General features: G+C 39.8%; 5 protein-coding genes across 7 annotated transcripts; 3 read left to right on the top strand and 2 right to left on the bottom strand.

The window, feature by feature from the left end:
• The first annotated feature begins 14,628 nt into the window (after window positions 1-14,628).
• Window positions 14,629-22,986, top strand: NRSN1 (neurensin 1). The gene is made up of 3 exons (XM_066557966.1): window positions 14,629-14,797; window positions 20,172-20,369; window positions 21,391-22,986. Exons 2-3 carry the CDS (start codon window positions 20,181-20,183, stop codon window positions 21,787-21,789), a joined length of 588 nt encoding a protein of 195 aa, XP_066414063.1. The 5' UTR covers window positions 14,629-14,797; window positions 20,172-20,180; the 3' UTR covers window positions 21,790-22,986.
• An 11,211-nt stretch (window positions 22,987-34,197) lies between these two features.
• On the bottom strand, window positions 34,198-88,820 carry DCDC2 (doublecortin domain containing 2). The gene is made up of 12 exons (XM_066545061.1): window positions 88,501-88,820; window positions 84,192-84,243; window positions 83,370-83,372; window positions 76,065-76,079; window positions 71,455-71,531; window positions 71,204-71,335; window positions 66,139-66,282; window positions 65,288-65,342; window positions 63,603-63,798; window positions 47,931-48,031; window positions 36,469-36,807; window positions 34,198-35,182 (listed from the first exon to the last, which is right to left on the bottom strand). The coding sequence occupies exons 1-12, from the start codon at window positions 88,791-88,793 to the stop codon at window positions 35,075-35,077; spliced, it is 1,515 nt and encodes a 504-aa protein (XP_066401158.1). The 5' UTR covers window positions 88,794-88,820; the 3' UTR covers window positions 34,198-35,074.
• Window positions 88,821-89,108: 288 nt separating this feature from the next.
• MRS2 (magnesium transporter MRS2) lies at window positions 89,109-108,534 on the top strand. The gene is made up of 12 exons (XM_066571780.1): window positions 89,109-89,432; window positions 95,810-96,248; window positions 96,460-96,533; window positions 98,015-98,051; window positions 98,646-98,758; window positions 99,176-99,349; window positions 100,005-100,135; window positions 100,829-100,945; window positions 103,607-103,759; window positions 104,853-104,970; window positions 105,735-105,848; window positions 106,766-108,534. The coding sequence occupies exons 1-12, from the start codon at window positions 89,109-89,111 to the stop codon at window positions 106,874-106,876; spliced, it is 1,905 nt and encodes a 634-aa protein (XP_066427877.1). The 3' UTR covers window positions 106,877-108,534.
• Window positions 108,535-109,029: 495 nt separating this feature from the next.
• GPLD1 (glycosylphosphatidylinositol specific phospholipase D1) lies at window positions 109,030-132,313 on the bottom strand. Of its 3 annotated transcripts, none has more exons than XM_066557938.1 (25): window positions 132,193-132,313; window positions 129,269-129,324; window positions 128,704-128,782; window positions 126,059-126,156; window positions 125,146-125,256; window positions 124,840-124,888; window positions 124,304-124,358; window positions 123,540-123,647; window positions 122,827-122,854; window positions 122,607-122,746; window positions 121,592-121,657; window positions 121,260-121,383; window positions 120,613-120,752; window positions 119,429-119,615; window positions 118,372-118,482; window positions 117,308-117,382; window positions 116,695-116,851; window positions 113,534-113,675; window positions 112,895-112,994; window positions 112,695-112,788; window positions 111,967-112,143; window positions 111,505-111,665; window positions 111,223-111,249; window positions 111,081-111,131; window positions 109,030-109,968 (listed from the first exon to the last, which is right to left on the bottom strand). In XM_066557938.1, exons 1-25 carry the CDS (start codon window positions 132,287-132,289, stop codon window positions 109,891-109,893), a joined length of 2,511 nt encoding a protein of 836 aa, XP_066414035.1. In that variant the 5' UTR covers window positions 132,290-132,313; the 3' UTR covers window positions 109,030-109,890. The 3 variants fall into 3 exon arrangements, with proteins under 3 accessions (XP_066414035.1, XP_066414043.1, XP_066414051.1); XM_066557946.1 differs by having other exon boundaries at window positions 121,260-121,380; XM_066557954.1 differs by lacking the exons at window positions 128,704-128,782; window positions 129,269-129,324; window positions 132,193-132,313 and adding an exon at window positions 126,376-127,180.
• A 1,340-nt stretch (window positions 132,314-133,653) lies between these two features.
• ALDH5A1 (aldehyde dehydrogenase 5 family member A1) lies at window positions 133,654-143,200 on the top strand. The gene is made up of 10 exons (XM_066557927.1): window positions 133,654-133,953; window positions 134,082-134,165; window positions 135,096-135,266; window positions 135,402-135,518; window positions 135,948-136,091; window positions 136,950-137,093; window positions 137,786-137,944; window positions 139,251-139,420; window positions 140,159-140,217; window positions 140,370-143,200. The coding sequence occupies exons 1-10, from the start codon at window positions 133,654-133,656 to the stop codon at window positions 140,573-140,575; spliced, it is 1,554 nt and encodes a 517-aa protein (XP_066414024.1). The 3' UTR covers window positions 140,576-143,200.
• The last annotated feature ends 979 nt before the right edge of the window (window positions 143,201-144,179 follow it).

The following is a 144,179-nucleotide window of genomic DNA, read 5'->3' as shown; positions in this document are numbered from 1 at the left end:
TAGAAGGGCTGAGCAAGTTGTAAGTACTGAAATGCAGCGGGTCTGTGGAATTAAAAGGGTTTTGGTGATGTGCATAATAGCCCTTATTGGGAATAAGGAAAAAAAGAAAAGAACCAAAAGCCACAATTCATTGAATATCAATTCGAGAAAATCTTTGCTGTGAGCAGAAAAAAATATCTTACCACAGGACACATTTCTAGAAGCTGACTAACCAAAAGAACAGGATAATAATCTTATAGCAAACCAGTATTTTCAAAACTAGTCCAGTCTGAGCAGGAACTGGAAAGTCCTTGACTGTTCTGCTAAAATCCACTGTGAGAAGGAATAAGAAAATATTTTCAGAAGGCACCCATGAGGTATAACAATCAACAAATCTTAGATTTTATACTTTTCATAGTTACATCAATTTATTCTAGCACATGGGACTGAGAACCTCGAATCAGATATTTAGGCACCTGTGCCTCAGGAAGGACAGTGTCTGAGAAGATAGAGGTGGATCTCAAGGGGCTAGAATAGCCTGTTGAGATATTTAGTATTTTATGAATTCCATTTTCAGAAAACAAAGGAGCAATTTATGCTCAAATTCAGGGCTCTTCAGTCATTGTTCTAAAACCTTGGAAGGCCTCATACTCAGATTTCTCAGGGGTATCTTAAGCATTTAAATCCCATTATCATGTATGAGCTTTCACAGATCAGCAGCTCAGCATGTAATTCAGGGGATTTTCAAGCATGCCTTCCTCCCAATAGCTCCTCTGTGAGTTAGTCATGAAAAATAAATGTAGGACAGGACTAATTATAGAATAAAACCTGACAAAGGGGGTCTATGTAAAAGCTTTTCTTCAGAATAATAATTTTTCTTCAGAATTTTTCTTCAGAATAATAATTTTAAGAACAACTATATTTAACCGTATAGCTGAATTCAGTTAAAAAAATAGTCCCTATTACTCAAGACAAACTCTTGCTGTGCAGTTATGTCCGGTTCTCTGCAGTCTTAGCAGGCAGCTGATTTTCCCCATTTTTTAAGTCTTGAAATCTTATGTCCCAACTTCAGTCACTGCTTTAAACAGAGAACAATTCCTCCACACTTCCCTTGAAGGACATAGGACATATTTAGGCTTTAGTTTTCCTACTTCTGAATTTCCAGCATACTCACTCTGGATATTTCTAGGATAATCATAAGAATTCAGCAGTGCCCCAATATTGCCAAGAGGAATATTATCTTGTACATAACTGTACTGTGCAGATGCTTTGGAATGGCATCTTCCCAGTGAAAGAGCATCATACTGATTAGTTATGGCTCTGTCTGTGGTAGCTCTTTTGCAGGTCCTCTATTTTCATTTCCTGTTCAGTTTTATTCAACTGTTTAAAAATCAGGCCTCAAATGTATGCTCTACCTGTTCTCTGAAATGACATCCATCCTCTTATAATATTTATGAGGTAGCTGCTAATGGTACCAGACCTGCTTTGACTCACTCTTTGCCCACTCAAATATGAAAATATTCCAGTTTGAAGTAACTTGATTTGGCCTTTTGAAAAGCACCCATCCTTGAAAAAACACTGCCTAGAACAGAGTTATTCCCTGGTAGATGCTCCATTACAATCCCAAGTTGTGATGCAGTTACACTCAAGCCAGACACAACCCTGGTTATCCATCTCAGTTTCCCAGATTTTGACAAGCCACCATGTTCTTATCAAGGCTCACTGTCATCAGCTTCATGTCTTGGAAACAAGATCCTAAGTGATCATGGCTATACACTCTTCCTGATGTACAAACTCCACAATACTTAGCTCCCAGATTTTCCCACACATCTCCTGAACCACTGGAAATGGGAACTTCCACATTAGCCCAGGTGAGGTCTGTAGTCATGACTGAACAACACAAAACATAAGATGGGCACTAAGCCACAGGGTGAATATTCTTCTCTCACATCTAGGGGAGAAAAAAGTTAACACAACCCAGTATAGGTATTTTCAAAAGAAAACTACATTTCTTGCATATTATTTAAGATTAGTAAATGGGTATGCCTGTACATGTATTAACCCACATCAGAAATTCAAGTGCACAGAATCTAAGAGCAGACAGCAAAGACTGAGGAAAGCAATGAGAAATGCCCTGTTGTGACCTCACCACCTGAGGAAGGTGTTAATGCCTAACAAAAGACATCTCTGTGGTAAACTGCTGAGCTCTTAAAATGCAATTATAACTTCACAGTGGCCTGGACCAGATAATTTACAACTTCAATACTTTTAGGGCTCAGGCAGAATCTTGGTGTAATTAGGCAATTTATTTCTCAATTAGCAATGAATTTAACAAGCACAAGAGACAGAAGAAAATTCAAAAGTGTGGGTTTCTAAAAAGTGAGAAAATTGAGAAGTACATAACACAGTAATTTGTGTTCAGGTCTATTGAGTCAGACCAGGATTCATTTGCAAGCATGTTAAGGAGGCAAAGGTTACCCCCTCTGTTTAACTGGTAAAGAAATAAAATATGCAAAGAGACAAACCATCCTCCCACTTCATTTGGCCAACATTTCATCAAACAGTGTTGGAGCCCTCCAAGACTCCTTCCAATACACTCTGACCACAAGGGCTATCTTCTCCAGCCACAGCTGATGATAAGTTCCTCTAGGCTCAGGGCTCAGAGAAAATCAAGTTCCTTCTGATTCAGACAGAAGATGTGGACGTGAATATGGAAAACAGCAGAAGGGGGATGTCACTGAACAAAGTGCTCTGGAGCATGAACCTGGAACTTCATTGCCATCCCCCCACAGCTATGTCTATAACAGTGATCCAGCAAGGATATGAACACCTTCTCATGACACTGCTTGTCACACTGACCCCATTTTGAATCATGTCATCCAGACAATGTAAGGGCATAGCCATGCTTCTCACATGCAGCATGAATAGTGGGGAAAAATGGGGATAGACATGCATGTGGCCCTATAGACAAAGGCCAGGCCAAGTTGCCCTCAAGACCACACAGTTAAGGACCTGGACCATTTTATTTACTGATAAACACATATCTGTGAATGAACAGGGTTGGAATGGATATTATACTACCTTATAGAAGTGCTAGGAACTGCAGAGACAATTGCTTCTGTTACTAAGAGATGACAAGTTCTATAAAAATTATAATAGTCTCCTTGGTCTAATAAAAGCCTAACGTCCTTTTATTTTTGACATGGATGAGTCAGCAGATAGGAAAAGCAATTCCCAAATATAGTCCCTTGCACCAGAGGACACAGCAAGAAGAAAATTTGATCAAGGCTTCCTCCTTCACAGAGATGACATTGCTTGTGATGAGCCACATCAGTCAAACAGCATTCTCCATCCCCAGCCCTTCCTTATGAGGTCCCTGGAGTGTTCCAACAGTGAGGGAAGCAGTATTTTGTTTGGTATGAGATGAGATGACTTCCACAAACTTTCTGATGTGGTTAAGACTGCTTGGGGTACAGCTGGAACAAGAACAAAGTGACCAAACAGGTAACTGTCTGTATTGTCACACTCTACCCGTTTTTAGGGAAGTCTCTTACTAAAAGCATATTCTCTCAATCATTTCAAGCTTTCCCTAGCAAAGGCTTCCTGGGTAGGCATTCCAAACAGGATACTTAATGCTACACACACCACTCAACATCGATGTCGTGTTCTGAAAATTTTGTTTAACTACAGGTCTTTTCTAACTTTTGGCTGTATTTTAGTTCTGTGAGATGTAACAATCCCATAGTAGTCCAAGACAATCCCTGGCTGGCCATGTTTTTCTGAAGCAATACTCAAAGTCCAATCACCTTGAATCATAAGCCTCTCTGCAAGATGAAGGGTATTGCTATGCAATTCAAATTTCAGAGAACTTCTGGCTTTACGACCACAGGTCCCAGAAGATGAGATTCATCACAGTTCTACTAACTTCAAGTATACCCATCAATTTACTCAAAAGAGGGATATGATACCAGTGAGTACTTCTGGACTCCTACCTGATGAAACAGCCATGAAAAAAAATATGTTTTTAAGAGTTAGCTACAAAGATTCTCGTATTAGGACATCATTGTATAGTTAACTTGTTTGGTATCCTTACACATTTCTCCTTAAAAGCACCAAGCTGAAAATACCGTCACTAACATTTGAGAGCAATTTTTGTGTAATGAGTTATAGAATGTAGGCAGTTTCCTTTTTTGCAAGGCATCTACAAACCCAGGAAAAGGAATGCTCTTATGAAAATAAAAATGTGAACACCAGACCCTGAAACGTGTCATGCAGAACTGTTTTTGAACATAGAAGTGAAACAAGTACATTCCAAATACTTTGAAGACTGCTGTGTCGCACTAGAATGCAGCAATAGGTTTGAAAGAAAGTGTGGATTACCAAAACTGACTGTAACATTAAATGACAGTGTTAAGTAGACTAGAATCATATTTTAGGAACAGAATTTATTAAGCCTGTGTAACGCTGAACATAAATCATGCCACTTATAATAATTGTCACCTCAGATGACCTTGATAAACCTACCAGTCATTTTCCACTCCTTCAGTCATTGCCTGGACTGAGAATATAAAAATCTTGAGTTATGTCCATGGATTTCAAAACATTTTAAAACTTCAGCTTTGGACATTTTTTCTCATATCTGCAGAATAATATACACACATTTCTATAAAGCTGTAGTTACTAACATGTAATGATAAATCACTACAGCATGCAATCAGGTACTTTAACAAAGGATAGATCAATTCAGGTCTCCAAATCCATGGGTATCCAACCACTTAGTCTTATTTCTATCACTGTCTCTATTAATTTCTAGCTCCATCTCACTCAAAATGTACCATATTTGAGTATATTTATATACTCAAAAATATATATATATATAAAATAAAAATATAAAATATATATATTAAATATATATATAAATATATATATAAATATACATAAGTATATTTGTATGCCAAATGATTTTACTACAAAAGGATGGAATGTATTTTTGAAGGACATGTGCTAAGGTACCCAAAATGTTAAAAAATAAGATCTCATAGCTGCATCGTTTCCCAATTTGTAATCCCAAGTCAGTGAGTACCCTACCTATGGCTATTTAGTGAGTGAAATGTCTACTATGATGTATGAACACATAGTTAGGAAAAAATCTTCTTTCTTGAGAAGTACATTAATTCCCTCAGTTAATTCCACAGTTCTCAGATGCAAGAACAGTGGTATGAGAACCCCTTCCCTCAAAGATGTGCCTCTAATAAACAAAGCAATCAAAACAGGCATCAATGTCAAGCATCTCAGATTCTTTTTGCCCCCCACCGCTTTAGAGCACAGCACCCAGTATCTCTTTCAAAACACCTTTAAGCCTTGTTAAGTAAGCATACAATCTAACAGGTAACATGTTCTGGGGACAGAAGACACCAGAAGTATACAAATATCTGGTCCAATTAAACAAAAACTGATAGCAAACTCCAACTTGCCGTAGCATAAATGGAACTCATAAAGGCGTTTCCTCATTTACCTCATAGTTATCAAAGTCAGGATCACAGAGAAACATGGAAAAATTATAACAGAAGAATTCCCCCACTTACTAAAGCAGATACAAGTAAAAGAGAGCAAGTTCTTTGCTGACCTTCATATATCAATTTTTTCCTCATCAAGGAAAACAGCATGAATATAATTAACATACAAGGGGAATAAGAGTCAAAACAAACAGGATCTCAAGAGAGGAAATCATAGCAGCAGCAGATGGAGGCAGCAGTAAACATTAAAGATGCTGGCAAGGCCCTGTTCTCCCCTCTGGCATTTTTGAAAACTTTTTTTTTTTTTTTTGAGTTGAGCATATGAACATAATGGTCAACTTGCAATGAAATAAAATTCTCTTGAGGGGGGACCATTGTCAAGTGAACAGAGTGCAGCAGTACTTTATAGCCAGTTCACACAACCAGCAGATGAGCTTCCTTCCTTCCAGCATCCTCAGGGACTAAGCTTGCTCTTGTAAGTAACTTTACTTTTGTTTAGCAACATGCAATTTAAGCCAAGGCTTGAGAAGTTAATACACACCAAAGAACAGAAAAAGCTGCTACCAACAATCTCACACTCACTAGTTTGCAATCTACAGCCAAAAAAGAAGTTGAGTTTCTCTTCCCTTTATAGGCCAGGCAACACATGTGAGTGATCATCATTATGAAGCACTCCTGAAGCTGGGTTTAAATAGGGTAATAGATTAAATACCTACTAACTAGAAGTCAAAGGGCACAAGAGTATTAATCGTGCTTTCGGGAGCTCCTTGAGCCATGGTAGTAGTATGTTTTAATTGGGTTTTCTGTTGAGACAATTCCTCTTTTGTGATTTATCAAGAAACAAACTAGTCTTATTTTGAAATGCTACTTTATTATGTAAAGATTATTTAAACAAACAAGTGAACAAAAAAAACCAACAAAACCCCAAAAATGAATCAAAAATACCTCCCCAACCACCAAAACCCTGCTGTGGTTAAGGGAAGGGTCTGAAGAAACTAACATCTCTGCCAAGGGAAGTATGGAATGCCTCCTCACTTCACTTAATCTCTGTGTAGCAATTCTAAATGCATTACAGTAAGCTCCCTCAGTACAACAGGTACTGGAGGCATTTGAAAATGTCCCTGGTCTTAGGCTTAAAGGAGTCTGAGACTGAGGAGCGCTGCAATGCTATTCTTCCTCATAACTGAACTGGAATTACATTTAGATGCCATTACTACAACACTCAGGCAGGAAGTCCAATTTCTTGGCAAAACACTTTTATCATCTTCACCTACACAATTAAGGTTCAAAGAAAGGTTTTATTCCACACAGCCACCTAAGTTAAGGAAGCACTTTAGGTTGAGTCAGTGGTGAAGTGTGAATTCTATTGACATTGTGGGGAATTTTGCCATTGACTCCAATGGAACTATACTGTTGCCCAAGAGGTAATAAGAGTTGTTACTGTCTCTTACGATAACACTTAAAAGCGTAAAAGTGTCTTCTGCATGATTCAGAAAATACAATAATAATACCATTTCAGACAGTTTCTGAATGAAGCCTGTTATTTCTTGTGGACTTGGGCGTCTTCCAAAAAGACTGCCAATCTTGATTATGAAATTGGGCAGAGAAGAATCTAGCAAACTCCTAGGCAAATTTCTAAAACAATTAGTTACAGTTAGAACCATGTTCCTCGTTTCTATCCTGCATTAGCACTGCATTAATTTTGAGCACCTTTTTCACAATACATTATTTTCTCTAAAATTACAGTTATTAACTACCAGAAATTGCCTCTACTACAACAGCCACAGTGTTGATTACAGCAATGAAAATGCTATAAATCAGGTGAAAAGTCTCCCTTATAAAAACCATAGTCTATTCAATGTAATTAAACAGGTTATGATCAAGATGCACCCTAACAACAGCAAAACCATTTAATCACTGGAATGAGTAACCAGGAAAGTCATTAACCCCGCTATAGCTGGAGAAAAAAGGGGTTTGGGGTTCCATTACAAAACAAAAACATTTATTTTGAAACAAAATTAGGTGTTTTGTTTCATTTGAGACTAATAAATTTCTTTGTATTACCTTTTCTCTCTCTCTCGGTCCATTTATTAAACAAAACCAAACCAAACTCTTTTTAATGGAAGAATCAAAGGATTAAGGTTCAAACTAGAAATACTTTGATATTTCAATTGTTATTTGAAATATTTGATTTTGAAAAGCGCTTTAACAAAATGCTTTTTTCAAAATCTTTTTGCTCTCCTTCCATGTTTTCCTTTCTCCACTGAACCAAACAAAAAGACATTTTCTTTCTCCAATCTTCCTGAAACCTTTTTTCAGCAAATTTACAATCTGCCAAAATAAAATTACATCCTCATTTATAGAATAGGTAAAAATAATTCCTGAGTTGGAGAACAGAATTATTGCCCTTGGTATGAGAGATGTTGAATAGCCCAGTATAATGGTATCTTTCAGCCTTGAAATAATTAACCAAGGCAAAAAGAATTAGAGAACTTTCTTTGTATGCTGGGTATATTGATCTTGAATGGAAGATCCTACTTTTTCCACTTCTAGCTGTAGAGCATACAAATTGCACTCAAAACCCCTAATAAGAAGGCATAGTTGGTGACCCAGTGAAACTTCCAGCCTTTGTCAGTACCCGCTGAACCATGTCAGTGACATCATGATCATCTTACCATCAAGTGAAAAAATCACTGGGGATAATTCTCTTTAAAGTATGGATTGGTAAAAAAAAACCCCAACTAACAAAAATAAACAAACAATACCCCAAACAAACAAACCCAATAAAAACCACATTCATTTCCTCTGATTAAATAAAAGGCATTCAAATGTATTATTTAGATAACTACATCTCATTGATTTAAAAGGGCTTAGCTCTTTTAAATGAGATACCACTGCCTGAATAATTAGATCCCAATGCAGTTTTGAAGATTTGTCCCTTAATCTTCAATATTTTCAGCACAAAACACCCAGAACGATCAGATGTCCTGAGCTATTAAACAAGGGAATAGAATGAAAAAGTGGCCTAATTCCCAGTTAAAAATTCACTCTTCAGAGAACCTAGTATCATGTAACACCAAGCAAGCAAACAGAAGAAGAGACAGTGAAATGTATTTTGTTAGGTGTTGTGTGCTATTTCCTCATGAAGTCTGCACACAACTGTTATGAGGTCAAAGATCCTGGACAGAAAATGAGCTCTGCTGAATTACCTCCACCAACTGCAGAGCACCACACTCACAGTGAAACATGGTCATAGAAATCAAAAGGGTTTTAAAAGTCTGTAGGCACAAGCAGAAGATTTGCATTCACCAATCTGTCCTTGGTACATATTCACAAATGCAGCAATAAAAACGTTGTCCCACTCAGAAGTCTGAGGATGATGTCAAAAGGACAATATTGACACTGGAACCTTGCTGGCTTATACATCAAAGAGATTACACTTCTCACTCTCAGGTGTGCATGAGAGTGGAACTTGTCTGCCTATGACTGTTTGTTTACTTTTGAACATCATCAGTGAATTAAGGTGGACAGTGTCACCACAGAACTTTGACTGTTTTTTAGTTCAGTAATAATAGTGTTCTCTTGAATGGTCTCTTGATGGTACCTGCCTGCAACCCCACCAATTCCATGCTCTCTAAAAGTGCATTGGGATTGAAGGTGAAATGAAATTTCTGTTGGACTGGCTACAAAGAAGACAACATTTTCTTGTGTATCTAGATATTCAAACACCTTGGATAGATCTGAGATGCTTATTTTCTCATAACATCTATAAATCATAGGAACAATCAGTGTATGCTCCCCTCCATAAGTACATAGCTGGTTACAAAAGCTGAGATGGCACTTATCCTTCTCACTGCTCTCTGGGAAGTAATTGTTTGGAGAGACTTTTATTGCTTAAATCTAGCAGTGTTTTCTGAAGAAGAAATATGGACTAAGAGACAGTCAGTGACAGCCTGGCAATTGATGCTTGGTATAATGGCTAATTACATTACAAAAACATTGTGGCTGCACTGTTTCAGTGAACAAAAACAAAGAACTCCTTGAACCAGAAGATGCCTTTGCACAGCAGTCTTCACAGCATCCTCCTGACAGCAGCCACTCTCAGACACGGCCAGTATACATGGGCAACAGTACCAGCTCAGTGTTGTCCTTCCCATCTTTGCTCTTAGAATCAAAATATGTCTTTTAAAACTGTGTTTATGTTGATTACACAGTATTTGTGTACTATCCTCATTCTGCCCTGTTATTAAGATTTGTATTACACATAATGGTGCAAAAGAGACCAACCCCAGAGTAGTTGCATTATAAACATCAATGGCTCCTTTTTAAAAGCCAACCAGTTTATTAAAAGATGATAGGAAAAAATATAATGGCTTCTGGAACAGAAATCAGACAGAGAAAATATTAAGACTCCAGGGCATTTTGAGAGCAGTTTTTAATGTCATCCTCATGACTCTCAGCATTCACAGCAGAGGTGAAGTTTTCAGTTCCTCCCATTTCCATATGGGCACCAAAACACAGAAGAACTTGGTGCATATGAAGCAACTTCAGCAACCTCACCTCTGGGAGCAGAATGCACAGGCATGTGAGAGTTACCAAAAGACTTTTTGGTTCAAACATTTTTCCTCACAGGCCCACAGGAATACAGAAGAGAGAGAAAAATCATCTGATGTGTCCTAACCCATTCAAACACAGTAACCCACACAGACAGCAGCCAAAGCTCAACCTGTTGAAAAACTCAGCCCCTGGCTGGCTGTGCCACTGGGAGCAGAGCACTCTGGAAAGTCTTCCCTTGGCAGGCGTGCTCTGTACTTGAATGTTACACCACACCTCCTCAGGAAGAAACTGAATTTCATAGAATGACTGAACAGTTTCCCCTCCCCTGCCCATGACTTTGAATTCCTCTTCCCTTAAGAAACCAAATTTGAAAAATTAACCCAAGCTCTCAGGCACTGATCTTCATAAGCAGTGCATCTTAAAACAACGTGGCTGTCTAGCGGTAGTAGTAGCTGCTGCTGCAAAGAAAATACTCTCTGCTGCACACATTTGCTGTCCAACACTTGACACTTCCAGAAAATGGTGGGTTTGATATTTTGCTGTTTCATTTAGGTCAAAAGTAAGGCTTTTTGCCTCTGAACCATGTTGACACACTGCAATTGCAAAGCTTATTTGGAAAAAGCTAGGCCTAAGAGCATGAACGTTTCTTACCGAACACTGGAAACACATGATGAATGGAAGCAGTCTCTGAGTGAAGATGGGACACTGAAATACTTCTAATTCCTACTGCCCATTCCTCTTCACTCAGCATCCCTTCACAGGCAAATGTGCACTGACTCATGTGAGGTCCCTGTCATATCTTCAATTATTTGTGTATGTGCATTTTGGATTACAAAGCTCCTAAATATTTCCAGGGATTATGATATTCAAATTCACCAATGCCAACAGGAATGAAAAAGAGAACAAACAATTCCCAGCCCATATATTTTCAGTGTAAGACAGAAAAAAAAAGACACCTAGATTTATGATTTTGATTGTCAAGAAAGCATCTTCTGTATTTCTGGCTCAGGGGACAAGAACAAATCTATATCCAAAGATGGTGATGGCAGAATGTGACAAATTATGACAATTAATCATTTTTTCTAGCTAGAACACTTTGAACAAAGCACTGAGAAAGCAATGTCTGACAAACAAATAGCCAGGCACTGATTTCTGGACAATAGCAGTAAACCACCTCATATAAATCAGGAATGCAGCAGCTGGCAGCATGTCTTGAGTCTGAAAAAGCCACTTCTTTGATTCATAAACCATGCTCTGCATCACAAGCTTTGAAAAATAAAATACTCTTTATAATACATCCTCCCAGCTCTAGAACAGCACTACAGACTTGAATTGACCTTCACCTTTTTGCCCCATTCCTCCCCAGTATTTCTGGCCACTCAAGATCACCCCCTTAATGGCAGGACAGCTCCTTGAGGAGACTCCAAGCCAGAAGGGCAGACAGCTATTAGTCATTAGTCCTGCTCCTTGTGGATCTGTGTCAACTGCAGGTTTTCCAGAAGTGGAAGCTTTATGGGCCTTGCTCTCCAGATGAAGGTGAGCCAGTCATCAGGAAAGTAAGGACAGGCAACTGTGTCAATAATGTCATTACAGCAGAACTATTCAGGCCACAACACATGAAGCAGAAGAACACCCTCTGGAATCTTGCCATCACCATTAAGCAAATAGGAACAGACATCTGCAATTCAATGAACTTGAGTCTCATACCAATTGCTGCATTTTGCTACAGGAGAAATGTATTTTATAGGTGCTGTAATTTCTCCAATTCAGCACAGGCTCTCAGAAGCTACCTAAACCGTGAGCATCAAACCAGCTGATAAAATCACTTCAACTCTCAGTAAAAGAGAAGCCTGTAAACTCTATGGCAACCAACACCACCACCTACAGAAGTTCTTGACAGGATTTTTTCCCTGGCATGCTCACTACTGTCCATTATAAACCTTTAGAACAGCAGATGGAAGATAAAGAAAGCACTAGACTTGGGTTTCCTTTCCATAAGGGGAAATATATATATATATATATATACAGCTTGAGGTAGAATATTGCACTTCCTCTCCATGCCCCTACCAGCTGAAGCCCTCAGGATAAACATAGTCTAAGTTTTTTGAAAGCTGGTAACTGAGGAAAGACCTACATTTGGATATTCCTTCATATACCAGCACCTCAAACCCTGAGTCCCACCATGACCTATAGGTCCTGCTATTTTAAAACATCTTTACATTGATGTTACCTATTTCAAGGCTAAATAGGGCATTTACACCCTTCTGTTCAATGTTTCTCATAACCAAGCTCAGCTACACTTCAAGAACACCTCTGATTTCAGGCTGAGTTGAAAGTTTTCCTAATGTGCTAAAAGTGCACTAAAATCAACCTATGATACCACCAATGCTGATCCCTTGGTAATCCCTTTAGGGTTACTAATTTGGAGTTCACAGATCAACATAACTGCAAATGTTTCCATTGCCAAAACATTAATTTACCTTGGTTAGCTCAGCATGTAACTTCTATATTAAAACTGGGACAACACAGGTATTTAATGTTCTTTTTATTTGTTAATAGGTAAGTAAGCAAAAGAAGCTTTGTAAACAGAGGGAGGACTCATCATGTAGATTAATTGCTTTTTCTATAGAAGACATCTTCCTGATCTGAGATAAAGCACCATTCAGTTGTAACTGTGATACTACATGTAAATCTGGTGTTAGTTTAACAGGAAAATTAATCACAGAATCTCTTTTAAGACTGATAGCCCATCTGGCTTCTCATCTATCACCTCACTGTGTCTTCCTGTTTTTGTCACAAATAGTTGTCAGTTTATTACGTGCTAACCTGCTGTGGGCTGGGGTATGCTTATTATACTCACTGAACAGCACACTGCTGTGAAGTAGTTCTGCTAGGTCAGGGGAACACTTTTGGCATTACTCATTGCCTGAAACAAGAGAGGCGTAACAGTTTTGGAAGGGCAAGATGAAATGCGCTGAAACCAACATTTCTTCCTCCAAATCTAACCCCTTACTTGCTCTTTTTTTAATAGCTATTTTTATGATTCCTAGTTTGCAACTACGCAAACTCACTGTCGTCATGAAATGCAGGGCTTTTTCCAAAGAAGCTTCCAAAGAGGGCGATTAATGAAACCATTACTCTCACCTTCTTCTTTATATACTATAGTGATTAAGGCACATTGGAAATACCTTGTTTTTCCTTTGGCTAATACTACCCCATGTTGCTCTAATGCACTTCTTCTGCATGCAACAACACTATTTCTGTGCATATTTTAGTGCACCATACGGATATGAGTGTTTAGAACTCTTGACCTTTGCATTCTCATTATTTTTTCAGAGGAATTACATACTGCACTTTTGTGGGATTCACTTTAGCATCTCCAGCTCTTGGTGCCTTGTCATGCTCTTTCCTCAGTAGCTTCCTTAGCCCCCAAAATTGCTTTCTTTCAATCTTTTCCCACTGAACAACCAACCTGTTGCTATCAGGGCAGACACCAACGCTTAGCCCTCAGCCTCAGTCTGTCTCCCTGAGGAGCCCCCCAGGGTCTCATGCTGAGCAATTCATTCCCCAATGTTGGAACCCAGGAAATTCCTCTGGCTGCCTTGGAGGGCTCGAGCCCCTGCCTGGGGGGCTCAGAGACCTTGGCACAGAGCCCAAGACCCCTGTGCCTTTGATTTAGCCCTCGGAAAAAACAATTATCAACCTTATATGAAGAATTACAAGTCGAGAAAGTTTAAGTAGAATAATAGTTAGTTTGTCATGGGGTGAAAAATAGATTTTTGAGGTTTTTAGAATGGGGGCTCGAAGTCCCAAGATGGAAGAATTTGGGCGTTCCTTGTCCTTCTTCCATCTTCTTTCTAGCCTCCATCTTCTGGGTGATGTTAGCATTTTTAGATTTGTTTAAAGTAGAAACTCACTGTCTAACATAAGTGATAGGTATTAGGAAGTTATTGTAAATAGCGTACATGTAGCTTTTAGTATAAAAAGATAACACCACCCCAAAGACGGGCAGTGTGCCTCAACCTGATGACCTGCCAGACAAACCTCAGTGAGCCAGAAAAAGAATTTTATAGATAAGAAACAATAAACCTTGAGAACAAGAATAGAAGAGTTCTGACTCCTTCTTCGACTGCTGAGCTGGGTAAAGAGACTTTCTAATGCATCTCAAAGTCACTCTGACCAGCAAAAATTCCAAGACCCCAACCCCCAGATCTCAGCGCCTTGTCCTTCGCAGGACACTTTCTGCCACGTCTATCCCTCGTCTGGACAGACAGCACGGCACCGGATTTTCCATGCGGACTGCAAGGGCGAGGAGGTATGGGGGGCGCGATCAGAGGCCTCAGCGCCGACACCCACGGAGGGCACCGCCGTGACCTTGGCGTGCACCCGCGGGCCTGCCCGGCGCGGCCGGCGGGACCCCGAGCGCCGGGAGCTGGGGAGGGCCGGCAGCCGGGCAGCTCCGGCTCCCCGCCGGCGGGCGGCCGCCCGTGTGAGGGGGCGGTGTGGCGAGGCGGGGGCGGCCTGGCGAGCCTGGCCCGGCGCCGCTCCGCGCCCGGCGGCGGCGGCGGCTCAGTGCGCAGGCACGGCGCGGGAGCGAGCGAGCGAGCGGCGCTCCGGGCCGTACATAATACGTGGTGTCTGGGGCCGGCGCGGCGCAGAGCGGAGATGGGGCCGGGCCGGGGCAGCCGCAGCTAGCGCCGCCAGCGCGGGGGCTCGCCGGCCGAGGGCAGCGCCGGGAGGGACAGGTAACCGCGGGGCCGCCGCTCCGGCCCCTCGGAAAACTTGGGCTCGGCACTTCGGCGGGGGCTTCCGTGGCCGCCGGCGGGGGGACGGCGCGGGGACGGCGCGGAGCGTCCCGCGGAAGGCACCGGCCGCCCCGGGCTTCACCTCCCGGCTCGGGGGAACGCGGCTCTCCCTGGGCAGGCTGGTGCCACGCTGCCCCGCCAGTGCCGGGGTCGGGGTGGGCTTGGCCGGGCCGGGATTTCTGCTGCCACCGGGGCACCGCCGGGCCGGGAGGGTCGTGGGGGCCGAGATCTCGTCCGCGTCCGGGCGCTGCGGAGTTCTTCCGCTCCGGCCGGGAAACGGGAGATGGAGAGAGAGCATCCCGCTCCGGCCCCTGGCGGCGGCCGAGCGGGCGGGGCCGCCCCCCCAGGAACACGGGAGAAGATGCTGCTCGCACCCCCCGTGCAGGGCCGGGGAGCAGAACGGGCTGCCGGAGGCAGCTGGGCATGCCGGCTATCCCCAGGGAAGCGGCTGCAGGTGCCCCTGGCAGCGCCGCAGCCCCGAGCCAGGGCAGGGCGCCGGGACGAGCGGAGCGCGGCTCGGCCCCGCCGCCGGCCCGGGAAGCGCCGGGAGCTCAGGAGGATCAGCAAGGGCACCCCGGAGACTGCTGTCAAAGGCAGGCTGTACGTGCCAGTGTTCCCCCTTGACAAGGAACGCTCTCTGTAGGTAAGGACTGGAAACACGGCTCTTCAGACAGAAGGGTCAAAGTGTGTAAATCTGAAGGATGGGAGGGCGACTTCACCTGTGCCAACCATCATCATTCGGTGGCAGTGTGGTGTCACAGAGCAATGACACATCTATATTTCCTTTTGTGCGGCTTTTTAAATGACAATTCCTTACATTTAATTTTTTTAAATGTGTTCGACCATGGCACAATAAAGCAAAGTCTTTGGAAAATTTTTTGGGTAATTTTTCGTGGAGCTTGCTCATGTTTTAATCTGTCTGTTCACCAATCCAATCACATCTCCCCAGATCAGCAGAGGATAGTAAAGCTCAAAGTAAACAGGACAGCTTTTGCCATGGAAACAAAAGTTGCTAGGGGATGGATTGCTACTACGCAGTGGTGTTCTCTGAAGCTGTGATCCTACAGCCCACATTTTCCTGGGCACCTTGGGTTTAGGCACTGAAAAACTTGATGATTAAGCTGCTTCTTTCAGCCTGGATGTATGTTTTCAGATAGTGAATAGCACAGATTTGGGTAACAGCACCTCTCTTTTTTAGCAAAAGTTTCTCAACATTTCAGTGTTTAGTTTCTCAGCCCTGAAGGCAAGATATGCAAATACACATCAGCACTCAAGAGATCATAGCTACTGCAGTATTTATTCATCCAATGTAAATTGGTGCTGTGACACACGTTTCCCTCTTACTTGTGGAGAGCTGTTTTCTCTCTTGACTGTTCAGTTCCTGTGCCCTATCTGTAGGTAGCAAGAACATCACATCTACATTGCAGCTGAGAAGAGACCATCTTAGCCCATATTACCAGGCTGCTTCTTATAGGGCTGGGGAGCTGCCTTCTCTCTTAAGGGGCAAGATATTTTTCAGAAGATAAATTATTTATAACTGAAAGAGTCTGACCATGAAGAAAATGCTCAGTTGAATTAAAATTATGCAGTGCTTGAAAAGAATTAATGATTCCTACAGTCCTTTTTCTTTTTTTTCCCTTCCATTTTAAAAGGTCATACTATTTGATGGTATCACAACTCTTTCAAGCATAAGATCATTTTTTTTTGTTTTCTATTTCACCTCCCAGCTCTTATTTATCATTTTGCTCATATACCTGACCATAACCACCTATTAGCCTTTTACATTGCTAAAGAAAAAGAATCTAAGTGTCATGTGAGCTGTGTGGTCCTTACAAGCAGTTCTTCATCAAGCTGTTAGAAACACTGCATCCTCCTTTTTCTCTCTTGACTAAACCTATAGACAGTGCAATGAATGCAAGATCATGTTTATACAGGTCTCTGTCATGTCACATTCAGTTTTCTTAAATTTATCACAATAACTAAAGTTGGTGGTTCAGACACAGCAAAGTGCTTCACCTCCTTTTTGAATGCTGCTGGTGGCAGCTGGAGTAATACAAGCAAGCTTTGGCAGGCCACATTATCCAGTCATGTTAATTCTGGTTCTTCCCTGAGTTGACCTTATGGAGGCACTTACACCTGGGGAAAATACTTACCATTCTGCTCATTACATGGAGCTAAATTTGCTTACCTTGATGATTTAAGTTAGCCAGAAGTTATGCTTAATTTATTAAGAAGGTAGGGTTGATGTGAGAATAAAGATCTAAGTAAGGACCCAAGAGAATGAGTTTCTGCAGAACTTTAGTTGACTTCTTTATTCTATTTCTGATGTGTGAGATGGAATCTTTGCTTGACCAAAAGATGGGTTGAGAGGTTGGATTTAAAGTGTTCTTAACATTTAGGTATAGGCTGTGTGACCCTGCATGAGAGAGCTGGAGCAGCTGTGGTAAACTGCACAATTTTTTCCTCTTCTCCTTTCCCCTTGAGGTATGTTTATGAGGTGGGCAGAACTCTGGTTTTATGAGAACTTCTCAGTGCTTGTGCTGTTAAACATGGCAGCCAGCTGTTGAGGAAATGGTGGCAGTGAGTAAAGAGGACTTCTTGTTCCCTTTCTTTGGGTAGGGAATAAACAGTTTTCCTGAGGGAAACAAAAAGAGTCTCCAAAAGTAAAATAACTTGCAGCTTTTCCCCACAATAGTCCAGATTATATACTTGTACATATCAAAATTTTGTATTTTTTTTTTGTACCTGAGAAAATGATAGTGTTCAAAACTTCATAGCATGATAAAAAAGCACAACAAACTGGCCTGGTTTCGACTGGGATAGAGTTCACTTTTTTCTCAGTAGCCGTGTTACAGTGCTGTGTTTGGGATTCAGTATGAGAACAGTGCTGATAACACGCTGATGTTTTGGTTGTTGCTTCATGCTTGCCCTAAATGAAGGACATTCTCAGTGTCTCATGCTCTGCCAGTGAGGAGCAGCACAAAAAGGTGGGAGGAAGAACAGCCAGGACAGCTGATGTGAGCTAGCCAAAGGGGTATTCCACACCATAGACCATCATGCCCAGTAGAGAAACTGTGGGAGTTTCCAGGAAGGGGATGATGGCAGTTTGGGGACAAGGTTTGGCATTGGTTGAGATGGTGAGCAACTGTATTGTGCATTACTTCTTTTTCTTGGGCTTTATCTCTCTTTTTTTTATTTAGTATTAATAATATTATATTTTATTTATATATATATTATATTAATTTATATATTTATTTTGTTTCAATCATTAAACTGTTCTTATCTCAGCCTACAAGCTTTGGTTTTGATTCTTCTTCCTATTCTACCATGGTGGAAGGGTAGAGGGTGGATATGAGCAAGTGGCTGCAAGTTGCTTATCTGGGCTTAAACCATGACCAAACAAATGTTTTTCATTATATTGACTGTAGTTTGAAACATCAGTGTTAGCTATGTACAACAGGACACAGGGTGGCCCCAGGGCCAGGGTCTCCCAGTTCACCTGGTGAGCAGCTGGTGCTGCCCAGTAGTTTCCTGCTGTCTCAAGGTCTCTCTCCACCATGCCTGTTTTTCCACCATTCCTTGGAAGGCCAGCACCTTCAGCACACTCTGATGGACACTGCTGCTGTACTATCAGCAGAGAGCAAGCCCATCCACAGACTTGGAGAGCACTTCTTTAATTTTCTAAAACTTGCAGGGAGTACAGAGGCAGTTAGGAGTTCATAAAAGGGGCTCCTGACAGTAGCTTGGTGCTGCCCCTGTTGCTCTGCAAAGCTCTGTCACCAGCAGTGTTGCCTCTGGCCCTTGGCAGGTCTCCCAGCAGCACATGGGCTGCCTCCTCCACTGGGTCATGACTTCAGTGAGAGCCTTGAAACTTCATCACTGGGTTGTGTGAGAAATATTTGCAACTCTAAGATGTTGAGATTATGAAATGCCAAACTACATGCATATTAGGTACACAAAATAAATAAAACCCCAAGATAATGGTTCCTGTAAAGAAGAAAAAGCAAATCTCCCTCTATTCCTGAGCCAAGAACACACACAGATTCCCAGAGGCTGGAAGTTCAGTGTTTATGCCAGCACTGATTTCTATATACCCATCAATATTTGCTGGATTCACCTTAATTTGAATGTTTGTATTCTCAGATATTTCATACTTGGCAGGATCACTCATTCCCAAAGGCAAAGGTCTGTAGGGCTGCAAAACTGGACAGTCCCAGCTGCCATGAGCACATCAAACCTCCCTCCCTCTAAGTGAAATTGCTGCAGAAATCTGACATACTGCTTGAAGCTGATATAAATTGAGCCATGACTTTCAGGTGCAAGTTCTGATTAACAGTTCCCTTTGGACTAAGGCTTTTTGAACTTCTTTAAAGAGAAGCCAATGAGCCTTAATGACATTGAGCTATTGCTCAAGTTATTTTTAGGGGCTAGTATTATTCCAGTGAATTCAGTAGCATCATGCTTGCACAAGCAAGTTCAGGCCTTGGACTTGCATAGTTCAATATGGATTTTGTGTGTCAGGAGAACTTACATGAAATAGAGTAAGAAACTTGGTTGATAGTTTTCATAGCAGGCAAATTTCTGATTTTATTAAAGTCAGCAGGAGCTTGGGCATTGAGTTCTTCAAGAGAGCAGTACTTGGCTGCAAGCTTAGTATTTCCATTTCAGTCTCACTGAGCAGATTGATGCTTTTAAGGCATTCCATTTTTAATTTTTTTAAACTATTCCTATTTAAATACAATTAATATACTCTTTTAATCTGTCTAGGACTTATTTTGCCTCTGTTTCCCATGGGTGTGAATGGTATATCAGTGCTTAGTCCTGCACTTCAAAAGCTCATAAAAAAACATTTTAAAATGTTTTTAAAAAAGCCCCTCTTATGCAGCAGTTTGGAAAGTTCATAGGGTGGCAAACTCTAGAGACTGACAGAGACAGTGTGGAAGAGAGGCAACATGAGCCCTTGAGGGATGCTGGATTTTGTTACCTGGCACATCCTGCTTTTTTCAGTCTCCATGGAAACACAGTAGCACATTAGTGTGAAAGATGGGGAGTGAGCACCCTGTGTATAGGAGTGAGTGTTCCCTGCAGCACCTTTGGGCCATGCTGTGCCAAGTCACTGAGTTCCTTGGGTTCAGTCAGGCTGAGTCACTGCATGCAGCTGTGCCCGGCTCATTTCTCGGTTTGGAAAAAGAATGAAGGAAAGCTCTCTCCTGGGCTCTTTTTTTTTTCCATCACATCTGGAGAGTTTGCAGCCATCTTTGGTCTTCCCACTACACCAATAATGATCGGCTTTGCGTGGAACCTCTCATTGCAGGTAGGAAGGATGAGCTCCTATGCTGACATCTGCGGGTCCAAGCAGGCGCAGGGCAGCACCGAGGGAGGGTACCAACGCTACGGAGTTCGGTCCTACCTGCACCAGTTTTATGAGGACTGCACAGCTTCAATTTGGGAGTATGAGGATGATTTTCAGATCCAGAGATCGCCGAGCAGGTGGAGCTCTGTATTCTGGAAGGTACTGCCTGTTGCTTTTTCCTGGAGAGAGATGCTCCCATTTCAAGACTCTCCCTGTGTAATTACTCATATTAAATATTCATCCAGAATGGCCTTTTTTGTTGCTCAGTTTTGCCTGAGGTGGCCAAATAACTATGTCTGAAAGCAGAACATTCTTACCAAATATGTCAGCTCCTTGGGGTCTTTGGATCATCTAGTTTCTCTGTGCCAGTGTCACTGAAACACCAAAGTCTTGTCTGGGAAACCCATGTACATCTTTAAAGTGTAGTTTACCTCTGCTTTGCACCTATAGAAATCCTCCCAGATTGTTGGGAACAGAACTGGTAGGTTAAGAGCAGAGTGTGATGTAGGGATCAAGAAAACCAGAAGATCTCCATTAAGGTCAGGGAATTTGAGAGAATTGGAGAAGAGCAGAGGTTGCATGGGGCCTGTGAGGCCATGCAGTCCCTACCCCGCAATGATCCCTACCCCCAGGAACATTATGGGTGAACCAAATTTTGTACTTACACTTGAAATGTGCTGTAAACACTCTGTGATCTGTTCATATGGCAATAGCAACTTCCTTCTAATCCCTGCAAAGGAATGACATTTCATGAAGTAAAAGCAAGTGGTGGATATGACAGACTACCAGCAGCTGGTGCTAATCACCAGCTAAAGCTAAAGAAATAATCAGTTACACAGCACTGGGGTTAAACTCTGATCCTCTCCCTGATGGGACCTTTCAACATGAAATGCTGTTTAAAGATAACAATGCCTATTCCATTGTTTCCAGAAATGTCAGTTCTCAATTAAATAAATATGAGTTGTAAAAAGAACATTTTTCCATGTATTCTACTTCTACTAGGGCCTCATATATCCTAAAAGAAAAATACCCACTTTCTTCTAAGAGAGAGAACTGTCTCTGCAAGACACAGTGAAAGATAAATGCCTCCTAGGAGCACTTCCCAAGTGAAAACTGGAAAGGGAAATGGAAAAACTGGAAATTAATTGGGGTTTTGTTTGTTTCTTTGTTTGTTTTCCAGGTCGGACTCATCTCTGGGACGGCTTTTATGCTGATAGGTGTAGCTGTTCTTGTAGTGGGTTTTCTTGTGCCACCAAAAATAGAAGCTCTTGGGAAGGATGATTTTGTTGTTGTGGATACCCGTGCTGTTCAGTTCAATGGGTCCCTCGATATATGCAAGCTGGCAGGAGCAATCTTGTTCTGTGTTGGAGGGTCCACTGTGGCAGCGTGCCTGCTGATGTCTGCTTTTGCTAAAAGTTACTCTAAAGAAGAGAAGTACCTCCAGCAAAGATTTAAAGAGAGAATAGCTGATATAAAAGCCCATGCAAACCCAGTCATAAAAGCGCCAGCACCAGGAGAATCAAAGATACCTGTCACTTTGTCCAGAGTTCAAAATGTCCAGCCTTTATCTGAAACCTGACCCTTCCCCTGGGTTTTGTTTCTCTTGTAGATCACTTTAAGTGGAAAATATCAGCCCTTGTTGGCCTCTGTGCTAGTCAAGTAAAATATCGAGTGCTCTTCTATATAAACATGCAGCTAATGGGGGAGCTGCTCTGGTAAAAATTTAGGATTGGGAAAAAGGAAATTATGTGATTAGACCTGTGACTAATATATTCAGTACATTTGAACCTTTTAATCTCTGTGGGTACAGTAAGTTCTTGCAACAATTATTAGGTGTTTAGCTTATCAGAATGCATCCCTGGGAAACCTAAGGTGCACTTACTAAAGCTGTACCAGGAGCACTCTACATCCCACTATTTAAAGTTTAGATGAATTTGCTGTTTTTTCAATTTCATTAATTTGTTTAATTTTTATTGGTTTTTGCCTTTAAAATACTGTTCAGTCTTACATTTCCCACCTGGTTCTGCTGTCTGGGAAGCCAAGATTCTGCCCTTGTAATTTGCACTTGTCATCCTGTCATATGCTACAGTCTGTATCAAAGTAATACTGCACAGGTAAAACGTATGTGTTAAGGAGAGCCCTTAATTTGATCCTGGCACTTCCCAGCAATGTAACTTCCTGGGAAAGGCAAGTTATATTTGATCCTGAGTTACAACTAACCTGTGCTAAAGTGCCACTTCTGTCTTAGTCATTGCCGTGCTAGCAAATACTACAAACAAAATAAAGTTAAGGAATTCCTGTGGGAGGAGGAACATCATACTTGTGTGTCTTTGCTTTGATATTGTTTCTTTCATTAGACTATTATGTTGAGGCTAATACAAAATGCTTTTGTTTCGTCTGGGTGAGAATGAATAAATGTGGTTTGACATGCCCAGGCCCTGTATTCTGTCAGTACATCAGTGCCATGTTAGATGATCTCAACATACGTATCTAAAGACATTTTGAAATGCTGTTTATATTTTTATAGAGAATAGAAAAAGTTATGCTTAACCAGATGCATCTGTGTAAATGCTTACCTAAAGACTTGTCCTTTCATGGAAGACCCCTAATTATTTTCTCACCCAGGGCAATTATTTTACTGTCTTAATCTATGGATTTAAATTAAAGTGTATAAAGAAAGATGTGACATTTGTACTCTCTGACAATATGTGCCACCTTATAGTTCTGTCTATTTTTTGAATGGATTGAATAAAATTCTAGGCGTGAGCCACCCATAGATTTTGTGAAAATCTTCTTTCTACTAAAAAAAATTTAAGAGCACTGCTTAGAGGAGAAATCAGCAGTTGAAACTCACTTGTCTCTTAATGCAGTCTGTTTTCATCTTAGACTGGCAAGGAAGCCACTTTGGTGCTGAGTCAAAGAGATTCTGCCGCAATAATGGCAGGTATGTGGTAAGAGCTGTGCTCTTTCCCTTGCTCATAAAACATTCTGTGGTCTGTGACACTGAGTTCAGGCTTACAACATCAATAAGCCAGATCATATGTGTTTGGAAATTTCGGCTGAATGCACAGTAATTATCATGGCTGACACTACCATGGGAAGTAAAATTTTCTTCTGCAAAGAAAGTTCCCACCTTGGCAACACAATTGCAGAGTCCAAGCATTAGCACTGAAAAGATGGACAGTCGAGAGCTCTTCACATGCACACATGGTCACAGAGGATGGAAGAAAGAAGGTGTAAAGGCATCTGGCAATTCACTGACACCCATATATTAGAAATGCAAAGGCACGTTGCACCCAGTACTTCAAAATAAGACTCTAATCTTAGGGGAGAAGTAGATGAAGCAGAGCTAAATAGGAAAATATTATAAGACTGGCAAGGTGAGCTGTGTATTTATAAAGAAAGCCATCAAGCACAGGGGTGAGGGGTACTGATTACTCACAAGGCACATGGAGAGGCTGTTACTGCTGCTGTTTGTATGTTAATTCCAGGTAGAGAGGGTCCCCAGCGTTTCCTGTCCAAGTTGCAAGGACTGTTGTTTACTGCCTCTGACACTGCTGTCAGGCTATCAGTGTGTGGGCAGCAGAGTCAAGCTGTTCTGGCCTTTTCAAGTGAGACTTTTTAATTGTGCATGGAGGAAATGTGACATTTTAGGTTTTACACACAGAAGGAGATGAGAGTGAGGGCTCCTGTAGCTGAGTCCCTTCTCTCCACGTGCATTTTGTTAACAGTGTACTGGAAGTTTGACTGAAAATCCAGCTGGAAAAGAAAGCAGAGGTTGGGGTAGTTCACCCAAACTATCTATATGGTGCACAGTTCTCTTTAAAACACATTCCATCACACATGCAAGTGTCACAAAATTTTCATCCAGAGGACAAATGACCCAACAGGTAATTGATAGAGCGGATCCAAACATCAGGTGCTCAGTCACATTGCAGAGAACTGAACATGCTTTGACAGTACAAAAGCAGATGAGTCATGGCATGGCATTACCCAGGCGCTAGGAGAAAAGAAATGCCCTTGAGGATTTTACTGAAGCTTGCTGGGATAGGAAATGCACTTGGGATTTAACAGCAGCAGCAAAGCTGATAATGCTGTCATGGCTAACGTTGCCACACACATTTCATCTCATTAAACCCTTGTTTCGGTTGCTTGGGGCTTTTCTGGAACTGAGACCTCCAGAGGCTGCAATCCTTCACAGCAGAGAATCAGTGCCACACACAGCTTTTGTAGAAATGTTGAGCAGAAAATTGCTCTGTTACTTTTAAGAAACCACATACTGGAAAGATGAGGACACCTCAGGAACATTTTTAAGACCCCCTGCAAAGGCACTTCTTCTGCAACTGGAGCAAGTTTGTGCCCAGCCAAAAAATCCTCACTTCAAAGCCTGCTGAACAGAGCCACCATCTCTAAGGAGCACAGATCAGAGGGTGCCCCAGTATCCCTCATGTACAGGCTGACTGGGTTTCTGGCTCCCTGCTTTGTAAGGTCACAAATGAGTGGGTTCATCTGCACCTCCCCTTGCATATCAGAGGTGACTGAGAAAGCCCTGAGCAAGGCACACATCAGTGCAAATCAGAGCAGAAGCATTCACTGAGACCCAGGATAGCCACAGAAGCCAGCGACAGCTTTTAACTCTGACCTGTAGCTGAGCTTTTAGGGCAGAGGCAGCTCCAGCACTCTTCCATAAATCACCATAGCAGCCATGTGAACTCCCTTGTGCCCTGAGAGCCAAGGTCTAAGATTTCACCAGAGGGAGACTTGCAGCATGGCAGGGTGGTAGAAATGCTGCAACCTTCTTTGAGGCATCTCCTCCAGAAGCTGCTCAGAGAAAGGCCACGGGAACAGCCATTTCAAGTCCATACACACACCACAAATAGCTCAGCAGAGGAAAGACAGGAAGGGTCTTTGCATGATATATTCCAGTGAGGGTTTTACTGCATCCACCACACCAAAGGGACCAGAGACAAAAGACCGGACCATGTACTCTGCACGACCTAAGTGTGGGGTCAGTGAGAAATGACCTGGGGGCACAGGGGTGGGCACAGGGCAGCAAACTGTAGGGGGATGAGGGATGAACAATTGGGGTGGGCAATATTATAGGTAGATAATGAGATGATTGGCTCTCACAATTAAGGGAGACTATTGTGTAAATATTAAGAAAAGCTTTAGCGATGAATAGTTATGTTACTGTAGTTTAGATTCCTCTGTTCTCCCTATAGTTCCCTTTTCCCCCCACTCTGTATTGTTGCCATCAGACAGCCTGGGTTGTTTAGGACAAGTACAAAGAAGGCTGCACATGTGCCCCTTACCTGGGGCAGTTGGGAATGGAAAAGCTTGTTGCTTAGGGGGTGTGGCATGGCAACACCTGATCTCCAATCAAGTTACAAGAAAGCAGTCTCCATGGTTAAATGGCAAAGAAGAGCTGACTGACAGACTTTGGGAGGGGCCAGGGCTGGCTGATGCACCGCCCAGGGGTATAAAAGACTGTGCATCCATCTTGAAGAGGAACTGGTGAGGTGGTATCCATGAGGGTAATTCTCAGTGCTGCAAATTTTTCCTTATGTAGTCCTTTTGTTGTATTTTTGTCAAGGTTTATTAAACCTTTCAAATTTTCAAAGTCAGTAGTTGTTTCTCACAGCAATGTCAGCTGGCCAGTGGGGGAGGCAATCTAATGTAGATTGGCAGTAGTGCTGCAGAGCACCATGGGTAGTCCTCTCTGTCAGCTTAGGTGGGGAAAACTCTATGATAAGTCTTCCAAGGCTGGGCCTGGGGATTTCCCTGAGGGGAAGAAGTCAGAGGATTCCACAGGAGACATCACCATCTTATGCCAGGGGAGGAGCAGTAAGAGCTTGGTCCCTTGCAGCGAGCTTAAAATCACCACAGAATGGGTGGCAAAGAGTTTGCTCTGACCTCCAGGTGATCATGTAACTGGAAAGTGATAAACTGAGTTTGTTGGTTTAAATGTGTCTTGTGTTTGACCATAGGTCTTACATGAGATGTAGACAGATCTTTGCCCTGACATGGAGCACCGTCTGAATCCTCTGCCCTTCCCCTGGCCCTCCAGCAGCAGTGGCTGCCCTCTGAGGAGTGCCTCAGCAAGGGGCTCTCGGAACTAAACTCCTTGCTCTTCAGGCACCACAGGTGTTTAGCCAAAAGTATGACAAGAAAACATTCTCTAGCTCATGCAGAAGTTACCTGCTTGAACCACTGCCTTAAACCTTGAAGGCCCCAGCTCAAAAGCAACTCCAAACCTGATAGCCAGATTGTTTTGTCTCTGCAGATGCATTCATGGCATCCGTGTTGAGGAGCCTCTGGTCTTTAGTTGTCTGGTGTGTTGCCAACTCTCCTCACACAGGCTGTGTGCGAGCAAGCCAGCAAGCAGGCATACACAGGGTAGGTCCCAAACTTCTCTCCAGGAGTAGTGCAGACCAGCCCATCGAGTCCTTATCTTTAAAACACCCAGCTGTGGATCACACAGGTGTTGGTGTATGTGGTGTTACATTTAGTTAAATGGTATGCTCTGTCTCACCCCTCAAAAATGTACAGTTTATTCCAAGCCTGTGATCCTCCCCTGCAGTATCATGGATCTGTAATCCCATTGGCCCAAGTTTTATTCTGTGCCCACTTTGAATCTCCCTGTTAATCTGTGGTAGGGAGAACAGAAGCTTTTCTCTTGGCCCTTCTCTCCCTAGGCTCTCCCTAGGCTCTCCCTCTGTCCCCCTCCTTCCCTCTTTCCCCCTTCTACCTCAGACACCATGCTGCTCCCAGGGGTGGGACCCCCAGTAATTAGCACCCTCATCTAATTAGCACCCTCAGAAGCTGTGTGGAGTTTCCTTGCCTGCCTGCTGCTACCAGGGAACATAGGGCTTAGGGGGACTCCCCAGGGATCCCTCCAAAGGAACTGGGACAGGTGTAGAAGAAATTCAAAGTGGACACCAAAGTATCTCCAGATCTGCTCTGTAAGGAGGCTGCTGGCCATGTTTCCTGTGGACAACAGGCCTGTACTGAGGCACATTTGTGACCGTGTTCACAGGGGTCCGAGGATGAGGGAAGAGACGAGGATGTGACTAAAGCAAGAGATGAGGATCTGACTCTATGTTTCAGAAGGCTTGATTTATTATTTTATGATATATATTATATTAAAACTATACTAAAAGAATAGAAGAAAGGATTTTCATCAGAAGGCTAGCTAGGAATAGAAAAAGAAGGAATGAGAACAAAGGCGTGTGGCTCAGACAGAGAGTCTGAGCCAGCTGACTGTAATTGGCCATTAATTAGAAACAACCACATGAGACCAATCACAGATCCACCTGTTGCATTCCATAGCAGCATATAATCATTGTTTACATTTTGTTCCTGAGGCCTCTCAGCTTCTCAGGAGGAAAAATCCTAAGGAAAGGATTTTTCAGAAAGTATCATGGCTACACACACTCACAGCAAAGTGCAGAGAACAGAGGTGTCAAGGACTGCAGCCTGCATCCCATGTGTAAGGGAACTAATCCAGCCCTGGCTCATTGGCCCCCTGCTTGTATGCAGGGCTGAGCAGTTAAAAAAGCAAAGCTGCTGGGAGCACCACATGAGCCCAATACCCACAGACATACACTACTGACACATGACCTCAACTTCTTTTGGTACAGGAGCACTCATAAGGCAGTGTTGGGTGTAGTTTTTTCACCTGCTGGAAGCTTCCAGAGGAGTAGGCATTTGTCTGAGAGCAGTGGCAAACACCACCAGGTCAGTCAGCAAACCATGATCTGCTTCCCCCACACACCGGCCAGGCCACTGCTGGCACCTGCCCAGCCCCAGCAGCCATGCTCAGGGGCCTTGGGCAGCACCAGGGCTCTCTCTGCTGTGGGACAGCAGCAGAACATCCAAGTGTGGAGAGGTGCAAGTGAGTGAAAAAAGTCTTAGCACTAACATTAAGGTCTTTGAGATTAACTACCCACTCCCCTACCAAAACAAACAAACAACCAACCCACTCCTTTTATGCAAAAAAACTTCTGCTCCAGTTTCCCCACAGAAAATCATACTTGGGAAGGTTCTTCCAGGGAAAGGCTTTAATCCCCATGAGCAAGCACGATGCTATTACAAGAGATGTCTGCCTCCCTTTGCACACACTCAGGACCATCTGCAAGCATCAGATGTGCCTGAGGATGAGGCCCCCAGCCAGAGGTGCCCAAGAGGCTCAGCTACCTTACCTTCCTTGTCCTGGGATAAGCCACCTACAGTCATGGGGTCAGGCTACTTTGAACTACGAACTCTTTGCTCATCTTGAATTAGGCCTTGTGCTGCGTGAAAAGGAGAAATAGTCTTTACCCATGCCTTTTTCACTGCAGAAGGAGACTACTTTTAAATAATGGATGCAAATCCTAGCCCTTGTCTCACCAAGGTGTGAAAAATGTGTATTTTATGATTGGCTTTTCGCAAATATTAAAATGAATATTATATGTGTTATGTCAGAAAGTTACGCTGTAATAATTTTCTTAAGTAGTGTGGTAAATATAGTTTTAGGTTATAACACAATGTTAAAATAGAAACTATGCTATGTAAGATATTTTTTTTAAAGAAAGGACTCACAGTGAGATAGCAGCCACAGGACACCTAAATCTTTCAGAGAAAGAGAATTTATTGCTCCATTATCAGGAGAAACGAACTTCTTCCCACCTCACTCAGTCCTGAAGATGCCATCAGGATTAAGAGGAAGAAGCTGACGCTGACCAGACAGAATCCTTTGTTTGAATGGAATTTATGCATCATGTATGAGATGCATGAATATGCAACAGGTTATTGTTTTTAAGGGTTAATCCTCTGTTAACGGGTGTCTTTTTTCAAGCTTATGCTGCCCAGAAAAAGGTACCTGGATGTCTGTAACTCTTTCTTTCTGTTGTCTCATATTGTCCTAATCCAAATTGTCCAATCACTCTAATTATATTACCATTTTTATAAATACTTTATTACTATTAAAATTTTAAAATTTTAAAAACAAGTGATTGGCGTTTTTCACCGAGGTCATTTCTGTTTGGTGCTAACTCTGTGGGGATCAGGGAACAATAAGAGAATGACAGGAAGGTGTAAAGCTCAGATTACTCTAAGGATGCCAGCCTTGAATCAACAATTTGTAAGGGAGAATATGGTACAGGCATTATTTTTAATAGTATCTTTTCTTACAACCGATCTGGAAGAAGCAAACACAGCAGAGAAACAGAAAGATGATGAGATTGTATGCAGTGATGAAACCACAACACATGGCAGCAGAGGAAGTAAGGGCAACATCTTTGTGAGGACACCTGCAATAAATCCATGGTTCTCTGGGCTAATATAAATCCAGATCTGGCTTGCTCAGGACTAAAGCCCACACGGAATTGCATAGACTGAAGATAAAAGACAAGAAGCGCTCTTTGCCATGTGAAGACGAGTATCCAGTTTATTAGCTTGAGACAGGACACTTCTGGTAGCAGCAACCACCCAGGTAGCAAGGAGACCGAACCACACCTGCCGTAGGGTTTTATGCCCCAGGTGATGGGGAAAGAGGACTGTGACCAATGGGATAACATTGGGGAGGGGCGAGGGGAGGGACCACCTGTGGGACAGACCACCAGGGTATACAGAAACCAGGGGGTTATGTGAGGGAGAAACCACGTGAGGGGGAATATACCATCCACGCGACCCAATAACATTTTTTTCAACACCCAGTGCAAACAACTAAATAACTATTTAGTGCAATCCAACACCTCCACCTTTTCTGTTAACTAAAATTAAAAGGAAATGTGTCGGACTATTTCTGCTGCTGATTATGAATTTGCCCACCACTCATGGTTTGCGGGCCTGTCAATTTGCTTTCATTCCACAAACTCTGAGCGGTTGACTTCTGAGGTAGTAGAGACCAAACCGTTGATAGCCTTTAAAAGTATGCGACGTAGAATCCTGAATGCCAACATGACTAGGAAGAGAACAACAAAAAACAACAAAATTGTCCTAATTATAAAGGTCCACCACCCCGAGAGTCCCCAGTCCTTGAACAGTCCACTGAACCAGTCCTCAGATTCCTGCTTGACTCCTCCAATCAGGCTTTTCACTGATGGGAGATGAAAACCCACTCTATGATTAGAAGTGGGTCCTTTTGTACTTCGAACCACTGGAATATCAACCCATGTATGTGTGGTAACTTCCCCAAAACAATGAATTCAAAAGGCAGCTTGGGCTTATAACGATGAGCCTTCCTCTCGGCCAAAGCCTTCTGCCAGCAGGGAGGGGTGGGGGCACCTCCATGTCCTAGATCCTTTGTCTAGGCTGGTGGAGGGCCTGGCAGAGATGCAAAGGGCTGCCTTTCACTCTCCTCGGGCTGTGCCCCCAGAATGTGCAGCCAGTAGGGTGAGGGAGGGAGGAAAGGTTCTGCAGTGTCTCTAAAGGAGTGGAGTGGGTGGGGAGCCACCAGGAACACCACCATGCTGGCAGTGCTGGGAGGAAAAACCTGCCTTGCAGTGTAGCAGTCTGAATAGCTGCTAGCATAGTCCAGGGTAAGGAAGTAAAAAGGACCTTTGCATAACATCCTCAGATGTTTAATTCAGCCATGTGGTGAGATGTTCAGGTCCCAGCACCCACACACCGAGGATCTGGCTTGCTCTCTGCAGGGGCCTGGAGGCTGACCCTGGTCTTGGGGCAGTACAAAGGTGAGGGCAAATCAGGGAATAGGGAACGTGTGGCTCAGCAACATAGGAACAGGGAAAGGAGCCAATGGGGTCTAACAGAGCTTTTTGAGGCAAGCTTCTTGTGTCTCTCTAGACCAGGGAATGTCCCCACAGGGTCTCCACATTGCAGGGCAGAGAGTTCAGGAAGGCAGAGGGTCCCAGCTCCACCACAGTCAGGCTGTAGATGCCAGATGGAGACTCACCTGTGGCTTTCTAAGTACAGCCTGGTTCTTGCAGGACAGTCCCAAGCAATGTCCTCTGACAGCCCCATCTGACAGTGCCACCAGGTTAATACTAAAGACCTTTCAATGTTTTGGTGTCACGTGTTACATCTAGATCTGTATTTTCTTTCTTGAATTTTCCAAATCCTGTCCACTTCTTTATGGTCCCCATAGCTTCCAGTAGCTCTGAGGCCAATATTTCCTTTTTACTTCAGTGTTTCAAGACTTCTGAGCTTGGTTGAGCAAAGCACTGAAGTGTGCACACAACATAAGAAAATACATCACCCTTTTTATGAAGTCATTGCTAGGTTTTTATATATATAAGATTATATAATCTTGTGTAATTATAGCAAATTTCAGCTACAACCAATAATAATTTCCCATCACTAATGTTATAAGAAGATTAAATTATTAATATGCACATGAGTTATGTGTGCAGTGTGTGTGAGCACGCAGCAAATGCCGGCAGTTTCAGCACTCACACACATCTGTAAATTGATGGATACAAAGGTGCACACACAGAATAATCTACAGAGAGCAGGTGGCTCCACTGTCTCTTGCCATGTCCACAGTACTTCTTTTAATCAAAACTTAGATTGAAGGCTGTCAGCCATCCAGAACAAAACATCCTTGAGTGTATCCCATTCAATCATTTTGATTGCAACTACTTAGTAAACACACCTTTCCTGGAGATACTTCATTCGGTATTTACATTTATTATCTAACTGTTGTTTTAATCTACTTTTGGGGTAATCAATTAAAATAGCCCCGCAACAATCCTTTCCCTGTATTTTCAAGTGATCAGAATACTCACTCTTTTATTCTTCTGCACACAGGTTTATTTCACTGTACTTTAGATGAAACTGAGCAGGGATTATATTTTCCTTATTTTCACTCATTGTTTTCCACAAGCTAACTTTATTTTGGCTCTGACATGTCAAGGCAGCAGAGCATTAGTTAAAATTCAATGAAAACTGCAGTCCTGTACGATTTAAGCCTATGCTTTATTGCTTTGCTGAAATTAGGAATCTCTGCAGGGAGACACATAGAAATTTGGTAATCTTGCCAGGAACTGCCAGTGAACAGATAAACTCTTGTCATTTGCTGAGTATTGCCTGAACAGTGCACACATCCCAATAACCCAGGCCTAACCTGAACTGTGACATTGAAAAACTCCCTGAGCAAGTTTAGCTGCACCAATAGTCTTACATTTATAACTATGTATCAGCTACATTGTCAACATATTTTCTTTCACAGTTGCAATAGGAAAACTACCAAATCGGTTGGTTTTGGTTTTGGGGGGTTTTTTAAAGTAAGTTTTAGTTATGGGAGAATCCTATCCAGGTGCAAAATCACCAAATTTATAAAGTCAGTAACCCAAAGACAGATTTAGCATCAAACAAATAAGAGAGAAAACACAGGAATATCTGTACTAGTTCTCTTTAATAGCAAATTATTTTTAAAAATAAAAGCAAAACAAGAAAACAGTTCTTTAAAAAACTCTCAGAATTGTTATACATAAGCTTAATAAAATAACATTACATAAATTTTACAAAATAATCTATTTCTCAGGTGAAACTGAGGTAAGCCATGACACACAGCAGATCATGACAGAGAAACTATTAGCAAGACCACCTGTATCTTTCTAGTTTAATTTCTACTAGAATTTTTTGTTAGGAATAAACTAGTTTCCCTAAATAAAAGAACCTGATACAAAACTCATGTTGTCAGTGTTGCAAGGTGAATGATAAAATGGTCATATCTCTATTTCCAAACAGTCTGATTTGCTTTTTTGAAGAAATATATCCTGTCTTTCTTACAATAGAACAGAGGGGAAAACATTTTCAAAGCTGAGTAACACTCACAGGAATTTCATGTTCCTATGAAGAAAAATGATAACATTACATTTCCCTAGAATTTAGTTTAATCCTTTAAATTATTCTTATTGATATCTGCTAGTCTTTTAAGCATGGAAAATACCGAACTTTTGGGGAAAGGAAAGAAATGACACAAACTACTGGCACTCAGAAGCTATAAATAGAAACCAACAATAAAGGCACCTGTGCCTGTGTCATTTTACCTCACTATCACCCATAGTTATTTTATCCATTCTGTTTCAGGCTTTTGGTGGTGGGGGTGGGGGAGGGGGGGGCAGGGGGAAGACTTGGTTGGTTTTTACATCTGCTTAACTATAAATGTATTTTTAAATCCCAGAGAAATCAAATATATTTGAGCATAGGCTTAATTGCTATCACAAAAAAAAAAAAAAGAGAAGCATGCATACTTTGCTTAAGAGCTTGGCTAAATGAGGAGCTTATTTTGAACTGATCACAAATGCAGTGTTCCCTTCGATCTTTGTCAGACAGCTCAACAGAAGCTACAGGTTTCACAGACAATTCAGAGATGTGACAGGGCAAACTGTTCTAACCCTGTTCATACATTTTTTAACATGTCTTTTATACCTACATTGCCAAAGCACAGAAATATGGTGAAGGATCTCCACAAATTTCTATCACATTGGAAAAATATACTTAATAACTAGTAGAAGAAGGGAAGATGTTTGTTCGAGTGTCAGTTATGACAAATTGTTCTTTACATTCCTTAAACAGTGCTTCAACTTCAATTTGTTCATAAATGTAATTCTTGTCTTAATGGCATGAAATCAACAAAAATGACATCAAGTTTCTTATAGTAATAATCTACTAGCATTAATGATAAGGAAACCCACTATTTCTTTTGTATAATTAATAAAATTATGCTTAGGACTGTATTTCTACGAACTACAAATTATCCCCATTACTAACAGAGAAATGATAAGAGCAATGGAATCAGTGTCATTAAGAGAATTAATACTGTGGATCAATGCCTTATTTACTAAAGCATATTAAGCCACAGCCTATCAGGAGACAGCTTGCTCAAAAGGATGATGACACACTTCCAACCATTAAGGCTATGCAAAGGCTTCATAAATGCAATAATTGTTCCTGGCTTTTACAGAAAGCTGGGTGGGTTCATCCTGATGTCTCACATATTAAAATGGCTCCAACAACAGCAATGGTTTCATGGAAATTTCAGTCTGAATCCAGGCATGTGTGTTGTTTTTTTTTTTTATCTCATTAATAAATTAAGCTTCTCTTTCACTGAATTAGAAATCCATCAAAATTCAAAATTTTAAACTATTTTATACTATGTACTCTTCCTTTGCTTTTTTGTTCATGATGACAATAATTCACTATTAGTGAATCAGTGCAGGACAATCAACAAAATTTTCTCTTTTCAATGGAAACAAGCTGCAGTATTGCAAGCTGTCCACATGTATTCATAGTGCTAAATAAGTGCTGTTTATGCATGCAAAACCTAATAATTCTATTTAATGTACTGAAAATAGACTATTTACTAACATTGAACTGGTCTCTCATTATAGTAAACCATTTTCTGTGAGCATAAATCCATTAGATGAGGAACATATTCTAGTTATATCCTAATGTTATACCTGGAAATTATACCTATCATGTGGAATTTTAGAGGAAAAACTACACATGTCCTAGTTAAAAGGTGAAAAATAGTTTATTTTCATGAACAAATTGACAAAGAAGTTTTGACATTGAATCTGGGTGGGTCTCTTTTCCTTTCCCTGGAAGAGTGTAATTTTTGTGGTTGTTCTATTGCTGCTAACTATCTGATACCACAGAATAGTTCATTTATTTCTAATACTACTATAAAGTTCTCTTGTATTTCCCCCCCACTTTAATCCTATCAGAAAATCTCACCCTGTAAAAATAATTCTATGTTCTTCTAGTAGATATAAATGCTTGTTTTTCATCAGTCCATAGAGCATCATCATCTCTCCATTCATTACTCAACCCTCCTTCCTTAGCAATCACAAAAAATTACATGCTTTATATTTAAAGTGTTTTCCTTTTTCATTTTCTGCTCATGACGTTTTTCTTCTTTATGCGACTGCGGCATAGTCATTGCTCTGGTCGTTCTTTTCACTTTCTTGTGGGCTGGTGATTGTCACCCTTGGACTTGTGGATGCTTTTTCAGGACCAGGACCAACCTCAGGAAAAAGGACAGGCACTGTTAAGATCATCAGGTACCAAAGATTTCACTTCATTTCAATACAGAATTAAGCACCTCATATTAAAATTTCCACAAGGTATTCTTAATGTGAAAAACATGTTTTCCAAGGGTGATCATGTTGAAATTTTCATTTATTTTATACTTATATATCTTCCAAAGGAGAAAGCATTCACATTAGAGGTTCCTCCCTACAGGTTTTTCATCAAGCATCCAGTTACCCACATATGCATTTAAAGTGAACACTCACTCACTTTCTCCATTTCCATAAATAACTTCAGCTTATCTAAAACAAAAAAAAGTTTCAAATATATGAAGCACAGAATAAATTCAGAGCCCAAGAAAATGTCATGTTACTCAACTCTCTCAACTGAAAAATATTCTTAGAGTGTGTCATAGAGGAACAGAAGAAAGCCCAGTTGCAAAGTTCAAGAAACCACTCCCAGTGTCACAGGATGCAGAGGAAGAAACTCTTTTTCAGCAGCCTATAGGCAGGGAATGTGCAGCAATTTGCTCTGCTTCTGACACTCATGAATCCCACTCTTCCCAGACCTGGATTCTCCCCATCAAACAAAACACTTTGTTTCCCACACTCTGTGAGCTGGTCAGTTCATCGGACAGTCAGGGGAGTTCTCCTTATTTATGCGGATTGCATCCCTCCATCTAAGCCAACAGCATATTACCACGTATCCTAAATTAACAGAATATTTGCTTTTAAACTGACTAAAGCCCCTTGCTTTGAAGAATCTTGTTCATATCCACTGTATTTTTCAATTTCTAAGAAAAAGAGATGAAACTTCCACAAAGCAATGGCAAAAGCTCTTTATGAAATGCAACTTTTGTGAAAGTCAATTCATCAAAATAATGAGGCACTGGTGTCATGAACACACCCTTCTGCTCTGTCCTAGAAGACAAAGTAGTGTAGAAATATATAATTATTCTGCTTTTCTGGAAACTGCAAGAATTTTTTTTCATTACTTTTTTTTTTTTTTCCAAAATTCAGCATACTAAGAAAAGTAGAAGATGCAGATTCATCAAATAGTGAGAAACATCTGCTCTCTCAGTCAGAGGGCATATAATGTAATTACTGATGTAACTGATCTGTACAGATGAAAAACAACTTTTCCACAAACCAAAATTCTCATAAATGGTCTCAGGACTTTATCAGAAATTCACTACTTAGAGAGCAGATGAGAACCATAAGGCTGAGATGAATGACAAAGAAAATTGAATGACATAAGAAAATTTGAAAGAATAAACACTCACCTGGTTCTGACTGCCAGAATCCTCTTTTATTTCTTCTTCAGGCTGAAGATCACCTTGGTAGTTCAAATGCTCCATTCCCTCACCATTTCCTTCATTGTTTTTGCCATTTAAATGGATAAGTTCCTTTTCCTCTGCTTGGTCAACATTCTCTGTTTCTCCTGTTTCATCTTCATAATTTTCATTTAATTTCTTGTCATTTTTTTCCACTTCAATTCTTTCTTTAACAGTTTCCCCATCTTCCTCTCCATTCACTTCTGGATATTCTCCTTTATATGCCTCCTCTCCCCTGTCATCTTCCTCTTCTACATTTTCTTCTTCATCTACAGTTTCTGCTGGTCTCTGGTGAAAGGAAAAGCAGCAGCATTATGAGGCATTTTAAACCAGAATGCTCAGTGCAATTCTGATACATGACAGACATCAAATTCACAATTACATCATTACTGAGGAGTAAATATGCTAATTTGAGGTTTGTCTACATGGACAGAAAATTATGCTCCTGTACTTACACCCCATAATGCCATTTTATTCTTCATTTCCAACATGTGTTGGTGAGATTTATTTTCATGGATTAAACTCCATGATATTTATTACATGGAGTTTAATCCATTTGACCACACTCAAAACAACTGGAATGAACTGAATTTAATTGACACAGCAACAGCTTACTCTGTTCCATCTATTCCAGGTTCTCTGACTTTCTAGCATTTAGTACATACTTTTTTATAAAGTCCTGTCACAAGAAAATATCATGTATTACTAGCCTCCAAACTGTTCCCCCAGAAGCATTTTACCTGTGGACCAGGCCATGCCATGACCATCAGTCTTGTCTTTGAATACACAGAAAAGTGGCTAGAGAGATTAGGTAGAGCTACCACTGGTCACTTCCAAGACATTATTCCCTTCCCAAAGATCCCTGTGTACAGTGTTAGGTTTTGCTGGACAATTGGCAGCAATTTTTTCCTACACAGAATTGGACCAGCAGCCAGAAAAAAACAAGATCTTGCCTCACCTTGTAGAAGAGTTATCAGAAACTCACTATGGATAAAGCTGCTGGCAGCATCATCTCATGACAGCCTGGGAGATGGATGCACAAATTGTCTGGTCTTTGTCATTTGCCTTCCAGTTTCAGCTTTGAAGAGTCACCTGACTATTCAGTCCACCAATGCTCCCACCTGCCAAGATTACTTATATACTTGAGCTGAGGTATGAATGAAAATAAAGTGAAAAAATCCCACAGGAGTGACAAGGTGTCTGCCTCCCACCCAGCCTCATCAGACTCTAAATCAAAAGCAGACAAGCAATAGATTATATCTCCTAATCAAAACTATTTGGAATTTTACTCTCCTCAGTAGCTCCTTTATGCAAGCACCTATCTGCAACAGAGAAGTTAAGTTGTCTTCTAAAAATTTATTTTTCTCACTAATCATAACATTTCAAAAGAATTCTCTCATCACCTACAATGTATTAATAAGAGCCAGTTCAGTAAGATCAAGAATTTATTGATGCCTCTTGATGAAACATCTTGATCTCCCTTTGATATCTGAGTAGCAACATCAGACAACTTTATTATGCCAGTGCACAATGCTATATTGGCACAGCTGCAAAATGAACGAGTTATTGTGTTGCAATAATTCACAGAATACGGAATTACCAGGAATACTACGTGGGTACACAAACAGGTAAATACTGGCTCCGTACGTGATTTTTGAAGTACAGTAATTTCTATATGTTTTTTATTCAAGCCTTTCTGACTCACTTTCATCTAGTAACATCAAACTGGCCTTATTACCACTAAAATAAAACTTTACCAAGCCAAGTCTTTCCAGAAATCTTCAAAGAAGGCACCATCCAAAGCAAACTTGATCCAACCTTCATAACTTGCAGCACATAAAAATAGCAAAGAATCTGTAGATCCATAAATTCTAAGTTACCTGCTATTCTTAGATATGTTATCTACTAATTTTCTTTCATTCTGCTAAGGAAATTAGCAGCTCTGAATTCTGAGCAGAAACAGGGGAGGGTGGGACAAATTACATGCACCAGACACCACTAACTAAAAATGTGTTTGGTTTTACTTAATGACATCTGCTTGCCATGACATTACACACACTAAATGAAGAGAGGATAAGAAAAGTCAACACATTCTTTCTCAGTTAACTGTTGTAGTCATCCAAGACATTACAATTCCAGCTTTTTGGTAGTGGGTACAAGCAGAAGTGAATATATGCTCTTGCCTGCGTGGCTTTAGGATGGTGGCTCGTTCTGGACTGCAGAAGAAGTGTGTAAGCTTTATGCCATGGTGTAAACATATGCATCCCAATGCTTTAACTGGTTTCACTCTGTGGAAGCAATCTTTGGCATGGAAGCACAATGGACATATGAGGTACAGTGATTTCCTAAAGTGCTATGCTAGCTGGATTCATTTGACCTTATCTGCCTAAAATAGATGTGGATGCAAATTTTTGAAGAGTTAAATCTGAGCAACATAGAATATAAACACAGCATTATTGAACTGTGCCCAGAAACTCACTGAAAGCTCACAGAGAATAGTACTGGCATGAAATAACATTCCAATTCCAACTAATTTAACTTGATCAATCAAACTAAATTATAGGAAAAATAATAGTAGAAAACAAGATGAGTAGAACAACTCCCATCAGTGCAAGTATAATGTTTTTATAGTAACTGAAAATTTCAAGATAGCTGAGCATATTACTACAATGTCATTATTATTACAGACAAAAATAAGCCATGTTTTCAGCTAATTGGAAAGCAAAAGACATTCTTAATTTAATCTCTTTTCAAGCTACACTACATAAGAATGGACATTTCAAACAAGTTAAAAATCAACATTGATTCATTTCTTTTCACAAGGTAATTGTGTAGTTATACAAGAGTATTCATTATTTTTCACAAGGTAATCTGAAATGTGGTTCAGTTCCCTCTGCATGCAGAGTCAAAGGTAGCGTTTCAAATGTGGATATGACCACTGACTGTGCATTTCAGACTGCACAGCAGACCTAAGACAGGACTATAGGGAGGAAACTGAAGGCCAAAATCACCCACCAAATAGTACATAGCTCTTTACATTAAAAAAGAGTGATACTTTCTACTGAGATCTTATTGACCTACTCACTATGCATAAATTAGCATTCTCTATTTTAAGTACACTTTCTTCACTGAGAAAGAGGTATACTAAGAAAATTTTGGATTTTTCATATTTAGGGAAAGAGAATGTTTATCTGCATATATACATGCAGGGGAGAAAACAGGAAAAGGGAGAAAACCAGAGGTCTTAATAGTGCAAAGCCTGTAAATGCTGTACATGCTTAACTTCACCTTCTTGGACAGTTTCAGTGATAGCAGTGATCCTGAAATTCTGAACTAAAGCCTACATTAAAGTACTTGGTGGGTCAGGGTGTAATTTAAAGTCCCCTGGAGTCATTGGGAACCTTTTCATTGAATTTGATGCAGTCCAGACATACCTCCACCTATGACTACACAAACTGCCTATTATATATGCATCAAAATTACCACAAACTGTGCTCCCTCAGTCAGAATAAACCAGGATGGGCACACTGAAAGCAAAACAGGTATGCTGAATGAGACCTACCTATCCTTGCAGAAATTATCAGACTCAAGTCAGCAACTTCCTTGTATACTGATAAGGAAGCAGCGACATTTCCCATCTTAGTTTTTAGCTTTTCATCAGTCATCTTTTAAATAATCAAAATATTCTCAGTCAGAACTTCCTATATGGAATGAATTGGATGAATACCCCAGACAAATGTGGGACTGCTCCTCTTTTTGCTCAGAAGTCAAGAGTTCAGCCTTCAGCCATTGTCTTGGCTCACAGGAAGTTGTCCCTCACATCTGTGGTTCCTATAAAAGCTCAGGGTATCTCAAATCCAGAGAAACAGCTCTGGATATATCTCCAGATCTGAGGGCCTCTATCACCTCTATGTAACACAGTTATCATAAGGATATCAAGGATTGTAACAGAGAATAAAAAGCACATCAAAAATTCATGTTGGAAGCAGCCAGCCAGTTGTAGCCCAGTGTAACTGAACATGGATACTATAATGAACTACAGAATAAATGTTCCTGCATTAGTTTACTCCCATCTACACCTCAAAAAACAACAGCAAAACTTGAACTTGGACTGGAGAAGCATTCCTATTCCTTAAGGTAATTTTCACAGTCAAGTGAATTCTAGATCAGGGAGCTTTTCCAGTCACTGTGCTAGATTATCCCCATTCCTCCTATAGCCAGAACTAACCATAATAAGGTTTGTAATTTTGCCTTTTGAATGGTTCAAAGAAAATAGGAATCAACCTTCCTTTTTGCATTGCTGGATTCATCTTCTAAGCAAAGGTGATGCTTTTGCAGTTTCATGCTTGAAAGCACATTACTTAAAATAACTAGTTTTGAAACCATACCTGTGTGAATGTGAGAAGAGTTCTTTGCCTGTCATGGTCTAGCAATAAAAAGAGTCACTGACAAAAGACTTGTATATGTACATTGAAAAGCATATTCAACCAAAGGCATGCAGAAAAACTGAAGCAGTTCTCAGCTTCTTGCTGGAAATACAGACCCAGCTCACCTTCTGGAAACCTCCTGACTTAACTAACTGGTTGATGAGAAGCAGAGCCAATTTTATTTTGCATTCAAGAATTGCTTGACAGTATTTTAAATCTCAGCAAAAACAGAGTGTTTGAAAAAGAAAGACGTATTCTAGTTACACTCATCGTGCTATTATTCATTAAGAGCTACATTACCAATGCCATCATCACTCAAAAGCAGTAAGTCAGGAAATCTTCAGACATTGAAGCATTTGGCTTCTTTTCCTCTAGGGATGCTAATGCAAACCTCTCAGAAGGTTTGTACATGACTGATACTGAAAAGTGCAGTATGAAAAAATAATTTAAGGCAAAAATTATTTTGTACCATTAATATAAAACATAATTTTGCATTATTGAAGTTGTTTGGAAATGTTTGGAAACTTGGCTAATGGTCACAGCAGACAAACAATGAAGTAGACAACAAAAATCTTAATGGTCATGAAGAGCAGCATTAATACATCTCACAAATGCAGCAGCAGGAACACTTGACTTCAATTGCACCAAAGCTCTCCAGAACAGAGCTCCCCTGCTCCTACTCAGGAATGTTTTGTAGCAGCACTGCAGATTGTAGATTCCAACAGCAAAACATTTTGTTCCTGAACCAGAAAGTGTTGCTAAGTGACAGCAGCCCTCTTCTCTTCCACATCATTTACAAAACCCAGGCTCTTGAAAACAAGCAAATGAATAGTTAAGGTTCAACTGTCTTACACTTCCCACATAGTTCCGACATTTGCACAAAACGCACTGTTCCTGAAAGCAAAAAGTATTTATCCCTACAACATTTAAACTCCAACTTTTTCATGAGATGGGTGCCATTACCTTTTTTTTTTTTACAATACATACAGCACCTGAATCCACAGTGTCTAATTTTTCATAATGTCACAGCACCCAGAAGTCCAACTAGAATGAATGGAAACTAAAGAACTTGAGGTGTAGAAAAAAGACAGCTTTTCAAACTCCCTTCATTGGTTTCATTGTCTACTAAGTGGAAGCATACTTCATTCCTTAATCATAATGCAGCCACAATAGAGAAGCCAGTATCTTTGAGCATTGCTCTCTGGGGCCCCCAGCATAAGAGGGACATAGACCTCTCCTATGAAGACAGGCTCAGAGGGTTGGGGAGGTTCAGTCTGGAGAAGAGAAGGCTGCAGAGACACCTCACAGCACCTCCCAGGGCCTGAAGGGGGTCTTTGTGAAATCTGGAGAGGATCTTTTTAGCAGGGCATGTAGTGACAGGACCAAGGGGAATGACTTCAAACTGACAGAGGCCAGGGCTGTTTTGGCTGTTAGGAAGAAGTTCTTTACTGTGAGGGTGGTGACAAACTTGAACAGGTTGCCCAGAGAAGCTGTGGATGTCCCATCCTTGGAAGTGTTCCAGACCAGGATAATGAGGCCCTGAGCAACCTGGTCTAGTGAAAGGTGTCCCTGCCTGTAGTAGAGGGGTTGAAATGAGATGATTTTTAAGATCCTTTTCAACCCAAACTATTCAAAGATTTTACAATCTTATAATAAAATTAGAAAAATATTTTCTAATATGTTACTAAGTCAAAAATACTTCTTTCCATCTACTTCAGTGACACTTAAGTTTATTTTTCCCACAATATTTTGCATGCAAATTTTTCAATAAAATTTGTCTAAACTTCACTTCCTGTAATATAGTATGATCTGCTGAGCATACCTGTAGATAATGAGAAAATTGTTAAGCATTTTTAAAAAAGTCCTACTGAGACTGCAAAAGTACAAGTTAAAGCAAGTAAGTTATGCAATTTGAGAAACTGCCTGCTGTAGGATTGCTGAAATTTTTGAAAACAGGGTTACACAGAGGAAACTTTTTTCAAAGTGGTATCAGAACTAGTTTTACAAGAGATTTACACTCCCAGGCTTCACTCAGAAGTGAAAGCCCTTCAAATGTTGGCCACACAGGCCTCTAAGGACAAGGTCAGGCATTGCTATTACAACTTCATTGGTCACAGTTACCCAATGCAGATGATGCCTTGAGAAGGTGCTCTTGTACTGCCCAAGGTGTATCCATCAAGGCCTTTTAATAAATTCCTACTTTATTCTTTAACTCTGTTTAGCCTCTATTCTAGGTCAGCCTTCTCAAGGCACCACAGAAACCGAGGAAAGATCTCCCTTCTCATTCTGAACTGCAAGGAACCAATCAGAGTAAGTTTCCCTATCTCACACAGACAAACAATAACAACATTAAGTGTAAATCAGTGGAGCTGAAAGAAGAACATGCAGTGGAAAATATTATCTGCTGGCTTGTCAGCACTCAAAATTCATAAGGCTTAAATTGCAGCTGCATCATTTGTAGTGAAATTTGACCATAAGAAGTTCTGCATGTGTTCTTTCCAAATGCCATTTTGAAATCCTTACTGATGTAGTGCAAAATGTTTCCTCGTGAAAAGTTGTAGCCTTTTTAATCAAAGAATGTCTCTTCAAGCAGTCAGCCTGTTGTAATGTTGAATCAACATAAACTTTAACATTTTGCCTTCGGCCATGGGGAGGATAAACATTTTATTCTGCTCACTGAGGTGAATCTTGGGTCTCTAAAGCAAAATGTGTACTCCATAATGAAAACTGCAAATGAAAGATGAAAATTTTCTGCTACTGATGATATACTCCAGCTTCAGCTCACCTAGGAGAGATACACAATCTCACATCACATCAAAGCCCAGGAAATGGGAAATAATGAGTGGAGCACTGTATTAATCAGTGGACATGTTTGTAAAATTGGAAAGCAAATGGATAATGAAAGGACCAAGAATGTGAACATCTACAGAAAAACTCCAAACCAGTGCCTGTTAGATAAATTTATCACCAAATAATTTTTACAAATAAACACAGAAGGAGAGAAGCGGATGGGGATGATGAATCTGGAGGGGGAAAATAACCCAAAGAACAAACCAAACCCCAAATGGAGTTTCTTTCTACATCTCATCTTAATAGCCAGTATCATATGCCCCACAGCAAAGCAGGCTGGCACAACAACATGCCTGCATTCCTCATGGGGTCGTGCACTGGATAACTTCAGGTCTCATAACTCTCCTGCTTACTCCACCTCCCAAGGGCTCAGCATTGGAGAACAACCATGCTTATGGAAATGGATAAGCTGTTTTGCACTGCAAGTGCAAACTTGCAGTGTTATTTCAGTATTATCACTAGAAACTGCTGCTTTTGTATTTTAGAACTTATAGAGAATGAAAGAAAAAGAGTAGGTTTTTCTGAAAGCTTTAAAAGTTAGAAATTTTTCTCTGAATTCAATACTTTGAATATATTTGCATTATTACCAGCAAATTCAAAGTAACACACTTAATTACTATCTCCAATAAGAAACTACTATTGTTTTGCTGCCTCCCTGTCAAGAACCACCTTGTTCCCTTGCTATTTGCACAACTGATTTCATAGTCTGTCATCAGTCCCCATGAATGTTGACACAGTGATGCAAACAACCAACTTGGAGTAAGCCTGCATGTCAAAAGAAGAAACTAATCATTTTGTATTTGGGAGCTGAAGTCTTGGTAAAGAATATAGAACAGAAAAATCTGGTTTGGTTTGAGGCAAAATATTCATTTTTTCTTCCTTGATGTTCAATTACAACTGTCAGCTAGTCTGGAGTAAAGCAAACCCTGTACTTTTAATGTGTTTTCAGCTGGCAGACAGCATTTTACTGAACAGGACATAAGTGAGAGTCTAGCCAGTATAACACTAGGTTTAGTTAATGGCTAATCTGGCATTTGTTCAACTGTGTATTTCAAACAGCAAGACAGAGAAGGTGCATAAAAAGAAAAAAAAATTAAGCTCTGTCTTCACCACCTCATTTATGTGGCTGATGGAAATGATAGCCTATCAGAAGTGTCAGCATTCTAGTGAAAGCTGGCATGTAAATATTTATGCATTATGCAAGATAGTCAAGCCCTGGCTGGCTGTCCTTTCCCATATTTATAGCAATAACAGACACTGCAGTGCAGATAAGAAAAAGCTAAAAAGCTTTACATGACAGAATTTAAAACAATTTTAAATGGTCATTAATATGAACCTGAACATGCAAAATGCTAAATGCTTCTAAGGTTAGAGTGACCTTAGTTATCTGGGAATAAAAAGTACTCCATGATACTCAGAAGGACATGGCTTCTTGTGAGATTACCAAGGAAACTATACATCAAGTTTTAACATTATATATAAACCATGGCTTGTTTTGCAATAAATTTTGGTGATTTGCTTGGCTTTTATGGAAACATGAAAATCAGATTATTCGTGGTGTGCATGACTGATTTTTTAATATTTTTTCCCCATCAAATACAACTGCTTGCAGTTCCTTGTCCAGATAGCAAAATCTGTTGGTAGAAAAATATTTCCATCTGAACATGATGAATGGACCTTGATACATGAGCTTAGAGGTATTCAGCAAGTTCCTAGCATTGCAAGCTTGCCAGCACATCTGATGCTCACTGGCAGCTATGTGAACAGTTCCACTGCCAGAGTAGTAGAGAGTTTTTCCCCTCCCTAGGGGTGGTCACCATCCGCAGGCAGAGGCAAACTGAGGAGACACACAGAGCTACTGCTTGTGCTGTAGGATCTCTGTGGAGAAGTAAGGCAGCTGGTTCCAGGGTTGGATTTCATATGAAGACAGCCTAAAAACTAAGGCCTGACAACCCAATTTACACAGCCAAATGTTCTACACTACCCAGAGGAATTCTTTACACACCTCCAGAGGCCAATAAACAGGATAATAATTTCTGAATTTGATTATTACACTGTCAAGACCAGAGTAGGATGTGCTTCAGGATGTCATAAGAAACAAAGATTAAGACAACAGCTGGCATGTTCTTCCCCAATGTCACTGCTATCAATATAACACAACACATCCTAATTATCACTACACCTCACCAGGACAACCACAATTAACAGGGCTGATGAGCCCTATGGTGTTCATCATATAAGACTCTGAGGCTGGGGCAGGTATGTGCTGTGAGAAGACACAGCTGTAGCATTCCTTCTATCAGGGACCAAGACAGTCTTGTTCTTGTTGCCTCTATCACCCGATTCGTGGGTTTTCAAGAACAATGCCTATAAAATAGCTGAGTAACATTCCTTCCCATTTAAGTGAATGAATAATAAGAATGGTCCTTCTTAGCAACAGAAGCCTAAGATAAAATCTGTATTTTTTTTAGATGGTAAGGTGTCAGTCTTCAAAGTGGCGAATAAGGTCATATTTCCCATCAGGTATTGTGTTAAAAAGCAGAACACAAAACATCTATTTCCCTTCAGGTATTGTGTTAAAAAGCAGAACACAAGCTACAGGTATATATGTCTAGTATTTTTACATAATACAGATAAACTGAAAAAAAATCAGTCAACTAAATAGTAAGCACTGTTTAGTAAGCAATTAAATAGTGCTATAAGTTCTAGCCCATAACTTTTTTGTTTGTCACTGTGCTGAACTTTCTCATAAATATCTCTTCAAAATATCTTCTAAATATCTCTCTTCTGCTGAGAAGGACTCAAAGGTGGACAAATAGTTGAGATGCAACCTCAGAGATGGTGAGTCAAGAAAGATAATCAGTGATTTTGATGTGCTGGCTGTGCACATCAAGGTCACTGATTATCTTTCTTGACTTGGCATCTCTGAGGTTGCCAAGTCAAGAAAGATAATCAGTGACCTTGATGATTATCTTTCATCAAGGTCACTGATTATCCAGCCTGCACAGTCCACCTCATCCGCACAGGGAACACCACCAACTCAACTTGCCAACCACAGGAGCTGCACGCTGTGGTTTCTGCAGCTCCTTTCTAACCCACCTGTCTCCAGACTGCATTGAGAGTTAACTGCACTACAGGTGTCCAACTTTGTACCTCTCTTTCTTGTGGAACTTCATGAGGCTCAAGTCATTCTATTCCCTCAAGCTGTTGAGATTGCTCTGAAAGACAGCCCTGCATTCACCTGATAATGACAGCTGGGCCTGAATAAGGCTGTGCCCCATGCCATCATCTGTGTGACCCATGAACACATTATAATGTCTCAGATCCGGTATCAAACCATGAGGACCACAATCTGTAAAAAGGTGCCAGTTAAATCCCAACCAGCTGACCTTTTAAATCTCACCAAATTAGCCAGCCAGTTTTTCACCTCCCTTTTAGCCCACAAATCCAGTCTCCGCCCTCATTAAGGATATTTTCCTCCCCATACTTACCACTCTTCTTCCAATTTCTCCTACAAATACAGAAGTCTACACTGAAAGCAAGATAAAGGACAGTAACTGCTGTTACTGTTAGGTTCAATTTACCTAGTCCTTGTATTATTTCAGTCCACAGGAGTGCAAATCAAAGTACAAAAAGGGAGATATAATCTTATATTTAGTTATCAACACCTATTTATTGAACATAAATCTTAGGATTAAAAAATTGGCCAACGAAGCACCATGTTGCTCCAACAGAACAAAGTGCTGTCAGCTTTAAAAAATCAGACAAATCTGCACCTGTTGTGGTCCAGGACTGCAGGAATACTGCTCTACCAGTATAAAGAGACTGCAATTCAGGTGAACTTATTTGGGAGGATGTAACAGTAGGGAGTCCTGATCCTCTAAGGCTCTGTAAAGAACTCTCAGAGCAGTTCTGAAGCTGATGAAAAGGTAACTAACATTTGACATATTAACACAGAAAGGGAGATTTGCTAAAGCTGCCATAAAAGAAGCAGTATTGTTGAGCTTACAGTCATCCCCACAGAATTATGTTGTACACTTGAAAGAAATTGAGGGAAGAGAAACAACACGCAATCTGTAATCCTGAAAAAAAAAAAAAAAAAGCAAAACCACTTATTTAAAGCTTGATCACTACCTGGTCCAGTGGAACTTCCACAAGAGTATCTTCATCTTCTTGCACTTCAACTGCCCCCCACATTTCAGACCCCTCTTCTCTGGTTTTGTAAATATCTTCACCTATAATGGGAAAGATAAAGTGGAAGGAAGTGAAGTCCAATGGTGACACAGTGTGGCTCAACTACTGAACTGCACATTTAATTTTGCTCCTGAGAATAGCTTTCTGAGCTGACCCATCATTCCCCATACAGTTCTTTCAAGTCTTCAGCCTCCCATTGCTGTCAATTGATTTTTCTTTCCTTTTAACAACAAATACTTACATACTACACCACTTGGGGAAGGGAGGAAAAAAGGCAAAGGGAAAGGGAACTGAACAAAATCCTGGATCTGAAGTTCCTTCACTCTGGGCAAAGGTCCAGAGTGAATCCGAACTAAATGCATTACAACAACAACATACTTCTGTTTCTACAGTCAATTATAGTATCCTTTAATAATAAGCATTACAATATACATCTATCAAAAATTTCAGTCTCTGAATCAATAACAAACATGCTGAATCAGGTTAGGGTTAAAAGATTAAGAGAAACAGTTGGATTAGCTCTACTCCTCAACTCTGGGCACATGCATGTAGAGCTATGGCTGAAACTCCACATCCAATTAAAAGGCATGTACTCATGGAAAACAAGGATTAACTGTTACATTTTGCAGAGATTTTACACCATTTAGTTTAAGTAATTTCTTTTCCCTGAGTATAAGAGGTAACTCGGGGTCTTTGAAGTTTCCAGCACAAGTCTTATGGTATCAGCTAATTAGGAAAGTGAATATAGGTACATACAGAAAACAATTTCCAAATGATGCACAATCCTCTGTATTTTCCCCTGAACTGAAAACAGCCCAGAAACTAAAGGCACAAGTTACTCAAAATCATCTCTCTCCACTGATCTAGGAAAGATGTGTCCACATCCAACATAATATATAACTACAGTAAGAAAGACAAAAAAGTATTTCCACTGTTTCTGACTGCCTTCTAGTTCTTCCTTGCTAATGTCAACTGACCATGCAAATTGATCTACATTGCTGCATGCTCTTAAATGAACAGAGCCACTTTGGTGGAAATTAATAAAATCCCAAGACCTAGAGAAATCCAGAGTCCATCCATGTAAAAAGTCAGTACTGACTACTCCAGTAGTTTTCCAGTTACTTTTTCATCACTATGAGAGTCAAGGGAAGAGTTTGCCCTGGGAACACGTTCTGAGGCACCATACTGCTGCAAATGGCTGACTGGAGGGGAGGTGCCAGATGGCCTTGGACAGTGGCCTGACAGCCACTGCAGAGAGGACCAGAAGTGAAGGCCATTCTCCCAGAAATGAAGAGGCAGAAATGGGGGTTTCTATGGTACATCACAATGAAATTCCAAAGTGGAACTGCTGGGTGCATCTTAGGAGAAAGATTTCCTGATAGACAGAGCACCTAGAATACCCAGGCATCAGTCCTGCTGGAACGCCCCCACCCTACCAAAAGGTCCATACTACTACGTCCTCTGAAAGTAACCCTGTTGGAAATAACAGAGGGGTCTTAGCATCATTGCCTGGACTTCTATCCTAAATAACTCACACATATTTTTCAAGACCTCATTTTTTACTTCATATTAAAATAATAATTTTATTTTTTAGTTTCCTTTTTCTTGGGATTTACTAAAACGATGCATGTGCATGGATGTTCCATTGAAACCAACAAAGGACATTCAATACTTGATAGCAGTATGATAAATCTTGGACAATCTACCTGTATATATCTCATTACAAATCCCCTTTGACCCAAGACTTGTTTGGGTTTTTTGACAAAATCAGCAATAAAAACATGGAGTGGCTGAGAATAACAAAAAAATGCATCTGAACAGATGCTACTTGTACTTTTTCAAAGAATCAATGCACTTCACATTTCCAGTTTTTCTGAGTTCTCTAAGAGACAGAATGTTCTGTTTCTCTCACCTGGTATTATCATTGCTGCCTCTCATCACAGGCACTTGAGTTATAGATTTCCACCATATTCTGAGAGGAAAACGTGATGTGTTCCCTAAAAGCCACATGAAGACTCTCCTATTTCAAGGCTTTCCCTTAAGTATGTAAGAAAATAACCTTGCCCTAGATTCCTTGGCTCACTGAACTACAGAAAGTCAACTCAGTGTCTGAAAGAACTGTATTTAATATCACCATCCTTCCATTTAGGCTCTGTAATAACACCTTTGCCTTCAAGGTTCCCAAGTCTTTCAACCAAAATGGGGACTGTCTGGCCTCTAGAGGTAAAAAGGATTTGGGTGCAAAGGCAATGTGCATCAGGTTTTTACTCCAGGGCAAAAGGAGGAGTACAAGGGAGATGAACATGTGTTAGCCCTGGAGGCCAAATCCACTCAAGAGCTGAGGATTCTTAATTTTAAAGCACCTCTTCTTAGAAGAGTAGATCAGGCTCAGGGTTGTGCTGAACAACCCAAGGAGACAGACTTACAGTATTTTGAAAAAAAACTTACTCATGTAACCAAGAGGGAGCAGGAGAGAGGAAAGAAGACTGTAAGTTTCAGTAAGGAATCATATTTCTCATTTAAAAGAGAGTGTCCAAAAAGTTAGTAACAGCAGGATTTCAATAAGCAAAATCCAAAATCTCCATGGAATTTCCTCCAAGCACATTCCAGTAGGTGTTTGCTCAGAAAGCTGGTCATAAATGAAAAGATATTAGTTGAAAAGAACTGCACAGCATCTCTCAGGGATACCACTGTTCATTGCACAGAAAGTATTCTCAGGAGAAACAGCACTCCTGTTCTTCCACAGACTGAAAATATTATTTAAGGAAAATAGAACATTTACAACAAAAGGGAAATGAATTATTTACCTCTGCACAAACATAAGAGAATGGAAGACAGATGCCCAAAATATGTGTACAGTCAGGGAAGGAATTAAAACACTTAGATCGGAAATGTGCCAAAACAGATGAAGAAAAAAATGACACTAACTGAAAAATGGGGAAGTTGTAATACTTGAACAAAAAATTCCAAAGGAAATGGCAAGGAATGCAATTAGTCTTACATTAGGACACACACTGTTGTCTTTTGTTACAAAAAGTGAAAAGAAATACAAAAATTGCAAAATAATTTGCATAAAATTAATTTGAATAAATGGAGCATTATGAAAATAGCTTAAAATGTTAACATTATTAGCATTGCTACTCTACAGCCAGAAGTATTTACACTTTCTGCATGTGAAGTTACAAATATCTGGAGGATGGAAGCTTAGTGAAAGGCCAACACATTTCTTGTTTGTTTGATTCTGTGTCAAGATCTTGTCAACCGGAGTTTGCAGATCACATTAATCACAATTATTGGTGCTCTGAGTTACTTCCAAGGAAATGTTTTCAGTTGGGTAACTTTGCCTCGTATTTTATAGATAATGCTTTTTGGTTTAGGAAAAAAAAGTATGAAAAAATCTTATTGATACAATATTTCACATCTCTGTGTCTGAATCATTAGTCAGTTTCTTCACATGTCTCTAAGGGAGAAAAAACAGAAAAGCATTTTAGAAAATGCCATAAATTACATGAAGAACCATTTTTGCAAGTCTTCATCCTGTAATGTTGTGGGTTTCTATTGCAATCTCTGTTGAAGCAGAAATATGTGGTGTACCCTGCCAAAAAGAAAAATTCCAGCACTTCCATTAAATGGGACATTTATGACTACTCCAAACAGTTCGTACAAAATTGTGGATTAAACATGCTCCTCTTTTATGAGTCAGCTCTCATTTTCTTGTGACTCAAACTACCTGAGAATTGACCACAGACAGGGCCATGGCAACACTGGGGCAGAAGAGCTCAGAAAGGGGGTAAGAAAGGAAGGTGTGTCTCCCCACAGGATTGCTGGTAAGCATAAACAGAGGATTTATTTCAGTTAGGTTCTCGGTTCTCCATGCCACAGCACGTGCAGCTTTCTGTCAAGAGGCCAAGCAAAATATTAATGAAAGTTTCGTGATCTTTTGTGGGGATATTTTTCCATGGTGTCCAGACAAAAAGAAGATACTGGAGTTTTTCAAGTTTTGCCAGTCACTGAGTGACAATAGACTACCTTGAGCCAAAAATCACCACTATTTTTTATACCCTAAATAGAGAGAACTAGGTAACCAAAACATCTCCTGTTATTTCTGATTATCTTAAAGCAGGGTCATATTCAGCAATTTAGGTAAAAAGGGGGAAGAAGAACCTGCAGAAGGGCAAAAAACAGATCATTCAAACGGAGCATCCTGGTGGAGAGAGAATATGCAGAGGCTGGAGGATAGAGATGATGGAGATGATGAAGGCACAGTGATGTTAGAAAAAACATGTGGAATGAGGAACTGTATAAGAGAAAATAGAAAGATGAGGAAATACTGGTGAGAAAAAGGGAAGCAACAGGGTCCAATGCACTGACTGGAAGGCAGAAAAATGGCTTTTAGGGAGTAGAAGAGTAGAAGCTTGAAAGAATGAGAGGGGGGGAATAAACCAAGTCAGCAGGTATCCAAGCCAATTTAAGCTTCCTAAAAGAATCTTCCTTCAGGAAAGCCTGCAAAGAGGAATGCTGTTGGACTACTACCTGGTATTGAATGTCTGTATTCCAATGTTACCACATACACAGAAGTGCAGCAAAAAAAAACAGCAATGAAAAAATGCTCCTTGTTTTCAGGCAGGTATTTTTACTGATTTTTTGTTCATATTTATTTCTTCAACAAGCAATACTTATTAAGACTCCGGAGAGTGGAAAGAGTTCTTACAGGATTTTTTGGTTTCATGCTGAAGAGATGAACAAAAACTGCAACCATAAGTGCTTTCCTATGGAGTATCTTCAAGAGTTGTGCTCTATCCTGCCTCTTTTCCAGCTCCATAATCCCACAGAGAGAAAGAGTGATGAAATCTCAGGAGGATCCAGATGGCTTAAAGCTCTGAATTCCTTGAAGTCTTGTCAGGGTTACCAGAAAAGGGAACATTTGTAGCCTGGTAACAGCCTTGCCAAGGAAAGGTAACTACTGCCTCAAAAAAGTCGTGGACCAACTCAACCTCCCCCAAGTAAATTGAAATGATACAGGTGTTGAAACACTGGCACCTACTTTATGGCCAACCTCTACAGCTAGGAGCAAGGAAGCCACACAAATAGTAAGAACAAGAGAAATTTCCAGCTGAAAAAGGCAGTGAAATTACAGGAGCAGGATGTTACCACTACACTTAGTCTTTGGTAATCAGGTCCAGAGGCTACAGGTGAGAGAAAGGCACTGTGGTCAGGTTTGGATGAGAACCTTGGAAAGGATAATGACTGGTAAACAGGGGGTGAGGTTTCTGAGTTTGTACTTGGCCAAGGTCTATCTCAAAGTAAGCAGCTCAGTAGTCAGCTGCTTTCACCAAAGATAGAAGGTGCTACTGTATTCCTGCAAAGCTTTTCAGCTCTTTGTTGCAAATGAACTAATAAAAACAATTCATTCAATTTAAGAGTCAATTTAAGACAATTTTAAGACTTCCTAATGACTTGCACAATGACTCTTAATAATCAAAGATCTTCATTTTGAGAGTTACCTACTCTGTCCTGGCCCTTACCCATGCCAGCTCTTCCTGGCTTTGCAGCCCTGGAGAATTCATTTGTGTGAAAGAGATTCTGCTGCCCATTCAGGAGAATTTTCCAGCTATTTTCTAGATCTTTTTTACTTCCTAATCTCCTGATAGGTACAGAACAGGTTAGTTACCAGCAAGAGCAAATTTATAAATGCCCCAAAAGATTTCAACTAGCAACATTTCACTGGTCACATTTTAGTAGTTGTCTCAACACAGAAGTGTTCAGTGTATTGTGCCTTCAGTTCAGTATGTAGAGAAAGAAACCACAAATTGGTGCATGTATAAGCAAGCAAGTCCTGGCTAAAATGGAAAGATCATTTTCTGTTTGATGCCATTCAGTATTTCAGCTGGAATTCTTTTTCTACACTTTGATAAACAAGGTTATATGACTTTATTAAATACCAATTAAATTATATATTAAACTAGCTGATAAGAAATCTGTACTTTTAAAATAATTAAGCACAGGAATAAATAGCTTTTATTTAAGCTCCTTTTGTAAACATCCTTAACTATGAAACATTTATTGCAGCAAAAATTAAAAAATTATAGAGATATTAATGCATTTCAAATTTTAAACTGATTGAAATTTAGTAGTAGAAATTTTAAAAGTCATTGTAATAATAATCTGCCCTGAATATTTTGTGGAAATCTGAGGCATTTACTATGTGCAAGCCCTATAGGTAAGGAAGGAAGTTAATATGACTATAAAAAAACTTAATGTGACTTACAACAGAGGCTGCATCATAAAAGCAGTAAGTAAAATTAAAAATAAAATGTAAAAAATAAAAAAGTGGCTCATAAAATTGAATAGTTTGCTGTGAGGAAAAAGGAGGACATCTGTTTATGCCTGCATACAATATATTTTTATATATATTGTATATTTTATATTCTTGTTTTGTGTGTGTTTTGGGGTTTATTTAATTTAAAAGCATGTCTGTTGAACAAGACCCATTTCCAACAAGGAGCCACTGCCTTCATGATAGTTCTGCATGTGTCTTCATGCCTGTGACTTCTGTCATCAAAATGCAATGGAACTGAAAAGAACCTGCTAGCAATATACATATGAAACTGTTGAAAATATTAAAAAGTACATATTTTTCTTCCCTTGATACTATTGCAGCCTCAAGTTTTTAAGCAATTGCTCCCTCTCTTTTGAAAATTTTAAATCTGTAATATAATATAATGCTATTAGAGAATGCTGACATCTGTTTACCTCAACAGAAACTGCAAAAGGTGCTTCTAGAGGTTGCCCTTGTATACAGCACTCTCCCTTACTGATAGGAAATATGGTAATGCTGGAGCAAAGGAAAAGCTGCCATAGTTCAGTCATCATTATACATCAACAGCTACAAAAATAAAGGACTGACTGTCATAATACAAGGGTTTTTTCTTCCCTCTCCATGTTTTGGCCCTTCATCCCACTTCCTCTCCATATTTCTAATCATCCAATTTATTAATTGATTTAAATTATAATAATGAAGGAAGCCCATTTGCATTTTTAAATTAAGAAAGCAGTTCTCATTCAGCCACATTTTTTTAAATTCCATGCCTGTTACATAACTTAGCCTTCTCTTGAGTACAGTTGTGTGCTAGGGGCTAAACTGTCACTAAAAAAATGCAAGTGTGGGAACTCAGCACATCACTCTGGATGTCCAGAGTTACCAAGAGAACCCTTGGGGGGCTCGGAAATCCTGGAATGTTGCCAGGAGCGTCTGGTGGCTTGACTTTGATCCCTCTAGGGATGTGCCACATGTTTGAGGACATGAGAGTCACTTGGGAATGAATGGTGCAGGAATGATGTATTTACAGGGTGAAATATAGATTTTAGGGTTTTGGTACGGGGGGTTATGGAGACAAGATGGAGGGATCAGGGCGTGTCTCATCCTTCTTCTTTCTTCTTCTTGTCATCCATTTTCTGTGGTGATGTTGGCACTTGGGGATTGGTCCATGGTGAAGGTGCACTTGCTAATATGGGTGAAAGGTATTGGGAAATAAAGGTAAATATGATGTACATAGTTTTTAGTATAAAAAGACACGACTGCCCCATGGGTGGTCAGAGTGCCCTTGGCTGCCTTGCAGGTCAGACCTCTGCTGGGCAGAAAGAAAATTCTGTAGATAAGAAACAATAAACAATCTGAAGACCAAAAAACTGAAGAGTCCAGACTCGTCCTTTGAAGCGCGGGCGGCCCCAGAACCATCCTACACGTGTCTGGGCAGAGCCGACTGGACACAAAAGCCCTGAAATGTCTGTCCTGGTCCCATCATTCCAAACTTTTACACCCTCCTGCTAGGAATTAAGCAACATGCTTTCCTGCTGATAAGTATGTATTTTCCTATTTAACATTTTGTGAAGTATTCACTTCCCTAAAAGCAAATTCAAAGAAACTCGTGTGTTTTAATAAAGTGGCTGCAAGATCATCTTAGTTCCACACTGGCATTAGAATGCTCTGGCTACCATGATCCAGCACTGTAACAATACACAGCTACAGCAAAAAAGGGTTCTCATTTCTTCATACAGATTTGTTTCCTACTATGCAAGGAATAAGCCCGCAGGTCTTGTAAAATCTCTGCAAATGAGAAGCTCTCTCTTTCTTCAGCAGTCTTTTCATCTGCTTTGACAATACCAGAATGATATGGTCTGTGTTTTAATGGCAGATAGGTTTTTAATCTTAAAAATTGTCAGCAGGAAAACACAGACAACAGTTTCAGCTCACAATGCAGAGTGGATATTCAGCAGCCCAGGTTTGTACTCTTTGGCAAGTTCATAATTTTACTGAAACTAATTCAGAGCAGGACAGCAATACCTGGGGTTCTGTGCAGCTTTCCTTATTTACAAGGGTTGGCCTTTTTCTTCCTTTTTTTTAGCCATTAACAAACCCAGGAAACTGAGATGACAGCTAACTTCTAAGACCTCATAATACTCAAAAATAGATCTGAAAAACTGTGGAATTGGTCAGCCCATGTCCACTCTATGACTTCTCCAAATCACAGAAAAAACTCAAACTCCACAGTCTATTAGCTCTAGAACTTCTTTTATAGTTTATGTAGGGAGTTACTTCACAAGCCATGTGACCACAATTAAACTACTGCATTTTAATGGAATAGGCTTTAAATGAGGACTCTCACCTCCAAGAATTTTCTGCTACACTTCTGAATTTGCTTCTCTCCTGATCAACTTCCTACACATACTCTTTACACAATATGACACAGACCAATAAATTAATAGGTTCGGGGGGGGTTTGGTGGTTTCCCATCTTTTTTTATTCTTTTTTAAACCTCAAAACAAGCTGCTGATAATTAAATATACCTTTGGTGTCACTTTCATAAACCCAAATTCTGCTGAACCAGATGCACTAGTCTAAGCTCTAAACCTCACATTTCTAATTGCAATTACTGTTGCATACCATATATTCAATGTTATTAAGGCTTCTATGAGTGCAGTGGAAGCCTGATCATAACATTAATAGTGTGCTTTACAGGTTACAAACACCAAAGCATCAGCTCATAATCTACTCAATTTGCCCTGAGAAGGGGTGAATGTAAGTCTTGCACAAAGAGCTTTCAACTCTAAGAAATTCTTTAATCATCTTGATTTAAGAGGATTATGACATGGATCAGTTGTAATATAAATTGCATGCTGGTGAAATTCTCAGTGTATAAAAAAAGTAAATTCAAAGTAAATATACAGCTAGCCCAACTAAACTCAATTGGAAGATTAGGTTAAGACTTAACACTGTGTGCATAATTCTTCAGAAGAAGAATTAAGACCCAGGAAACAATCACTTTCAAACAGTCTAGCACTCAAGAGAAGAATCCATGCAATGCTAAATTGGCAGGGGAAAGGACAGCAAAGAATACAGGATACATTTGCTACTATGAACATTTTCTTTTTATCTATTTCCATACACCCCAAAATATGCATGTGTAAAGTCACTGTGCAGTTTATTGGTTTCAGATTAAAATTAATTAATCACTTATCAGTGACAGCCAAATGCAGCCAGCTAAAATGCCAAAAGTCTTTTCCACTGTCCATCAGGAAAAAATAAAATTACAATAAAAATTAAATAAATTTCCCAAGATAGTGACAAATGCTTCCCTTACTCAATCCAAAGCCTTTGAGTTTGAAGGACTGTTTCGGAATAAAAGCAAAGCTAATTTAGGAACTGCAATGAGCCTTCAGAATAGACAGTGGAGCTGTACTGATCAAAACAGCACTTGAGAGTCACCATTATCACTGTGTTCCTAGAGCTGACTTCTGGTTCTCCATGAAGAGTAAATCTCCATTTCAGAATAAGACTCCTCACTCTAAAATGAACCTGAAAATGTCATCATTCAAGGCAGCAAGGCATCAATTACACACCTACTTCATATATCCAGTACTTCAGCACCCGGTCTAAACTAGATTTCTAATTTCACTGTCATTTGAGAGAACAAACCAATCTGAATACCAGCTTGTAAGGTATTTTCATCAGCAGCCCCACTAGTCACACAGCCACTGTGGGGGTCTGTCTCACCCTGAGACAAGGTGACAAACCAGGACAGAGTAAGGGAGATTCTCTGCTGACAGGGAGACTTTCAGAGCACTAAAAGCACACACATGAGGAGAAGCTTGAACAGCCTGTATTCTGCCCTTTCAAGCTGCACTGGATGTTAATGCAGCTCTCCAGTGTATGAAGAGGTACTGAAAAAACAGGTGAAGCAGTGCCCCCAGAAAAGGGAATATACCCTTTGCCTGTCCTTTGAATCCCAGCATAATGTCCCAGCAGCATAAGTCCTTCCAAACCCGAAGGGAAGTATGAGAGGTCCTGAGCAAACGTGCAAACAAAGCATACAGGCACAGGGTAAGTACAAGTATGCACACAGCATGTCTCACTGCCAGAGGAAGCCGTGCCCACTTATTTGTATTCTGAAACCCAGAGGCCCAGTATCTTTAAACATTAACTTCAGTGGATGTTTTTGTTTTGTTAAAAATGAAACAGCTCTTTGTTTTTTAACACGATTTGTCCAGTTTGCCTGTTGGCTTTCTTTCCTGTTAACTTTCTTTCCTTTTAACTAAATTAAAGATTCTTGTTCCACAGCTGTAGCACAGCATTCACATTAACTTGTAATGAATGATTAAAATAAAAAATAAAAAAAACCCCAAACCAATATTCTTTGCTCTGTTGAGTTCTCAACACACTTCCATGTCGCAGACATCTTTTTCACTAAAAATCCTTTCTTTAGGATTTTCCTTTCTGAGAAGCTGAGGCCTCAGAAAAAAAATGTAAACAATGGTTATCTGCTGCTGTGGAATGCAACAAAGGGATTTTTGATTGGGCCATCTTGAATGTTTATAATTAATGACCAATCAAGACGGAGCTATCTCGGACAGAGTCCGAGAGAGCTGCCTTTTGTTATCATTCTTTTCTATTCTATTCTATTCTTAGCTAGCTTCTGAGGAAACCTTTTCTTCTATTTCTTTTTAGTATAGTTATAATGTAATATATATATATCATAAAATAATAAATCAAGCCTTCTGAACATGGAGTCAACATTCTTGTCTCTTGCCTCATCCAAGAACCCCTGTGAACACTGTCACACTAATTTTAGTACTAAGCACACTACAGTTGTGCAGGCTATGCTTAAAGGCTGCATGGCAATAAAGAGAACAAATTATGAAACAAACTAAGCATCTGAGATAGTAAATAAAGGAAAGAAAAATTGTCTTTATGGTATCAAAATGACAAGGTAAAACAACAGTTAAAAGAATCCAAAGGAAAGCAAAAAACCTTGGGGGAAAAAATCAGTGCTGACATTAAAACTCACCAGTCCCCCAGCTGTTAGAAAAATCCAAAAATTAATAGTATCACCTGAGGATTGAAGTGGTGGTATTTAGGAAAACCCTGATGAAAATGCTGATGAGGGAGAATAAGTCTCTGATGAAATGACTGAACCTCTAGGTCCTCATCTAAAAAGGAAGCAGTTCTAGAATAAAAAATGATACCCATAATTAAGACTGAAGTGTTCAAAGGACCTCAAGGAGCTCAGAAAAAAAAAAACATGGTCAGAACTACTCCCTGGGATGACTTGCAAGTGGCAAACATACAGGAAAAATATGGATGAAAACCAGGGGAGTCAGAGACTGAGGATTTGTTGAGAGTAAGTCTCTCAGAAGCAAGTAGAATATTGCTGGATGGAAGTGAAGGTATGGATCAGTGAAAAATGCACTGTCTGTCCATTTTTGCCAACTAGAAGAGAAGAGGGAGACTCCTTTTCCCTGCGATGTTACTGGGGGATCTAGGAAAATCCTCCTGGGGAAAAAATTAATCATAAGAGATATTTTACTGCAAAAATTCTCAATTTTCATGGGCTGTCCTTTCCTGATGAAAATCACTTTGCCAGATAATTCAGGGCTGAAGATGAGAAGGAGTAGGATAGAATAGAAGATAGAATACTAAGAAATTCTGCAAAGAAAGGAGGTCATATGGTAAAATATTGACTCCATGACATCATTTTCATCGATATTGCCACTGATATAATTCAACTTGATAAAACAGATATTACATACAGAGGCATAAACATTCAAGTAGGGAAAGGCAGAAGTATAACTATTTCATTGATTTTATTAAATTTTCCTGAATATTACAAGGTTGGCATATTTTTAATTTTATTTCCATTAAAAGGCGTGCTTGGTCTCCCAGAGCCTTAATAAACTCTTCTTTCAACCTCTCTCCTTTCTCTACTACAACCTAAATTTCTACATGAGAAAAGGACCAAAACATGTAATTTACGTCTTCCATATGCTGAAATTTGCACACGCCATCCCCTTAATTTAGACAACTATTCACTGTATCATAAGGAACAATCCGTTAAAATATGTCCACCTAGAGTTCAGTAGTCTTTGAATGCTAGATAAAATCATTCTATAAGGCTAGATACTGGAAGCCAGGAGTCTTATTAAACTTAGGACTGAGCCTATCAATCAACCCCATTCAATAATCCTCAGGGTTGCATATTGGGCAGGAGGAACAGAGGTTATGGAAAGAGCAGGACCAGCTTCTATACTCACATGGTCATGTCATGAAATATTTACCACTATTACAAGGCAATGTATGGACACTTAAACGGATACATCCCAATCTCCGCAGAAGTCAATCCTAGTATGTTAAGACCTCTATTGAAAGAAGCCCCTATAACTTTAAAATGTTTTCAGTAGGGTGACAAGACCAAATAGAGAAGAGAAAGACAAGACAAAGAGGAGATGTAATGTATAGTGAAGCATTACAAGATCCCCAAGATGACCTTTCCTCTTGGGCAAGACTCTTTCATGACACAGTAAACCATGCTAGGGAAATGGGCTGGGAAACTCCATCCTGGAGAACAAACTTGGGCCTTTCAGAGGGGCCCAAAAACTCAAGTGCAAAGACTTCCTGAGTGCCAGGTGAGGACTTTTAAACATACCTTGCCTGAGACAGAAGAAGGATCAAAACACCCCTGAAGCAAAATGAGCTGTGGAGGACAGCAATAGCTTTAGGTACTCCCCATGCAGCTCTCAGGCAACAACCAGAGAACACTTAGTGAAAAGAGTGCAAGGGGGACACGTGAAAAAAACAAAAGCTTTCACAGAAAAAAACATACCTGCAACCATTTGAGGAGAGGAAAAGAAAAATAAAAAAGCTCACTAAGTGCTGGAAGAACTTTAGGCTTTATCACCTGGTGCATTATAGCCTATCAATTTACTTACCAGTAGGCCTAGAAAACATCCTTTGAAATATGTGATTGATAGAGGGCCTCAAATTTCACTAAACACCCCAATGGATGCTGAGAAATTAGACATAAGTTTTAAAAGAAATAGGGCCCATGCACCAGACTTTAATGAACAAAGCAATTTATGTTGTACTGCCAAAGTCTGTTTATGTTTACCTGGGGAGAGACAATGGACCTCACACACTCTTGCAATCACAGAACAGGGAGAAAATACTTTAGGATACAATATTTTTAAAGGAGACATTTGGCAACTGCCTGATGGGAATATTTGATCATTCAGGCCCAAAAAGTGGCCTGAAAAGAATGAGAAAATTTATTCAACATCAAATCGTTTTAAGCATCTACTGACAGGAATGAAATTGGTATGTGGACTGTTAGTTGTCACTAAAAGCAGGTATACTAATGCCAAAGCTACTATTTCAGGGCTCTGTAACTGCTTTTCCAGTGTTCCTGTTCCAGATTACACACAAATTGATGATGGATTACTCCTGACTAGCATGATGGTACAGCACTGGGACAGAATGGAGGGTATCAAAGGAATTTTTCATATTCATTATTATGAAATTATCAATCTTATTATACCCAAGCAAACAAGATGGTGGAACATGCTGATGATTTGTTGATAAGCTACTTTACACTTCATGCATCTGGATGGGATAAAAGGCTTCCCTCTGTATTATATGAGATAGATAAATGACAAGGACCATGGTATAATGAGGACTTCTGCAATGCTGGCTTTCTGTCAAGGGCAGTCTTTGACAATGAGGGTTGGCTGGGCAAGGGATACTCCTACAGCAGCATGGCTCACAGCTCCTACAGGCCGCCTGGCCTGAGCTTCAGGTCACTCCATCTTGAGGTGTGACCAGAACAGAATGCACAAAAGACAATAGCTTTGCAGGAGGTGACCATTCGGAGTCATTGTAGGACCTTTTCTTTTAACCACTTCCCTACAAGCTACCAAAGTTCTGACTACAGTGGAGCTCCCACACTCCACTGAGTGACTGAGTCAGAGGTGAGTGAAAAGTCTTTAATTTCTCAAGAGTTAGAATCATAGGATAATTAAGGTTGGAAAAGACCTTTAAGATCATCAAGTCTAACTGTCAACCCAGTACCACCACCATGTTCACCGTCAAACTTTGTTCTCTAGTATGATATCCTTACTTTTTTTGAATATTTCCAGGGATAGTGACCCCACCACTTCCCTGGACAGCAGGTTCAATGTTTTACAATCCTTTCTGTGATGAAATTTTTTCTAATAGCCAATCTATACCTCCCCTGGTGCAACTTGAGGCCATTTCCTTTTGTCCTGTTACTTCTTACCTCAGAGAAGAGATTGAACCACACCTGGCTACAACTGTCCATTCCCACTTTTACTAACAGGTCTTTATATATGGAGGTAAAATAGAGGATCACAGAGCTTCTCCAAAAGTACACTTGAGCTCATACCACACAATCCACTGCCTTGAACAGCTTCTCCTAGTTACACAAGACCCACAAAGCACAGAAAAGCGGAAGCGAGAAGCAAACAGTCCTTCAATAAACTTAGAGGCTTTCCAACCAATTCTGTCAGCAGGTGGAGTAGCAACAGCATTACATAGAGACATAAATATTTCCCTATATATGTTCTATCTATCAAATATGGCTGTACATACATACATACATATAAAATTTTTATATATATTTTAGCTCTTTAAAGAAATAGGGAGAAAGGGAATATCACACTATAAGATAACAGTTTCTCAAAGAGGATGTTTTTGCCTAAATTTGCAAACTGCTGCCACTGCTGTTACAGCACAGAGAAGGGCAAATTTCAAAAGGGCCCCCAGCAGCTCTGCTGCAGGATTAGTTAGCTACCAGCTAACTGGAGCTTCTGTAACTGCTTCTTCTGTTCCTCCCCCAGGCTCTAGTTGTTTTTTTACACAGAACCAGGCAGGTAATCAGGGATTTTCAGGGACAGCAAGGGGTCCTTCACCTCATTGCAGAACACTAGCTCCTTTTCTTCACCTTATTGCAGGGCAGAAAAGTGGGAAAATGGTGAAAACATATTTATTTACCTTTACCAAAAGCATAATGATAGAACCATATGAGCTTAACTTCCAAGGTATAATAAAATTCATACAATGCCTCTTGTGCTCTGTAAATGAAGCTAGGAATGTAGTGGCGATGCACAGGTGCATTTCCTAAGCAGAAAGAACTTTGGCAATTCCAGTTTCGCAGAGTAAATGGACAATTCACTAACTATTCAAACATGTTATTCTACTATTTCACTGGTTTAACTGAAGACCAAAAGCCACTTTGCTACAACAGTGTTTATCTTAGTACTGACCATTATCCTGAAGGATTCCTGGGGAAGCTTTTACTGTCTGTTTTACTTTTGTAGAGTGGTTAGAAAAGTGTCGTCTGGACACAGAACTCTCTGGATTCTGGCTTTTTTTGTCTTTTCTTTTGGGAAGCTGAGGCGAGGAACTGTGTTCTCCCTGGGCACCAGCTCCAATTGTAGACTTAGACTGCCTATCATTTCCCTAAAAAGAAGAGGACATAATTATCAGTGGTGCAAATTAAAAAGCTTATTTTCTTAAATTTCAGTAAGGACTGGTATCAGGTGTTAAAGAACTATAGTAATTTACAATTAGTAAATTTAAGTGATACCTTAAATTATCCAGAGAAGTATAACTATTTTATGAACTTACTGTATGATTTGACCAATTAAATTTTCAACAGCTTCCAGGAGAAAAATCACATATTTATTATAAGAAAATAATGTTTCATTGAATGAAAAGAATAGCTAGATGAATCTATGCATACATGCATTTTATATGCAGCTATCTCTCACCTATATGTGTGGACAGCCACAAGATATAACACATTAATATGACTGGTTAATAAATCACTGTCCGTGTAAAAGAGACCTGGGCATTATTCTGTGTCAAGAGAAGCTGGAGGAGAATGACAGCCTTCACAGGGCAGTAACACATTCAGTGGAATGTGAACACAAACTTGTATGTTTTATTGCTTACTTCTTTTTAGTGGCTCCAGAGACTTGGTTTTTTTTGTTTTGTAAAGAGTGAAAGGACATGATCAACTACCACAATTATAATGACAGACTGTGAGTCTGATTCCCTGCTGTCTTGTACTTGTACAGCAAACTGCACTTGTGGAGAACTGGTGAAAACAGATACTTATATTCTGTTTTGGAACTAAAATTAAATCCACAGCGGACTCTTCTTGTAGCAATGTGGGGTTAGGCTCTTCTCCCAGTCAACAAGAAACAGGACAAGAAGAAAGGGCCTCAAGATATGCCAGGGTGGTTCAGGTTGGACATAAGGAAGAATTCCTTCACTGAATCAGTGATTAAGCATTGGAACAGCTGCCCAGAGAAACAGTGGAGTCACCATTCCTGAAAGGGTTTAGGAAACAACTAAACATGGCACTTGGTGCTATGGTTTACTTGACACGGTGGTGATAGGTCAAAGATTGAACTCGATGACCTTGGGGGTCTTTTCCAGCCTTAATGGTTCCCTGACTCATTTTGTACACATACAAATAGCTAAACAGGATACAAAGCAGTGAAGGATCAAGCTCTCTATGTAGTGGTTGCCTAGAATAAAACATCAAATTGCAAACTGGTTTAGGACCTTTTCCAGACTCAGAGTTCAGAAACACAGCTTTCTGCAAAACATTTTGTGAAAGGTTCTGTGTTTTTCCTTAAGGTATATAATTTGAATGAATAAATAAATAAATACACAAATGATCATATTTATAGGAAAGACCTCAACCCAGCAGCTGGTCTTTGCTATGGAAGCTTTTATCAAAAACAAAGCAGCCCTTAGCACAACAATATTTTCTCAGATCTCTTCTAATTGACACTGCAAATAGCTACAGATTCATCAGGCTTTAATAAGCATGCCACCATGTGGCTGTGAATTTTTTCTCTTCAGATTTAATTAAAACCCAAAGGACAGGGGTTTTCTATCTGCCATATTTTAGCTGAATTAGAAATTTGATACTTACGCTGCCTTTAGACTTTCGAGATCCCACATTTGGAGGTAGTACAGAGGTTTTGGAACTGCAGGAATAAGCCATATATTAGAATTGTGTACCCTGTCACTGGCACAGACACTATGTATCTATAATCAAGGCAGATAACACCAAGATGGCTATGGCAACAGAGATAATTGCTTTTTTCACTATGTGTTTTCACTAAGCATCACTTGTTCTGTTTACTAGACTATGTTTAAATGCATAATAATTAACTTATTCAACAAGTGCATTACCCCACAATGCATACTTTAATATACCAAAACCTTGCAGAGCAGTATCCAGTGAATTACTATGTGAATTCTCCTTACAATTTCCATTTCTTTCCTCTTATTTCAATGAAATGGTTCTAAATTCTCATGTTTTCCAAAGGTAGAAAAAGCACAAGTTTCTCCTTACAGACACCCAGTTTAGGACTCTATTATGTGATTGTTCTAGCCTACAAAAAATAGACCCGAACATAAAACAATCTTAAGGGAGTATATCTTTCATAAAACATTACTAACCAAGAGTAGACCTAAACTGCTGATTCAGCTGTACACATTTGTATCCCAAGGAAAAAAAAATTAGGATTACTTTGACTTGGATTAATTTTTCTCAGATGCTAATTTTTTGATACATGATCAAGGGAATGCTTATGAGATGAACTGGTCTCCTGAATTTCCATTTCTGCTTTTGTTATTTTTATCTCAGCTTTCTCAGAAGCTGACAATGAAGTTTTGCATCCACACTAACTCATGCATCATTCTTGGAATAATAATTTTGTACTTTACTATTGACACACACAAACACACAGGAGTGCATCACACACCTTTAGAACTTACCCCTGTGGCCTTCTCATTGTAGCTTTGGACAGCAGATCACCATATGGCAATTTCTTAAACTTTTCTCTACCCACTGCAACATAAATTTGCCCATTCTCCAAGTCTGACCCGTTCTGAACAAGTTTTCCATCTACAGTGTAGAGTCTGAAAAATATAAAAATGCTTATTATAATGAACCTTAACAATCAGTTAGGTGCGTTCAGAGCACTGGAAGCTATGTTAATCTAAACTCGCTAAATATATGTTGCATTTCCAGATATGAAACCCAATAAAGTACAGCACACACCATACAATGATGAGCAACTAAATTTTTTAAAAAACCCAACCAAGCAAAAAAAAACAAAACCCCAAAAAAAACTAGAACAAACAAACCACCAAGGAAAACAGCAAAGTAGCTTCTAAATCACAGCTTATATAAAACTAACAAAATATGAAGTGCTATAATAGATGAAATACATAATTTCTGGAAAGAAATAAATTTCTTTTTATTTCTAAGGTCTTCAATATCTTTTTCCTGTTACTTTGGAAGGCATCTATTTCAAGAGCTCCTGATCCCCTCTCCTACCAAGTTCCACTACAGATTTCTATCTGTGCTCAGGAAACTATGCAGTAACATGGGAAGAACAGGGCATTCATGACTGAAAGCCCTGTCCACCTAACACAGACTATGCCAATAACATTTCATTTATATTGTTACATTGTGTAGATCAGAAGATTGGAACCTGATGGGAACAACAGGAAATACAGTACTACATTAAAACAAGAAGCCATGCATCTTGGGCACATACCAATAATGACTGTGTCTATTACACCAGGTGGATTTTCACCATGACTTCTTTTTGAGAAGAAAGAAATGCATCAGGGACTGCTGGGGGGAATTTATTTCCTTGTCAAGTTTGTGATTTTATTTTAGCACAGTCAAAACAGTGAGTAAGGATGAACATTCAATAATAAATTAGCTCTTTCCTACAAAGCATGGCTCAAAACTCAACAATATTTATATTTAATTTAAAAATCAGCAATAACAACTTTCATTAAAGTCTTAACTGCAGGAATGTTGAATGGCTATCTTAACTGCCTTTCTAGAAGCCTTCTAGCTATACTAGAGCTATACTATGTACAAATTTATAGACATAAATTTCAACACAATGCAAGGAGATGTAAAAAAATACACACAACGATACTATGAACATTTGGGGAAGAATATCAGGAGGCTACCTTGAATACACCCTTGACTTATAATGTGCAAAAATTTTCAGTTTAATAGAAAAAGAGCTTTTAAAATTGATACATGTGGTGGCATAACCTTGAATAAACACAGAAGAAACTAATGTACTTTACTGAACCAGGAATCACAGAATATCTGAGGTTGAACAAGATATCTGGGGACCACCTAGTCCAATCATGCCTTGCAGAGCAAGAGCAACAAGAGTAGGTTGTTCAGGACTGTCTCTAGGTATGTTTTGAACACCTGCAAGGATGGAGACTCCAATGCCTCTCTAGAAAACATGTTCCAATATATGATGACCATTACTGTAAGTTTTTTTTCTTCTGTTCAAGTGAAATTTCCTTCTCTCATTTTGTGCCCATTGCCTCTTGTCCTATCACTGCGCACCACTGAGAAGAGCCTGGCTCTGTCTTCTTCACTCATTCCCACCAGGTATATTCACACATTTAAAAGATCCCCCTGAGCCTTCTCTTCCTCAGGCTGCAGACTCCCAGCTCTCCTCACACTATAGGTATCTTCAAGCCCTTCCTCTCTGTGGCCCTTTGCTGCACTTGTTCCTGCATGTCCATGTCTTTTTTATATTACACTCATAAAAGTACCCTAATTTTTTGTGTGTCTCCTGCCACATGGGAATACGTTTCTAAGTGCAAAGACTGAAAATTTTGAAAGGTGAAATTACAGCTATTTTAAATCTAGATCACATTGCTGCTTCCTTGAGAAGAGGTATGCTAACTCTGGAGCACCTCGTTTGTATTACTCATATTTATTTCATAGCACAAACGTTTCACAGGCATGCCAGCAATTCAAAGAGCAATTTATGTTTCACTACCACAGAGTCAACATCAGTTACACACAAACAATGAAAATAAAACAAGCTATCAGAAAATCAGCAGGAAGCCTATTTCTGAATTAATCTCGCTGTGTTCTGCTAGATTGCACTTCACTTTGGGAACTTTTTCACGAGGGAAAAACCAGCAAATCAGTGTACCACAGCTTAAAAATTGTTTATATATTTGTATGGGACTGCAGATACAAAGGGGTACATACAAAATAATTGGGTTTTTTTTGTTCCTGATTGTCGCAGACATCTTTTTATGAAAATCCTTTTCTTAGGATTTTTTCCTGCTGAGAAGCTGAGAGGTTTCAGCAACAAAATGTAAACAATGGTTATCTGCTGCTGTGGAATGCATCAGGTGTGTCTCTGATTGGCCCATCTTGAATGTTTACAATTAATGGCCAACCACAGCCCAGTTAGCTTGGACTCTCTGTCTGAGACACAGACCTTTGTTATTCATTCCATTCTATTCTTAGCTTAGCTAGCCTTCTGAGATGAAACCTTTCCTTCTATTCTTTTTAGTATAGTTATAATGTAATATATACATCATAAAATAAAAAATCAAGCCTTCTGAAACATGGAGTCAACATTCTTGTCTCTTCCCTCATCCAAGAACCCCTGTGAACACTGTCACACCTGATCTTTCATTTTGCTTGTGCTTTAATGTTATATTTAAAGTGCACAAGTTGTTTGTTTAATAGAACTCAAAAAAATGTTACAGATTACTAGCAATCTTTAATTGCATTTCTCACCCTGAAAATTATAATTACAATAGCAAAATCAAATATAATCAGTCTCTAAAGATGAAAGTGAAATCAAAAATGTATTTTTTAAAAATGGATCTTCAAACAAATAACTAACTAAACGGACTTAACAAGCACAAACAAGTTTTGTGACACAAATTTCTGAAGCTACTTTTTTACAATTTTGGAATTTTTAAGCCACAATTTTCACCCACCCACTTTGCCACAACCATTCACAGACCAGCTGGGCTCTCTCTGGTTTGTATTATGTAACAAAAATGTCCTTGTGGTCACTTCTTCTGAGGATGACCTAAGTTTGCCTTGTGAGATGTCAGTGGACTTCCACTTTCCCTCCTGAATCCAAGCTAAAAAGTGACAGCCAAAAGAAAGCAAGCATACCGGCTGAAAAAGGGAGATAGCAAAGACACAATTTCTGGGACAATATCCCCAAATTTCCAGCTGCTGATGCACATCAGGTTGCTGCACCCCATCCCCATCAACAAGCTGGAAAGCAGAAAAGCTGCTTTCCCATCATCTCCCCTCTCATATTTCATGCTTGCGTTTCTATTCTGATCAGGGTGAGACTTGGTAGCTTTTTAAGTCTTTTAATAACATGGAAAAGAAAAAAGCTGCCCTGTACATAATGCAGGTTCTTGTAAGTCCACTTATGCTTCTTTAATGAGAAATTGCATCTTCCCAGCGTCAGTGGTCTTACCAGATCTCCCCTAATGCTAACATAGTTTCAGTAAACCCCAGCAAGTAATGTGTAACTTACTAGAGAACTATGATCACTTTACTAATGGATTTAATATGTATTTCTAATATTTTAAAGAAAAGAAAATGAAAACTGAGTTAATAGAAAACCAGCAAGAGGAAAAAATTAAATAATTTAAAATGTCATGTACATTATCTTATTTTTGAAGGATTAAAGATGAGCACTGAAGGGAACGTCTCAAAAGGAATCTTAGTTATATATTGAATGCTTTCATGTACAACATTTAGTTTCACCAGAATGACACCAAGTAATGAGACTAAAATGTGAAAGATTTTTAAATGGCTAAACAGCCTGAGAGCAGAAAGAATTTGTATGTTGTAAATGTCTTTTCTCACTTTGTTCACTTCTCAATTACATTAGAGGAGACCCAGAAAGCTTCAACACATGCAGGTTTACTTTACAGCAAGTGAAAATCCTAAGCAGCCAGCTAATAGGAGCAAAGAAGTTCAGGGCTGAGAGAAAAAACTTGATGAGAGCTAATATTCAATAGCATTACCTTAATCTTCTCTCACCCTTATCAAACAGGAAAGCAAGCAGAACTAAAAGACTACCTCATCTGCACTGTTTTGAGAAAGATTTTGCAAGCTTAGCATCAGACATTGCATAGGCTGTGAAGAATGATTTTCCACAAAAGGTCCTTTCCCACCTGATGAAGAGATTTCTGTAATGTGCTCTGCATGGGGCCACACTGGAATGTCCGTAATTTGCTTGCACACCTTGAGAGCCCACTTAAACTGCAATGTTTCTCACGGACATCACATCTATCATTTTGTTCTAAAACTTATAAAAACTATCAAATGCCATTTTAGGTAACTTATTTTACATTGTAAAAGCCTTAAGGGACTGAAACCTACCTATCCAAGAAGTGACCTCCTATTCCTCGGATACCTCAACAACTCAGACCAGCTGAGATATTGGAACTGGCAAACCCCAACAACAACTTTGGCCGTGGCTTTTATTAAGAGGCTGAGGGCTGCATATGAAGCACATCCTCGTCTTGCCCCAGGTATGCAAACCCCGGAGAATCTATAATATTCTCCTTGAAATTGTCTGCCCCAATGAATTTAAAGAACTATCAAAATTAAAAAGTAACACACATCAGTACCTCACATTCCAAACATCTTCACCAACTTTACCATGCTCATTTATTTCATTATGACACATAACTTATTTATTAGTCCTAAACGTATTGCATTATTTTGTATTATTACAGGCCTGCTAATTAAATAAATTAATAAATATTAATTTTAAAATAACAGTTCAAGCACATTGCGGTTATTCTTTTTTTAAATAGCAGTAGAAATGAAATGTGAAGGTTTCTTAGAGTCAACGTATTTCCACCTTGTGGCCTTCTGATGTATTTTAATTTTCTTACAGTGAAACTTCCCATAAAATAGGAATGACCCATTATATCTACCTATGGAGTTTTAGAAACATATCTAGGCATATAAAATGTATCTTGCAAATATTTGGCTTCCTTATACCTGTGAACAGCTCCACTTCTGAGGGTAACCTTTCCTGTCACCATTTCAAGAATATGGTCCCAGTGATTCAGTGTTTTCCTGGGAATGAGGAGGCGCACTGCAGGGCTAATAAGGTCTCCATTAGCAATCAGGCTGAAACAAAGCAAAGTAAAATAACTTGGAGGAGCATTTTAAACAAAGCTCACCTGAAGTGAACATAGTACCACCACCACCCCTGAAATGGCAACCCACTAAGTGAAAATTCTACTTACAAAATAGTGTAGGGCTCCTGGAGAGGCTTTCGAAACCGTGCTGACACAGTGATCCTACTGTGAGTAACTGGCTTGACCTGCAGGAATAAAAGAAGAATTAGAAGTTACACAGTCTTTATAGTCAGAAAAAGTTTACCCTGACCACCATCAGCAAGTGGGACAGCATGTCTTTAAAGAATGCATTTTATTCCATTCCAGCTTCACCTTGTACATAGCACACATAATTACTGCTGCAGGTTTATGTGTGTGCGAGTAACAGCCACAGCACACCACAGTGCACCATGGCATAACACATGGTTTGCACTGAGGAGACAGAATTGTATGGACATCTCTGGTTTTCTACAGATCCAAAGAAATACTCCCAAATGCTATTCTTGCTGTCTTAGTCTTTATTGCTCATAACCATGGTGCAGGCAATTTAACTATCTCCTCTTTTTAACATTAAATGACATTGCTAGGTCCCTCTGCTATTATAACAACTACTTTTGGTCTTGTACAGGCCTTTAATACAAATCCATCAGTAATTTATAAAGATTCCTGAATACTTTGCTCATTTTAGAGCAATGACTCAAAAGTGAGGTGAACTGCAGGTTTTAGCCTTCGGAATAATAGATAGGCTACTTAATTCCCAGAATTATGCCTTATACTCTTTTGAAGGGACACTGCATTGAGATCAACATTAATGTTGTTATTCTGAACAGAAAGTTAAAAAAAGGAAAAGGATAAAGCCAAACTCCAAAATCATTAGGAAGATTTCTTTTTAATTCTTCATCATCAGCAAATCAAAATAAGGTGTTAAATCCAAACAAACATTCAAAAGTTATAGTACATGCATTTACAAGTTCACTACATTTCTAAAAAAAAAATACCATAGAAGCTTAAAGGATAAAATAGATGGTGTGCAGAGAGACATGCTTTCAAATAGATGTAAAAAGTTTATTTAAACTGGCAATTTTCCAGTCACCATGTAAAGCAGTCTAATGACACAGTATGTTGCAGTTTTATCACACTCTGTGCTAACTTAACTAGTGTTTCTCATTTAATTTGTGGGAAATGGTCTGAACTCCAGGGCTTTTAGTGTTTGCTTGGATTTTCACACAAACTCATTTAGTAATGACTAGAATGCTTTCCAGTTCTTTCTTGGGCATACACTGAAAAGAAAGGTGCTCAACCTAGTAGATATTCCCAATGGGCTAAAAATTTTATTAAAATAATGAAATCTGATTTCCCACAAAGAAAGTCACACAGCAAATACTGCACCAAGCACAATAAATTCTGGAGGTGAGACAGCAAACTTAGGAGAAAGAGAACCAACAAAACAAAAGCAATAATGGCACTCCTTAGTGAACAATCATTTCAAGTAAAATACAGCAACAGGTAAATCTGTTGAAGAAAATCTGTCTTCAATGTCAGCTGAAAAAGAAGCATATTTATTCTGAATTCAACTGACTTCAACTTGTTGTGTTTTTCAAAGGCCCTTGTGAGCTGTGTAGCCCTGTCAAACATTTGTGTTTTGAGAGAGTCAGAGGACATAAAAAAGCCCATAGTGGTTATGGATGGAGAAAGGCCGAATCAACCTTTGCACAGCTCCATAGACTAAAAAGACTAAACAGGAGCAATCAGCCCCAGAAGGGCATGGTGATTTGAAGGTCAGTGCAAAGAGATATTTTGGCCAGAAACATCTACAAGAGAAGACACAGCAAGGAAGATAAGCAGACTTCTGGCATGGCTGGGGACCTTCCCTTTAAGCAAGCAATTCACAAGCCATTTACATTTACTCAGATCTATTTTGTAGATGCATGTTTGTTTTGGCCTCATACAAAGAGAAATTTTGTACTAGACGGTACATACACTAATGCCTAAGGTAATTGCAGTTCACAGTCTTGCTGTCAATTCCAGTATGATCTGAATCAGGTGAAAGATTCACACCTACTACTACAGGCCTGGAAAGAGAGTAAGAGGTTGCTATCATATACCTCATTAGGGGAGGCAAAGACATTTCTTGAGAACTGCAAAGTAACTTAGGAGCTCAGCCATTCTTGCAGAAACATTAGAAGCATATTCTTCAGAGCATAACTGGTCATTTATGTCACCAAAATTTGAAATGAATATTTATTGGAAAAAAACGAAAATAAACTGCAACATCTGAAAACATTTCTGTTGTTGCTGTCAGCCATTAAAGGGTTATTTTCTCAGTGTAAGCAATCTAATAAAGAGCTTCAGAATACACGGGGAAAAAAGTAACTTTCTAAAGGTTATGCTACTGGAGGCTAAGACAATACTGATTTATTTCCATATTGTCAGGTCCTAATGTTTAGACTCCAAACACAAAATGGGAGTTACTGAACCTTGGATGCTCTTACACCTTTCTTTGTAGCTGGTAGGTTGCCAGGATAATCCCCTATAAAATATCCAATACATAAATAGTAAAATTATAATCACTTTTTCTAAAAGTTGATTCCACATCCATTTCTGATGCTCACTTATGCTGCTCAAGCTCTCCCGCAATCTCTCCAAACAGCCCATCAAATTAAGTTCTCTGATGCAGTCTGCAACACTCAGGTTCCAATGCTCCACACTTCACTGGAATAGTTAGAAAGCATTCACTAAGCATAAAGAAGCTCTTTAGGATAGCCCTAGGTGTGTCCTATCACTTGGTTGCTCCTGCAGGCTGATGAAACCATTAATTTTGGTGTAGGCTCCTCAGAAGGCCATCATGTGATTGCACAGAGCCCACTCACCAGACCCTGGAGAAAACAATAATCTGACAGATGTTTCGAGCCCATTTATTGTTTGAAGTATTGTATTTTTGCCCCTAGTAGATACTGAAGCATCAACTTGGAAGTTTGTCTTTTATGTTGCTCTCTGAAGATCATTAGTATTTCTGGCAGCCTTCTGCCCCTTACAAGTTTAGGCTTGTTATTAAACAAACAAACTGCAGGGGATTATAACATGGGACCAGCTTGGGCCAAGACTGCTCTACCTAAGCATGGCCTAAACTGGAACAAAATATAAACTTGCATTGTTTACCTAAGCCTGTTTAAATCAGGCTGGTCTTGCCTCTCACATTTTTTCTGTATTAAAAAAAAAATGAAGATAATATTTAAGTGCAATAATACATGTGATAAAGTGAAACTACAAAAATCAGTGCAAGGAAGTATGCTCTGAAGTCATATTTTATAAAGATCACACTGCACTGTGATTAAGAAAGGAAAAAAAAAAGGTAAGAAAAAACCCACTAGTTCCTATACTATACACGTTTCTTTTCATTAATCTTACTGTTCTGTTTGTAGAGTTTAGGATAACTTCTGTCTGATCAATGTTAAACTATTTATGGTCATGAAAAGCACAGCACCCAACTTCAAAACGCAGAAGTATACATTAATAAAAGACCAAGTGCTCAGCCACAGTAAATCAATTTATTTCCTTTGAGGTATATGGAGTTCCACGAAACCATGCCAGTGGAAGACCTGGGTCCAGGGGTTAATTAAAGAATACATAGTTCTGCTCCTATTATGTTTGTAGGAGGCACCACATTGTTGCAGTGTCTGGAATATCCTGACCCCTCTGGCACTGCAGTGTTACATATTAACAACAAAGTGGTCCTGGGTGAAAGTTTGTGCTTACATTAAGAGACCAGCATCACTAGCCCCCTAACCCCTTTATTTTCTTTTCATTTCAACAGCCACATTCTCTGATTATGTACATCAGCATTTTCCTATTTACGTCAGCAACTGCAAGCAGATTTGCATTAATCAGTGGTCTGACCCCATTATGATTTTATCTTTAAATTTTGTACATTTTCAGTTTGTTTGAAAAGACTCATTTAAGGGCAGCTTCCATTTCCTACTGACAAACATTGCCAACAATTCATAATTTGTGATGAGATACTTATCTGAGGTATTACATGACAACACACAGCAGCACAAAGTGTCCATGGGAGGAAGGAGGAACTCAGAGAAAACTCTATGTAAGCTGGAAGCAATCAATCCAATGATAATTTGCAAGGCAACAAGAGTTACACAGTTGGAAATACACCATAGGATCACAGACACTGAAAACCACTATAATTTTTATTTTTCTCTTCTTTAAACAGAAGGTATTTCACACAGAGCCTCTTACAGCAGAATGGATTTTCCTTACTTAAGAGAGGAGTTACCATCTGTAAAATGACTTTGCAAAGCACCTTGCAAAGTCTGGGAAAAACAAAACAGCTAAACTCAGCACAGGTTAGGCTCTGGTAATGGGAATCACTGTGCAGTGTTTGAGAACTCTGTAAACACTTGAATCTCAGAACACTTTTTACAAAGTCTCTTGGGAGTTCAGCTTTCCTCTTTGGTCATAACACCCTGGGGTTGAATTTGTGATTAGCTCTGAGTGTCTCCTAACAGCCTTTTGTAAATGCAAACACACAGCACATCAGCATCCAACTGAAGCAAGATAATAAAATCCATGCCCTCACAGCTGTTTGTTTTAAACAACATCCTATATATTTTTCACTTATATGCTAAACATAGCTATTTTCTAAATATTTACAAAATTTAACAAATACAAACACAATACTTAAGAAACACATACAACACATTGCTCAATCTACTTTTGGTACTTACATCTTCCAGTGCTGACTGTTGGAAAAAAAACCAAAAACAAAGCTAAATGATCAGCAGCCAAACCATTACCTCAGGCATACTGTCATATTTTTATAGGAAAACCATTTTGAATTAGCCTGTGCATATCCACAAGTATATTTGAATATAATATGTGCGTATGCATAAATATATACACACTTTAATACAATTTTCGTTTTAAAAATTCTTTTATGTTTATGTTCAGCTCACTACATGAAAACAAATTACAACAGTAAGTTTTCTAAAGCCATTACAGCACAGGAAAGATCTGTTTCATAGATAACATTACTTTTTTTTTACAGGCGTTTTTATACACAATGACAAAAGATGCAGAGTCAAACTCATTAAATAACTAAAACTATGTCACTCCTTTTTAGAACACTATGAATAGGTTTGCTTATGCTATCTTTCTAACTCCAAGAAGTGTGACATTGGGAAAGAATGTCACACATATGGCATTAAATGGAAATCATCATTGAGAATGGCTATTCATGTAAGGACTCTGAGCATATTGGCACATATATTTTGAAGTATATAGATAAAAATTAATGGTTTTCACTTCTTTCTTCAGACACATGCTAACCAGTAAAAGATAATAAACAATAATCTCTAACATGAAGATGTATCAAAATTAAGTTTATTTGTTTTGGTTGGTGTGAACCTATTTGCTGATCCCCATGCGTAGAGTTTTTGCTTCTATGAATGCTGCACTATACCTCTCAACACTTTATTATAAAAATGTAGACTGGAAAGTGGGACAGACTCTGAAAACTCTGAAAACTACCCAATCTCCTCTTGGCTACTTGGGACTTGCAAGAGGCACATGACACTTCACAGAGTCAACCCTTGTATATAAGAAAAGCATGCAGTTAATGAATTAGTATTTTAACTGGCCTCTGAACACACCAGTCTACATACTCAGTTTCTAAAAAGGTGATTTTTATGCACTTGAGGATAGGTTCATAGAACTAGAAATAGAAATGTGCTGTTCTTATTTTTACTTTTCCTTTCAGTGGTAATTAATTAGATATATGCTAAATACAGGCATCTGGCAGCACTTTCACAGTGCTGCCATGAATACATACACCAGTTACTCATAGCTAAGAAATGGTATCACTAACTGATTTATTTCCTTTCCTTACCAGAAATGTCCCCCCAGCAAAGGGGGCAATTAAACAGCCGCATGATTTGCAGGATAACATGTATTTACAAAGCCACACTGGACAGTAACAAAGCAAGAGTCAAAAAATGTAATGTGTCTAAACCAGATGCTCTGTGCTCCTTTGATTTGTGCAGGCTTAAAAGCTGGCCTTTCTTATTGCTACCAATGTAGTCCTGGGTGCTATGAACATCTCAGTCATTACTCACGTCATTTTATAACTAACCTTTCAAAGCTTTAAGTATTTCAACACAGTGTCACATTCCAAATTTATCAGCTCATGCAATGAGCCATGGCCCTGCCAGTTTGTTACAATGGCCTGTTTGTTAATCAATGTGCCCAGGAAAATTGAGAACAAATATTTACATCTCCCTGAGGTAGAACTGGGGTCAAAAGAAACAAAACCCCACTGACACACACCATCACCACCCTGTGATGTAAAAGAAAGGAATGTTCAAGGTTCAGTGATCAAAACCAAGCTAGAACAATAAGTTTTCTAAAGCTATTACAACACAGGAAACATGTTATCTTTTCATAGAAACATGACTTTTTTTTAATGGACATTTTTTACACATTGACTCAAGTTTCAGAGTCAAACTCCCTGAGGAGTTTGGCTAGTACAAAACCATTTCAGTCATCCTATGCAGTAGCTAACCTGGATAATCCACACTTCCCTGGCTGCTTTGCACTGCTAGATGGTGCTCTGGATAGTACAAACCAGCCTTGAGCCAGAAACTACAAACCTTTCTACTGGTGTGGATATAAAGCAATGCTCAAACTGCTATCAATTGAGCAATAGGCCACAAGACCACAGCTGCACACAAACTTCTCAGCAAGCACACATAAAACATGGATGAGCTGGAAATGAACTATTCCACAGCAGACAGTTGTGTAGTGACTAAGGGAGCCTTCTAGACTGCAAAGCTCCTACAAAATTCCCAGAGTGTTTAAAGCCAACCCATTCACCTCCGAGGAAAATTGCCCTCCTTTTCAAGCACAGTAAATGAAATGGAGTTTATATTCTCTGTACATCTCACCTCAGCTATTTAAGCCCTGGGGAAAAAAAAAATTCAGTCTGGATCTGCCACCACTTTGGGACATTGGACCAGCAGCCAAATATTCAGCGGGGATAAGTCAAACAATGGCATGGCCTTATCTGCCCAGAACACAGCCTGTGCAATGCTTCAAAATAGATCACATCTGTGGTCCCTCTGAATCCCAAGAATAGCTCCCATTTCTTCTCTAAGTTGCATGATGCTGTACTCACACTGCTTACAACACACACACAATGATGGCATCAATAACAGAGTTTATTCCAGCAAAATAGATCCTGATATTAATTTGTGACACTGACATGATAGTGATGATTCTGGCTAGTCTGGCCTCTCACATTTTGTGTCTTTTCCCCAAATTCCTTACACTAATTAAATCAAAAGGAAGTCTCTGGCCTTTATGGCTCATCAGAAGGACCTGAAGCTAGGAACAGTCAAACAGCTGAAGAACAGAACAAAACCTCCCCGAGAAATCTTTGTTTTTTCTTCACCATTTTTAATCAAAGGTGAAAGCTGTTAATGTTTCAAGTAACTCAATTTAATATACAGCAACAAATTATTAATGAGACTAATACATGCCTCATTAAAAGCTTCAGTATTGCCACCTCTTCACTTGCTCCTGGCCTCCTTACAGGCCAGGAAGACTGGCTACTCTACTGAACAAGGCAGGTCTTAATCAAGGATGAGAATAACTTTCAAGTTTCAGATCAAACTCAATACAGACCATGGAATTCTCCAGTAGCATGAACCAAAGTCTTTCTGCTACTCAAAAATTCAATAAATCCATTTGTAAGCAAGCTGCTAGTCAAAATACTTGAAACTGCACAGTTCAGGTAATACAGAAGTATATAAAGAGAAGTTTTATACATCTATAGTTCAAATAAGGAAAAAAAAAGGCACATCTTCTAACTGGATGTCTTCTTCTAATAATTCCTCCTGGTATTAGGCTGTGAACACTCAGGAAGGGTATTTGTTTTGTATGTCTTGTTGTGCTAATTATGTTACCAGGATACTAAATACCAAACAATGGCATATCATATTTAACTATTAAAGATGTTGCCCAGGAAATTAAAGATATATATCACATTTTTTTAAATTTCACATTTTAATAGTCTTATTCTTTAAAATATGCTTACAGCAGAATTACTAATTAATTTAGCATGAGAAAATAAAAAAATTCTTGCCCAGTCTGTGATACCAGCAGTAGAAGAAATCAAATGGGTCAAATATGGAGTAGCAAGAGGGTTTACAGAATTCACAGAATCACTAGGTTGGAAGAGACCTTCAAGATCATCAAGTCCAACCCATGCCCCAACACCTCAACTAATCCATGGCACCAAATGCCACATGCAGTCTTTTTATAAACACATCCAGGGATGGTGACTCCACCATTTGCCTGGGCAGACCATTGCAGAACTTAATCACTCTTTCCATAAAAATCTTTTGCCTAATATCCAACCCATAACCTATAGTTTTGCATTCGGGCAAAGGAATATGAAGTGGACCTTTATACACGACTTGTTACCAGCCAAACAGTATTTTGTGTTTAGCAATTTTGGGTAGCACAAATAATGTTTGAGCTTTTTTAATCCTTAGGAAAGAATATCTTATGTAGTTACATTGTTTTGACATCAAAAAGCTGTAATTTGCACAGCCTGGGATAATTTCTAGTATCGATTTAGTCCCTTTTACAAAACTATCTTTTGTACAGAGAAAATATCCATGAGCCATTTCTAGCTGACAGTTAGATGTTAAAGATGTTAGAATCAAGAGCCCAATAATTGAAAAATGACAAGATTTTCCTTATGATTAAACATGTATGTTGTCAAACATGATAAAGAGTAGTTTTGGAATAAACAATAATTATAACTACTGTGATTTTTCATGAGAAGGTACTTGAAAATTAATGACTCACATCAAGTTAGATACAAGATATATCCATCATGAATATACCAAAATAATTCGTGAAACCAAGACAACATAGACTTCCAAAATGTAATTTTTACAGATAAGTGCAATCATACTACTGCTGAAAGACGAGTGGTGACTTTGTCAAGCAAAAAAGGATGAGGAAAAATGATTGCCATAAATGATACTAGAATAATTTAATTTTGAAATATGGAGGAACAGAGAGAAACACAGGATTTGCAAGTCTTCAAAATAATTTTATAGCATCATCTTAAATGCTTTTGGGTAAAATTTTAGTGCTAAGTTCATACCTACCAAGTCTCAACCATTGTATTTTCTACCTCACACTCCCCTGTCATGGTGCTTGCCTCTTCTGTCAGCACTGGACAACAGGGACCAGGACCTGTCCCAGGACCTCACCAAGAACACAGTGGCCAACTGGCCTACACTGAGATTTGCCAATCAGCTATGCCTGGTCCACAAGACCCCCCAGCAGCTGCTGAGTGATGGGCTGTACCTGGAGACCACTGGTAGAAGACATTCTGCCAGTCACATTTTCACTCTGCAGTCACACTTCATTACAGGCACAAACCTGTTCTGTGAAGCTCCCTAGAAAGCAAAAGAACTCTACTCCATGTCCTAGCCCATGTCTGTGTCTTCCAGAATGTTACCAATGTGAGAACTGGTAGGCACTAGATCAGAAGAAGAAATTTAAAATTATAAAAATGTTTAGACATTCACTCAAATCCTTGTGATTAATAAGTGTTTTCACTGGGAGAGATGTTCTGGAGTTGTATACAGATACAAATATGCAGGTCATACATGTAGGATAGCTTTGAGGAATCTTTACTAATCCTCTGAAGAATCGTTCGTAAAAACATTGATTATTCCATTCAACAAGTACTCCTATAAATGCGACCACACCTAAACCAAATTATAAAACAAGAAGTGCAATCAAAAAGGAGTTACAAAACAATAAAATAAGGTAAAACACTGAAAAAGTAATTTGGAAAACTGGGAAAATGTGACATAGTTGTGTCAGTTGAAAATGTGACAAGTTGTGACCTCGTCCTAGCAGTCCAGGAGAAAAAGTGAAGTGCAGACAAAAAAATGCAATGTTCTTACTACCTAAGATCAACCAAGGGCGAGTGTATCAACAGTAGAGTAGCTTAATGCAGGCCTTCTATGGCCTTCTGATAACAGATACTGCTTCATGCAGACAGTATAACCTTCCTTTTTTCTCTCAGCTGCGAGAGACTGGTTCTTCAATATCAAAATACTTCTGCTTTTCTTGGGTACCTGTAATTCTTTGCTGTTACAGTACTACAGAGCAAAGTTCATCTACTGCAGTGTGTTCAAAGAGTAGTTGATCATAGGAAGTCAAAGAAGAAAGGAGGCTCCAGCTGAACATATTTTTATGAAGCAAAGAGATAAATAGCTGCCTACAGGATTTGCAAATATGAAAGCTCAGTTGATTCTTCTTCAGCTTGCCCAGCACCAATGGCAAGTAAAATTCATCTTTTTGAGTGCAGAGGGAGAGACCATTTAGAACAAACAGTGCCTAGAGAATTACAAATGTTCAGACTTTCCCCATATATTTGGAAAATAACATTCGGTACCTTTTAAAAACAATTAAGCTTATAATAAACAACTGGTAACTCTGTTGGTCTGTATTTTCTCAAGAGATCAATTGTTCGATTCCTCAAGCACATCATTTAACGTGCATTTGGACTTGCACATCAGCTTTGGTACAAAAGGGATCTCTCTTGAAAAACAAGAAGCTCAGCTGCCCAAAGAAGTGATGGATGGAAACACACCTGAGAAAGAGTTTGCAACAAAGCTTTAGCTTGGGTCAGGATGAAATATTTTTACTATTTTGCCTACCAGTAACACAATCATTAAAATTTTGAGATGTTGTATTACAGCATGATGGCTCTGCCAGAGGATTTACACCATATCTTGAACATAAATTTTTTCTTGCTTAATTCTAGTTTGACACACATTTTCTAGTTTGCAAATTTAAAGTAATGGAGATGTTGCCTTGCAAGAACAACATTAAAGTGCTCCCAAAAGCAGATGTCAAGAATTTGGCAGTTTAACTAACACAAAAGAAAACACACAGCTGCATACAAATACACAGTGTACAGCTGCTGCATAAAGTTTTCTTCATTTTGACTCCCTGAACACTAACCAGAATCAGATATTTGTAGATGTTTTAATGGACAAAATGCCAAATTACATGTGCTTGAAGGAATCAGATTTTATACCCTTATACTTAAGCATGATAGGAATAATGCTGCCTCTCTTGGTCCTACAACAAATCTAGGGTTTTGATTTCTAAGTGAACATCTGAAAAAAAAAGTAACTTGGGACTTGCTGCCTCATATCATTTTAAAAACTAATTTAGGCATTTAAACTTCTGTTACTAGCCCCCTGAAAGTTCACTCCCAAGATTAAATCATTAGGACATAAAGACAACTGTGTTATTCATAAGCCCAGATAAAAATCTGTAGACTACCAATATGTTTCATCTCATTTTTATGACTCCTCTCCCCAAATAAATCAATCATGTTTAAGTTAAGTTCAGCACAGGGATTTAAGCTCTCCACAGAGAGACAGTGGAGATTGCAAACATAAGTCAAATATGAAGAAGAAAGCTGAGATAATGGAGGGTTTTATACTGAATTACTTCAAAGCCCCAAGACATGGCTGAAAGTGTTGAGATAATATACAATGAGCACCGATTCCAGACAAAATAATAAAAGCCTCTTTTATCAAACATGCAACTGTAAGTAAAAAAACTCACAACTTCTACAACTACTTCTACAACTGCACGGACTTTCTGTTATATCAAAAATCTTCTAAGGATTTGCAGCAAAATAATCAGCCTTAAAACAGCCTTTAAAAAGCTAGGCTGTAGTTGTACTGATAAGTATCCAACTAAGAATAAATTTACAGGGTAGCTGTAGTAGCAGCATATCAAATCTTCAACTTGAATTTGATCTTCCTGTTCAGTGAGCCCATTCAAAAAAAATACAGGTGACAAGTTATGTTAAATTAAAAAATTGTTGTATTACATAGCTTCTGAATAAGAAGTATCTGAGCATCACACTAAAGGTCATTAGGGCAATTTTGAGGATCTTCTAGTGTCCTATTGTCTGAAGATACCTGCTATACAAACCACTGAATTGTTGAAAATGTGGCCCAAGAACACAAGGCAAAAAAAATTGACAAACAAGTGAGCCGATGCTTCTTGTGAGGCAAATATTTGTTGGGAGTCACTGCTACCTCCTATACATGATAAAACAGTAAAAATAATGCAGAGCCACACATCTCACACAAATCCTCATGATGCTTTTTGAAGCTTGCAGTTATCTCCTCCAACTACAGCATAAGCACTGATGAAGAGAAACAACCAAGCTTGGCAAATTATGGACTAGAACTAGTTAAAAGTTTACACTGGCATTTTTTAAACAAAAATGTCTCTTCTTCAGAGGAAATACCAAGTTTTGAAGAAAATTTGCTGGTCCAAAACTCCCAAAATTTTCATTCTTACCATTTTTTTCTGCAAGTACAAATCTCCCTTAGGTTTATGACCAGATTCAAGGAAGACAATGGGAGATCTTTTTTCTTACTGACTTTTCAACTGGATGAGGCAATTTAGAAAGCTGAGCAAAAGACAGTCAATATATCATCAAAAATATATCAAAAAACTCACTTCCTTATCTACCTAGGACACTTGATCAGAGTAACCAGAATAATAATTACTGAAGAAATATGTGCAGAATGGTACTACACGTATATAATAACATTATTATTAGTAATAACTGTATAATTAATATTAGTAATAATAACCATAACATTAGTATAATAACTGTATTATTATAAAATTAAATAAAATAAATGTATATTTAAAAAATCAGGCTTAAATGCAGGCATGTCATTAACATATACTGCAGGTTTATTTCTTCAATATTTCAGCAATCCTACCTCATTATTGACTTCAGCAGGTTTTTTCTTTGTTTCTCCAATGTCCAAATAGCTGTGGAAAGAAAACAGGTTTGATTACTTACAGGATCATCTAACTTACATAATACCAATATCCCACACTTTTTTTCCACACATGAAGGTTTTAAAACTTGTTATCCTTCAAAATAACAGAAAAAGTAAGTAATTATTAACTAATACTTAATATAAATCTTCAGGCTAGCCCTCTGGGCTAATATAAAAGACAGGGGAGAACCAACCACCTACCTTCAAGTCACTGGTGATTAGAACAGACCATCAATAACACCCTTGTCAGAAAGAAGCTCATATACAGCTGTGAGGTGGATCAATAATTCTCAGCACAGTATCACCTTACCAGAGTTTTCAAAGTCATCATCGTGCCTCTTAGTCTCTCACAGTAAGTCTCTGATAGATTGAAGGCTTGCCTGCACACCCAAGTTTAACTCAGGGCATCAGCTAAAGTTTATCTATATCATTTGGGTTTCAATAGAATGTGGACACATCTGGACACTCGTTTCTCGTGTCTAGATGAATGAATAATAGCTTCATAATAGTTTTAAGGGTAAAATATATGCCTCAACTGGACAAGCAAAAAAAATACATCTATCTGGACAATATTATGTTCTTCTTGTGATGTTCCTTGATCTCACTTCCAGTGGGAAGGTGCTTTACCAGGAGTTTCAGACTAGAAGACCTTATTTGAGAAGTCAGGTACACCTAAAGCCAAGCACCAGTGCAAGCTCATCATAATGCCTCAGATCTCACAACATCTGCAGCCCTTCAGTAATATCATTCTCTGTAGTTAATGACTGGGGTTAGATTAATTTGCCAGAAGAAACTTTCCTACTTGGCCAAAGTTAAGAATTCATGGGAGTTGAATGAAGGTGCAAAAGCAGGAAATAGGAAAAAAAAAAGGAAAAAACATCATCCTTTCTTTGAAGGAATAGCAATCATTTATCAGGGTACACAGAATGGTCATAGGGATTTCAAGGCTTCCTTGAGAGGGGACAGTAAGACACAGCAAAGCTGCCAGGCCATGCTTGAAAGTGCATGCCAATGCTTTGAAAAAGGTAAGTGTAGCAACATAGGATAACATTTTTACAAGCCTCATGTTGAGAAACAAATAATAATAACAACTGTTCCCAGCTCTCGGTACAAAAAGGAACGAGTTCTCTTTAGACCAAAACCAAGAAATATTACAGCCTGCAAGACTGAAAAGAAATAAGTGCCTCAGGCAAAATGGTTCCAATATCTGCTGACTGTGATTCTTGTTTTCAAAGCACCTGTGAATTACTTCACCAAAAACTAAGAAAAGTGACAAAGCAAAGCAAATACATAGTCAAAGGCTTAAATTCACTGTGCAGAAGTCTGGACATTCATTCATCAAATTTCAAGGGCCTGCAAATCTGAAAAGTTCTAAATAAGAACAAAGGCATTTTCTTTTTTTTTTTTGGATAATGACACTCAAAAAAACCCCTCAAATCAAACATTTTACAAATTTATTCCCACTTACTAAGAAAGCAGAAATGCTTCCAACCCATGGCTAGCCAAGCCAGCACTGAAACTACAGCATTATTTAGAAAGACACAGCTGGAAAGAGGACAATCTACCATTGATGAATGAGCACAGATACAAGTACATGGGCAAAGGGAGGAGGATGGAGGAGTAGCATGCTGAAAAAAAGCTAAAAATTGAAACCAGCTCTAGCATAGACAGTCTTCTTTCAGAGAGCTGAGAGCTGGGGAAGAACTCCACAGGGGTGCAGCCTATATGTGCATTCTCACTCACCACTGCAACAACTCCAATATACCAACAACACACCTTACCACATATACAACAAAAATGAGTGTGTTAACTTAGGACACCATTAAATGACAAAACAAGCTGGAAAACTTGTTATATGTTACAAAAATTGCCAACATTGACTAAAAATTCCTCCATTGAAGAAAATTCCTACTTTTTTTTTCTAAAATCAGAATTTCTAAATACTGATTTTTTTTTAATTTGAAAAAAATATTCAGCAGTTTATCTAGAATATATGCCCTCAGAACTATCAACCTCAAAATGTTAAGAGTTAGAGTTTTGCTCTTGTGTTAAAGGTGAGCACAGTTTATTCTTGAATTTACCGTGAAGAGGAAAGAAAGAAATTCACTTCTCATTGTAAGGCATCTGAGAAGAAACAAATGCACTGCTTGAAGCTGAACAATGATACTTTCAACTTCTGCTACTCCTTGGATACTTTCTCCATTACGCTACCACAGCTCCTACACATCAGTGCCACAAGCCTCCATTTCAAAGTTCAGCCCTGCATAGTCTGTAATAGCAATTAATACAGCCAATAAGAATCACTGGGGGAAAATAAAAAGAAATAGATTCTTTTTTTTTCTTTAATCAAACTTCTTGCTGCCATCAGATCAGATTCAGATCCCTTAAGGCAGATGCTTTGGTCTGTCACACTGTAACTGTTTACCTGTGACACATTACACAAACATACATATTTTTCTTTAATTCTTTCACTTCCTTCCAGAAAACTGTTCCTTCCAATTAACCCTTCCTCTCCTCTGACTTTTCTGTCTAAGATGGCTCCCTAATTACCATTCTGTCTACAACCCAACTTCAACATTAAGCCCTTCAGTTTCTTTTTAATGCTCATAAAAGCACTGCCAACATTTCCAGCACTATGTAAGCAAATACTAATAAGAGAACAACTCCAATTCTGAATACAGAAATGGAAGGGATCTCAAGCCATCCCATTTATCCTCTCTACAGCACAGGACTAGGACATAATATCAAGGGATATATCAAACAGCCTGTTTTTACCCAGTCCCTTAGGTTAGCTTTTCTTTCAGTATTATCTTTATTGGCCTTATATAACTAGATACCTTGTTGCATGTTGCAACCATAAAAGTCTGAAAAAGTCTCACCATAAAACTCTGACCCATATAGTGTGGCCTGACCAAAAGAAATACTTTTCCCCACACAAATCCAGAGTGCTCAATTCTCGAAACAGTTCATGCTAATGCCAAACACTTACTTATTTGTAGCCTATCAACACAAAACACATTTAGGGAAGTGTAACATGATGTGCTGATAACAATTTTAAGCCATCCACAGAATCACAGGATTTAATATGAAAAAGTAATGGTAGATCTCTCTTAGAGTTGAGCACTGCATTTGACACAGAAAAGAGTAAGTACTATTGGAAAAGGGCTTATATTTAGCCTGTCATACATCTTTCTCTCTGGCTTTCCTACTGAAGTGCAAGAAGCTTCAATAAATCTTTAGAAGCAGCTAGTGACAGAAATGGTAAGGGTGATGATAGAGATCCTGTTCATTTCACAGAGAGTTTTGTCCTGAAACATAATGAGCCACTAATGAGCTCTCCTGAAAAATATAATGTACTCAACTCTACAGAACCAAGATGAGGAAGACACTGTAAAGGCGGTAGTTGCTGATATGAATTCTCAAACATCTCTGGAAAGGGGATGTTAATTTTGAGATTCATTTCCATAAATTCATCTGTAGGAAAAATGCCCACAAAGACAAAGCAAATGATAGCATGGTCAATTGAGACCATGACATTCACTGACAGAATTAAGAACAGTTACTGATCGCATACAGAGCCACTCTGGAAACACACCTAAAAGCCCAGACCTCCTTCACATTATTCCCCCAGTGACTCACTAGAAAACAGACAAACTGGCAGCTTAATTCTTGGGGTCCAGACAGGAAAAAGAATGTAAACGGTTGTATTTTAAATAACAGGAGAAGCATTAAAAGGCTATATATGTATCCAAAATGAACAGAAATGATGGAGACACAGATAAGTGGGTAGAATACCTTAGAATTTTAAAAAATAAACAAGAAAGGAAGTATTGGGTATTGAATTCCCAAGCTCATCAACTTCGTGGCAGGAATGTCAACACTCCACTTTTTACTGCTTTCACCACGTTACCCCTGAGCACAAATACTGATACTGGCCCTTCAGCTAAGCACAGACATCACAACAACATGTCATTCCCGCATGTCCTTGGGGTTAAGGAGCTGTTTCTCCTTTTCTACCATCATGTCAAGGAGTTGTCACTGTGTGACTCATGGTATGAATACCCTTTCTGGGGCTCACCTCTAAAGATCTTTTCCTTTTGCCCTGGGTCACAGCTTCTAAGTTCTCTTTCCACAATGACTAATAAATAAAAGGGACAGGGTGAGGGGTCGTCTGAAGCACTGCCACCGTGCCAAACCCCAAATGCTGATATTCATTTCTCTATAAATCTTACATTCAGCCACTCACTTGAGCTTCTTGAAGGCCTCCCTGCCACCAGCCACGTACTGCTCCCCGCTCTGGAGCTCGTCCAGCTGCCGGACACGATGCCCACCCCGGGGGGTATAGATGTTTCGCACCGCTCCAAAGGGCGCCTGCACCCCGCCCGTCACCTCTTTCAGGAACACATCAAAGTTGGACACTTTCTTCTCGTGGATGACAATGCGGCGCCCCGGGAAGAAAGGGTCCCCGTTGCGATACACCAGCACGCTCTTCACGCTCGGCTGCGAGAGCCACGACGCCTTGGTGCCAGGGCTGGCCATGCTGCTGGCTCCGTGCGCCCTGCGCCGCCCTGCGCCGCCCGCACCTGTCTGCTCGGGAGAGCTCCTGCCGGGGAACCCCTCTGGCCCTGACGCCGCCCACGCCGGGCACACGGGCACACCTCCCGGGAGCGATCGCGGCCCGCCGGGGCCTGGCACGGCTCTGCGCAGCCTGTACACAGCGGCTCCTCCCCGGCAACCAGCGCGGTGCTCCGGGCGCCGCGGGAGCGGGGTGTGGTAAACGCCAACCCAGGCGGAACACTCGGGCCGGCACAGCCGGGACACGGACTGCCGGGGACCGCATCCTCCGGCTCTGCCATGACGGGAAGCCCTGCCGCCCTGCTTTCCTCGGGAAACTTGACCCCGCGTGTGCTCGGCCTCCCCGCCGGGCAGCCTGCCGGGAGCCTGCCCGGCCCGGAGCCACTGCGGGAAGGAGGGAGAGGTGCGGCATGCCTAGAGGAGGGCAGAGGGGGCCGCGGGGGAAGAGGGAACGGGATCCGAACGAGGGAGACAGGGAAATCCCCGCTCTGCCTCCCCCTGCCCGACCGCCGCCCGTTCCCACAAGGGCCGGGCCGGCGGCGGAGCTGCCCTGGCGGCGCAGCGCCCACACCGCGCTCTGGCACACCCTGGGGACAAGAAGCCGTAAAACCTGAGAGAAAGTAAAACAGAAGTGCCTTCAATTCAAATGCAATTTCTTTAACAACCTCTTTCCCCCGCCGATAGCCTCAAGTCTAAAAATGCACTAGACCTTCCTACCTGAATTTTTGTAGTGAACAGTAATGATTGTCTTTTCAAATGGGTTTTTTAACACTCGGGATGGAAAGAATTTTCTTTCCTTTTATCTTAGCTCCTTTGATGGGAAAATTACCCCCCTGCTGTGAGTTACAAAAGAGCAGTTAACCATTACAAAAAGTGCAATTTCAGGGTGAGGGCAGTCAAACATGCTACTGTTATTGGTTAACAACCAAAGTTCCCCACTCGCTGCTGGTCCCCTTCTGACTAATAACGGGGAGAACCAAGCATTTACCATCCTCAAATTAATACTGTTTAACACTGAACTACTGTAACCTGAAAGGAAATTTTTGTTATTAAAGATATGCTTTTGAGTAAAAACCAAAAATGTTGAGGACCCTCATGCTGTTCTGCATTCAAGTAGTGATATGTCAACTATCTGCTATTTTATACCAGATTCTACCACATTTAGTGATCTTAGGTCTAATTTGTAGTCACACAACATCTTTGACATAGGAGTAAGACACTCAATATTTTATTGGTGCACCCATTTTGACACTTTTGATACTTCAAAATACTGTTGGTCTTTACCTATGGCCACACTACTTGCAATCACTTTATGGATTGCAATAAAATTTCCCTTAAATAGTACCAGGGCACTGCTAGCCTTAAAGCAGCCTAAAATTGGTGGGCAAAATCTTTGTTTTCCAGCTCACCTAAGTTTAAAAGTACAACTGCTGACCAAAAGCTAAGAACAGGTTAGACACTTCAGTCCAAAACAGCAGTGCCTTGAGCCATGATAATTTGTTCCTCCTAACTTTTCCAAGGTCTGACCTTTTATTCCTGCTATTGTTTCACCTTGTAAACAATCTCCTCTCACATTCTCAACAGCAAGGAGTCAAACTGCTGAACCCACTGACATGATTAAGATAAATGAAGACACACATAATCTCTTTATGATGGAGCAACATCAGACCTCTCATCTTACATGAGGCTGGTGCATGACATGAAGTCTGTCAAGTCCTGTGTCAGGATCCCCTGAGGTCACATAAGGAGCATAACGTACCATAATGCTGGGGGATGTGACGAGAGCAGAGCCATGGCATAGTGTAACATCAAACAGGGGCACTTTTTCTGCACCAGAATGCTGTGAGGCCCCTGCTATTTCAGAACCAGGAAAGATTTTGCAGCTTGTTGCAGGGCCTTGCCAGCTATGCTCAGTGACAGCAAAACATGAAGTCATGAAGACAGAAATGTCCTAGCGCTGAAGAAAAGACCAACAAAATGGACAGAATGGAAAAGGATGAAGTTTCTAAACACAGAAAAAAATTCAGCTTATTCTATTGCACACAGTGCTGATAATCACACTTAATAACTCTGTGCAGCTTATCAGAAAATCAGACTAAGCCATAGCAGCTACTTTATTCCCAGCTGTATGTCTGGAGTAGCCAGACTGTCTGCACTGGCAGTTTAAAGCACATAAATACCAAGCAGTTCAGCTCATATGCACACACTAGAGGTAAAATACCGATGCAGTTGTAAATTTTAAAGCCCATGTTGTAGCAAATATATTTACTTGTTCAATTGCCAGATCGAAAACTCCTTAGAATACCATGATCAAGTATTTTTGCTTTAAAAAATACCTTAGACAATCTTAGTTTAAGCCACAGCTTTTGACTAAACAGGTCCTGTCCAACAGTATTCTTGAGGCAGCCAAGATGCTGAAGGATTACATAGGGAAAAGGCTTTAGCAAACCCTTAGAGGCACAAAAGGAAATGGTTCTCCATGGAAAAACAAATTCCAGTGGGGTTACCTTAAGAAAGGAAACGGTTGAAAGGTACCTTCCATGTGGTCTTGGTATAGAGTAATGAAAGTGAAGTCATCCTTCTTAAGCAAAGATTTCTCAGTGTGTTGCTGCTGTCAAGGGACCTGAGATTACCAGTTGGGTATTCCTGATTCATTCATGTGAGAGAAATAACTGCAAACATGAGTGGGTTTTTTTGGCAATTTTTCTATGGGGTCTTTTCCATCTCTTCTTGTGTAGCACTCATCATCCACTAAACACTTATGTACTGTCTGGTAGCACTTGTAGGGTTTTTTGTTCATCTGGCTTTTTGTTTGTTGTTCTGGTTTCTATTTTTTTTATTGTGAATAAAATTGCACATTTCTTTTAGGAGAAGAAACAGGTCATAGGTACAGGCACACATTTGTATATTACAAAAATTGATCAAATGGACAAGTTATACACTGAGAATCATCTGTAGACCAAGATGTCTTTTTACCATAATTTTACCCAAAATTTCTCTGAGCTTTTCTTCAGCAGAGATTTATAAGGACCCTTCTGATGATACCTATGTTTTCCTTCTCTTTCTGTGTGTTTTCCCTTGGTGTTTCCTTGGTGTTTCTTTGCACAAAGCCCGGCTGCAATCAGAGCAGTCCCCTGTCTGCGCTGACATTCAGCTGGCAGTGCAACTAGTTGCTCGTGTTATTCAACCTCACAAATAGCTTCTGGTTTGGATGGCAGTTTCATGACTAAGCAAGCCTGTGCTGGAGCTAGCCTTTCTTTTTAGCTGAATGAAGAACAGCCGTCATGCCTGTCCTTGTCAGTGAGTCTCGGGATCTCTAGCCGGTCAGAGTGACCCCAAGATACATACAAGTCTCTTTTCCCAGCCCGACGGTTGAAGGAGTCAGAGCTCTTCAGTTCTCGGTTGCAAGGTTGTTTATTGTATCTTATCTATAAAATTATTTCTCCTGGCCTGCTGAGGACTGCTCAGCAAGACAGTCAGAGGCACTCTGCCTGCCTCAGAGGCAATGTTATCTTCTTATACTAAAAACTACGTATACAATGTTTACAATTACTTTCCAATACCTATCACCTATGTTAGACAGTGAGCTTCTACTCTAAACCAATCTAAAAGTGCCAACATCACAGCAGAAGATGGAAGCCAAGAAGAAGGAGAAAGGCTGGGCATGCCCAGATTCCTCCATCTTGCTCCCTGAACCTCCATTCTAAAAACCCCAAGAAATCCATTTTTCACCCTGTGATAAATTCACTATCATTCTACTTAAACTTTTGTGGCTTATAATTCTTCATATAAGGTTAGTAATTGTTTTTTCCAAGGTTAAATCAAAGGCACAGGGGTCTTGGGCTCTGTGCCAAGGTCTCTGAGCCCCCTGGGCAGCCAGAGGTATTTCTTCGGTTCTGACAAGTGAGCCTCTTCAACAAACAGCAGATGAGCTTGGCCCACTATTTCTTTGATGAGATTCAGCAAACAGCTCCCGAAGTTTGGCACTGCAGGACAGATACCTGACAGCAGAATCAACAAGCAGCTCGTTGGTATTTAGAGCTACAATAAATAGATCTCCAGTTATCTTTTGCCAGAAGCACTGTGAAGCCAGACATGGTGTGTGTGCTTTATGACTTGTCCCTGGCTGCCAGTGCAAACCCATGTGCTGCCTTCACCTCTGAAGACAGAGGTGACACTTGGTTATTGTCTGACCTTCCAGACAGTCACAGTGGTGGCTGATAATGCAGCTGTGATGAGATACAATGCCAGTGCTTACCAGTAATTTGGCCTGTTGGATCTTACAGAGCAGAGTTTGTATTGGTACAGATTCAGTGAGAAGTTACATCATCTTATTTCCAACATTTCTGTTGTCTTAGCAGACAGAAAAACAGATGAGCAAAGGAAAACAAACAGATCAACCCAGCAGCTTTTCCCTTTTTATTGAAGAGTGTGAAATGTCAGCTCTGTAAGACTTACTGCACATTCATTAAATGTGAATTTCTGGCAGATATCCTTTAGATGCTTCCCTAGTTTTTGCATTCCAACATGCAGAGCCAACATAAGCTGCCATTAATTTTTAGCAATAGTGTGCACTGTTTTCCTGCCTTCCTGAGGTATTTTCTGTGCTGTCTGCTATTTACAAATATTTAGTATCTCTGACATCCAAGAGATTAAATTAGTGTTGCACATACTGCCACCTGCTGAGATGAACCAAAACTAGAGGTAAAATATTCCATTTAGAGGAGATTTCAGCTTTTTCAAGTATGAATAGGGACAACATTTGCAGACAGGTGTGGTTACCCTTTAACTGAAAATATCTGATGGCTTCAGTCTACATATACATGCTGTCTATAACTGCTGAGGAACTTTTTCATTGAATTACTTCCTTGTGAAGTCAGTCACCTTTATGCCAGGAGTGTATAAAACCATCCTTCAGATTCTATGCCTGTCAATCCCTTTGGAACAAAGGCTCATCTATGTATGTTAATGTATGTATGTACACACAAACATACAGATGCACAGGTCATCTGCTGCAGGAAAGAAAAGGAGTTGTTATAAATACAGTGTTGTTATAAATATTCTGATAATATAATTGATTTAACCATATAAAAGAGTTAGTTAGGATTGCAAGTAGAAAAAAGCAAAGTATAAGGTACAGCAATGTTAGGAGTGCTGTGTTTAAAATATGCAACCATAGAAACTTCACCAAGAAGTCACTGGATTTCTCATGTTTTGTTCAAGAAGCTATGGAGACCATCATGCACACCAGTTACGCTGCTCAGAAACCCCATACCCTTCCCATCTTGATTTGAATGTCAAGGATTCCTTTCAGTAGAGCTCAGTAGAGATGATCAATGATTGTCTTAGAGTAGGAATATTAATGAAGTTATATAACTAGCAAACCAATTATTGTAAAGATTAAATTTAAGAGCGGATGTATTATGCATAGTACATAAAGCAACTTATGTAATGATGACTTGGCAAAAAAAGTATATAAAATGGATGAATTTTGTTTGCTAAGTGGAACACGTTTGGAGGAGTAATCCTGTGTGTTCCCAGGGCCAAAAAAAAAAAGAAGTGTCTGCTTATTCACATCAAATTGGTGTTGGGTAAGTTTCTTTTGTCCTGTTTGGTGACACCCTTGTTTTCAAAACTCTGACCGGTGTTTAGATTTGTGCCTTCCTCTTGGAGCAGCCATGCTGCACGGATCATTTAATTAATCACTTCCTTTTTTTACTTCCCTGCTGAGGATTAATGAGTACTCTAATTACATTCTGATAACGTGTTCTGCTGCAGGGTTTGGATGCAGGCTTTGTCTCCAGGCTGATTTACACACTTCAGCAGGACTACCCAAAGGACCCCTCCTACCTGCATTGCACTTCTGCACATGAAAGCTGCAGTTTCAAATGAGTATACAACAGTGGAAGCTGGTATGCTGCTAATGAAACTTTTACATCTCAACCACCTAGGTTGTCTCTGTCTTAGATACAGAAGTAGAGCAAGGAAATTTAATTCGAAGACATTTGCTGGGGATAAAACTGTAATTCACTTGGAAAAAACCCCCATATTTTAGAAGATCATCTGGAAGTGGCTGAATGCAGCAGGGAAAATCCCAGCCACAGTAAGGTGTGCTCACAGAGTAAGGTGTTATGAGCACTGCTGGAGCTGGGATTTTAAGAACACTTCTGTCTTTGGGAACAGTTACCCATTTAATTGGATTTTCGATGAGGACCTACCTCATTAGAGGTCACGTGAGCTTTATGGGGTGCTTGGGGTTTTTTTTCCCATTCTCACAAATCTTCATGTACAGTGGGATTGAATACAGCCTGGGTGAAGTGGTGAGAAGGATCACGGCTCTGGGCATATACATGTGAAAATTGCCAATCACGTGTTTTTAAAATTTTAAAAGTTTAATAGTAATAAAGTGTTTATAAAAATGGTAATATAATTAGAGTAACAATAATTTGGACAATTTGAATTAGGACAATATGAGACAATAGAAACAGAGTTACGGACGTCCAGGTACCTTTTTCTGGGCAGCATAAACCCGAAAAAGGACACACGTTAACAGAGGATTAACCCTTAAAAACAATAGCCTGTTGCATATTCATGCATCTCATACATGATGCATAAATTCCATTCAAACACAGGATTCTATCTGGTCATTGTCAACTTCTTCCTAAGAGGAATCCTGACGGCATCGTCCTGCCCGAGTGAGGTGGGAAGAAGTTCGTTTCTCCTGATAATGGAGCAATAAATTCTCTTTCTCTGAAAGATTTAGGTGTCCTATGACTGCTATCTCAGTGCGAGTCCTTTCTTAAAAAAAATATCTTACATAGCATAATTTCTATTTTAACATTTTGTTATAACCTAAAACTATATTTACCACACTACTTAAGAAAATTAATACAGCATTACTTTCTAACACAACACATATAATATTCATTTTAATGTTTGCGAAAAGCCAACCATAAAATACGCATTTTTCACATACACAGCAATGGCTACGAACTTTCAGGGCGCCACTGAGTTATCTCAGAGCGTTCAGAAATACAGAAGCGGGTCGGCACAACCCACCACTCCACAGCCGCCGAGGCCCCTGCCCGATTCTGCTCCTCGCAGGCCGCGCCGGGGCTGCCGTCACCCCGCCGCGCTCCTCCTCTCCCGTCCCGGCCCGGGCTCCTCCCTCGCCGCGGCTGCGCGCCGGGAGCGGTGCCGGGCTGAGGGGCCGAGCGGGGTCGATGCTGCGCGGGGTCGCGCTGCTCCCCCGCGCCCTGGGCGGCTGCTGCTGCTGCTGCGCGGCCCGCGGCTGGGCGGGCGCGGCGGGCGGCGGCTCCCGGCCGCGGGCCGCCCCGGGGCTGCCGCCGGGCCGCGCCTGGGACCGGCCCGCGGCCGTGGCGGCGGTGCCGCAGGGCGCCCGCGGGCTGCGCTGGGCCGGTGAGCGCCATGTCGGGCCCCGGGACACGGGGGTGGGGGCAGCTGCGCTGCGGGCGGCCGGGCCGGGCGGATCGGGACGGGGTCGGGTTCGTCGGGGCCTTGTCGTGAGCGGCGCTTCCTGACGTGTGTGCCGGAGCCTGGGAGCGGGGCACCGCGCAGCTCAGTGCCAAGGGCGGTGTGCTGGAATTAGAGCTGTGTTCTCTCCCCGCAGGTAAATTTTACCAACATGCCCCGACTGAGAGCTCCCAAGCCACCTTGGCCAGCGTGTCTCCTGTTTTTGCCGTGGTAAGTACCTGCAGGCATTTCCGCCAGCGAGGGCAGCCGGTGCAAGATGATGGTGCTTTTTCCCTCGTTTGGTTGTTTTTTAATCCTAAGGCGTCAGAAAAACAGGTGGATTTGTGTTTCAGAGAACATCCCTAAGTTCTAAATTGTTGCTTTGAGCTACTCTGATACGAGGACCAGTTGGAGTGCATAGTATTGATGAAAATGCTTTTGTAAGGCCCAGCATCTGCTGGAAGTTCTCTGGCTCTAATTGTGAAAGCAAGTCAACTACTGGAAGTGCTGCAGTCAGAACTTTCTTATTAAATTTATCAAGGCTTGCTAATACCTTATTAGTCCTGTGTCTTGATAGCTGCGATTCTAAGCAAACAGAATTTGGTGAAAGACAAGCTCTCTCTATTCTGTCTTTTTAAAGGCAACTGAAAGCTGTTTGCAAGCTGCTTGGTTTGCACATTATGGTTTTCTTTTTAAAATATATATTGTGAAAAACCCCATTATTAGTGGCAGTGAAGGAAGATGTGGTCTCCTTGTTGATAATGAAAAGCAGTCATTCTCTTTTCAATAAGGTGCCATGCAACCTCCACTGCAGCTCTACTGGAATGGATGCTTAGGTAGGCTTAATTCACTGAAAGTCAGTTTAAAAGTCAGTAATGTTGGATTACACTGTTTATGAGGAAAAACAATAAACTTCATATTTCCAAGAAAATAATTTTACTAGGAAATACAAGCATTAAGTGAATAATATGAATGACAGATGCTGAGACAAGAAGTATTTAGGTGCAGGCTACAAGCTAAATGGTATGTCTTTGCAATACTTGATGTGGGCACAAAGCCTAACCATACAGTCTGTGGTAATCTTTACTTTTTAAGTTTTATTTGTAAATTTTTCAGAGTGTTAGAGAGCAAATAGCTGAATTTTCAATGCCAGAGGTAAGATGCCTTCCTAGTCTCCTCTCCGTGAGATCCAGTGATAGGATGCATGGGAATAGCTCAAAGCTGTGCCAGGGGAGGTTTAGATGGAACATTAGGAAGCAATTCTTTACCAAGAGGGCAGTCAGACTCTGGAACGGGCTTCCTGGAGAGGTGGTCAATATCCCAAGCCTGTCAGCATTTGAGGCATTTGGACAGCATCCTTAATATCAGACTTTAACTTCTGGTCAGCCCTGAACTGGTCAAGCAGCTGGACACTGATCATTGTAGGTCTCTTCCAACAGAAATAGTCTGTTCTAAGTCTGATCCTCTGTAAATCACCTTAGCAAGATTTGTGTAGGAACACGGTCATGCAGATGACACTGGTCACAAACACAGTGAAACGTGGTCAATTCATGCAATTATTTTGCTTAATTGTGAATAGAGAGCATAAAAGTTGCTTTCTCTTCATAATGTGTTTTCCATTTGGATTCTAGAGAAGTGCAAATAATTTTCGAAATTGATTTCTTATTTTATAATGGTTCTGTGAAAAATATTTTATTTTTCCATTCCTCCAGATGAAGTTTGACAAAGAGGGAAATACTACCTATTTTGGTAAGTTTTCATTGTAATTTTGTTTCGGTTTGTTTGAGCTTTTTCCTTGTCCAGTGCAGAAAAGCTTAATTGAAATCTACTTGGTTAAAAATATTATGTTTTAGATATTTCACTCTGTTTATGTTTGAGATGTTGCAGCATTTCTTCTGTTTTGCTGCCTTCCACTGGGCCTTCATAGCATCTCTATTGTTACAGTTTTTGTACATTAAATAGTATTTTGAAAATAATATATTACCATCTCTCACAGGAAGGTAATTTTTGCTTTGCCTTTTTTTTTTTCTGACCACCATGCTACTTTTCCTGCCTTGTCTGTCCATGTAGGATTACATGTGCTTTCTCAAAGGAGTCACTTGTTTCTGATGTGAAATTAATTGTTGTGGCCAACTTTTTCACTTATATCTAGAATTTTTCCATTCAAAATACAGTCTTTTAAATGTTGTAGAAGATAACTTGGCCTGAGATGTCAGTAGGAGGAAAACCTTTAAGAATAGCTGGGTTGTTCTGTTGTGGGACTTGGTAACACACTAGGATGTAATTTCGGAACATATGTGCTTATCCTCTAAATGTCTCCATCTAAAAATATTTTCATGTTAGAAAAGAAGAAAACAGAATTGTACCAGGAGTTGGGTCTTCAAGCACGAGATCTAAGATTTCAACATGTGATGAGCATTGCAACCAGGAACAACAGGATCATCATGAGAATGGAGGTAATGGTTTCCCTATAGCTGAATGTAAACCCTGTCTCATCCTTGCACTTTGATTTTCTTGCACAGCAAGAAAACAGCAGCTTTCTGTGACATGCAGTCCAGCAGTAAATGTTTCTTTGGACCTCTGCCTAGCAATCCACTGTACACATTAGTGACCATTTTCCTTGTTGAACACTGGAGAAACATTACTAATATTGTAACAGAAGTAAAGGATGGTGCAGAGCCTCTTCTCAATCCCTGGCACAGTGCTGTGTCTGAGCCTCTTTGCGGTTAGCATGAGATTTTGTTATTTTCCTACCTGAAATGACATTTGAAGATTGATTTTATCAAAGCCCAAATCATCAAATGTGCTACAGTGTTATGAGAAATCTTCAGTGAGGTTTTTTTCAGACTCCTTACATGTACTGTCTTTTTCAGTTCTTGAAGGCTGTCATAACACCAGAGTTTCTTCTGATACTAGATTATCGTAATTTAAGTCTGGAACACTGGCTCCTCAATGAACTAGCATCTCAGCTAGCTGGGGAAGGTCAACTAGTCACATATTCCCTGCCCTTTGAATTCCGAGCCATAGAAGCAATTCTGCAGTACTGGGTGAGCTATCTCATTTTTTAAAAATGTTTGGGAAGTTCTTACTACACAGAAAGGGCAGTATGACTTTAGTCTTGTCTTAATATTTACACGTACATATTTTTAAATGTATTCTGCATTTTCACTTTCTCTTTTTTGTTTTGACTTGTTAGTTCTTACAGTTTTGTGTGTATGTATGTTTTCATTCCCTTTCCAATAAAGTGCTATTTGGATATGATGGCTTCACTGCCATTTGGATAATGAAACAACACCAAGTCAGAATTCCCTTCTAGAGACATGTTGTAGCTGGAATGAAAATCACACAAATGTGCTGAGGTTTTGGCCTCTTAAGCAGGAATCAGATGGGATTTCTAGCTATCATTAGAAATCTGTGCTTGCTAATTCTAATATAACATTTATAGACAATAATGTTTTAGCTTTTTTAGCCTTATTGGTGTGGTTGTCACTGGGTTTCAGTTCACTTTCTATGAAATACTGTATTGTGCACTGGCTTTGTGTTTATGGGGTATCCATATAGGAAGTATTTCCAGGGCACTGCAAAGCAGGTTGTGTTAAATACCTATTACTGAGAATTCTGTGTTGAGAGACAGGAGTCAGTTGCCCAAATCATTCTAAATGAATTATTTTAATTCTTATGAAGGATCATGTTGTTATCTAGATCAGCAAACTGCAGGGAAGACTTAACACTTTGCAGCCTCAGATCCTTGAGACACTGGAAGCCCTAGTGGATCCCAAGCTTTTATCTGTGGATAGGAGTAAACTACACATTCTTCTGCAAAATGGCAAGAGGTAACTAAGAATAAGCTGTGAAGACACTAGAAGATGACCATAGAAAATGGCATGCATTAAAGTATTAGGAAAATGGTATCTGATATTAATTTCCTAGATTACTGTAATGCTGGATTGTGCATCTTACTTGGAAATGTAAAAGTCAGTATATGAATTACCTGTGATATGGTGGGAAAGGGAAAGAAATTCTGAAGAGTCAGAAATTGTGTCATGCTTCTTAAATAGCATCTGACAAAACAAAATAATACCTAAGAGAATCAAACAGTGTGAAAATGTAAACCTTAAAAAACCTTCCTTTTAATCTAAACCTTTGTAAATCTGTGTACATCTGTGCTTTGAGGTTACTTGTACAGTGCTACCTTCATGTATTGGCCTCTCTTATACGACAGGGCAAACATGTGCTTGCTATGTACTCAAAGAGTGCTTGTTTTTTTGGCTTACAAATACATCCAGAAACACATCTGGATGCCTTTTGGTGTGTGTCTGTACCTCACTGGTCCCCAGACAGATCACTGCCACAGCTAAGTGTGTGGCTTGTAGAGCATGTTTTGAAGGAGCTCTTACAACCCTGCAAGGAAGTCTTCCCTGGCCACTCCATCTGGCGAGGGGACAAGCTGGCAAACTCATGTAGAGATTACCTTTGGGTACTGGTGCACTGGGTATTATTTGACCTTTTGCCTTTTCTTCTTTCAGCTTGTCAGAACTGGAAACAGATGTTAAAGTTTTCAAAGAAACTATTCTGGAGATCTTAGATGAAGAAGAAGTAATAGAAGAACTCTGTCTCTCTAAATGGACTGATCAGCAAGTGTTGTATGTATAGTTTGAAACCACATACTTTTTTTTGACAGTGGATTTTGTTTGAGGAAAACTGGAACACTAAACTGAATGTTTACTGCTAAAAGCCAGAAAGAAAAAGTCTTTCTATTTTTCTTTTAACCCTAATGCTTGCTACTTCAGACACCATTGTAGTTGCCATTTTGTTGAGGAACTGCATTGTTACACAGTTACAAATAGTTCTTGACATAACAGGCTGGATCATCTAGTATGTGATGGGACAGAAGCAGGATGGCAGAAAAAGCAAATGTTACTTTTCAATATAAATCAACACATTCTGGGAGCATTTTCTTCAGTTTCACCAAAATATGGCAGGTTTTAAAGCTTGTCTTGAATAGGTCAGACTCCACACTCCCTTTACTAGAAATGTTCTGAACACCTTGCTCCTAGCTTTTTTTTCACCAGCAGAACCTGAAAGAAAGAGGCCTTGGAGTAACCTTGGGCACCTGAAGGACAGCATTCCAGGAGATGTATCTGCAGAAACAATCCTATTGCACCCTGGGGTTCTGGTGAAGGACAGCACACAGCAACAGTAGTGCACTGGTCACTTTAATAAAAACTAAAAAATGGAAAGATATTGTATACAATTTCCACATATATTTTGGGCTGAATTGTATTTAAATCTCGGGCATAGAGATGTGTTTAATATATAAGCAGACAACAGAAGTTACCTTACAGGGCACTTTGTGAAGTTACTGAATGATACTTTTGCCTGACTGCATTGCCTGTACGTTTTAATCCTGTTCACACGGTGTTGTGGGTTTGAAGTGTTGCCCTGCAGAGCTTAATCTAAATGTGCAGCAGAAACTCAGTGTTCCAGAAGTGGGACATGGTTTGCCTTTCTAAGGGATCTTCTGGAGCAGTATCAGAGGTAGCTCTAAATTCCAACTGCTCCTGAGTCAGCCGTTGGTCTTTTTCCCGGTTTTGCTCACAGCCTTCCTTTACATTTAATACAGTCTGCTAGCAAAGCCTTTGTTGCCCCGTGGTAGACAGCGTGTAGGGGATCTAGGAAAGATCCCAATGGCACCTTATGCTTGTGTCAAGAGAAACATACAGGCATCCCTTCTTTCAGATACCAGTGCACAAGGGTAGGAGAGGTAGTAGGGGGTTGTGTGAAGAGCTCTGCTGCAGGATGCAATGAGGCAGTCTGTGCACAAGGCACACCAGGAAACACAAGCCATGACAATACATTTGGAGACATATTGGCCATGTGCGAACAGCTCTTTTTGTATCCAGGATTGATACAACTGATAGGTGGTATTTGGTGAAGTCAAATTTGAGTTCATCTTGAAAGGATGTGGAGGAGCCCAGTTAGGCAGATAGGTGCCATCAGAGATCTCTTCTGCAGCAGAGTGGTGAACTTGGCTCAGAGAGATGAGGCAGACCTCTTAACTTGGTGTGAAGGAATGCCAGAATGTGGAAGAGTCATGAGACAGATGGAGACTAGTTAATGAAAGCACATCCAGTAGCAGTTATTTTCATGTCTTTGTGTCTGTCTTTATTTTGTATATCCAGAGAAGCTGATGTAAACGTAAAGATACTCATCAAGTATGACCTTGAGCTGAATCTGTAATACTGCAGATAGTGCTCTAAGACTCTCAAGTCTGCAGCTCCTCTCATTTCCATGCAGTGAAAACCTCAAGGTATGGAGGGCTTTCAAATCAGGTTGGCCAACTCAGTTTCTGCCCCAGAAAGAGAGAAACTAGGTGCTCTGTTAAAGGTCCTCAGGGAGCTTACATGAGTTGATTTGTAAGACATACCACTTATTTTCATGGAAAAACATTTCAGAGATGTTCCTTTAGCAGTCAGTAATGCCAGGAGGAGATTGATTAAAAACTTCAGTCTCTCTAGAGAAATGAGATCATACCACAAAATAAAAAAATATGAACAATCTTCCTGGCTTTGCTGCTTAGTTTCCAAGCTCTTATGGACCTCAGATGCCTCAGTTTCATCTACACAATGTCAGAAACTTGTATTTCAGAGGAAGACTGCTGCTCCAGCAGTAGCGTTCTGAAGTAAGATGAAAGTCTTTCAAAATTCACTTAAGAGAGGAGCATCTTTCATTAAGATAGTCACTCCTTGGCTGCTTCAGGACTTAAAAATGCTTTGCAGCAATTGCTGTGGACAGCTCAAATGCTTTATTACTAAATCGTTTTAATATAACTTAAACCATCTCCATCACTGAGGATTCACTTTGTGTTGTTTTATTATTGGGAGTTTTTGACTGCACTGTTACCAGCTCTCACCACTTGAGGGCACCAAAAAGTTAATTGTCAAAATAGTTAACATTTTATAATAATTTAATAATATATAAAATTTTTATAACTTTTTAACTTTTTAATATCCAAAAAAATTAGAATTTGTGGTGGTGTGCATACTTTGAGCACTTTACTACTTAAAATAACTGACTGTCTCTGCTGAGGTGCTGATAAATAGAAAAGTATTTTTATTTTATGCTGTTGGAACTGATGGAAGTTCCTTACCAAAATGTTGGATTTTGTGGTGTAGTGTCTAACAGCATTCTTGTTCCCCACAATTCTTACGTTCCTTAACACACTAGTAATACACTTCTATACAATATGAATGTATATGCATACATGTGTATATAACCAGGAAAATATAAATTGTTGCTCACAGTGAGGAGAGTACATCTGGGATTGACCATGCAGAGGAAATGGAGCTGCTGTTGGAGAATTATTACAGGCAAGCAGAAGATCTTCTAAATGAAGCTCGTGAACTCAGAGTACTGATTGACGACTCAGAAAGCATCATCTTTATCAACCTGGACAGGTTAGTTACCATCTGTTAGATTGCCAAAATCTGGAATTTAGACTTTCTTGGCCTAGACTTTCTCAAATTTTACTACAAGGAAAGTTAGAGAATTCTGTCTTAGTGAGGGTTGAATGGACTTGTAGTCACAGCAGCTGTATTGCACTTTTCTAGTTGTGAACTGGGTAAAGCAAAGCAAAAAGATAGCCTAATTAGTGTGTGTAATTAGTATGTAACTCTGTAGCTAGGCAGCAATCTTCCCTAGTAGCGAAACCCAGCTTCTAGACCGTTCAGGGGAGCTATCCAATACAGGAAATATCTGCAAATTGAGAAGCATATTAAAACTCTGTTCAGAAAAGATTACTAACCAGAGTCTGGCTAGGCTACTCGAGTTTCCAGTACAAGTTAAATTATTACTCTGTAGAGTGATACAAAAATTAATAGCTTGGGAGCAAGTTTCTTTTTCTCTCTGTATGCTACATTTTTCACTTTTAGTCAGGTTTCTTACTGAAAAAGAGTTGTAGCTTGCATTTGCATGAACATGCCACTCTGAGGTCAGTGTTTAATATTCTTTCTCCTCTACACTGAGGAGTTATCTGTAGAAGCACTTTGTGGATGCTGTATCAGGAAACCACAAAAATCTTTTTGTGGAAGACTTGAATATGGAATTCACCCAAAAGGACTGAAGTTTGTAGTCTGCAGCATTTAGCAACTCCATTTTTTGTAAAATGTATTAATTTGCAAGGTAACAAAAAATTTTTGTCCATTGTGAATACAGACATAGAAATTGCAGCCAGATGGTGGTGAGAGGTTACAGATTTCAGCAGAAATTTACTGTTACTCTATATATACACCTCTGAGAAGTGAGCAATACTGGAAAGCATGATGATGGCTAAGCAGAACCTTCTGCCTTTAGAGGTGTCCAGATGTAGCAATGTCAAAAGAATAGTTTCTTTGAACTGTTGTTTCATGATCTTTGCAACTGAGGTACATAATTTCAGCATGACTTCCTCTCTTTCACTACTTCTTTTTAGTGCATTTTATATGGAATTTAAGAATTTAGGCAGCAAATAAATTTTTGGGTTCCCCTTACAGATGTTTCTCCCTTCTTTAGCCACCGTAATGTGATGATGAGGCTGAACTTGCAGCTGACCATGGGGACTTTCTCTGTTTCTCTCTTTGGACTCATAGGAGTTGCATTTGGTATGAACTTGGAGTCATCCCTTGAAGAGGTAAGGAACAAGTCCTGTGTTCATCATAAAATGTGTGTCCTGCTCTTACAGCTTATTTTATATTTGGTACAACTTCATTCTTTCCACAGACAAAGCTCCAGTGATTCATGTGCTCATACAGTCACTTATTTTGTAAGCAAATTACTGCATGGCAAACTGCACAGTATTGTATTACAGCCTTTTTCTGTGTCATGTCCATGGAAAAGAAATGGGAAGACAAATTTTTGGTTGTATAAGTAGTTGATTATAAAGCAGTATTAAAGTTTCATTAATGATCATCTATTCTGACAAGAGCAGCTTTGTCTTCCAGATACAAGGGTATCTGTCAAGTAGCCAGGGCATTTCCAGCACATCAAAGGAAGTACTTTATGTCAGTAATTGTTTATACCTAAACTGGAGAGGAAGGGTTACCAGCTGGGGGGGTACAACTTTCAAACTGCACATACTGCCTTTAAAACACACAAACAAAGCAAAGACTTCTTCCTTTTCAAATCAGTTAAATATAAGGATTGAATTTTCAAACTGCCCAATGATGGAAGGAAAACTGCATGGAGCAGTAACAGAATACAGTACAGTGATCCTAAATAAAATACTTTGCTGTGAAACAGCCCTTTTCCAAGGAAGGATTTGGCTGTTGATGGTGAAGAGTTTACTGCTTCCTCTTATATAGGAAGAAAACACTGGTGGGGAGTGAGAGATTATCTTTGCGTAATCCCTTTTCTGGAGAGATAATTGGATGACTAATGGGAGTGTTCTATTGGTAGGACCCCAGGATATTTTGGTTGGTGACAGGGATTATGTTTCTGGGAAGTGGTCTGATCTGGCGGCGCTTACTTTCCTTCCTTGGGCGGCACCTGGATCCTCCACTACCTCCTCATGTACGTATGGCTGGCTGGGGCTCCTGCCTCACACTCTGCTTGTACACTCCATTCCTAAGGCAGAAAATAAGATGGCTTAGATGGATAGGCCACAAAGCATGGCAAAATTCAGCTCAGGGTCTGCTCCATGACAGAGAAGGTGCTCCCTAGCTGGACTGAAGGAGATGGGGAGCCCCAGCACTGGGCAGAAGTGAAGCTGCAGGCTGTTCCATGACAAGTGCTGTATTTACTTTCACCTGGAAGCCCAAGGAGATCTGAGGCTAATGGTAGAAGCAGTCCTCATCTTCCTACCCACATACTAACTCTGGATCCATAGTCACTGACTTGTAAAAGGCTAAGTAGAGCTAAAAGGATGATGAGGATGAGCACTAGCTGTAACATCACTCTGGAGAATGATGCTGTGGTTGTGATGCCTGACTCTCAGTCTGAAGTTTGTAATAGTTTCTTACATATGCACCAGTTATCTTTGTCATTGAGGGTACCAAGCTGTAGGAAGATTTCCAAAGAGACCATGCTCAGATTAGCATGTATGGGTCATTTTCCCTCTTGACTGCACTCTCCAGGACTTGTGGAACTGTGTTGTCTACCTCATCTCTGCACTGTAAAATTTATAGCTGATGTATCAGTAAAGTCAAAAGTTAAGTTGCTACAAGTGACAAAGGGAGGCTCAGATAAATTCCTTCTTCCCTCTCCTCTTTTGCTACTAAGAATCAGCTGGCAGTAGTTGTGAATTGTTGCTATGGCTACAATTTACTAGAATATCCTGAAGTGTAGTTCAAAACTAAGTCCAGCACATGCTGACTGACTTGGAGAAAGATATTGGGAGGTATTAGGGAGGGAGAAGCCAAAGACACTGTTCTGAAAATAAGGGGTAGAGCAGCTTCTCATGTAACCAGGCTATTTTGTTTCTTGCCTAGGTTCCTGCAGCTTTGAAAAAATCCCAACCTGCAGCTGGAAGAGTGGACATAAAGACCAGTCTTAAAGGAGAAACATTTGGGCTGAGCAGAAGCACATTAACAAACCAGTAGGAACAGCAGGAATGAAGAGACTTTCGTTGTTACAGGGTGGACTTTGGACTCTTTCCTTGTTCTTCCTTACTGAAAACTGCAAGAATTTCTAAACTTGCTAATTTAATATATATTTTGTGCCAAAAACCTACAATGAAATTTTTAATGCTCACACACATAAGAAGAGAAACATGAGGGCAAATAGCAAAATGCTTTCTATAGTAGTTTCACTTCCACCCCATGTATGTGCCTTTAGTTTTCTATATCACATACAGGTACTTACTTTTTGGGCATTCTCATTTGTAGTGTTTCTGTCAAATACTGCTTTGGTTAATGGCCTTTATTACAGAGAACAGAATTTTTGGCTTTAAGAAGGAAGCAGTCAGGATTTATCAATAATTCTGGTTCTGAACTGCAGATTTAGGAATCTGACTTGAAAGAAAAATCCATGCCAAGAGTGACTTCCTGAATGGATTTTTAAGACCCTATTTAATTGCAGAGAACAGGTTTTCCAAAGCAAAAAGCAGACCTGCATCTCTCATGAAGCATAACTTCTAGATTGGAAGCAATGAGAAAAAAGGAGCAATAAAAGGCTTTGAAATGTAGCTGCTAATCTTGTATATTCCTTAACAATTAATTTAGGCCCCAAACAGCAGTTCTAGGAACAGGGCAAGTGGGCCTAGGGATAATACCCACTTGAGTTTTCATCTGACACTGTTTCAACACACATTGATACAGCTGCAGTTTAACACCTCCTTGTGTTGCCATAATTCAAATTCTGGTAAAAATCATCAGACGGGTTGTTGGTTTTTCTTACGGTGGGCTGTGCTTTCTCTCTTCCCTCCAAGACAAAGCATGGACTAGCTTGCACCACAGTAAGTAGCCAGGTTAGTTAAACGTGTGGAAGCCTGTTGTCCTGTGATAGGCTGAAGGAAGGAGTAAAAGCCTTATGGCAACTATTTCTGTGGTTCTTCGGACTGGTTTCTCCACTGGTTTCTCTCAGGTTGTAGAGGGAGCATGAAATGTGTCTAAATCACGTCACACTCTATACATTTCTTCTTTGGGATTTTTTTAATCTATCTGTAACACAGTGAGCAGCTCCTTAGGTGCTACCATGTAAATCATTGTACTGGTAGGCTTGAAAAGACAGTAGCTGTAGCTGTGAACATTCTCAGGACTAAGGAGTCAAAGATGGAAATAAAAAGGTTCATAAATTAAAGTTGTCCAGGCCTGTGATTCTGGTTTGGTTAAAGTCAGTTGTATGTGGTTACTTTCCAACAGTTCTTCTGTACATGACTTTAAGTACAGATACTAATGGCATGAGAAGGTGAGAAGGATAATGGGGCTTGTAATGCTTTTGAATTTTTTAGCTGATTTTTTTGCAGCCTTTAAGCTTAGCAGGTAAAGTAGTAAAAAATCACCTAACTGAGCAGTCCAATGGAAAAAAAACAGTTACATACCTTGGCTGATAAACCCCAGGAATCTCAGTGTGTGAAGGGAGATAGATACTGATATTTTCAAATGAGCTGTAGTTTCTTTAGGCCAGAACTGATATTGGTGCAGCTGTTAGGGAAGCTTTCTCATAAGCTTTTTTGCAGGGAGGCTTCTGTGAACTCCTTTTGACTCACTAACTGTATGTAACTGACTCAAAGCACAATAAAAACGTAGAGTGAAAGACATGTCTTCTACAAGACTGCTTTTTATCTGTAGACATATGCAAATGTTTAAAGTTTTTCTTACAATTCAAGTAATCAAAATGCAGTCAAGTGCAATAAAATTATCTGGAGGTCATACATAGAAAAAAGCCAGTGGAGAGTGTATGCTCAGAATGGAATTGCTACACAGCCTACTGGTTTTGTCAATTTTGATTTGAGGAGAAAATCTTTATTCTGCCCTTAAAAGGACACTGCTTGTTCTGCCTCATACCCCAGTTAACAGATTTGTAACATAAGTACTGCAATCCCAGTTGCAGCCAGTTATTTCTTGCACGAAGTTCAGATTTAACTTCTTTTTTAAAGTGTTCTGCTATTTGGACAAGTCCTCAAAATAGATACCAGAATGCATTGTAAAGCAAGCTAATGTTTGTCTTGCCTTTTTTGATTTGTTTAGAACAACAACCTTGAGAGAGAATTCCTAGGAAAGTAAATTGAGGTGTTTAGTTTTGGAATATGACCTTTAGAATTCTGTGCAATTTTATTTAAAATAAAAATAATGCCTTGCCTTTGTGAAGGAGGCAAGAGAGAGAAAACACACATGTGTCTACAGACTAGCATTGGTAACAATAGTATCAACACATTCTGCTGCTCAAGTTGTTTAATAGATAATTGATGCACGCTGTTAAACCTGCATCATACAAAATTATTGTTAATTAGTTAAAGACAATACTGTTAACAATAAAAGCCATTAACAATTCTATGTTACCATGGTCATGGAATTTTACACAAAAGCAGAAAGGATATCAAGAGTAATCAGCCAAATTGCATTTCCTCAAACTTTATCTGTCTTGCTTGTTCTTTTTTTCCTGGGAGATCTGAGCTGCACTACACCCTCAATGTACACCTCAAGACTTGAGGGAGAGAAGAGAGAGAGAGAGAGAGAGACAGTCCTGTTGATCAGCTCCCACATTTCTGTCAGTCTTAAAGCTGTCCCTGCTCCATGCTTATTATTTTGTCAGTAACTTTCCATAACTTAGAATCCTTATCACAGTACGTAAGAATTGTAAATGCTGTGCTGCAATTTCCCAGTTTTGTCAAGAAGATACTCAAATCTGGCCAGTAAAGGTGACCACTGAACATTCCTTATACAGCCAAATACTACTACCAAAAATGCATCTCGTTGCTCACTTCAACCTCTAAAAGGTTTTCAGACCAACTTGCTTGTTCTAGATAAGCGATGCTGCTGCCCATCACAATTCAGCAAAAACTTGCTGACATGGTATGTTGGTTTGTGTGGGCTCAGGAAAGTAGCACAAATATTACAGAGGTTCTTCACTCGAAGACCAGGTGTGCCCTGGTCTTTCAGGCTACTGTGAACTTCTAGAGTGAGTAGACAAAAAGCCTTCCACCAAGTCGAGCTTTCGCAGAACTTCTCTCTGCTGCCACTACAACTTCTTTCTGCAGGGATAAAGAGCAAAGGTTAGCAAAGTGCAACTGCAGGTGCATGGCTGCCTTAAGCTTCCCTTGTGGATTTTGACCATCTCATTAGTGTCATATAGAAATGTGATGGGAAATGAAAGAGCAACCCACCTCATCAGAGTAGCAGTTAAGATAGTTTGGCAAAACAGACTATTTCATTTGGGGAACTGGAGCAAGCTGGAACCAAATGAAATGAGTCTCTTGCCCATATAAACTGCTTCTCAGGGCTAAGATCAATAGGGATGAAGTGGGAGTGTGGACTAGATGGTGCTATAGCAACAGGAAGCAACTGGTTAGAGAATGGCCTCACTTGCCTTTAGCAGTGCCTGTGTTTCAGGTGTTGGATTATGCACCCTAATCTATCTGAGAAGAATTTCCAGGTGTTTCTCCATTGCATGATTTAACACAAGAAGTCAAACACCATTTGTTGAAGAACTCCTCAGCCTGGTACTGGAGCTTCCTCTGTATTCACACAGAGAGCCTCAGTCCTCATGGAGGTGATCTTAGAGTGAGCAGAACATTGGAACTCAGCCAAACAAGCACTAAGATGAAAAAAGGCTCCTCAGTGCATCATACAAATGTAGCATTTGGTGTTTGGTAAAAAAATGGGCATCTGAGAGAAGAAGGAAAGAGAAACAGGTACACAAACACACCCTAAACCAGTCAGGTAGGAACTGGACCTCTGTACTTAGAAACACGTGACACATGAACAGCGTTCACTGCAGGTGATAGCCAGGACAGCAAGCCTGTAAAGACTAAATGAGAGGGATGGTTTTGGGTGCCTGGTTTGCTCCACAGCTGAGCATCCACTTTGCATACAGGTTGGCATGAAGCTGGGAGCAGCATACTCCTAAGCAGTTTAGAATTCAGGCTGCTTTAAAGCGATTCAGATTTTTTAACTTAGGTGCCAAAATTGTAGCAACTCCATAGCTCATCAGTCTATAAAATGGGTTTAATTATTGGTTCAGAGAGTAACTATGTAAAGAACTTAAGACTTGAAAATGTGTAAGATACATGTGAGGTGTTAGCTAGTATATGCAAGTGAGGTAGAAGGATGATGTGAAACAACCAACCACAGTAATTTTTCTCACCTTTCTTTCAGATTTCACAGTGGTAACGGAACTCCCAAATCTTGATAGTTCCTGTAAAAAACATTGCTAGTTATAATGCTGGTAAGTTTTTTTAAGTAGGACGTTTTAGTTTCTCTCAGTAATTTGTTTTCTGGTTACTTACCTCAGGAGAAATCAGGACATACTGTGCCTAAAGAAGAAAAAAAAAGAGGAAATAAAAAGTCAGTGGAAGAGAGTAGGAGACCAGTATAATAACCCTGGCTCCTAAACAGCAAAGTAATTTAAGAACAAACAGGAGGAGCCTAAGAGCTTTGCACAGGTTGAGAAACCTGAGAAAACCTTTTGTTTTCTGGAACAAAGGCAGAACACACTTGGTATTTGTACTGGATGCAATCAATTAGTTATTTTAAATTTACGTCCAGAATTCATTTTCATGTATTCTTACCCAGTTCTCAGGACAAGGAGATGTCCATGATGTGCAGTGGCCTGTCACATTCCCTGAGGATTCCTGTCTGCCATTGAAAATATACACACGGCCAGCAGCCCCACCAGCCAGGACCGAGGTGACACCATTAGTTCGCAGTGGGGATGCCACAATCATTTCATCTGCACGTATTACAAAGAGGACATAACAGCAGAAGTGAATTAATGGTAGACCAAAACACAGAAGAGCTGGCATGTACATGCCTCTAGATACCAAAATTCCTATTAATGATGGCAACTAAAATGTTTCAATTTCTGATTGAGTTGCTGGGGATTTTAGAGAGGCCTCCCTGTAAGGCACAATCGAATACTATTACAATTCAAATGAGCTGTGTTTAGCACTTTTATGAATATGTAGGTGACCAATTTTCCTGTTGCCAATAGTCAGACGCTTCACTTCTGGTCTAGATTCACCAAGCTTTACCTAGCCCATCGCTATCCAGATCACTTAGGTATACATCTCCTCCGAAACGAGAAAACCTCCTGTCGCCACTGAATACACTGAGCAGAGAAGGCTTGGTGCTGTTTGACAGGTCATATACCAGAGCCAGTCCAGCTTGATGCAGCACTGAGGACATAAATAAAATCCTAGACAGGCTGTCTGGAAAAAAAAAAAAACAACCAAAAACCAGATGTTGAGCATCAGACATAGGAACTCAGATTAAATACCTAAAATTATAGGTAATACTGTCATTGCATAAAATAGACAATATAATGTATCAAATTACATCAACAATTATATGGGATTAACATTAATTAGCATAGGGAAATAAATTCTTTTAGTCATAGTACCAGGGGAGAAATGCATTCACTTCAGCAGTTTGATATCCTCAATTCCTTACTGTCTACTGCCATAGTGTTGTTTCAAGTCCAAGAAATATGCAGTCTACTAGAAAATCACTGTTACATAAATAATGCAAAGTAGTAATGCTGTTAAGCCCATTTTAAGGAAGGAAGAAGACCCCCTGAAGTTGAGGCACAGTAAATAAGACTCCACGTATAAAGCATATAGAGGTGATTACAGTGATTTCTATTTTTTTTAATTACATGGAAATTTACAGGTTCCTTTTCCCTTAAACATTTTATGTCTACTCAAGTCATGCAGAAACAAACATCCTAAAGCAGAAATGGTCTCTAATTTTCAGGACATACCTGCAGTAGGTGCACCCACCACCAAAACTTTCCTTGTGTTCCCAGCCACAGACAGCACACCACTGGCCAGAGACAAACCCAGTCTGCCCATCTCCTGTTAGATTTTTAAAACACCTATGTAATTTCTACAGAAAGTCACTTCACTTCAAATTATTCACCAATATTCACAAATTATTCCCATACTAAAGAAGCAGTCCTACCTTGTCTCCAGTTATCTCAAACCAGCGCTCTGTACTTGGTGGGTTATACCCGTACACCTTCCCAACACTCTGTCTGACATCCGGCAAGAGGGGATTGCAGCTTCAATTACAATGCAAAATAAATTTGTATCTAACAACATAATATTGTACATGTTCTCTTCTTTTACTTTGGAATAATAATGCCTGACAAATTCTAGAAATCTACTTTAGTAATTCCCATACTTGTTCTAACTAATTACACAATACTTTGAGCGTAGACTTGGTCTGTCTGCCCACTTTTTAATCATCCAATACATCTTCATATTTAATTTGCTTTTAAAAATGCTATCTCAAGGTAAGAGCTATCCATATGGTTATTTAAGGAACATTTACCCATCAGCAATTTTGTGACCCCTCTCCTCCCTCCTCAAGGAAACCCAAGAAATTCTTAGGTGTCTTTAAATAACAAAGACCTGCTCTAGAGAGGGTCTAAAAATCCTTGTCTTCATAAAGAAGTGTGAAGACATAAAACTATTCATTTAATAAAAATATTCTAAGCAGAACAAAAGGGAAACTTCCTTAAAACCTAGAAGTCTAATCTTAAACTTTGCAGAAGAAGAGCAGAGTGGAGAAGGCAGCAAGCTGTCACATGCAACACACCTAGAACAAGTCTTCCATGTAGGGCTACCAATCAGCAGTAATGTCATGTTCTCCAGCTGGCAGCTGGCAAGTGAAAATCCAAACCAAGCATAGTTTTCTTCCCCCTGCACCATCCAGTTGGCATCCTGTACTGAAAGAAGTCCTGAGAGACCAGAAAAAAATATGAGTTAAATCTTGGTGTGCCCTGACATTGAAAAACCAATTTGCAATCCTCCACTGATTCATCCTATGACAAGAAGTTTCTCTGTGCAAAGTTACACTGTTCATGACATGGCATCAGTAGTTGTTGACTTTGCTTGCTCACCGTGCATCTCTACTGGCTGGTGAATGCTTTCATTTGACACAGCCTGTTTCTCAATCCTTCCAATAGCCTACATGAAGCACATGAAAGCTACCACTTGAGCCTGCCCTAAACTACTTACTGTTTACGAGAACTTGTAATTCTTCAAGGGTGCTGGGTGGGAGAGCTTCACACCATTCTAGCTATAATTTAAATAAGTATTTCTGTGCTTTGGTTTTACAAAAATTTCAGTTAGCAGTGTTTTGAAACCCATGTTCTTGTGGTTTCTAATTTTACATTAATTAGAACAAGCTGCAAAAATTAAGCATTATTGTTATAAAATCTCAATTACATGATTCTGACAAAGCTGCCCAAGCTTTATTATTGTGGTGGTTTGACAGGAAATGTGTTTTTTGGGATGCTGTGTTTTTGGCCAATGGATATTCAGACTTTAATATTGGCATTTAACCTGGCCATTTAGGACATGGACACGCCTCTGAGAACACGGGGTTAAAAGCAGAGCTCTCCCCTGGGAGGGTCCTCTTGGGTTTCCGGCGGGAAAGAGTTCGGGTCTCTCCCCCGGCCCAGCTGCTGGCTGGGCAGGGGGAGGGGAAAGCCATGTGGCCGGGAGAGGTAGGCCTGAGCCCCGGGGGTGGAAGGGTGGAAGAGAGAGAGAAAGCGGGAGCCATCGGGCAGCCCCCCCTGAGAGACACAGAGAGAGAGAGAGAGAGCCGCTGCCTGGGACTGTAACCTTGAAGCTTGATAAACATGGGCCTGCGCCGGCAGCACGGCTGGGACGGAGAAGGGGGGGGGTTCAGCCGGCCGCTTGTAGGAGCTTTTAACCCCTTTTTGGAGAATGAGAACTTTACAGAACATTGACCTTTCCTAGAAGATAGAGTGGAAGATGAGGAAGGAAATGGGCCAGTGTGAGAGAGGTCTGGGCGAGTGAGAGATAGTAGAAGAATAGAGAAGAATCCTAGTGGGAAGAGATGATGGAGTAGCTTTTGCTGGACTCTTTTTGTATAGCCATGGACAGAACCATGTTCCTTGTGATACAGAGACTGCATTCTAGGGGGAGGCAATGGCCTCAGAACCAAGAGGGTTCAGTGTTGATGCCCCTCGGCCCCAGGGGGTGAAAAAATATGGGGGGGACAGGTGTCCCAAAGGAGAGACTGTGCCTTTTTTGGATCGGGACAGAGCATCTTTAAAAGACAACCCTAGAAGCAGCTCTGGTCCGTGTTCAGTGGTGAGAGCACTGGACATGAAAGGAAGAGGTCACGATGGCAGATGTTCTCCAGGCAGTGCCACGAGTGACACAGAAACACACGAGGCTTCAGCTGTGTTTCCAGGGGAAGCCCATGGCACAAGAAGGACTCCTCTCCTCTTGATTAACTGAGGATTGATTGTCTAAAAGGTGGTGCTGGACCGAGAGTTGGTGATTTGAGGAACCAAATGTATTGTGTTGGAAATTTGGTGGGGGAAGGAGGAAATGCACTTGTGAAGTTTTCATTTTCCCTGTGTGTGTGTTCCTTTTTATCTGTAGTTGTAGAGTAGTTAATAAAGTTCTGGTTCTTTTTCCCTAAGTAGGAGCCTGCTTTGCTTATTCCTGGTCACATCTCACAGCAGAAACCAGGGAGAAGGTATCTTCATGGGGGCACTGGCATTGTGCCAGTGTCAAACCATGACAATTATTTAGTTCCATATATGACATTTACTCTCTCATTCACTAGAAATCTCATCACTGTCCTCATTAACTGTATTCACTTGTAGCATTCCTCTTTAGCCACATGAAGGAACATAGAGAATGATAAATATTCATTTGTTGAGGTTCATTTACAGTTTTCTAATTGTGAGCCTACCCTGGACTCACAATAGATGGTTGAATCCATTGCTTTAGTAAAGTTCCCAACACAGTTTCCCACATTTGTTCTTGCATCCAAGCTGGGACATTGCAGTCCAGATGGACAGAAAACCAGATGGGAAAAACCCAGTAGAGATTATCCCTCTGACAAGAGCAGAGAGCCATGTGTTATACTCTGAATGCCTGCAACAAGTGGAGTGCCTTCAGGGATCAATTTTTTGACTCATCCTGTTGGTCACTTTATTATAAAATACTTAGACAAGGCAACATGATGCCTTTTTTTGAAGCTGGCAGACAACAGGAGATTGCAGGGAGGTGGCCTCATTCAGAGGCACCCAGGCAGGCTGGAGTAACAGGCTGACAGCAACCTCACAAAATTCAGTGAGGACAAATGCAAAGCCTGACCCTAGGAAAGGAGATGCCCTTGCACTGATACAGCTGGAGACAGACTGGCTGAGGAGCTGCCATGTGGAAAAGGCCCTGAAGATCCTGGTGGGCAGGGATTGAGTGTGAGGCTCTGACAGCAGACAGCCAACAGTGCCTCAGACTATGTGAGCAGGAGCATGGCAAAGAGACTGAGAGAAGTGATTGCTCCCTAGATCACACCCATAATATGTCCTTCCATAACAGGAAAGATGTTGACAAACTGGAACCAGTTTAATAGGGGTGTTCCATGCTTTCTGTGCCTGTAAGGTCTCTATGCATGGTGGGAGGACAATAGACAATGAACATAACTGAAACAAGAAAGGTTCATATTGGCTGTAACAAGAGGGTTTTTTTTTCCCCTATGATGACTGCCAAGAAGTAGAACAAATGCCCGGAGTGTCTCTGTAATTTCTACCACTGGAGGTTTTAGGATGCAGCTGGACAAAGCCCAGAGCAATTAGGTCTGGCTTCACAGCTTGAGTAGGAGGGACACCCTCTGAGATCACTTCAAACCTGAATTATGCCATGATTAATAAGGAATAAATAACCAGTCTCATAAACTATGTGAAGGTTAATTTACTCTACAAATATTACCTTGGTGACTCCTGTTGAAATGAGAGTAAAATGCAACCACAAATCCTCTCTGCTTCCCACCACCGGGTGCATATGGAGAGCCGACAACCAGATCAGCATTTCCATTCCCATCAACATCAGCTGCCAGGAGGGACCAACCAAGATTACAGTAGGAATACTGCAATAAACAGTTAGTTTAAGCCTGAAATAGAACTGAAACCATCAATTCTGTAGCAAAATAGAGCAACTTAATTCTAAAGACCTAAATTTGCTTTTGACCAAATTACTCTCCCACTCCCTGGCTTCAATTTTCTCTGAGGTTTTTTGTTTGGTTTGGGTCAGGGTTTTTTGGTGGCTTTTTTTGGTTTTGAGAGCTAATGCACCTTTCTAGTCATCCTGCTGCCTTCTTGCACTGGGGTATAAATGTCTTTCCCAAATACAACCAATCCAACCAAGCACCTGCTTGCTCCATTCCCATCAGTCTATATTTCCTTGCAATGATAAGTTGAATTTTAACATTCTTTTTTTAAGCCCAAAAAGCTCTTTTCCCCTTTATCTCACCTCCTTCCTGTGTAGCCCTGTGTTAGCCTGGCTAACAGGGTAGTATAAACAGGACATTACATCATCAATATACCTGACAAGTTATGGTAATGTTTGGCTGAGGTGCCAAGCCTCTTCCCTCAGTTCCAAAGTAGACATACACAGCACCCTGAACAGCAGAAAAAGAAAATAAGGCATGAGAGCACCTGCATGTCAGTATCAAGTATGAAATCACAAGGAGTGGAACAGCTCTGCAAGGGCTATTCATACTACTTCACTCTTCCCTCTCAGAGCTTTCCCATAATACTTTCTTTCCTACCCCAAAATTAAGAATATCCATGGTTATGGGTACTGCTGTAACCAAGCAACAAAGTAGAGAAGTACATGTTCATCATATTCTGTGTAAGGAACAAGGGCAGTCTAGTGTATTTAAACTCATAATACACGTTTAGATGGCTCAAATTTTGACAATTATTATTTAATGCAATGGCACAACAGATGCACACAATTTTCCAAGTGGTGAGTCTAAATAAAAGCAACTTAAATTCTTATTTGGACAGCTAAATTAGTATCTAAAATTCTGAAGAGTTTTAGGCTTAATGGACATAGTCTAAATCAAAACATTTTGTCTCTCAGTTTCGGCCTAAAAATGGCCTAAAAATATTCAGGGACCATTACATGGGCTTATCTCATAAGATGCAAGTCATTAAGCTTCTGTAACTTGATTATTTTCGCAAGTGTGTCTGTATTCATATCACATTTTAGATATAATTTTTTGGCTTTGTGACAGCATTCATAAGACAAAATTCATTGACCCATGAGGTCCATTCCAGACTCTCTGTTCCTAAACAAAAAGGGTATGTTTGTATTTTATTAATGGCTCCTTACATTTCCAGCATGTCAGTGCTGCAAAATTGCAATCTGGTTTAGATTTCTAACGTGCAAAAAGGCCACTGAAAGAGAACTACAGGTAGCTGTCATTGCTGTAGTCAAAGTACCCACAAAGTTTATAAACTTCTGTTTAAATTACAATGTCACCTTGAGCAACAACAGAAATTCTCTTTTTCATTTCAATGTTTAAAAATTATGTATAAATAAAAACATTCTGTTTGGAGAATTAAAAAAAAAAAACAAAAAAACCCCATGTTTGTATCTTACTTTGTAGGTAAGAAACTGAGATCCCACAGAAGGTGCTCCAATTGCCAGATCTGGTACTCCATCCTCATTGAAGTCCAGGACTGCCAAGGCAGAACCAAATCTTCCTGAAGGCTAAAAGAAAAGGAATTGCTCTCATGTTTTCCAGTCAAAACCATGAAAACCAAATGTACATTTGCACAGGGAATAACTGGCAACAGATGACGAAAGTCTATCCCAACAATTCTTTTTCTTCTAAGGAATAACCCCCATAACAACACATTTAATTCAAAGTCAACTGTGTTAAAATTAAGGACAACTGAATATAATATGGTGCTGCTTTGCTATTTCCTCTCCTGAGTCCAGTGCACCACTGATCTCAAGTTTATGGTTTTTCCTGTTGACAGCATTGTGACTAGGAACCACTAAAACACTCTGTAAGAAGATAGAAGCTGTTACTCCACAGTTTATAACCACAGAAACAAATTAAAAGGAAATGTATCTCATTTCTCCATATTATCTTCTTTATGAATAAAGGTATTTTCTACAGAGGATAATATTTAACACCCAAAAGGGTCATTTGCTTGTTGGTTAAAACCAGCCACCATCATGTCTAAGAGTTTTCTCTCTTTTTTTTTTTTTTTTTAACAGACAAAATTATCTGGAGAGAAGTTATCAATTAATGAAGAAATGCAGACTCAAAGGAATTAAAACATATAAAATTAATAATTTTAGATTAAAAAGAAAAACACAACATTTTCTTAAATGCAGGCACCAGAATTAGTTATACTGTGACTTACAGAGACACAACTTGAATTTTATTTAAGGGCCCTTTATGGACTAATACTCACTTTATCTGGTACAGCAACGGAAGTGAACCTACAGAGCACCATCACTTCAAATGTTCCTGGGACTTTAATAATGATTATTTTTCTTGCAAAGCATATGACATCACATGACATCAGGAGGAGTGTTTCAGGAATAATACTCACACACATTAATGATACTATTGCTCATTCAAAGTTCACCAATTTTCAGGCAAAAAACAATTAAGTGACAAATTTTTGCCTTGACCCCTTACCTGATGACCCTGTAGTACTTGGTCAGCTTTCCCATCCAGATCCATGTCCTCTGGTGGCAAACCTGAATGGTTGCCATAGACCACATACACCCTTCCTATCTGAACATGGCCCATGGTGCTGTACCCTGGTGCTCCAGCCACGAGATCTTCATATCCATCCTGGTTTAGGTCAGCTGAGACCAGTGCCCTGTACAGCAAAGGAGTATACAAAATCAGCATTAGTTTCCAGACTACCACAACATTAGTGGAAAAAAACCCCATAATTCAGATAAAGCAGGACTTGTGTTTCCCCATATTGTTTTGTAAAGATCTCTACAGCATTTTAAATATATATTTATTTGTCTTTTCTTGAATTAAGTAAAACCAGAAGAATCATCTTCCATCAATACACCTGTGATCTGCAGGAACTGCTTTTTACTGACATTAGGCACCTGAGAGCAATCAGAGCAAGAAGCATTAAAAAGGGCTGTTTGCATATGACGAAGAATACAAAAAAACCCCAAATCTTTTAAACTGAACATCTGCTTTAATCAATGACTTAACAGGAGATATGCAAAAGGATCCCAGGTCTCAGTAACATGCTGCAGTTTAGAGAGGGACCATGGAAAGAACTAATTGCTGTTAATTTAGCTAGTGTGAAGTAAACTCAAGAATTAAATCCAAATTTTTAGACAGCATAAGGGAAGTTAAAATAAGCAGCAATGTAAATATGTTTTATTACTCTTCCTTGTTGCAGGTCAAGGTAGAAGCATTGGCAAGGAAAGAGAATATGCCTCCCTCTGTCCTGAATCTATCTTTGGACTCCCTAGTAGTCTAGAGTATTTCCAAGAGGTCTTGCTAGACATCATCAGTCATCAACTCATGACAGATGATTAATTTTGCACAAACATCATTCAACAACCAAAAAAGGGTAGCAACAATTTTTTACTCTTCAGAACTAGAGACAATGGTAGTTCTAAAGTTGGTTCCTCCCATTCTGAGCTTGATCAACATCTGAAAGAAAAATCTTATATGTTAGCTTGCTGTTCTGGTCATACAATATAAGACATTCCCTCAGATTTGTACCACCATTTGATTTGCACTGTCACCTTCGAAAAGTATCCAAAGGATCAACAATAATATTTTGGTAGATACTCAAACTTATCAGAAATTAAGAGCAAAGTGGGATGAAAAAGATTACCAACCATCCAAGCCTAGCATAGGGTGAAGTCAGAAAATATGAAGCTGCTGGCTTGGAGACGTGCTTAGAAGATTTCTGATGTGTAGCTCCTAATGCTTTCCAGACATTGGTTTTAAAAGCATGGTTTATCAAGCGGAGGGATTTCTGAAATAAAAATAATAAAGGGACACAACAGTGGTTAAAGCTCCAGGGGCTGAAAGTCTAAAATGTTTTGGGACACCTCAAAAATCAAGTCACCAGCAATGGAAATCACCACACGGATTTAAGAGGAGTCTGACTCAGATCATAAGCACCATTTCAGAAAGACAAAAATCTGTAGCTTTAAAGGGAGCACTACTAATCATTCACTGCTATGCTTTGCTAGGAGTTCTTGAACGAAAAAAGCCCTATGTCTGTAAAATGTAAACACTAAATATATATTTTGTGTTTTTTGGCATTGCAGGATGTGTTCTAACTTCACTATACAATGAGCAAAGTTTAAAAATTGAGTATTTACGATGTACATATATACATTAACAATGGTACTGGCATGTCCATGCTGTCAAAGACCATCCAGAGACCCTGCTCCTTCATGCAGCATTTCAGACAGAAACAAAAACAATATTATATAGAGATGACTTTTACCTGACACATCTGTTACTTCTCACTTACTGTTGCCCAAGGCTGTATGTCAAATTGAACTCCTCTCTCTGTATAGTTTATATTCTTCTCAAGTGTTTCTGAAAGCAAAGAAGTTGTATTCTTGTGATGTTCATGTTTTGATTGTTTGTTTCTGCTAAAATAAAGAAGGCAGTGATAAGAATTAATGCCGCTCTTAGGTTCTGCACAGTTCCTTTATACAACCTTAGTTATTCATGCTAAGAGAATCTCAAATTCATACACAAAAAGATTACCCAAAATATCTCTAATTTTCCACTGCTCACTGTCCACATTAGCAGAAGACTCTCATCACTGAAGCTTTAAACCATCAGAGCTATACTTACATGTGGCTGTCCTTGTGCTCCTTTGTGCAGTTTATGAACAGAGGGTTCTCAGGCAGGTAGCAGTCACTAAAGAAGAGTACAGAGAATGCACTTTAAAGATTTTACGACAATGGAAATGAAACTAAAAATACAACTTTTATACTTACTGATTCCTCTGTCAGAAGTCATCAGTTTTCTCAAGAAAATCAAAATCAGAACATCATCATAACCCTTAGAAACCCCATGATGCTTATTTGGTGACCTTGATTAGATTCTGTATGAATATCACGTCTTTATAGAGCTCTTGAAGGAAACTTATTGCAACATGCATGCATATGAATCTAAAGCACTTTTAATCAAAGTGTTACAAAGAACATAACAGATTGTGCCATTCTGTATTTCAAGCATAATTTCCCAAAATAGCAACAGTGGTATTTTCCATATAAATGGATGGATTAATTGCCACTCTTGGTCTTCTAAAGAAGAAATATTGTATTTGTAAGAGAGCTGTTCTAAGAGAACGTTAAACTTCTATAACACTATGAAATTGTGTGTAGAAGCCTGAGCTTAAACAGTAGAATATATACTCCTAGTCTTTCTAATCCTATTTGCTTTCAGAGTCTGAAGGTAATATCTGACCTCTCCTCAAAAGGGACATCTTTGCTGAGTGATGGCAGCAGCCAAAAGGTGCAGACTCAGATTGCCAGTCCAGGCAGAACCTCAGGGCATGGCTATGCAGCATTTAAGCAAACCCTTGAGTATGTCTTAAAGAATGCCCGAAATTTTCCCTGGTAAGTATCACCTGGACATGCCAGAGGCACGCTAGGGCAAAGGAGCGTGAACACATAAAAAATACAAATGCAAGGCCTGCGTAATCCTGTGCACCCAGGCAAAAGGCAGACATGGAAATCCCCTTGTCCAAGTGAGAATCTAAAGCTCAGCACCTATTCTAGGAAAGATCCTCCCTTAAGAAGAACAATTAAGTGGGTGTCAGCACTTGACTACTGCATTTCATAGTTAAGGACAGACACTATACCTGGTTCCATTCTCTAGCATATGGCTCGTCAGCTCAAAAATGTTGTTGGTCCAGAATGCCATGTCATCCACTCCCCCAAGGAAATATTCATAGAACTTGTCCACCAGAAATGGAGATTTACTAGCAAATGTTGGAAAAAGCTAAGGGACAGGCAACATACTCAGTAAGATGGATCACATCGTCTCTATGCTCATTTTTATAAAAAAACCAAAAAACCAACCTTGCCAACAAGAAGCCTTTCTCCATGCCTGAAAAAAATCAGAAATAAAACTTGCTTAATTTGATATTTAATAGTTTAAATAGTTATTTTCAAAAGTCCTATATGGTAAATACTATGCAAGTCATTACATTTCCATGTTGATTGTTAATATATTTTTAAAGTTGTAATGTAAAACAATATAAACTTTACTGCCCTTAAGTTTGAAGGATTCACAGTTTTTGTAGATGTTGTGTGACTATTGGTAATTAGCTGAAATACAAAATACAGCTAAGCTGTTCAGGATATTCAAAAGCAGATACTACCAGATATCCAAAGTCTTTTATGAATTATTCTTGGACTTGAAGGGATCTACATAGAGTGTAGCTAAGGCATGTATCTAGAGACTCCTTCAGTGCATGATAATTATACTGCTAACTCACCACAGTGCAATGGTACTTGAAAACACAGCTGTTCTCAAATAAATAGGCATAAATACATTAAATGCATAAATGCATTAAATAGCCAAGATTCACCATCTGTGTAGTAATTTACCAGTCATTGTGTAGCCTAAATTTGAATCCTAGTCATTAAAAAAATTCAGATGTTCTGTGATTTTGGGGTCTAGGAAGGAGTCTTCGTTGCTGACATCATGCATAACGTGTTTCAAATATGATTATCATATTTCTCCTACATATCTTTCACTTACAAAACTCAGGCAGAGATATTCAACTTACAGTTCAAAAAACAGCAAATAAGTACATTCAGCAATTGTGCTTTCAGCTATAATCTCTTTTCCATAAAATTCCTTATAGATAGCAGCTAAGTCTTTGACAGGTACATACCTGAAAACAAAAATAATGTATTACAATAATAGATGGGCCACATCACCTGATAAAATATTGCAGTTCTTGTAATAACAACAGCCTATAAAATATTCCAAATTTCAAAAGACCACATAAGGTCATGAAGATCTACAAATACCAGGATTGCACATGCAACTGTGAGAAAAAAAAATAGTGGATATCTAAGTCTTCTGCTCATTTTTATGCTTTTAAAACTGACCTCAATATCCTCAACTTCCCAAAGTTTAAATATATCTCACTGAGATTGTCACTTAACTGAGTTATTTAACTACCTGCTAGGACATTCCAGCAAAAGGTTTTCACTAGTTATTTTACATATAACTACTTATAACTTAAGATAATAAGTCAATATAGATAAGATAATATAATTTAATCTTTTTTGCTGTGTTCCTATACATAAAACTCTCTTCTGTCCTTCCAGTTTTGATGTCAGGGAACAGTAAATATGCATATAAGGAATACTGAACACATAATATTTAAAAGAGTTGCAAGGGTTTTTTTTGAAAGAAAAATAAAGGAAAGCATTTTCTAAAAACAGATTAATACAGAATTATGTGATATTATATGTAATTTTATTAAATATGATTATACAAAGACCCCATTAAATATGAAAGAAGGAAATCTCATTATCTTACCAACTTGATGTCAGGTAACTGAAGTCCAGCTCAGACTGACTCACTACATCTCCTCCTAAGGATGAAAAAATGAAAAAACCCTACACAGCTCAAAAAAAAAACCTGTTAGGTATCTGTAACGGGTAACAGTGTGCATGAAGCTATGTATGGCTCTTCTATATGCATTTATATGGCAGATCTTCCAGCTATATATTTAGAATACACTAATAGTTCACCTGAAAGTATGCTGGACATTTTATACCTCTGGAGAATAATGCACAATTTAAAATCACAGTAGTGACTCCATCCATATCTTAGCATCCTTTGGTCTGCATTTTGGCTTTAATCCAAATGTCCATATGCCTTATCACATCTCCTGAAACCTGAGGACAGGTACAGCAGGGCTTTGCAAGCCATAAGGTAGGGCAAGAATACAGTGTCCATATGCCATCCTTAACTCCTGCATTGCGCAGGACAAGAGCCAGAATCAACCACCATGGTTTTGAAGAGGACTTATTCCAATACAAGGATCTATGATTGGCAAACAGAAACATTACCAAAATCTCCAACACTGTGAGCTTCTGAGTAAGAACCACGAAAATCAATCTGGAGAAAGAGAAAAACAAGAGAACTGCCTGTTTCTTTTCATATGAGCAGAAACAAACTCTCCAAGCAACACTAATGGTTACAGGTCCCAAACCTGACCAACTTCACTCTTATGAAGTTTGTGACATTGTGTTTCTCCAAAAATCTTCCTGAAACAGGGCTCCAGCTTTTCTCTTTCCCCCCCACCACAGTCCAAAGCAAAGCTATCCATTCCAATAAATGCAGCTGTATGAATAAATAAAATAATACAGGCTTACTTCTCCCATGGCCTTTAGAAATCCTTGGTCGATGCCCAGGCTATGCCAGCTAACATCTGCCACCATATGTGAAGCAATTCCAAACAGGAAAGCCACCAGCTTCTCTGTAGCCTACACAACAACAATCCATTTGTCCATCATTTTACTCCTGTCTTTAAGAAAATGTTAGCATTTTCTGCATATGCATTAAACAAGGATACAGCTGACGAGCTCTTATAGTCCAAGAGATTATCAAGACAAAGTGCTGACCACTTATTCCTTGATGCTCTGGTCAACTTTTGTAACTCAAGAAGCTTTAAGCAGTTTATACAGTCCAAGGCCATAGAATTACAAGGTTGATGTGAGGGTAATTTGCATACTTCAAGTTAAATGTGTACCAAACTGTTTTTCTGGACCAAGGATAAACACTTCCACTTCCAAGGACTGAACTCCCTCTGCCACCATGGTTGTTGTGTAGGCAGACAGAGGAGAGAAATACATTCCTCTGCATGCTCACTTTTGACAAATTGTTCTTCATTTCCTCCTACATAGCTTACAGACCATTAACAAGAGCAAATTCAGACTAAGTTCAAGATTTCACAAGTAAGATACCTAAAACATGTCTGGTTTTCAAATGGCAAACCCTGAACCAGATCTCACAAGAATGCAACCAATTATATTTAAAAGTTTGGACCTATGAAATATATGCACCAGGCCACAGTGGAAATAACTGACAGACTTTATATGGAAACTGTAAGCTTTTTGTATGGTAAAGATTAGAAGAGGATTTCAAGTGTTACTATATAAGGAGAGATTTTAATATAAAAATGTTGGGTTTTTCTATACCTCACAAATGATGAAATTGCAACTAGTGAAGGTGAAGAAAACAATTGAAAACAAAGTCAATCAAGCAAAAGTTAATCAATTTTCTTACCTCTTCCCAAGGCTGAGGATAATTCCTTCTGATGTAGTCAATACTTGCTTTGAGAAATGGTGACCAGTGAGTGTCTTCAGACACATCATGGAACATTCCTATTGCAGTAAAATTCTATCAGTATTTGATTTATTCTTTGGGGAAAAATTAAATAGAAAAAAAGAAAAATAAAGAGTTTTTCTCCATTTAAAACCTCACAGACTTTTGCTCAATTTCACATCAGACAGATGATACATTTTGCACTCGAGCTCATGAAAAGAGCCAAAAGAGACTTACTTTTATCTGATTCATACTAAGAAAACAGATACTAGATTTACCTTCTATGATTTTGGTTTGAAGCATCTGAAAATTTTGTGCCTGCTCCTTTTCCCTGTGCCTGTGAGTAGGTACAGTACAATGAAAAGCTGCCTCCTAAGCAGAGAGGATGAAGAGAGCTGAGAGAGAACCTGCTAACTAAATTAATGCACCCACTTGTATGGCAGAAAAGCTGTAGGGAATGGCAGCCAACTCAAAACGTCATGTTTTCTGGCAGGCATCTGTTTCCAAAGGGCAGAGGTGGGCCACGTCATCATTATCACCCCAATCATTTTCAAGATAAAGACAAACTAGCCAAGATACAGTCAGTGTAGAAGGGGAAAAAGGGAGGAAAGCAGGAAAAAATAGGTTTCCTTTAGAAGAATCATTTATTACTCTCACCTGAATTTAGGCAGAAAGATTGTGTAGGATCTAACAGTGACCTTGCCTAAAAATATCTGTGTACCTACATAAAGCTAAGTGCAAAGGGATGTTGACATAAAGAGATCAAGCAGCACACAATGTTAAATTCTCTAAGGGGGAAGAAGGTAGGTGGGAGATTGTTCAGCCCATCAGTACTCTTGGAGGAAGAGTGCATGTTCATTGACACGGCAATGCGAACCTGCACAGTGTTAGGGTAGATTAAACACTGAGAGAGCAGACCTTGTGGGGCAATTCACTTACCTTTTGGCCTCATGACATTTTACAGTGCAGCTAAACTAGATAAAAGAAGGATGGTTCTTGCTTTGCAAAATTAGAGTAGCCTTCTACAACTAAGCTTGTCTCCTGCCCAAAGAGGCAGTCTGGATGGCTTTGTTCTTGATCTTGTCACACAGTTAAAACAGCTCAGGCCTGAAGAGGAATCTATTTCTTCCATATTGACTAAGGAAACTGCTGACAAGTGGTCCAACTCTAATAAGGCAAGACAGACTCCAAGGTTAGTGAAGGAATGAAGATTGGATACTGCAGATAGAGAAGCTCTGACCTGGTATAAGACAGTCAAAATGGTTAGAAGGGAAAGATGAGGTAGATAGATATAAGCAAGCCAAAGTAGGAACTGTAAAAAAAAACCCAGGTGAATATCAGTCATGAAAACAAGGAAAGCAAGACTGAAGTTTGGACAAGAAGTTGGCAGAGCCAGGCAGAAAACCAAGATGAGTGACCCAATGAGTGACAGAAGACAAAACCAGTATTAAATGCCAGGACAGAGAGGTGATTTGGATGTGAACTGAGCACATCAGGATATGAAGCAGCCTGTAGTTGGCAAAACCAACAGGCAGCATCAGCAACCTCTGTCTGAGAAAAATGAGAACTTTGGCTGCAACTGTGTGATTTGGCTCTACACCAAACAAAGATCCTAACTACCCCTCAAATTTAATGGAATTTACGTGGCTCACTAAAATAAGTATTTTCAATACTTTAAACTTCCACTAGTATCTCAACAATATTGAAGCCAGTAAGGCCAGATACCCTCACACAAAGTACTTACCACTGCCCTGTCTGTGGTATCTACCTAAACACCCTAATAGCTTGTACCTGGAGGATAGGCTCTTTATCCCATTTGCTAACTTCTCACTATCCAGATTTACCCTTTCAGTAGCAAATATCCTACAGGAAGGCCTAGCTGGCTCTTTTACAGCTCTAATGTTGCTGAAGAAGATGCTTATGATCAAGAGTTGACCCTTCAGAGCTGAAAAAATCAGGGGTCCACCTGCAAGTCAAGACATACCTTTTACATCTATTGCAAGAGGGTGCTAATTTTGTACTGCAGTTTTTTGATCTGCAAGCAGCAAAATTAAGACTGATATTAAATTCAAACAAGAAGACTAAAAGGCAAAATATTGCACTCTGGAAAAAAAAAAGGCTTTAAACCGGGATGTTATTTACACTTGCCCACCCACCCCCAGCAAGTTCTACACTATTTTGTTGCTATGGGACTTTTAGATTGTCCTATCCTTTTTTTGACTGATCTGATGGAAACTAATCATTTTTAACACAGAAATAGCTCTAGGCCTTCCCTAAGATTTATAAAAAACCCATCATTTTGTTCTCTCTGTACTCAGTAATCTGACCTAATTTAGTCAAACAGCATCCTTCTATCAAATTGTCCTACCCATTAAATAGTTAAATTTACCCAAGAGTTACTTTCTAAAATATTTTCAAATGTGTTATTTCATTATAAATTTCTTCAAAAAGCCTCTAACAAAAATGGTGGATAGTTTTTGCAGGAAAGCATTTTTGGCCACACTTCATTTCTTATGATGTAACCACTTTCAACTCACTAAATTCTGTAAGATTTTCACATAAAAATGTAATTGTTATAACATTGGACTTATAAAGCTTCTCCTTACCACGTTTGCAGATTGGAGGATAAAAGGCATCCGGATAAATGCTTCCAGCTTGAAAAGCATCTTGGTGATTTAATAATAACTGGGGAAAGTATGGGGGGGAAAGGAATCAGAATGCTATTGCAAAGCACAAAACCACATTTTACTGCCATCATCAAAGATAGAAACATTCTAAACAGCCAGAAAAATACAACTAGTATCTTGGTAAAATACACCATGTAGTGCACAAAACCTCACTGTCATTTGCTGTCCTTTGGTTTATTAAATCTGCTTTCCCAAAGTCCTCTACTGGTTCTTCTATTACAACTGCTCACATAGAAGAAAACATGCAAGAAACCACACAAAGTATATATATATATATATACACTGGTATAACTGCTATATTTCTGTAATAATATTCAGAATCAGTCAAATTATTTTGAATTAAAAAAGGTAAAAATATAGTCTGGGCACACTGGGCACAATACTGATGCACACATGACTGAGAATAATAAAGAAAGGCAAGAAGACAGAAAGAAAAGCATTCAGAAGAAAAGCATACAAAATTAAGAAATAATATGCTTCCTACCTTTCTATAATTAACACTCCCTTCATGCTTAGTGAAAAATTCCAGAGCTCTATGTGCTGAAAAACAATATATTGAAGAGTTGATTTACAGGTACTGTGTCCAGGCCCATGTTTTGGTAGAAGCAGTAGCAGAACCAGAAGACACCATATTTTCATACCTAAGCCAAGCACCAAGTGCCTGAAACACCATTTCTCACAGAACTGTGTACCTGTGAGAAGGTGTGTTTTCTCACGTAGGGGCTAATAAGGAAGTGCTCTTTCTGTAGCACATCTTCAGTCTCTCTCTAATCCCTAGCTGCCAAGCTGACCAACCAAGCTGAAATCACAGGGAAATGAACTCCCATGTCCAGAAATGAGTTAGAGCAGTGAACTGACAGGACCACACACAGCACATGTAAAGTGTCGACCATAAAGTTTTAGCTGTACTGTACTCAAGCTTCATTGTTGCCCTTAACAGTGAAAAAGGTATGTTGGGAATCAATGTGGGTGTTTAACAGTTTGATTAATTTTTAACATGCATGGAAAGTAACAGAAATCTAAAGGTAAATCAGCAAGGTAAATAACATTACTTATTCACTGAATTGGCAGATATTCTTACTGCCAAAATCTTAATTTAGCTGGCATAACAAGTGAATGAAAAAAATTACATCCTTTTCATTAATGAGGTTTCCTAATTAATATTAGATCCCAGGAATAATCTATCAACACGATTCTAAAAATACCCAACATTACCTCTAAAGCTATTTTCAAAGATTAATTTGTTCCTTACCAAATAAATCACATCTCAAAAAAGCCCCAAAAAACCAAACAACAAAACAAACAAACAAAAAACTCCCCCTACCAAATCCAGAACAATCCATTACTATTCTGGAATAAGATCTAGACAAAACTGTGGGGGTTTGAATGATCTTTCACTTTGAATTTTACCCAATAATCTAAATCATCCTTATACAAGTAAGATACCTTAAAGACCAGCCTTGCACCAGAAGAGAAACAGCAACAAAATAGTAAGTAATACTCTAAAATTTAAAGGCTCAGAAATTTCTACACACATCTCGGATTCCAGTGTGGGAGAGCCTCAGTTTGACAGTTTGCTTTTTCTGCCTCACACCTCCTCTGCACTTCTCTCACTACTCAAGTGGGCCCAGGTTCTACAATTCCACCTTCACAAGGAATTTTATGCCAGATCCCTACAGTCCCACAGAGCCTCACAAGTCTGACAGGAACCCCCAGGGCAAAGAGCTTCCCCACTGGGACCTGCCTCCAGGCACAGCCATGCAAGTAGGACACAGCACAGCTCTGCCAAGCACACTGAACACCATCAACATTCTGAACAGGCAGAGCTTTTCACCATTTTAAAAGTACATTCAAAACTCTGTCCAGGATTTCTTTGGTGCCAACTTTGAGTAAGAGGAATTCCTTTGTATGGTTTATTGTTTGGTTTTTGTTTGGGTTTTTTTGTGTATTTTTGGTTTTGTTTTGGTTTTTTGTTTGTTTGCTTGCTTGTTTCTGTTTTCCTGGAGTACTCAGTGTTTCAATTTTGGAAATATTTTATCTTATCATCATAGACTTTTATGTGAACAACAATAAGAGCACTCATTTTAGCAGCATCAGAGCTCATCACAGGTTAATGTAATTTTCCAACACATGGACAAAACCTGTTGTAAACTATAACCCAATAGTTCAGTGTATGCACAACTCGTCAGATAACCAAGATCTTTATATTATATAAACACAAGTTTTCTGCAACATGCACTCTTGATTAGAAAAAGAAAAAAAATTACTGCTTTGGGACAGATATGTAAGCTTCTCTTTGCAGATTTTTTTTTTCAAACACACTCTATTCTGGCAAATTTGTTATTTCAAGTCTTCAGAAGCTTGTACTTGGTAATTAGAGCCCTGAGCTTGCAGAGTGGAGTGCACTTGCCTAACCTCAGGCAGCATGGCTTCTCCTACAGATTATTATGGGTTTCTTGACACATTGTTAGGAAAAGCAAATTGTTCCAGGATGCTGACATGGGTACAACACTCAGTAAAGGAACACACTCCAGTCTCAAACACCATGAATAATCCCAGTCTTTAAATTGTTCAAAGTTGCATGTATTGTATTCAGTACTTAAGGTCTGAGAAAATTACCCGAATAAAGGCAACATCCTACATTTTACCACCTGTTTGAGTAATGGATTTGGAAATAAAACCAGAAGAACAAACAACATAAACTGTCAATTATTATGAGTAACTCAGAATAATCTCACACTGCTTGTGTTTGTGCTCGCAAAACTGCGGAAGAAACCAGATTTTAAAAATAGCACAGGCAAACAAGAAATTCAAAACAGAAATATTTCTCCATTTTGATGTTCACCCAGCTCTTGCCTTCATTTGCTAAAAATCTAGGCTTTTCTGGCTACAGAGAGCAACCTATCAGAAAGAGACACAGAATAAAATTTTTATGCTGTTAGTTACAGACAGAAACACATTACAGAATTTTATCTACTTGTGCAGCTATGGCATAATTATACAAAGTGATTTAAAAACAGAGTTATCACAAAGAACTTGTGTTATTCTTTAATTTAAGTATAACAATCCCACAAATTGCCTAAAGCATTCCTTTTCTTTCTCCAAACCAAACTCTGTCTGCGTAGGACTCACAGAGAAAAACATTCCAGTTACATAATGCCTGTGTCTTAGGAGACGGAAAAATACGCAACCCAAGTCAACTCAAGCATTTTACTTACAAAACCAGTAAAATTTCAAACTCCAAAAGCTAAACTGCTCATTTATCCTGTTATTCACATTTTTTAAAATTATGTAGACTGCTTGTTACTTTAGCATTATTTCCTCCCTCTGCTTTCCTGCTGAATCTGAATTTACTTCTCTTCACAAGAAATTCAAAACACAACAAAATCCGTTTTGAACACGTCTTACCTATTTCAACATGTGTTGAAATTCCACACGGGATACATCTCTGACAGAAATGGTAGAGTATAACCAGAGAGACAGACCAAATCTTCAGACCAACCATGATGCTGGCTCCAACTGTGGTTTTCAGAAGCCTGGAGCAGTAGCACTGTGACCTTTGAAATGTAGGTTACGGAGCATGCCTTCTCTTTCACACATATTGCTGACACAGCAGGCAAACGACTGCCAAATTTGAAAGGCTATTTTATACCAATGCTTTCTTTTACTGCAAATAAAGTGATTTTTATAAAGAAGGAAATAAACTGTGGGTATTCTTCCCACTTGAACTCTGTAATATCTGTGGGGTTTGAGCAGTGTAATCTGTACATCACTGCACAGCAGCAGTGAGATTTTTGTCAAATCCAACAGCATGGCAAAGAGTATCCTCTCAGAGCTTGTCCAGCTCATGCTGTGCTTTCCTTACAGTAACTACATCCCATTTCACAAAGGAAATTAAAGCGAACTGCTAAAGCAATGTCAATAGAAAAACACTAGCTCCTGAGTTGCAGGTGATACAAATTCATAACCTTTGGTGAGCTGACAGGATACTGCGCACTCAAGCCTGGGTCCTATGGTCAGTATTGGAAGCCCAGCTGATACATGGGAGACCCATGGAAGTACTCCTGCCAAGTGTACTGCTATGAACTTCCGGCTGCAGAGGCTGGACACCCTGCACTTCACAGCCACCCTTCATGCATGTGCCACAGCCACAGCAGTCCCCAGCGAGATGGGACCAGCTGCCATGGGACCCAGTGCTCACAGGCTCCCAGGGGCCAGTGCTCCTGCAGTTAAGCACAAGTTAGCCTGAGGAGACTGAGAACCCTGAGACTTTATTGCAATCTGCAACTTCCTCACGAAGGGAAGAGGAGGGGCAGACACTGATCTCTGTGGTGATCAGTGGCAGGACCCGAGGGAATGGCATGAAGCTGTGTCAGTGGTGGTTTGGGTTGGGAATTAGGGGAAGGTTCTTCACCCAGAGGGTGCTTTGGCACTGGAACAGGCTCCCCAAGGAAGCGGTCAGACCACCAAGCCTGACAAGAGTTCAAGAAGCATTTGGACAACGCCCTCAGGCGCATGGTGTGACACCTGGCGTGTGCCGTGCAGGGCCAGGAGCTGGACTTCCATGATCCCTGAGCGTTTCTTCCACCACAGGGTACTCTGTGACTCTGGGCCTCCCCTCTCCCTACGAAGCGGGGCTCTCGATGGGGTGTGGGACACGAGGCTCCGGGAAGCAGAAGCCCCCTCCCGCCCCCACCCCCCGGCTACGCTCCCACTCCTGCCAGGGCGCACCGGCTGCCCCGGGGTCGGGTGCCGCGGGCTGCGATTCCCCGCCAAGCCGCCGCTTCTGGCCCAGCCCCTCGGCAGCTCCTCCTCCGGGGCGGCGTGGGCGGGCCGTGCCGGGCCCGCCGCCTGTCGCCGAACGCGGCCATGGCCACCCTCCTGCCGCGGGGCGCCGCCGCCGCCGCCCGCCGCCGCTTCCTGCTGCGCCCCGCGCCGCTCGCCCCGGGGCCGGTGCGGGCCGCCAGCCAGGCCCTGTCCGCCGCCCTGGTGCGCCAGGGCGGCCTGGTGGGCGGCCGATGGGTGGAGACGGCCGCCGCTTTCCCCGTGCAGGACCCGGCCAGCGGCGAGGAGCTGGGCCGGGTGTCCGACTGCGGGGCAGCCGAGGCGCGGGCGGCTGTGCGGGCCGCGCACGAAGCCGGCGCCGCCTGGGGCCGCCTCCCCGCCAAGGTGAGCGGCCGCGGGAGGTGGCGGCGAAGGGGCCCCGGGGCGGTCCGGTCCGATCGGGTCTCCCGGGGCTTCGCTTCCCCGTCCCTTCGTGCGGCGGCCGCGGCAGACTTGTCTCTCCCTCCTCCCAGGAAAGGAGTGCGCGCCTCCGCAGATGGTACGAGCTGATGATGGAGAACAAGGAGGAGCTGGCGCGGATCATCACAGCCGAGAACGTGAGTGGGGCGGCGGGGGTGGGCACGGGCACTGCCCCGTGCTGGCACTCGCGCTGGGAAAACAACACAGGCAGGTGAAAAGGGTCACAAGTAAAAGGGACAGCCATCAAGCCTCTCCTTGCGTGCTTCACCAGTTTGCCATCATGTCCTTTTTAATAAGCTTGGGCATATTGTGCACTCACATTGCCCTGCTAGGTCGGTGGGTGACGTTTCAAACATTTCTCCTCCGGACAAACATAAGTGCGTTGGTTTGATAACGGTAGTACCTAATCAGAGGAATCCAGACCCATGATGTGCTTCTTGGCATGCAAAAGCGTACATCCACCTGAACCATGGTCCCCGTGGCAGAAATGTTTGTGACTGGGAAAAATCATGCAAGTCTCCAAGTTGGATTCGTACAGTGTGTATCACTGAGTAGTCTGGGAGCTCACAAACTGGTATCCTTTTGGACCAAACCTTGCTGGAAGATTCTTCAGCAGCTCCTCTGTTGTCTCTCAGCTGCTAATGGTCATGCAGTCCACTGGATCAGACCTGGGGGTGGTCCAAAGCAATATTCCCAAAACAAATAACCCTGGGATAAGCTTGTAACTGTTTTGCCATGATTTGTGTCTTTCTTCAGAGTGGTAATAGCAGCTAAGTTGGAGTTTGTAAATAAATACATACTACATTTGCTGTTTCTCTTCCTTGTCCTGGGCAGGTATGAATCCAGGCACAGCAATACAAATTATTGACTATACAATGATGGTATATCAAATCCACAGAACTATTGCTGCTGCAATCATATAATCCTTGCTGGAGATTACAGTGTGTGTCAGAGGGAGGGGATCATAAAATACTCTGACAAGAAGAGAAACTCCAAAATTACTTGAATTTGTTTGTATTGCTTCTGTTTGCTGCTTACAATGTATCTTCACTCTGATTTAATCAAAGGGGAAGCCTCTGAAAGAAGCACAGGGTGAAATCACGTATTCAGCCTCGTTTCTGGAGTGGTTTGCAGAGGAGGCTCGACGGATTTATGGTGATGTTATTCCAGCATCTGCAAAGGACAGAAGAGTCCTGGTGCTGAAGCAGCCAGTGGGAGTGGCAGCCATTATAACCCCAGTAAGCATATCTGAACTCTTCTGAGTCACATAAAGGTTTTCAGCTCAGCCCCCCAGTTCAAAATGTCACTTACTTCTGCAAAAACAGGAGGCAAAATTTTCCCAACTTTGACTGTACTATTTTCTCTCTTCCTAGTGGAACTTTCCCAGCGCTATGATTACCCGGAAGGTTGGTGCAGCTCTGGCAGCTGGCTGTACAGTCGTGGTGAAACCTGCAGAGGACACACCTTTATCAGCATTAGCTCTTGGGGAGGTGAGCTTTCAGTACTAAGCTTTACCTCAACAGTGGACTGATAGTGTAAACAGAGAATCAGATGGGCTTGGAAGGTAGCTCTGGCCAGCTTCATATATGAAGAAAGGACAAATTGACTTGATGCAGGTATTTTAGTCTATTGACAATCTTTGCAAATTGCCTCTAATATGGTCTAGAGCCTCAAAGTGTATCAGGCCATTTTGATACTCAAAATATCCTTATATCTTTAATTTAGTTCTTTTGAACACAGCTTAAACCAGAGCAAAGGTTCTCTCTTAAGCACCTGTGGCACCTGTTCCTGGTTGTGCTGAGTCCTTTTGGCTTCCATTGACTTACAGACTTTTCTTCAAAACAGCGAACAATCATTAAGTGACCATTCCTCTTACAAAATGCACTAATTATGCAAATTCTGTTTTTCTTTTGTTGCAGCTTGCAAACCAGGCTGAAATCCCAGCAGGAGTGTATAATGTTGTCCCTTGTTCCAGACAACAGACAGCAGCTGTAGGGGAAGTTTTATGCACTGATCCATTGGTATCCAAAATATCTTTTACTGGCTCTACAGCAACAGGAAAGGTACATACGTGGACAGAATATCCTTGAAGATTATTACTGTGGTTATAGTAGAAAGGTAGGGGGGGAAAGTGTGTGCCTTTATACAGAGCCTTCTTTTCTGGCTACTGTACACAGATTGTCCAAATAATTGTGTACCTCTTGAGATACTGCTTATATGTCTTAGCATCAGTACTTCACAGAAGAATGCCTGTCTGTAATTCTTGATAATTGCCCTTTATTAAACCATAATGTGAACAGTCCTGTACACGATGTCCTTGGTTTATATCATAAGGTGACAACATACTAATAAGAGCACTGAAACTGAGTTTCATAGTGCCATTCAAGAATGGCTTCAGCAGTTGAGAGAAAGTATTAGAGGAGTGAGACCCTGGAATCTCTGCTATCAACTGTAGTCAATAAGCAATCTTGTCAGCATCTCTAATTGAATCACTAAAATTGCAGAGTGTGGCTACAAAAAGACAGTTCTCTAGGATGGCTGTATGCAGAATGAAGCAAAAGTCTGGTATCAAGGCAAATCATAATACCAAATTCTGTCAGATCTTGGAAAACTTTTGTAAGAGTAGTCAAGATTTTATTACCAAAAAAAAAAAAAAAGAACAAAAAAATTTGACAATATTAGTGTATAAAAGCTTAACCTGACCTGAAGTTGATCAAAATCTTTCTCTCCTTGGCCAGCATTTCATCTTTAAGGATTTTAATGGATGAAAGTTGCTTTTGCCATAGGAGATGGTCTAACATTGTAGAGAAGATGCAGATTATTTCCTTGCCAGAGTTAATTTTTCACTCCCTTGCATCCATGATTCCACTATTCACATCTGTTAGAGGTACAGATGTGTGTGTCTCTTCTCTTGCCTGCAGATCTTGCTGAAACATGCAGCTGGCACTGTGAAGAGAGTTTCCATGGAGCTTGGAGGACATGCTCCTTTTATTGTGTTCGACAGCGCCAATGTAGACCGGGCTGTTGCAGGAGCCCTTGCTTCTAAGTATAGAAACTCAGGACAGGTGAGAATCTTTGTCCTTGTTTCTAGACAGTGAAGAGCTGTACATAAAATTTAAGCTGTAAATAAGCTATTTTATGTAAAAGGATAGCACAGAACACTTCATTGTGAGAAGGGTCCTGAACTCACAAATGGTTCTGGGCACTAAAGCCAGTTACCAGTAAGTCTAAACAGCGACACTTAAATCCCATATATTTTTGTCAGAGCAAAGGGGTAGCACAAATAAATAGACCATTGAAAGCACTTATAAACGACTTTCAGGAAGAAAGCAAACTCAAACTCAGATAATAAAGGAGTTAGAAAAAAAGACCCCTGACCACTAAGTGTGATTTGAGTTTTTGCTGCTCAGTCCAGCATTCTGCAGTCTAATTAGAAGGTATTTCATGCAGCTTCTGGACCTTGGTTGATCCATGTATCTGAGTCCACAAAACTCAACAAACATTTCCCCAGTGTAAGCAACTAGGCAGTGTGACATACTTCACACACCCACTGACAGCTTGTTGAAGTTGTATTTCTGAAGTGAAATGGGAGGTGAAAGAAATGGCTTTGCTGGGTAACAGCTTAGGATGAGGGAGGAGAGGCAGGGGACATCAGTGTAGTAACCTGATTCTGTGGTATGAGGGCCAGAATGAATTAATAGATGGATTAAATACAACATAAACTAACGTGGTTTTGTCTTATCTTGTTTGTTTTCAGACTTGTGTTTGCACAAACCGTTTCCTCGTGCAAAAGGGAATTCATGATGAATTTGTGGAAAAGTTTGCTAAAGCTATAGACAAAGAACTACATGTTGGAAATGGATTTGATGCAAAAACTACCCAAGGACCACTAATCAATGAAAAAGCAGTGGAGAAGGTATAAGTAAATATATAATTTTTAACATTCTAATTTTCTTTTTATGATCCATAAAATAACTACATTTATGTTTCACCTTTTTTTCCCTTGTTTTATTAAAGCATATTTGCAGTGTGGCTGGAAGTGTGTTCTGTCCCCCAAGTCCATGTGTACGTATAGACAAACAGATGTGGACAGTTCATGTAACATCCCTCTGTTTCCTTTAAGGGAGAGGCCTCCTTTAGGAGCAACTGATTGCTCCTGATTACTCCCTAGCTGTTCCCAAGACCATTCACTGAAATTGGATACACTGTGAGAGCTGTACAGTGATCCTGCAGTTCTGAAGCACTGTGATTGACAAGTGCTTTTGAGGAACAGTGGTTTTTTTTGGCAAAAGCTAGGCAGAATAATTTCTCAGGGTTAAAAATACCAGAACTCTTGATACTTGAAACTTCATGTGCATGGCTTGGGTCTTCTGTTTTGGGTGACCTGCAACTCCAGGAATATTTATTTTTTAAAAAAATCCTTAAAGTCACATATTTTATAATATTTCACTTTTCCTAAGGCTAAAGATTATTGAGTCAAGTGGCCCATACTTTGTAAGATATTACAGCTCAGTTGCACGCAGGCTTGGTTTGAATCCATCACACATGAATGCTGCCGGATTCTCTTTATAAAAGAACGGGAAAATACTCAGTTATTTGGGAGACAAAGGATATACTCCTTGAATTTCTTTCCTTCATGTCTTCCCTTCTTGCATCACAAAAGTGTAGTACGTGTATCAGGTACAACTATATGTACAAATAAACACTCAGTCTAGTCACTTTCTGTAATTTCAAAGGACAGTATTCTAGGTAGGGATTGCTGCTTTAGTTTTCTTATTGCTTTGTTGTCCTTAGATGAATTGTAAATATTGGGGGTGAGTAGAATCATAGATGTAGGAAAATGTTCTCTCCAGTTCCATCTTGAGAGTTGTTTCTCTTTCCATGGCAGTCATACACTTCATTTCCATAGTGCTTGATCACTGATAGAAGATTCAGTCTTTAGTCCTGTAAAGACTTTTTCTCATATTAGGTGTAGGCTTTTAATTTCTACAGAAAAGTGGGCTGGGGACCACATTCATAATTATCCCTCTGAAATAATGTCAGACTGAGAGAAACAAGAATTGAAGAGAAATTAGATAATATTGCAAATGATCCTCTGCAAAGTGTAAACCTCTCTTCAAAATTTTCTCTTAAATATTGGGAGAGGATTATTTCTTCAGTTGAAAATGTATTATTGCTCATTCTTAAATGCTGACTTTTAACTTTTGTTATGCATACCTCAGGTAGAGAAACACATTAAGGATGCAGTTTCTCAAGGAGCATCTGTTGTGACTGGAGGGAAACGACACAGGTTGGGGAAGAATTTCTTTGAGCCAACATTACTTACTAACGTTACAACAAAAATGCTTTGCACCCAAGAGGAGACATTCGGCCCTTTAGCACCAGTTATCAGGTAAGATTATTAATTCTACAGATTAAAATTAACAATTAAACAATGAAAGATTATTTTGAATAAACAAAATTTGAAAGACAAGAAAGTATTTTTGTATGATCATACAAGTCTTGTAAAAAGATTGGGGTACACGTGTGAAAACATACTGTGGATCTGTGGCTTGTTTGTTTCTTTTTCTTGACCTGATCTTAGCATCTCTGCAACTTTTTGAAAATTAAAGTATCTCAATGGTTAAGCAAGGCTAGATAGCAGCAAAACCTGGATTCATGATCTGTAGTATGAAATAGGAGACAGGACTTTTGAGTTTGTCATGTGATTTGCTAGTTCTAAGCTTTTTTGACAGAGGATGAGTTGGAGCTGTCTGTTCGCCCTTAAAGCCTTCCCTGCCTTTGTGCAGACTAATTGGATGTGATGGAAGAACATACAATTATGTATGTACAATCAGACTTGAGAGTGCTGTGTAGTTGGGGAAATAGGTAGGCTAACCCATGTGAAGTAAATGTCTTGGTACCATCCAGCTACCTCAGGGGGATAAAGGCAATCTTAACTACTTAACTGCAGTTTAAATTCAGAGAAAAAGGTAGACACTTCAGTGTTTCAAAATGAATGTTAATGTACACTTTTGAGAAAAATAAATTGACATTTTAATTCTCGATAAGACTGCTTCTTGTCAGTAAGTCAGCAAGACAGCCGGTGAACTGTGGGCCTCATTTTTGTTTTTTCTCTTTCTATTGACAGATTTGAGACTGAAGCAGAAGCTGTTGCTATAGCAAATGCAGCTAATGTGGGTTTAGCAGGTATGCTTCTCTGTCAGATAAATGTATTTCTGCGCTTTGGTGAGCTTTAATGCTGTCGGTGATGATTTTGAATGTCATTAAGTCTCTTTTTCAGTCTTCTGCAATTGTTCCTTACTGATTTTCATTCCTGTATCTCTGTGTCTGCACAACAGGATATTTCTACTCCCAAGATCCAGCCCAGATCTGGAGAGTTGCAGAACAGCTGGAGGTTGGAATGGTTGGTGTTAATGAAGGCATAATCTCCTCAGCAGAGTGTCCTTTTGGTGGGGTAAAGGAGTCTGGCTTAGGGCGAGAAGGCTCAAAATACGGCATCGATGAATACTTAGAAATAAAATATGTCTGCTTTGGGGGATTATAAAAGCCTTCAAACAGCACAATCCCTACAACTTGGGAAAGAGTGCTGTTGTTTCTATAAGCTTCCTGAGCCAGAAATATGTATGAATGCAACCTCTACCTTCATTAGAACTAATCAGCCCTGTCCTGTGTGTGTATAGAGATATCTACAGTATTCTGTGCTGCCAAATGTTTTTACATAACCTTTGTTTATACACCCAGTTTTTCAGCAATGTGATCACAATGTTCATTATTTTTAGTAAAGAGTAGGGATGTATATTTATTGTTCTTGGATTATCCCTGTGTAACTGGGAGAACTTTGAGACTGGTGCATAATGAAAACAGGTTGTGACCTATAGCAAGTGAAACCAGACCACCATTTTTTACTACCTTTAGTATTTCAGTGTGGATAAGGGAGGCTTTGGGATGGCAGTCTCCCTTTAGAATTTTTTGTAAATACTCACACTTTCTAATGTGTTATGTGACCTTTTTTAGAAGCAAGTGTGTGGGTTTTTTGTTTTTGTGGGGTTTTTGTTGTTGTTTTTGGTTTGGAGTTTTTTTGATTGGTTGGGTTTTTTTGGGTTTTTGGTTTTTTTAATTATGGGAGAAATCTGCTGCTTACAAAAGGTGAGGAATTGTTTTGAGCTATATCTAGGCATCCACATAGGCTGACAGACAGCTTTTTCAGCACTGTTAATGCTGACTGCAAGGCTGCTTTAGGTTTTTGAGCAAAGAAGTGTACTTGGGCCTTAACAGCTTGCATGTCTAGGATGAAATATAGCCCTTGTTTGATGCCTGTTAGCCCCAGCAGTCCTGGGAACAGGACAGCCCAGGTCAAAGAATTGCTAGCTTAGTGAGAAGCAGGAGGAAGATAAGATACTCACAGGAACAACTTGCAGAATTATAAGGGGAGACTATAAGGGCAGTGTGAAGAAAGCACAAGTGGTGATAAACTCCCTCTCTTCCATAAAAAGACCATGACTCTCCTTGGGTAGAAGTACAGTCCCTGATATTGCTGAGTGTCTATAGGAACATAACTCACCCCCTTCAAAGAACAGGAGCAGATATCCATCCCTATTGGTTTGTGTCTTGAATTGGATTTGTGGTTACACAGGAGAAGGTCCATTAGGGAGGAAGGTTTAAAAACCTTTGAACATGGCTCATTTGTGACCTAATAAAGATTTAAATAGTGGTGGTTAGAGGTGAGGCTTTGACCTTTGGCTTGACCTCACTATTCTGTCATTTTCAAAAGATGATGTAAGGCTTCCTCAGTATGAAATAAACAATGTTGTTGAAAACATTTTAATGGCAGTCAAACAAAGCACTTTAAATGTGCAATGTTAATTTGGTGAATAAATCAGCACGGCAGAAGTGGAATAAATTTTGTTTCTTGTGTTCATTATTAAAAATAAATAAAAGAAGGCAATGGAATCCTTCTTCCTATAAAGTAATGAATGTACCCTTTAAAATGAAATACTTTAAAATATTTTTATCCCATCAGGCAAAGAGGTACCAGGTAACACAAGACTTAGAGGGAGCGAGAGCAAGCTGGAACAGAGTTACACAGGGTTTTTGTTTAAAGCGCACATAAAGTAGCATTGACTGCTACTCCTTATTTTTAAATATTTTTTATGGTTGTATTTGTGTAGCAGTTGAGACCAGGTGGGTCTGTCAGTACTGTGTGCATCATGCCAACTGAAGGGCAGTTAAAGGATATTTACTGCCCCTCCAGTAATTCCCAATTCACCAAACCCATGTATTTGTGGTAGTGAGGACTTTAATACTGTTATCTGTGCTTGTCAAAAACACAAAAAGGATGGCCTCTTTCTACACTAGTTGCAAGAAACTTTCCTATGCCCAACTTCTAAGATAACGCAGTTGAGCACACAGGCTGCCTGAATTTGGGGGATACAGGAGAAAGCTGTTTGCCAGCCTTGGCTACTGATGTGTTTAGTATTAATTGGAAAAAACAACAGGGTAAAAGAAGGTCACACCTAGGTGCCCAGCTTCCACAACACAGTGATGCAGGAATAGTTACAGGTATTGTACACAGGTAGAATATCTGCCACTGAAATTCAATTGTATCTGCCTGTGAACTGTATAAGGTCAAAATTAAAATCATCTTACTTGCAGCGTATGACAGTGTAGTATTTAACATGAGTGTACTTCTTGGGACAGCGCAGTTGGAGGATAAATTATTTAACCCTTGCTCTCTTCACTACAAGTTACTGATAATGCATTGGTACATTTAAAATCTTAATGCCTTTTAATGTGCTTTTCTGATAATGGCACTTCTAATGAGTGTTTAATTTTTTTTTGCAAATAATACTTTTTACAATGCCTGATAACAAGCACAAACAATAATTAAAGATAATGTTTGTAAGAAACTTAAGAGATACTTTTGTCTAGATGGGATTGTGGTTGGATCCCAGCTAATATCCTCATGTCAGTAAAGTCTACATCAGTTAAGCACAGAATAATCAAAGTTATCTTCATAGCAAAAGCTGGGATTCTTCAACAAAAGACTTACTTGAATTCTCACACCTCAGTTGTGTTGATTGCACCCGTGTTAGTTTAGCAATTCCTGGATATTAAAACTGTGATTAAAAAAAATGTTTTCAGTTAATAAATAACTTCTGTGAAAGCATCAGATTTTGTGGTTTATTACATTATTCAGTACTGAATTGATGAATTTACAGTAGCCACATTAAATTCAATCTCTCAGATTTACAGAGATTTTCTTCTGACATCTTTATCACTGGAAAAGACAGCACTTCTTTGCATCCACATGTTGATATAGTGTAAGATTTCCATACCCCCAATTAGAGTCCCTTGAATCTAAATCAGATAGATGAGACTACTTGGGCACAGTAATATGCCATCAGTCATTTTGTATTGCCAGTCTTTTATGCTGAGTCAAACATTTTTATCACAAAACAGATCAGAGTGTCTTCCCTGCTTCTGTAATGTGATTACATGCATAATTCTTTATTTCATTTGTTAAGATTTGAAATAGAATTTTTGGAGCTCTTTTACTTCTGTTTATTTAAAACAGTCTTGAAGCCTGAGAAACTGTTTAAATTTCCATCTTGACACAGTCATGGCCAAGTTCCAGTTCATTTTCCTAAGTTACTCTTTAAACAGCTGTTTCACAAACACACACACATCCCCACACACACCCCCACTGCCTGACTTCTCTGTGTAATGAACTCTAAAGAAACTATGTTTACCTGTTCTACTAGATATTAACAACTTAGCTATCTTAAATATTTAAGTATGGTGTTTAGAAGCCCTAAGTTACATTTTAGCATGTGTTTAAAGGGTTTATAGGTCAAAATTTCCTGCTTAGGTCCTTTCAAGAAGAACCATGAGAAGCTGGTGGCTTAGTCAGTTCATCAGTGAGTGCCAAAGCTGCTTAGCACAACTTGGCTGAAGTTGTGTTGGAATCATGTCCATTATCTTCTGCTGCACCCCTTACTCAACTGGGATGGGGGAAGGCTACTGCTATTACCAAATGTTCAGTGCAATAACAAAGGGGCAGATTCCATCCTTCAACAAAGGACACATATATCTCATCAGGTCATTTAGCTGCCAGGATTCCCTTGCAGTCCAGTGGCAATGTTTTGTGC

The sequence above is a fragment of the Molothrus aeneus genome, chromosome 1, assembly GCF_037042795.1.
Source record: "Molothrus aeneus isolate 106 chromosome 1, BPBGC_Maene_1.0, whole genome shotgun sequence".
Lineage (NCBI taxonomy): Eukaryota > Metazoa > Chordata > Aves > Passeriformes > Icteridae > Molothrus > Molothrus aeneus.
The sequence above is the reverse complement of the archived record's forward strand: the minus strand, read 5'-3'. Positions and strand labels throughout refer to the sequence as shown.

Excerpts from the sequence above, each read along its gene's own strand:
- ALDH5A1 (XM_066557927.1), top strand. The coding sequence starts at position 133,654 with ATGGCCACCCTCCTGCCGCGGGGCGCCGCCGCCGCCGCCCGCCGCCGC. Across the intron at positions 137,094-137,785 it reads AGTATAGAAACTCAGGACAG|ACTTGTGTTTGCACAAACCG; the intron begins GTGAGAATCTTT and ends GTTTGTTTTCAG. Across the intron at positions 137,945-139,250 it reads ATGAAAAAGCAGTGGAGAAG|GTAGAGAAACACATTAAGGA; the intron begins GTATAAGTAAAT and ends TGCATACCTCAG.
- NRSN1 (XM_066557966.1), top strand. The coding sequence starts at position 20,181 with ATGAGCTCCTATGCTGACATCTGCGGGTCCAAGCAGGCGCAGGGCAGC. Across the intron at positions 20,370-21,390 it reads GGAGCTCTGTATTCTGGAAG|GTCGGACTCATCTCTGGGAC; the intron begins GTACTGCCTGTT and ends TTTGTTTTCCAG.
- GPLD1 (XM_066557938.1), bottom strand. The coding sequence starts at position 132,289 with ATGGTTGGTCTGAAGATTTGGTCTGTCTCTCTGGTTATACTCTACCAT. Across the intron at positions 128,783-129,268 it reads GGAGTGTTAATTATAGAAAG|TTATTATTAAATCACCAAGA; the intron begins GTAGGAAGCATA and ends TACTTTCCCCAG. Across the intron at positions 119,616-120,612 it reads CCCTATGCTAGGCTTGGATG|GGCACTGGTCTCAGCTGACC; the intron begins GTTGGTAATCTT and ends TTTGCTGTACAG.
- DCDC2 (XM_066545061.1), bottom strand. The coding sequence starts at position 88,793 with ATGGCCAGCCCTGGCACCAAGGCGTCGTGGCTCTCGCAGCCGAGCGTG. Across the intron at positions 84,244-88,500 it reads GAGGCCTTCAAGAAGCTCAA|CTATTTGGACATTGGAGAAA; the intron begins GTGAGTGGCTGA and ends TTCTTTCCACAG. Across the intron at positions 65,343-66,138 it reads ACAATGAGAAGGCCACAGGG|TTCCAAAACCTCTGTACTAC; the intron begins GTAAGTTCTAAA and ends TTATTCCTGCAG.
- MRS2 (XM_066571780.1), top strand. The coding sequence starts at position 89,109 with ATGACGGGAAGCCCTGCCGCCCTGCTTTCCTCGGGAAACTTGACCCCG. Across the intron at positions 96,249-96,459 it reads CCGCGGGCTGCGCTGGGCCG|GTAAATTTTACCAACATGCC; the intron begins GTGAGCGCCATG and ends CTCTCCCCGCAG. Across the intron at positions 99,350-100,004 it reads AAGCAATTCTGCAGTACTGG|ATCAGCAAACTGCAGGGAAG; the intron begins GTGAGCTATCTC and ends GTTGTTATCTAG.